The sequence below is a fragment of the Panthera onca genome, chromosome B4 (assembly GCF_046562875.1).
Source record: "Panthera onca isolate mPanOnc1 chromosome B4, mPanOnc1 haplotype 2, whole genome shotgun sequence".
Lineage (NCBI taxonomy): Eukaryota > Metazoa > Chordata > Mammalia > Carnivora > Felidae > Panthera > Panthera onca.
The window spans coordinates 24,246,206-24,363,159 of NC_138345.1; the positions used below are offsets into that span (position 1 = coordinate 24,246,206).

General features: G+C 39.7%; 2 protein-coding genes across 2 annotated transcripts; one reads left to right on the forward strand and one right to left on the reverse strand.

Annotated features, from left to right (window-relative positions):
- Window positions 1-7,236: 7,236 nt before the first annotated feature.
- LOC144617004 (uncharacterized) lies at window positions 7,237-24,093 on the reverse strand. Its single transcript, XM_081796287.1, has 4 exons — window positions 24,001-24,093; window positions 14,219-14,779; window positions 13,551-13,629; window positions 7,237-7,711 (listed from the first exon to the last, which is right to left on the reverse strand). The coding sequence occupies exons 1-3, from the start codon at window positions 24,091-24,093 to the stop codon at window positions 13,594-13,596; spliced, it is 690 nt and encodes a 229-aa protein (XP_081652413.1). The 3' UTR covers window positions 7,237-7,711; window positions 13,551-13,593.
- APBB1IP (amyloid beta precursor protein binding family B member 1 interacting protein) lies at window positions 14,417-116,438 on the forward strand. The gene is made up of 14 exons (XM_060659131.3): window positions 14,417-14,525; window positions 51,883-51,954; window positions 57,201-57,288; window positions 60,889-61,181; window positions 62,523-62,600; window positions 68,766-68,925; window positions 70,100-70,221; window positions 88,614-88,700; window positions 91,004-91,147; window positions 95,124-95,234; window positions 101,360-101,458; window positions 102,047-102,158; window positions 109,781-109,884; window positions 112,385-116,438. Exons 2-14 carry the CDS (start codon window positions 51,883-51,885, stop codon window positions 112,892-112,894), a joined length of 1,980 nt encoding a protein of 659 aa, XP_060515114.3. The 5' UTR covers window positions 14,417-14,525; the 3' UTR covers window positions 112,895-116,438.
- Window positions 116,439-116,954: the final 516 nt, after the last annotated feature.

Here is a 116,954-nt window from a genome sequence, read left to right on the forward strand (position 1 = left end):
AAGTGCCCCAGATCTTATAAAGTCTTAATGATATTGTCAAAGAGTTTAGATTTTATCCTAAGTACAAAGGCAAGTTTAAATTTTATGTAAACAAAGAACGACAGTTCAGGGAGGCAAGACATACAGCGGCAAATAATCCAAGCTCTATCTTATACTGCTTACAAAAAGTAACTTGAAATAGAGTTTTGCTAGATAGTCTGAGAAGTTTGTGTGTTTTGGCTTCTATTACCAGGAGCCAAATGGATCTAGCAAAAAGGAAGATAAAAGAACTTAATTTGGATGAAAAAGACCTGTAGTAAATTTTGTGCTCTAAACTTTAAAAATATGTAACACCAGTGTTTCTTAAGTCATATGCTTTTTTTTCAGTGTTCAGTCCTGGCACAAAACCCTCTTTGCTGTAGAAACACATCTACTATTATTTTATCACCTTCCTGAAGTACATGTAAGGCTCTGCAATATCCAGAAGCTTGTTGTAGCCTATGGTATTTCACAGAGCTTCCAAAACATTTGTAGTATTTGATTTCCAATTTCTTCCCATACAATTTTATGTTCTCTCTCTCTTTTATTTGTATTTTAGATCAAGGCTTCCAACAATAAAATGTTCAGCTTTAAAAAGTCTAAAGCAGTGATCCTTCCTTATCTATCAATATTTGTTATAAATATTAATATTTACAATTTAAATTTTCCCTTATTTTGATGAATAAGATTTTAATTAAAATTTAATATATGTTTTTAATTACATTTTTGCAGTCATGAATTAAAGAATAGTCCAAGGTGCAAAGAATTTTTTTGTAGCTCTACTGAGGTACAATCGACATAAACTGCATATATTTAAAGTATACTATTTGATCAGTTTTGACATATGTACACACTAAATGGAAACCATCATTAAAATCAAGATTATATACATGTTCGTGACTCCTAAAAGTTTCCTGTGTCTCCCCCATCCTTCTTTTTTCCCTCTTCCCTCCCCTTCTCAGTGCTTTCACTCAGGACAGATTAGTGTGAATTTTCAAGAATTTTATCTAGATGAGATCAAACAACATGCATTCTTTATTTAATATGGCTTTTGTCACTCAGCATAATTATTTTGAGATTCATCCACCTTGTTGGGTGTGTCTGTAGTTTCTTCCTTTTTTTTTTTTTTTTTTTTTTTTTGGAGAATAGTATTCCATGGTGTAATTGGTTTCCCCATTCACCTATGATGAACATTTCATTTGTTTTCAATTTTGGGCTATTACAAACAAAGCTGCTATGAACATTCATGTAACAGGTCTTCCAGTGGACAAATGCTTTTTTTAATGTTTATTTATTTATTTTGAAAGAGAGAGAGAGAGAGAGCACAGAAGTGTGAACAGAGAAAGGGGAGGGGCAGAGAGAGAAAGAACCCCAATCAGGCTCCCTGCTGTCAGTGTAGAGCCGGAGGCAGGGCTCTATCCCACAAAAAGTGAGATCCTGACCTGAGCCGAAATCAAGAGTTGGATGCTTACTTGGCCAGCTGAGCCACCCAGAGACCCCTGCTTTTATTTCTCCTGGATAGATACAACACCTAACACAAAAAAAGATATGTATATAATAAGTAAGCATATTAAGAGATGCACAACATCATTTGTCATTAGGGAAATGCAAATCAAAATGACAGTGAGATACCACCACATACCTATTAAAATGGCTAAAATCCAAAACAACTGACAATGCCATTTGCTGGTGAGGATGAAGAACAATAGGAGCTCTCATTTATTGTTGATGGGTATACAAAATGGTACCATCACTTTGGAGGATGGTTTGGCAGTTTCACACAAAGCTAAACACAGCCTTACTATATGAGCCAGAAATCATGCTCCTAGGAATTTAGCCAACTGCTTTGAAAATTTATGTCCATACAAAATTCTGCATGTGAATGTTCAAAGCAGTTTTATTCATAATCGCCAAAAATTGGGACCAATCAAGATGTCCTTGGTGAATGGATAAACAAACTGCAGTCTAACTATCCAATAGAATACCTTTTAGTGACAAAAGGAATGTGCTGTGAAGCCACACAAAGACTTGGATCAATTTAAATGCATACTGCTATGTGAATAAAGCCAATCTGAAGAGGCTATACACTGTATTATTTCATGTATAGAACATTCTGGAAAAGGTAAAACTGTAGAGATGGTAAACAAAAATGCTGTTAAAAGGTAATTATTCAGTCTGTCTTCTGGATAAATGTGGGTTTGGATGTTTCTTATTTTTTACATGACCTCTCCACCCACACATCCCTCCCTGTACAAACACTGACTTTTAGAATCATATTTATTTAAATGTTTGCCACTATTTCAACAAAATCATAACTGCTCTTCCACAAAAATGTTAAGCAAATAATATTTGCTTTAGAGACTACCAAATCTTTACTAATTTGCATTTACATTCAAAGACAAATTACAATTGTTTTGATAGTTGGATATCAGCAAACATATCAGTACCTAGGAGATAATATACCTCATAAAAATTCACTTCCAGAGCCAGAGCTGATCATAAGATACCTAATAAAACATGGCCAATCAGATTCTAGCTCCTAGGAATTTGAAAATGGAACATAATAACTCTCTTCAGTCCCAGTTGGTATTTGAGATGTGACAGAACGTCAATCTGGACTAGGTAGCTGAATGGATGCCCCAGGTTCAATGTCTCCTTTATAGCAGTGGTAGCTGCTGACTGTTTATACTTGAGTCCCTCTCCAGAAACTGTCCTTGACCAAAGGGAGACATTCTAAGGGCACAGCCTCCTCCCCAGAGACAGCCAGCATCCAATGGCTGGTTAATAAGGGGTAAGCAAAGGTCCTGCCTCCCATTCTTAAAGCTCTCTGTAGAATTGGCTAAAGCTTCTATTGCCAATATATCATAGCCAAACTTCTCCGTCTCCATCCTTCTTCCTTCACTCCTTTGCAAGCATTGTTCCTGAGATCATTTGCAACAAATTTTCTGCACAGAAATCTCTATCTCAGAGTCTGGAGTCCATGAGATCTGCTCCAAGGCAGTGGCCATGTTTGACCTATAGCAAAAAAGTTAATTTGCAGCAAAAGAGGAAAAAAAGGAGTTAGGTGGAGAATATTAGACATAAATCATATGAGCACAAAAAGAGAAATGAAATCCTCAACAAAACACTAGCAAACAAAATTCAGCAGCATGTTGAAAGGATTAAACACCATGACCAAGTGCAATTTATTCCTGGAATGCAAGGGTGGTTCAGCATATGAAAATCAATCAATATAATATACCACATAAACAGAATAAAGGGAAAGAAAATCACATGATCATTTCAATGGATAGAGAAAAAGCACTTGACAAAATTCAACATCCTGTCATGATAAAAATTCTTAAGAAATCAGTAATAGAAGGAAACTATCTCAACCTAGTAACAGCCATATCTGAAAACCCATAGCAAATATCACACTCAATGGTGTTAGACTGAAATTGTTTTCCTCTAGGATTAAGAACAAGACAGGGATGTACACTCTCACTACTTTTATTCAACATAATATTAGAACTTCTAGCCAGAACAACTGGGCACAAAAAAGAAATAAAAGGAATCCTAACTGGAAAGGAAAAAGTAAAATTATCTCTGTTTGCAAATGATAAGATCTCCTCTATAGAAAACCCTAAAGATTCCACACCAAAACAAACAAACAAACAAACAAACAAAAACTGTTAGAACAAATGAATTCAGCAAAGTAGCAGGATACAAAGTTAACATGCAAAAATCAGTTGCATTTCTACACACCATCTGAAAAGAAAATTATGGAAACAATTCCATTTACAATAGCATAAAAAAGAATAAAGTATTTAGGAATTAATTTAAGCAAAGAGTTGAAAGACTTATACAATGAAAACCACAAAACATTGCTTAAAGAAATTATAGAAGACATAACTAAATGGAAACACATCCCACGTTCATGGATTGGAAGACTTAATATTGTTAAAATGTCAATATTACCCAAAGCAATCTACAGATCCAGTACAATCTGGATCAAAATCTCAATGGCATTTCTGCAGAAATAGAAAACCCCATCCTAAAATTCATATGTATTCCCAAGGGACCCTGAATAGACAAAACAATCTTAAAAAAGAACAAAGCTGGAGGACCCACACTTTCTGATTTCAAAACTTACTACAAAGCTACAGTAATCAAACAGTGTAGTACTAGCATAAAGACTGACATGTAGAGCAATGAAAGAGAATAGAGAGGCCAGAAATAAAGTCACACATATATGGTGAAATGATTTTGGACAAAGCTGCCAAGACCATACAATGGGTAGACAGTCTCTTCAACAAATGGTGCTGGGAAAGATGGATAACCACATATAAAAAGATAAAATTGGACCTTTACCCAACAACATATACAAACATTAACTCAAGGGGCACCTGGGTGGCTCAGTTGGTTGAGCATCTGACTCTTGACTTCAGCTCAGGTCATGATCAGGTCATGGGACCGAGCCCTGCTTTGGGCTCCATGCTGAGCATGGAACCTGCTTAAGATTCTCTCTCTCACTCTGCCCCCCCTGCCACTTGCATGCTGTCTCTCTCTCTAAAAATAAATTAAATTGTTAAAAAATTAATTCAAAATGTATCAAAGACTTCAATGGAAGACCCAAAACCATGAAACTTTAGAAGAAAGCATAGGGCAGAATCTTCAGGACACTCGATTTAGCAATGATTTCTTAGCCATGACACCAATAAAATGCAACCAAATTAAAAACAGATGTATTGGACTTCACAAAAACTTAACAATTTTGTGTATCTTGGGCGCCTGGGTGGTTCAGTCAGTTAAGTGTCTGACTTTGGCTCAGGTTGTGATCTCGTGGTTCATGGGTTCGAGCCCCATGTTGGGCTCTGTGCTGACAGCTCAAAGCCTGGAGCCTGCTTCAGATTCTATGTCTCCCTCTCTCTCTGCCCCTCCCCTGCTCATGCTCTCTCTCTAAAATAAATAAACATTAAAAAAAAATTTTTTTAATTTGTGTATCAAAAGACAATATCCACAGAGTAAAAAGACAGCTCATAAAATGGGAGAAAATACTTGCAAATCATATATCTAATAAAGAATTAATATCCAGAATATACAAACAAACCAATTAAAAAATGGGCAAAGGACTTAATAGACATTTCTCCAAAGAAGATATACAAATAGCCAATAAGCACATGAAATAATGTTTAACATCAGTAATCATTAGAGAAATGAAAATCAAAACCACGGTAAGATACCCATTAAGATGGCTACTATCAAAAAAGAAAACAAGGGACGCCTGGGTGGCGCAGTCGGTTAAGCGTCCGACTTCAGCCAGGTCACGATCTCGCGGTCCGTGAGTTCGAGCCCCGCGTCAGGCTCTGGGCTGATGGCTCGGAGCCTGGAGCCTGTTTCCGATTCTGTGTCTCCCTCTCTCTCTGCCCCTCCCCCGTTCATGCTCTGTCTCTCTCTGTCCCAAAAATAAATAAAAAACGTTGAAAAAAAAAAAAAAAAAAAAAAGAAAACAAAAACAGAAAATAAGCTTTGGTGAAGATGTGGAAAAATCAAAACCTTATGCACTGGTGATGGGAATGTAAAATTATACAGCCACTGTGGAAAAAGTATGGCAGTTCTTCAAAAAATTAAAAATAAAATTACCATATGACCCAGCAATTCCACTTCGGGTATATACCCAAAAGAACTGAAAGCAAGGACTTGAAGAGATATTTGCATTATTCACAATAGCTAAAACACGGAAGCAACCCAAGGGTCCATCAGTGAAAGAATGAATAAGCAAAAATGTGTGTGTGTGTACGTACACACACACACACACACACACACACACATATATATATATAAAATATGGAATATCATTCAGCTTTAAAAAGCAAGGCAAATGAGACTTCAGCTATAACCTGAACGAAACTTAAGTATATTATGCTGAGTAAAATAAGCCAGTTTTAAAAAGACCAATACTATATGATTCCACTTACATGGAATACTGAAAAACAGGCAGAATGCAGAATGATGGGTTATCCAGGGCTGGGGGAGGGGAGAACAGGGGAGTTAGTGTTCATGGGTGTGGAGTTTCAGTTTTAAAAGATGAAAAGAGCGGGGCCCCTGGGTGGCTCAGTTGGTTGGGCCAATGACTTCGGCTCAGGTCATGATCTTGCAGTTTGTGAGTTCGAGCCCCCATCGTGCTCTGTGCTAACAGCTCGGAGCCTGGAGCCTACTTCGGATTCTATGTCTCCCCCTCTCTCTACCCCTACCCTGCTCACGCTCTGTGTCTCTCTGTCTCTCAATAATAAATAAATGTTAAAAAAAAAAAAAAGATGAAAAGAGCTATGGAGTGGATGGTGGTGGTGGCTGAACAACATTATTCATGTATTTAACATCACTGAACTGTACATTTGAAAATGGTTAAGATGATAAATTTATGTCTTGTTTATTTTATCACAATAAAAAAAATTTTTTTTAAGAAAAAATAAAGTAGAGACTTCCTGGTCTACCTCTACTTCTTAGTATCACCCCTCAAGCAGCCCGGCTATACTTCCTGTCTGAGTTCAATGAGCTACCAGAGCTTCTCTCCAAGAGCTTATTTTGGCTTCAGCCAGTTTGAATAGATTTCGTTCCTTGCAAATCAAACAACCTCCATTTCTTTTATACTTTTACTCAGTGATATTGGGTAGCAAGGATCACTGCTTTACAGACACATACACTGGGAAGATACAGTGTATGCATATATATCTCAGTATTTCAAAGATGTTAATGCTTATTAAGTAACCTACCACTGGGCTCCCATGGGCATAGCCTCTGTGCACTGTCAATGCAAAGAAACCATCAGCCAAGTTTCTTTTTACATCAAGTCCACATGTCTTAAAACTCCTTTCCTCTCTTTCTTCTCACTCTCTACCTCTCTCATACCCAGCAATGTCCCCAAAATATCTTTCTCATTGTTTTGCTCTCAGCTACCCACCAAAAATCCTCTCCCAAGCCTTCTTGGGCTCTCTCTTTTCTTCCCTACCCTTCTGCTGCTATTCTTCCATCCAGCCTTTCTGGTGCTCCTCCCACTATCACCAGGGTGTGGAAGGAAAGGAATATCTGAGAACAGTGGCCAAAGGACAAGTAGAGGGTCAGAGGTCAGGCAGAGGGAACATTTTGTTAACAGGCAAGAGAAAATACATATGCTATATACAAAACATATAATTAATAATAGTATACTGGTTAAAATAGAAACCACAAACAGTTATTGTTTTTATCAGTTTATATTTTAAAAGTCAAAGCACAAAGCTTTACTACGACACAAATAGGAGACACAAAGGTCCCCAAGAAGCCTTGAGCACAAACCAGGACTTAGAGGCTTGATACAGCTATTTATCATGATCTCTCAGGAATCTGTGGGTTGATGCATCTGGGTGGTTCTCCATGCTCTCTGGTGTACCTGCATTTGGATAAGAACTGGGGCTGGGATCTTCTGAAGGTTTGATGGGGCTGGGTGTCCAAGATGGCATCTTCACCTCATGGCTGATGCCTCAGTGCTCCTTCATGTGGTCTCTCTCTCTGATGGAGTAGCCTCCTTCATGAGTGTTCAGGGCTAAAGGAGGCAGGAAGAGATGCTGCCGGCCAATAAGTGCTAAGTCCACCATCACTTCTGCTGTCTTCTGTTGGCCAAAGCAGTCACAGAGTCCACCCACATTCAAGGGGGAGGGAGAGAAAGGGACTCCACTTCCTGATGGGTAAGAGAGATACGGTCATGGCCTTCTTTGGAAAACACAGTCCATTGCAGATGGCATTAAAGTTGTGTATTTAAATCAGAGGCAAATATTCCCTACAATTAAGGGCAATCCAAATAAAATGAACTGGCAAAACTTTATGAAGTGCTAAACCAAAAGAAAAAAAATACCTTCCCACTCCCCACCCCCAAAGTAGCAGAAATCTTAATTCAGCTCAACACAGGTCCCTTGTCAGAAGGTAAATGCTCTTTGGCCAGGAGGAAACATGCCGAAAGAGTAAGGTAGTAAGACACAGTTAAAATCCAACTCAGCTTAAACTTTAACTGTGTTCCTCCACAGTGCCAGAGCCCACGTTGTCTAGCCACTACCCACGGTCCTCAGAGATACTCCAGGAAGACTGCTCCACTGGTCCCTCCACAAAGAAGAAGTCACCAGGGGACTTTCTCCCACACCACCGTCTCATGACATTGTGTTCTTCCCTGCCTGTGATTCACTCAGCCCTTGTCTCTCCCATATCCCAAACTCTCTCACTGCCACTCCTGTATCATGAGGCTATTCCTGGTGCACTCCTCTGTCCTGGAACTTTAACTCTGCCTGGAGGACACCATGTCCATTGCAGCTTTCTCAAGGAAAAATCGTTTATTCTTCACACTCCATGTACCTTAAGCTCAGAAGGTGACTTTGCTGTTGCCCATTGTCCCCATTGCCGTGGGCAGACCTTTAGTGGCTCCTCCTTTTATTCAAAACAAAAGAAAGCAAAAAGCAAACTAACTTCTTTTGAGACGTGTCGTTTGGGGAAACTACTCTGTCCACCTCTTCAGATCTGTCATCTCCACAAATCCCAGTCAGCCCTGCTCTGACACCTGACTCCCAGTCTTCCTTTAAAATGACTTTAAATCATAGCATCATTCTGTTTGTTTGGAAGAGTCATGAATCATACCTGTTTCTTGCTTTCTCACCCAGTTAACATTCTGGTACTCTCAGAAGTGGCTCAGTCTCAGCAGTAAGTTATGGGCCACCCTAATCCTGGATGACTTAAACGGTTACCTGGGAAGATATACATAATCCTTTGGTCTCTCTCTCATTTCATTGGTCACATCAGCCACCCTGGCCCATGGTCACTTTCTGGACATTGTCAGCACCCATAATAATGTCGATATCTCCAGAAGGAAAATTCAATCCGCCTACCTTCTGACCACAATAACCTTTCCTTCCAGCTGGCCTGTTCAGCTAGCTACTCCCATGGCAGCTAAACTTTCTCCAAACCTAGGGAACCTAGCTTTGCAGGAGAGTCACACGACTGACCAGATTGCTTCCACCATCATCGCCGATTTCAAATAGATTCTCGGGCTGCCTGGAAATCTCATTAAATTTTTCTAGTCACATTTTCTGCAATGACCTTGTCACACTTTCTCCAGTTCCCCAAATCTATGATAGTCTATGATAGTCCCTACTATCACACTCCCAGCAGAAGGCTCTACTTTTCTTCTTACCATATAAAAGACAATAGAGGCTTTAAATGAGAACTTCCTTATCTCACAGCTATCAAAAATAAGAAATTCCTTGTCTACTCTAAACCCACCTTTCTTCCTCTGGTAAAATACAGAAAATCTTATTTCTCTTTATTTAAAGACCCAAGAATATACAATGAGGAAAAGGTAGTTTCTTCAGGAAATGGTGGTGGGGAAACTAGATAGCCCCATACCATACACAAAAATAAACTCAAAATAGATTAAAGACATAAACGTGAAGCCTGAAACCATAAAATTCCTAGAAGACACATGGAGTAAACTCTTGGATATTGGCCATAGCAATACTTTTCTGGATCTGTTTCCTCAGGCAAGGGAAACAAAAGCAAAAATAAACTATTGGAACTATACCAAACTAAAAGCTTTTGCACAGTGAAGGAAACCATCAACAAAACCAAAAGGCACGCTACTGAATGGAAGAATATATTTACAAATGATATATATGATAAAGGATTAATATCCAAAATATATAAGAACTCATACAACTCAACACCAACAAAACAAATAATGCAGTTAAAAAATTGGCAGAGGACCTGAATCACAGATGGCCAACAGACACATGAAAAGATGTTCAACATCACTAATCATCAGGAAAATGCAAATCAAAACTACAATAACATATCCCCTCACACCTGTCAGAATGGCTAGCATCAAAAAGAGGAGGTATAACAAGTTTGGTGAGGATGTGGAGAAGAGGTACCCTTGTGAACTGTTGGTGGAAAGGTAAACTGGTGCAACCACTCTGGAAAACAGTATGATGGTTCATCAAAAAATTAAAAAAAGAAATACCATATGATCTAGTAATTCTACTTCTGGGTATTTACCAGCTGAAAAAGTAAACACTAATTTGAAAAGATATATGCACCCCTATGTTTATTGCAGCATGATTTACAATAACCAAGATACGGAAACAACCTAAGTGTCCATCAATAGATAAATGAATAAAGAAGATACAGTGTATATATATAATAGAATGAAGTCTTGCCATTTGTAACAACACAGATGGACATAGATGGTATTATGCTAAGTAAAATAAGTCCAATAAAGACAATTATCATATGGTTTCCCTTATATGTGGAATCTAAAAAACAGAACAAATGAACAAACAAAAAACAGAAACAGACTCACAAATTCAGAGAACAAACTGGTGGTTGCCAGAGATGAGGAGGTTGGGGGGTCAGGCAAAATCAGTGAGGGGAATTAAGAGGTACAAACTTTCAGTTATAAATTAAATAAGTCACAGGGATGAAAAGTACAGCATGGAGAATATAGTCAATAATATAGCAATAATTTCATATGGTAATAAGGGCAACTACACTTACCATGGTGAGCATTCATAATGTATATAATTGTCAAATCACTATGTTGTACACTTGAAACTAATATAATATTATAAACTATATTTCAATTACAAAGAAAAAAAGAACTTGAAAACTTTTCACCATCCATCATTTCTACTCTCTCTTTAATATTTAATCCTTCAATCTCATCTGGTTTCTTCCTACTTGAAAACCATTTAAAAAAATAAAATAAAATCTTCCTCAATTTCACATGCCTGACTCTCTACCTCCCTATCCTTCTCCTCTTTACAGGCAAACTACTCAGAAGGGTTATTTTGCTCACCTATTCACTCCTTAGCCCACCTGGCCTCCAGCCCCAACATGCTATTAAAAATAGGTCTCTGTGGGGTGCCTGGGTGGCTCAATTGGTTGAGCGCCTGACTCCTGATTTCAGCTCAGGTCGTGATCTCACAGTTTGTGCGATCAGGCCCTGCCTGGGGCTCTGCAGTGGCAGTATGGAGCCTGCTTGGGATTCTCTCCCTCTCTCTCTGCCCCTCCCCAGCTCTCTCTCTCTCTCTCAAAATAAATAAACATTTAAAATAATACATCTCTGTGATCGTTAATATAGCTCAAGTTAATGGGCACGTGTTGATCTTCATCTTATATTACTCTTAACAGCCCGAGACATGGCTGCACACTCCCACTGTTGTGAATTCCTCAACACTACCTTCTCCTGGTTTGCCTCCCACCCCATCAGAGCTCTCCCTCTGTCTCCTTTTCAGGCTCAACTTCCTCTACTTTGATGATGACATTCCTTAAAGCTTAGCATAAGGTCTTTTTCTCATCTTACTCCTAAGCCATCTATCTCATCAATGGCCACCTGTGGGTAGATTAGCCAACCTGTGTATCTCTAACTGTAAACCACACTCTGAGCATCAGCCCCTTACACATCTCTCTACATGAGGTCTCCACTCACACGTCTCAAAAGTTTATCATACTCAACTTGTTCAAAATAAAACTCACTATCTTCCCCTCCCCCAGTCTCCCCCTGCACCCAGCAGAGTTCCTCATCTCATTGAACGGCAATGACATCCATCATTATCCAAGTCTGCATCTTAGTGGTCATCCTTGGCTCCTCCCTCTTCCTCACTCTGTTCAAATCCAGTCATCACTGCCTCCTATCAACTACCTTATAAATATCTCTCAGGTCCATCCATTTCTTTCCATTTCCACTGTCACCAATCTAGTCCAAACCACTGTAAATCTCTCAGCCAGCCTCGCTCAGAAATCTTCCTGCACCCATTCTTCTCTTCATCTGGTCAATTCCCCAAACTACAGCCAAAGTGATTTTCCTAAAACATAAATCCTGCCAGCTTAAAGTATTCTTAACACAATCTCATTGCTCTTAAGATGAGAAAACAACCTTCAACATGGTCCACGTGGTCCACATGGTCCTACATGGTCTCTCCCTACTGACCTTTCTTCGTCTAGCCCTGCCTCACACCAGAGCTCTCAGGACTCCAGTCACACTGGCTTACACTCAATTCCTAATGCCTTCTGCCACTCTCCCACTCCCGTGGCAGCCCATCAGCAAACATTGGTGATTCTGCTCTAAAATCATATCTTGAATCCAAACTCTTCCCATCATCCCCATCTTCAGGATACTAACCAAAACCACCATCATCTTTCACCTGGACTACTGCCACAGCCCACTGAATGATCTCTCACTGCCCTTTGTCTTGCTCCATTCGATCCATTTCCAATCACCAACCAGCATGATGACGTACAGCAAAAGTCCAGTCATGTACTTACTTCCTAAAATCTTTCCAATGGCTCCCCACTGCAATCAGAATAAAACTCAAAGTCCTCATGGCTGACCCCAAGCCACTGCCTAATGTGGTCCCTGCTTACCTCTCTGTCCCCATCTGTTACCAATGCCCTGCTTTTTTTGCTGTATGCTAGACACACGGGCCCTCTTTCTAACCTTCTATGTTCCCATCTTAAGACCTTTCCTTGCTCTTTCTTCTCCTGGAATGTTCTTCCAAGCCTCTGACTGGCTGCTCCTTTTCATGACTTTGCAAAGAGGTATTGCCTGCTCTCTTCCTCTCCTGTGAAAGTCACTCCATTGCTTCACCTGACTTTCCAATATAGTACTATGTTCAGAACCTTCCAATGGCTGCTTCCTGTCTCAGAGTAAAGTCCCGACCATAGCCAGAAAGACCACACATTATCTGGCCACAATTTCCTCTTTGATCTCATATACCACCTGCTTCCCTGTCACTGTGCTCCATCCATACTAGCTTCCTTGCTGTTTTCCCAATGTCTCAAGTGCCTTCCTAACCCAGAGCCTTTGAACATTCTCATCCCAAAATCGACATGAATTAATCTCTCGTGTCTTTTAGGTCTGGCTCAACTAACACTTATCAAAAAAGCTCTTCCTTGAGGATCCTAGTTAATATAAGGCTCCATCCCTACTACCATCACTCTCACCTTTTAACTCCCTTCAAAATACTTACGTTACGTAATATGGTAAATATTAACTTGCTTTCTCAGGAAGAATTTTCTTCACAGCTATTTTTATTGTTCTTAGATGAGTTAATAGTTTTCCATTAAATAAATGACTGAACTATCTTAATCTACCTAATTGATTTGTGTGTCTAATATATCTGTATGTCTTTAGGTCTTCTCCACCACCTTCCTTCCCCACACGGCGGCGGGGAGGCCCTTTAAGACACGGCCCTATAGGGAAGACGCGGTAAATTCAATCCCACTTACAAACTCTCTAACTTCTGTATTTTCGGATCTCCCCACTTTCTCCCAGGAGGCTCCACTCCCAAAGAATCTCGGACTACGTCCAGTCAGTCCTTTGCTATTACAAATCATGCGGCCAAGAATGGGCGTGGGTATATGCAATCCTTCTTTTCATCACTGTGATACATTCTTAGAAGTGGGATTTCTGGATCAAAGGGTAACTGCCTACGCAAGTTAAATAGCTGTTGCCAAATTCGCCGCCACCGGGTTCGTACCGTTTTGGAGTTCCACCGGCAACGTGTCAGAGCGCCTGTTTCTTCACAGTTTTGCCTGCGCCAACTCAGTGTCCTTAAGCTTTGGGGGGAGGGGAGGGTTGCCATCCGACAGTTGAGACACGGGCTGCGCTGAGCGCGCCCTTCCACGTCCGACCTCCAACCCCGCAACCCCACCCAGGACTCCCGCGGGGACCTGCGTCCTTGCGGACCCGTACGGGGGAGGGGCGGGCAGGCGCGCACCCGGGGGGCGGGGAGGGGCGGGCAGGCGCTCACGCGGGGGGCGGGGAGGGGCCGGCAGGCGCGCACGCGCGGGGCCCCCCGCGCTCCGCACACACGCGCCGCGTCCCCAGCGGGTGGGCTGCGCGCGGCGGGCAGATCCGGCCTTGCTCAACAGGATCGAAAGAGGAAGCGCAGAAAGGGCTGAAGTAAACACTCAGGAAGACCGTTGCAAAATAGATGAGGTTCTCGGGTTTTTTGGAGCCATCATCTGGCCCCACATCCCTTAGTCACTAATACAGCGAGCGACCGAGAAGGCTCAATTCGCTAGGGAACGCTCCGGAGGGAAGGGGACGCGCGTAGGGGCGGGATGAGGGAGGAAGGCCCAAGTTTTCTCAGAATTAAAAAAAACTACAACTTTCGAGGGTGTGGTGTAGCAGTGAGGCACAGACCTGATTAGTTGGAAAAAGCAGTCCCCGAGTTTCAAGAGTCTGCATCCACCCGTGCTCCTCCCTGTGTGTCTCGAACCGAGCGCCCTCGTGGCACCTCGATGCAAAGCGGCGCGGCGGGCGCCTCACGTCTGCGCGCTGCGTGGGAAGGGCAGGGCTGACACCACTTCCTCCCCGAGGCGGCGGACCTGAGCCCGGGTGGAGCCCAGTGCGCCGCGTCGCCTGCCCCGCCGCTGCCCCGCCGCAGGCCCGCGCCCCGCGCGCGCGGAGTCCCAGCCGAGCTCCGCCGAGTCCCCACGCAGCCGTCGAGGTAAGCGGCGCCGGCCCCGTCCGAGCGCCCTGAGAGCTGCAGCCGTCCGGGACCCTCGGGGCTGCCGCGGGACCCTGTGTGTCCAGCGCGTCTGCTCCCGGGCCCGACCCAGCTCCCCGCCTTGGCCGGGAGAACGCGCTCCCCCCGCTTGGCCCTCCAGGGGAGCGCGTCCCCCGGGTCCCCTCCGCCGACTTCAGTACTTGACCCAGCCACGCTGGGGGTTGGGGCGCGCGGGCTCGTCTTCCCCGCGTTCGCTTTCATCACAATTTGACTGATTTCCTGCCCAGAAAGTTGCTTCAGAGATAGTCGGGGAACCCGTATGAACCCTCACCTGTTCAGCTGTCCAGAGCCCCAACTTGACCCCTCTGGAGGAATTCCTGGGGGCATGTTAGGGCACCTTAGATTAAATGCAAGTCGTGCAAGAATGAGAGTGACGATCGAAGTCTGATGTATTTTAGTGTTATAGTACTTTAAAACTTTTGGACAATTCTTTCGTCATTTTAAAAACATCTTTACCAGTGATTGTCCTTTTCATTTTACAATAAGGTAGAGGAAAGATTTGGACAGCAGGTGTAAGTTCCATAATTTGGTTTGGGGGGAATGCCCAGAGTGACGTTTTATAGCATGAAGGAAACTAACTGGGATGCCCTTACATCCAGGGGACCTTAGCCCAGGAGTCCCCCAGGAGACTTTGTCCCTTGCACCTCTTACTGTCTTTTCGGGAAGGTATTTCTTTTTCATACCATTGTGGAAAGGTAAATGTGTAGTTTCCTAGTGCCACTCAGAGTAAAGCTGTTGAAGAAGAACTTTAAATGTGGACATTAGAAAAAAAAGCAGTATCAGAGGAAAGTAACATAGAGAAAAGGTGAATGACTTGATTACCCCCAAGGATATTATTTCTGGTGGCAAAATGTGGTTTAAATAAAGGCAAGGGTACTTACTACCTACTACTAATTTTAAATTCTGGGCCTCTGAACAGAAATTTCAGAAAGAGAGCTTTTGTCCCTTGGAATGAACCTCCAATGCCAATTTTCCCTCAGGCCTCACTGCAGTAGTCTTACAGTTAAGATTGGCTAGCAAAATTAACAAAAAAACTACTGAGAAATCTTCTATAATGTCTTCCGGGTGGTATTTCCTGTCTGTTCAACGTGTTGTGAAAGGTCTAAGAAATTTAATGTCATCTTCAGGCTGTTAACACATAATCATTTCACACCGATACTAATGCTTGTGGGTTTTTTCTGGGTATTTGGGAGATTTGGATTCAAGCTCCAAATCCGCCTTTAACTAGACAAGGTTGGCCTTGATTAAGTTGCCTTAACCTCCCTGGACCTGAGAGGGAAGCGAATTTGTTTGACTAGAGTATGTCTGTCATTATAATAGCAATTGGGGAACAGCTATAAATTCTTTGAATTTGTCCTGCCTAGAATACTAGCAAAGTTAGAATTGCTGATCACACAGAAAAGAATGGAGAAAATCATACTGATAACATATTTTGTTAAAGTCTGAAATATCAACAGTTTTGAGACCCTTTGTTTCTATAGAAGGTCCTCCAAAAATAGTCCATTTTTGTTCTATATGTAAAATGGCAGGTTTCCATTCTGTTGAAAAAACTGAGGTAGAGAATTGATGTGCTCAAGCTTGGACAGGTCAGTATTAGATTCCAAAATTCTTCAATTATTATTACTCAAGAGATATAACTTTGTGATATGGATTACTTAAAGATTTAGTTACTTTAAATCTTAAACACAGTACTTACAAGGTTATATATATAGTGTCCATTAATTTTTTCTTATTTTTATATCCTAGGAATGTATAACAATCATCCACTTTTTTTACCTTTATTCACTCATAGTAAAAAAGTTTTAGATATTTTCATATTATTATTAGAATGAGCTATTTATAAAATTTATTGCCATAAATGTCTGTTTGATATGCCACTCTGAATTTCTTTAAACCATCCTACTTTCAAAAGCATTATTATTTTCGTTTACTTCTAATCCTCTTCCATCTTATTTTAATTATTTTTATGTCCAAAACCTTTCAGTGAGTCCATAAATCTTCTATAAATTAAGTTGGCATTTCATAGTTTATCACACCAAAATATTTTCAATGCTAAAGACCTCATAGTTTATTTTATAGGCAATAGAATGATCTTAGTAATTCTCACCTGGAAATAGAATAATTCTTATTAACATAATTAATTTTTTAGGATGTAAATGTGTCTAAGTATTTTTTTAAACTTTATTTTATTTTGGGGGGAGAACACAAGTTGGGAAGAAGCAGAGAGAAGGGGACTGAAGCAGGCTGTGTGCTGACAAGCTGACATCAGCGAGTCCCGTATGGAATTCAAACTCCCCAACCATGAGAATATGACCTGAGCTGAAGTCAGACAATCAACCAACTGAGCCACCCAGGCACCCTTAAATATGTCCATATTTTATGTCAGTTCTGTCATCCTCTGTGGCAAGTAGCTTAAAGTTTAAGCAATTATTACAAATTGAAGTACATCATAAATGCCAGGATTCGAGGTGTTAGATTGAGGGTATAGCTCACACTGGTTGTATAGTCATGTTTTTCTGTATTACAGTTATGAGAAACATGATTTGTAGGGGAAACTGCTCTCTGTTTGGAAAAGTTAACAGATTTCTCTTGAGAAGAGAGAACAGCAGCACTAAGGAATGGCATTGAATAAGCCATAATCAATTTAAGGGGCTAAGGTTATACATGCACAGTAACAAGGCAGGGCCTGTGGACAGCTTCTAGGGACTAGAGAATGTGACCTGCCACCACAGCATCCCCATTGTCTAGCCAAATTCCTGGCACCATAGTTAGGACTCAAAAAGCATTTGCTAAATGTGCAGATATAGCAGTTCCACTTGTGGGTTATGCCATCAGAATGTCACAAGCCCCTGACCCAGGGAGCTCTGTTGGTACCAACCCTGAGGCATGAGCAGGCAGAGATACAGCACCATTCCAAGGGACCACACCTTCTCAGCACATGCTCTGAAGCTGGAATTCGTGATGCAGTTTCCAAACATTTTCTAAAGATTGGTTAAGAAGCTTACGCAGAGGATAAGAAGCAGAGCTGACCTTTGAACTGAGCTAGTCTCATACGGCACCCCCTAGGAGCTGTACCAGGGACAGGCCTCAAAAGGTGAAAAAACATGGGCCCTTTGCTCAGTGCTCTTCTAGTCTAGAAAGGGGGGACATGAATGGGTACAGTTCTACACATGACCAGAGTCAGGTGCTGTGGAAGCACATATGAGATCCCTGTACCACAGTGGGTACAGGGAGGATGAAATTAAGATAACCAAGGAACTTGCCTTGCAACAGTGGGAAGACAGGATATTATAATCCGTTGTGAAGTTATTATATTTATATATGTTTTTTGAAAAATTAATTCTGCTTTGGCAGCCATCACGTGTTTTCATTTTTATATTTATGCTCATCCCTCTTGATACCTCACCAGGTTGATTAAATCAATGAAGCAGTGAGTATATATTTTTTAAAGTTTCTACTGGAGATCTTTCTGATTTGGTTTCACATCACAGACTCATTAGTGAGACGGTTGTGGGCAGGGAGAGGGTTTAAATGCTAAGTCACATGGCAATTACGTTTCCACAAACCGGCTAGAAGATTTACGTCCAGGGAGCTATATCCTATCAAACTGGAAGAAAAATAAAGAGCGGTGGTAGAACAAGTAAGCTAGACTAGGTTTATTTTGTCCTTTTTTATTATGAAATGTTTCATGCATACAAAAGATGGTGTATAATGCATATGTTAATTATAACAAATAATAAAGCCAACATCTGGATACCTATCATCCAGTTGAAGAAGTAAAATATTACCAATCCATCTTCTGACGTCCTCTCAATAGCATTCCCCTTTTTTCTCAGTAGAATATTCTGTATATCAGTATTCTGAATGTGCTGATTTTTTTAAAAAAGCATTTAGAAAGCATGTACATGTATTTGCAAAGATGTCAAACTGGGAATTAGAGTACACTGGCCCTTGGGAGACTGGGATTAGAATCTCCGACTGTAAGCACAGTTATAAATAGAGTCTCCTGTTAAGTGAAGACATCTTATTTTAAATAGCGTAATGGGGCACTTGGGTGGCTCAGTGGGTGAAGTGTCTGACTTTTGGTTTTAGCTCAGTTTATGATCTCACGGTTCCTAAGTCTGAGCCCTGCATCGGACTCTTTGCTGACAGTGTGAAGCCTGCTTGGGATTCTCTGTATCCCTCTCTCTCTTCCCCTCTCCTGCTCATGATCTCTGTCTCCCTCAAAATAAATGAACATTAAAAAAAATTAAAAATAAAAAGCAAAGCAGGTTATAAATGATTAAGAGTAAGTACCACAGAAATAGGGGTATCTTAGTTATTACTGAAGTGACCAAGATTCATCAGGGGATAAGTTTTAAGGGTAATAAATATATTAGGAAGTGTTCAGTTTTTCATATTACTTAGATTTCTACTGAAAATACAATTCAGTCATTTAAAAAACATTTGCCAAGCGCTATTCTAGATGTTTGAATGTGTTTCTGAGTAGGTGAGGCAAAGATCTCTCCATTGCGGAGTTTGTATTCTAACGGGGAGATACAGACAATAATCAGTAAATGTAACAAATAAGTAAGTAATATAGATTTAATAAGTGAAAAGTGCCATAAAAAAGTCAAAGTTGAGCAAAGTAAAGTTGTAGTATTTAATAAGGTGGTCAGGCTTGGTCTCACTGTGTAGATACAGCTTGAGCAAAGTTTTGAAGGAGTTAGCTAACAGGCTATCTGAGGGCACTGTGTTCCCAGCAGAGGGAACAGCCAGTGCCAAGGCTGTAAGACAGAGTTCTTCCTGGTATATTCAAGAAACGGGGAATCTCACATGGCTAGAAGGTGGGTGAGCAGGACGAGAATAACAGGAGATGTGGCTGGAGAGGAGCATGAAGAGGTGGCAGATCATGTAAGGTCTTGTCGGCCATTGTAAGAAGTTTGGCTTTTACTGCGAGTGAAATTGAGGGACTGTTGTGGGATTCTGAGGACAGGAGTAGCATGATCTGACTTATATTTAAAAGGCTCACTCTGACTGCTTGAGGATGAAAGCCAGGAGCCCATTAGGAAGCTTTGGGAATCACCATGTTTTTTGAGGGTGAGGTCAGGATTTTTTGACAGCATGGATATGGGGTTAGAGAAAGAAGAGTCAGCAATGATTCCAAAGTCTTGACCTAAACAGGTGGAAGATAGAATTGCCATCAATTGGCATGGGAGGTTGGAGAGGAGATGGTCAGAAGTTCAGTTTTGGATATAAACATAAAGTATCAATTGGTAATAACCATGTGCTTATTACATATAAGGCTGAAGCCATTCAGGCTGAGTAGCTATTTGGGAAGATATTGTTGTTATTCTCAGTATACAGAATTAGAAATGATGGTTTGAGAGTTAAAGAAATGGAACATAGGGGCACCTGGGTGGCTCAGTCGGTTAAGCATCCAACTTTTTATTTCAGTTCAGATCACGATCTCATGGTTTGTGGGTTCAAGCCTGGCATCGGGTTCTTCACTGATGGTGCAGAGCCTTCTTGGGTTTCTGTCTCCCTCTCTCTCTGCCCCTCTCCTGCTTGCTATCTCTCTCTCAAAATAAATAAGTAGACATTAAAAGAATTAAAAAAAAAAAAGAAATGGGACATGAAACCAGATCTTTTAGAAAAAGAAAAAAGTTTTAACCATTCTTTCAAAACTTGCTGAAAGGAGAAAAAGAAAAAAACTTGCTGAAAAGGTTGACTAGTAATCTTTATTATACAGATAAAATAAGAATATAGTCAACTAATCAGTAATATTCCACTTCCATGAAATGCTAGACAATGAAAATTATCTTTAATGACTGTAAAAGCAAAAAATAGATACTAAAGACACATTCATAAAGTCATTACTAGTAACCTGGGCATTAGGCAATACAAGGTTTCTATGATTGTGTTTAGCAGCAAATTCTGAGGGAGGAAGGACAAAGGCCTTTTCCACAAAGGAGACTTTTATCTAAACCAGAGATTAAGATATTTGTATTTTCAAAACCCAAGACCAGATTTGGAAGAGAGGGGAGCTTTCTCTTGGCACAGCTGGATTTCAGATGGATGCAAGTGTTCAACCAGGGCCAAAGGTTCACTAGTAGCTGTTGAAGAATGTTAGATGACATGGTTATAGTATTTTGAAAAGTGAAAGTACTTTCTACCTCATTAGGAAGTAGCTACTGGAATGATGATAACTGACATTTCATTTGTTCTGGTTATAAGAGCCATCAAAGCAGTGTACTTATGGAATGGTAGTATTTAGTGGAACACCAACCAAGTGGTTGATTACCATTTAATACACTATGTTTTTCACCAGGCAAAACTCCAGTCTTCAGTTAAATACATTATTAAGACTTCATCTCAAAAAATAAAAGAATCAGTTAGGGAAGGGGGGAATACCATAAAATCTTTTGCAGGAGATTTACAGTATATTAATGAAATTACTGATTAAGTAAATTTATCTAAGGCTACTCTATAGTACAATATTACAGACTCACTTAGGTCTCCTAATACCATAAAATTCACAACTGACAGGTCAATGAACTAAGTAGATTCAGGATATAGTATGGGTTTGTTTTGTTGTTTTTAAGAGAATAGCTTCCTTCTGGTTAAATTCCATAAGTGATATGGCTTACTTAGCAAACCAAGAATATTTCTTAACATGCTTACTAATTCAGTGACATTACTTTTCCCCTGTTGTAAGGAACAAACAGAAACGAAGTTGCTTGGGCCATGAATGTAGTGCTGTAAACACATGGCTCATAAGACCACTACTGAATAGAGAAGCTGAAACCCCAAGGTAGCTCACTACACTGTCAGAGCAGAGACAGCATCCCTCAAGGCTTACAGGGGCTTATGGCTCTTATGCATGTGTTTGAGTTGCGTGAAACTCTGCTCAGCATGCTATAATTATAACTTTTGTTTTCAGTTTCAACACACATCTGCTGAAGGCCAACAATGTGTCCAGTGTGGAGGGTATAAAATAGAATAAGATGTGGCCCCTAACCTCAAGAAGCTTCCAACTGAGTGGGAGAGACAGACCTGTAAATAAACACATCCCAGTGTGTGATATACAATGATAGGTACAGAAATAATACGATGAAGAGTGATTATAGGGAAGACATCATGTGGAGGTGACTGTGGGGCCCTTGGAAGGATAAAGGTATTTCCAGGCAGCCCAGGGAAAGAAGGCTACCCCAGGTACCACACATATGAAATAGTTGGGCAGTGCTGCAGCATGAAGTGCAGTGGGAAAGGAAATGGAGCAATTCTGATTTAACACTTGGTGAGTAATATTCAAATTAGGTTCATATGGTACAGTCACCATAATCTATCATCTCTGAGTCAAATGCTTAGGCACTTGTAATAACAGAACTGTAGCACTCCAGACCAACCCTGTCCAACAGAAATATAATACCAACCATGTATATAACTTTAAATTTTCAAGAAACCACATTAGAAACAGTAAAAAGAAACAAGTAACACTAATTTTAGGGATATATTTTATTTCGTATGTATCCTGAATGATCACTTAATTAATTAATATTAATTATGCTAAATTGCATTAAATTTAATTAATGTTAAAATTATTGGTGAAGTCTTCTTTCATTTTTCCATACTAGGTCAGATCAACCATGTTTCACCCTTATACCACATCTCCATTTGGACTAGCCACAATTCATGTGCTCAGTAACCACATGAACTCGTGGTGACCAAATTGGACAGTACAACTCTAGATAATGGCACAAATATTGTATCTTAACTATGTGTTGACTTCTCAGCTGCATAGAGCATCTTAGATGAATTACGAAGTAAGCTAAAGGGAAAAAGAAGGGAACAGTGTTTTCTATTAGTATGGAGTCTGTCCCTGGAACCTGATTTTAATTCACATTTAAACCTGTACTCAAATACTTTGTTAGTTCTCTAGCAACAAAAACAAACCCAAATTATCATTTCTTACCTTCCTTTTTATTCTTTCTCTTCCCCTCCCACCTTGTTTTTGGATTCTTCCTAATAGTAACAAGGACTGAGAAAGAATGGAAATAAATAAGCAGAGAGGTATGCCGTAAACCCACATCCAGCAAAATGTGAGCTGTTGCCATAGTCAACAGTGGTTGCCATCTCTCTCTCTCTCAGTCTCTCTCTCTCTCTCTCTCTCTCTCTGTCTCATTGCTTCCACCTACTATTTCATAAGCATCAACAACAACTCTCTTTGCAGTGGTTCCAAACTCTAGAAATATACCTTCTTTTGGTTGGCGGGGAGGGATAGGTAATGATAAGACTTGGAAGATAGAGTCGGTTTGATTCATGGGTATGGTTTAACAAGGCTCAGGGATATTTTTATGCCCTCTCCTATCTTCTTCAGAATGGTTAAGAATTTCTGTCATAGAAACAATATTTACAGATGTCCTTTCCAGTGGCTTGGTCTTTGGAAACTGCCTGGTCCACAAAAAAACGGTAGTCCAGCCAGTTTCTAGGTACACAGAAATGTAACAAACAAAAGTACCCATCCAGTTGCGAACATGGGATTGTGTTTGTGAATATGTGACTGACATTTGTCTCCACTGCTTGTTTTAAATGGAGAGTAAAGTAATAAAAGTAATGATGATGATGATGATGATGATAATAGCTGATATTAGTATCACTAATATCACTGTGCCTGGAACTATATACTAAGCACTTTACAGACACCATCTCATCCCCATGAAACATGGACTGTTCTTATTCATTTTACAGCTGGGGAAACTAAGCCAACAGAGAGGTTAAATAACTTGCCCAAGATTACTCAGCAGCTGAGTATATTTACTGAGTAAATGGTGTGTGTCAACACTTGATGAAAATACAGGGTTCCACATCTGAACTCATAATGTGGTGTGAAAGACAGACACACAATTATATTAGAGCTGGACATACACACAACGTAACAGAGGAATGAGCAAAGCAGCTGCCAGTTTCCACCTCTTAATAATCACAGCCCTTGTTTTCAGCAGGCAATGTGGCATGCTGATTGTTAACATGAACTTTTGAGTTAGACCCAGGCACAGTCCGGTTCACCCGTCACTAGCTGCATGAGCACACACAAATTATTTAATTCCTCTAGGCTTAAGCTTTATAACCTATAAAATTAGAATTTTGAATTAAATTTAGAAATGTGAATTAGCATGTCACCACATCAGGGGATTATTTGGGGAATTCAGTGAGACACTCTAGATGTCTGACCTGTAATGATTGTCCCATATTTATAACTCCTACTATTCTTATTTTAAAATAGGTGCTAATACATATTAATGTGAGCTAGCATATATTGAGTTCTAAGTGCCAGTCATGGTACTAAGAGAGCTGAGGCATAAATTTTGCCTCTGCAACATAGTTGAGAAGATAACAATACCTATAGAGATAAACTGTAAGGAAGCTGATAAACTTTCGAATAACGGATCCTAACACTGCTGCTACAGGCTTTGAGATGAGGGTAGATCACCAGGATCCAGCAGTGAGCCTTGAACTGGCCTTGCATAACGAATAAGACTAACAGAAGTGGGGAAAAATAGGAGAAACAGCACAGAGGCAACATAAAGGGTGTGTATAGAGGAAGAGAAACAAACTACTTTCACTGTAAGCAAAGGTTTAATGAGAGAAAGATGTCGATGACTTTGGAGTGGTGCGTGGGGTGGATTGTGGATGAGCTCACCCTAGAAGATGTTTTCTCTGAACAGGCTTTTCTGGCCAGCTGGGAAGATGCCAGGCTGGCCTGCACACACAGAACAGTAAAGCCGTGGATCAGTCACCTAGCCTCTGCTTCCCGACTAGAAGCACTGGCCTCCCTGCCACCTACTCCTTCACCTTCTGCTTGTCTTTCTCTGATTGACATGGACTTTCCTGGTTTGGTATTTGTACCCCTTGGAACAAGGGTGCTTGTTGATATGGGGAACTGCTAATGTTCCTCAGGCTATAGTACAAACCCCGATCACTCCTGGAAAAGGTGTTTAAGGGGGCAGTTGCCCCTGGTGCATATTGACAAAGGAGGGCCTTGAATGGCCCTCCACAATTTGGTACAAAAAGACAAGAGAATAATTTCATTTTTGACAGGCTGTCTCTGCTGCAGACAGATCCATATTCAAAATTTGTGTTACTCAGGAACCTGCTGAACCAAATGGTGTAGGGAGTTGAGACTCTTACCAAGAGGCAAAGAAATGATAGAAATGCCAAGAAAAACAATATATTGCTTAGCTGATTGAAATATAAAGGAGCCATGAATTAAGAACTGTGAATGTATCATCATAAAAAAAAAGCATTTGAGGATTTTCAGTTTAACTTAGTAAAGTTACATGGTAACTGTTATGTGAAACACATATAAAACACATCCACTTATAGAAGTTGAATTTCACTCCATATCTGCTGATTCCATTGTTTGGGGTTCTTGGGGTTTGGGGGTTTTTTGTTTTGTTTTGCTGCTCGGTGTATTTTAAATTGAGGATTAATTTCTTTGCCAGATTAATCATCAATCTTTCTATGGGTGGATTCAATCTAAGGCAGTGTTGCTAGAGTCTGGTTCTTTGTGGGAGCAAACATGAGTTTACCCTAAATCCATTTGGATTGGTCCTAGATTATAGCAGTATGGTGCTTGCTGTTACAGTTTCTTTTTATTTTTATTATATTGGCTGGTTCACTGTTATGTACATTTGCACAAATGACTCAATGATTATGTTTGGATTGGATATGCAGAGAACTAGAAGTTATTACATTACAGATAGAGGAAAAGAGCTTTCGGGGGGGGCGGGGGGACCTTAAGGTGTAAAAAACACTCTGCTCTCAATAGCATTCATTTAAAAATAATGGCTCACACAATATACAAAATTTAACGCAAAATAGATCATAGACGTAAATGAAGAGCTAAAATTATAAGACCCTTGAGAAAAACATAGGGGTAGATCTTTATAACCTTGAGTGAAGTAATAATTTGTTAGATATAACAGTGAAAACACACACACACACACACACACACACACACACACACACACACAAATTGAATAACTTGGACTACTTCCAAATGTGAAACTTTTCTGCTGCAAACAGTGCCATCAAGAAAGTACAGAGACAATGCACAAAATAGAACAAAATATTTTATTTTCAAATTATGTACAGAGAGTCCCAACTTATGATGGTTCAACTTACAATTTTTTAACTTTACCATGGTGTGAAAGTAATGCTCATCCAGTAGAAACTGTACTTTATATTTTGAATATGGATCTGTTACCCAGCTAGTGGTATGTGGTACAAGACTCTCATGATACTGGGCAGGGGCAGTGAGCCTCAGTTCCAAATCAGCCGCATGGTCGCAGGCTAAACAACTGATACACTCATAGCCATTCTGCACTCATGCAACCATTCTGTTTTTCACTTTCAGTGCCATGTTCAATAAATTACATGAGATAGTCAACATTTTATTATAAAATAGGCTTTGTGTTAGAAGATTTTGCCCAGCTGTAGACTAATGTAAGTATTGTGAACACACTTAAGGTAGGCTAGGCTAAGCTATGATTTTTGGTAGGGTAGGTGTATTAAATACATTTTTTACTTAGGATCTTTTCACCTTACAATGAGTTTATTGAAACATAACTCATCTGTATCTGTTAAGGGACTTATATCCAGAATATTCAAAGAAGTCTTACAACAACAACAGCATATATATGTATGTGTGTATATATATATATATATATATATACACATACATATATATATATGAATGACATATAATCCACTTTAATACTAGGGAGAGGATCTGAGTAGACTTTTCTCCAAAGAAGATATAGAAATGACGAATTAGCACATGAAAATTTCTCAGTATCATTGGACATAAGGGAAATGCAAATCAAAAGCACAATGAAAACTTTATACTTGCTAGGAGGGCTACAATTAAAATGACAGACATACATATTGATGGAGAAATTTGAACCTTTATACGCTGCTGGTGGGATGTAAAATCATGCCACAGATTTGGAAAAACAGTCTAGCAGTTCCTCAAAAAGTTAAAAGTTATCGTGGAACCCACAAGTTCCATTCCTGGGAATCCCCCTAAAAATGAAAACATATTCCATGCAAAGCCTTGTATACAAATGTTCATAGCAGCATAATTCATAATAGCTGAAAAATGGAAACAACCCAAATGTCTACCAGCTAATGAATGGATAATCAAAATATGGTGTTTCAGTACAATGAAATATTCAGCAATAAAAAGAAACAAAGTGCTGATGCATATTACAATGTAGATGAACTTTGAAAACATTATCATAAGTGAAAGAAACCAGACACAGAAGACCACATATTGTACGGTTTCATTTGTATGGAATTCCACAGTAGGCAAATTTATCTTGAGAGAAAGTAGACTGGGGGTTGCTTAGGGCAGGGGAGGGTGAGGGAAATGACAAGGACTGCTATTGGGTATGGAGTTTGAGAAGAAAATGTTCTAAAATCAGATTTTAATGATAGTTGCACAACTCTGTGAATATACTAGAAACCATTGAATTATACACTTTAAATGAGTGAGTTATATGTTATGTGAGTTACGTCTTTTTTTTAAGGTTATTTATTTTGAGAGAGACAGAGCATGAGCGGGGGAGGAGCAGAGTGAGAGAGGGACACAGAATCCGAAGCAGGCCCCAGGCTCTGAGCTGTCAGCACAGAGCCCGATGACGTGGGGCTCGAACTCAGAAGCTGTGAGGTCATGACCTGAGCCTAAGACAGATGCTTAACTAACTGAGCCACTCACGTGCCCCAGAGAACTGGGCTTTAATAAGAAAACTCTGGTAGCATTTTAGACACTGGATTTAAGGAAAGACTAGAGGTAAAGAGATAAATAATAAGCAGATGGCAGAGACCTGGTAAGACCTATGGTGGAGCTGAACGGGGGTGGTAGTGTGGAAAGAATAGGACAAGTTCAAGGGCATTAGGAAGGCTGCATTGACAAGACACCCTGGCTGACCCAGGTGAGGACCTCAGGAACAGGAGGCTAACAAGATGCCCCTGAAGTTCCTGAGAATGTGGCTGAGGGGAGATAATTGTACTATAGGCTAAGACAAATGTAGGCTGGTTTGGTGGGGGGGAGTTGGGGTGTCATGTGGGCAGAGGGAGAGTCATGTCTAGTTGGCTCCTATTAGCAGGAAGGCTGAGTGTGATCTTCGCAGACGACCACTGCTATTAGATTAGCCACCCTGTATGTCTTCACTGAGCTTGCTCTTGCCTGTGTCTCATCTGCTTCTCCACTTCTTAATGTGGGACTTCTGTTTCAGTTCCACAGTTCTGGTGACTTGCTCACCAAACTTGAGTGTCTTCTGCCCAAATACCCAGTCTCAGCCTCACTTCACTACTCTGATCTTCCCTGGGATCTGATTCTCACCCAGAGCTGTACCGACTTTCTCCTTAGTTCCCCAAATAAGCTCTAATTTGCATCTTGCTGAGCCACAACTTATATCGGCAAACCAAGGGGGGTGAGGGGCAGGGTGGAGAAGAGGAAGCTGGAAGGGGGCCATGTTGTGGTTGAACCACCACCCTTTGTGGGAATGTCCTGCAGACAGCGGAAGTTAAGTGTCGGGCTCAGTGTGAGGAGAGAGATGGAGACATGGATAAGTGAGATGTTTCTGCTTCACTCTGCCACGGTATCTACAGAGATTAGATAATAGGAATAAAAAGATATTAGATATTTCTATTAGATAATAGAAAACAAAGATCAGGGAGGATCTACCCCAAAGTTAATCCAGGATCACAGAAAATATCTAAATCACTTTTCTAAATAATTTACTTCAAAAAGTAGTTAAAGCTGCATCTTTGTTCATATTGATGACATCTGGATATTTTTACTGTCATGCCTTTGCCAAGGCAGCCGCCTAGACAACAGGAAGATGCATGGGATGGACAGTGTGAGGACTTAACGGGTGGTTTCTTAGAAGTTTTACAGAGACCTTTGTCTGGAAAGGTCCATGAACACCTTACCAAAGAAATTAATCAAGCACGGTACCACATTTTTCTCTCAGTGTCCTTAACAAAATGAATCCAAGTCGTCTCTCAGTATATTATGTCTTTTATATCAGGGCATCACGGGACAGTCGCAGTGTTCTAAAATAAGTTATTGGTGGTAAAGTTGGTGCAAAACAAAGACTATAATATGCTAGCCAAAAACATTAAGACTTTATTTCATTTTATGTTTCCATTCTGGTAAGATTATAAAGCAGCAAATTCTTTAATATTCTTGAATATATTTCTGCTTTCCGTATGTTCCATCATTGTCTATTTTATTCTTACACTGTTGTTGTTCTGCTTTAATTATTGTCATTGTGGAAGGCTTTTATTCTTTTTATTTCCCCTTCCAAATTTCGTCTGAACTTGGCTCTCATATGTGTGTGTGTACCTTTTACTATGGTAATTTTTCTAGATAGTTTGAAATTGTCTTCTGAAATTTTCTCCTCTGATCCTTAAGTTGTTAGTAAAGTGCTTTTCTCTTAAGGATTTATTTTATTTATTTAATATTTTATTAGCAATTTCTATTTTTGTTATATTTAATCAGAAAATACAGCCTGTACAATTTCTTCTTTGGAGAATTTATTGAGATTTTCTGATATATGATGAGTTTTTAATAAATATTATGAGTTAAGCCTATTTTTTTAAGGCAAAGCCTGATTTTTTACTCAGATCCTCTATATATATAATTTTCCCATTAATCAGCCAAATATAGAGAGGAAATACGTTAACCATTGCTGAGGTCATAATTTTGTAAGCCAAATCTTAAGTATTATTTTCCATAGAACATTGATTTAGTCTTCAAAACAATTTGTATACATAAAAGAATATATTTTTGGCTGGAAAGTTTGTTTAATAATGAGTCAGTGCTGAACCTATACAAATAAAGCTAAATTCTTAATTGCAGTTGTTGTTCTGGAGAACTAACAAAAATAATTAGCTTCTGACAAGAAAAATACTCCCTGGAAAGTTACTAAGCATAGTAACAAAAAACAAATAAAATACCTTTTATTAAAATAATCATAAGATTTGGGGTGCCTGGGTGGCTGTCGGTTGAGTGTCTGACTCTGGCTGAGGTCATGATCTCACGGTTCATGGGTTCGAGCCCCTAATCAGTCTCTGTGCTGACACCTCAGAGCCTGGAGCCTGCTTCAGATTCTGTGTCTCCCTCTCTCTGCCCCTCTCCTGCTTGTTCTCTCTCTCTTACTCTCTCTCTCTCTCTCTATCTCTCAAAAATTAATGAACATTAAAAAAAATTAAATTAATAAGAGTCATAAGATTCAACCATCAGAAACAACACATGAAAGGTATATTTTCATTTGAATTTTCTTTTCACTAAGAATGTTTAGAGTCTAGGCAAGAAAAACAAGGAGCTATTGCAATACACCTTCCACCTCAAATTGTCCACCTCAGATTGATCCTGGCAATGTTTTGGAGAGTAAAGTCACAATCAGATGGGGTGGAGAAGAGTCCCTTTTCCATTTTTTTTGTAAGCAGCCCTCACAGTGGAATTTAATGAAAAGACAACCTATGAAATGGGAGAAAATATTTATTTGGAAACCATATAGCAGGTAAGTTTTACCACACAAAGGAAATGATATATCCAGAATATATCAAGAACTCATACAACTTAACAACAACAACAACAAAACAAACAACCCCATTTAACAGTGAGCAGAGGACCTAAATAGACATTTTTCTAAAAAAGGCATACAGATGTCCAACAGGTACATGAAAAAGTGCTTAACATCACTAGTCATCAGGGATGCAAGTCAAAACCACAACAAGATATCACCACACATCTGTAAGAATGGCTGTCGTCAAGAAGACAAGAGATAACAAGTGTTGGTGAGGATGCGGAGGAAGGGGAATCCTTATACACTGTTGGGAATGTAAATTGGTTCAGCCACTATGGAAAAAAGTATGGAGATTCCTCAAAATATTAAAAATAGAACTACCTATGGGTGCCTGAGTGGCTCAGTTGGTTAAGCATCCGGCTCTTGATTTCAGCTCAGGCTATGATCTCACGGGTTTGTGAGTTCAAGTCCCACATCTGGCTCCTCATGCTGACAGTGTGGAGCCTGCGTGGAATTCTCTCTCTCTCTCTCCCTCTCTCCTGCCTCTCTTGCACATGCCCTCTCTCCCAAAATAAATAAACGTAAGCATTTTTTTTAAATTGAACTATCTTTTGGTCTAGCAATCTCTCTTCTGAACGTATATCCAAAGGAAACAAAAACAGGGTCTCGAAGAGATACCTGCACTCTCATGCTTACTGCAGCATTATTCACAACAGCTAAGATACAGAAACAACCTAAGTGTCCATCAATGGATGAATGGATAAAGAAGATGTGGAGTATATATACACAATGGAATATTATTCAGTCATCAGAAGGAAGGAAATCCTGCCATTTGTAACAACATGGATACACCTTGAGAGTGCTGTGCTAAGTGAGAGAAGTCAGACAGAAAAACAAATACTATATGATCTCTCATATGTAGAATCTAAAAAGTCAAGCCCATAAAAACAGAGAGTAGAATGGTGTTTACCTGGAGCTAGAGATGTTGAAGGGTAAAATTTGGAACCAGTAGAAAAAACAAGTCCTGGAGATCTAATCTACAGCATATCGATTACAGTCCACAATACTGTAATATAAACTTAAAAGTTGCTAAAGGACTAGATCTTAATTGTTTTACCACACAAAAGCAATGATAATTATGTGACATGATAGAAATGTTACCTAACGGTGGTGGTGATCATACTGCAGTATATAAATCAATACATTGTATACCTTAAAGATACACAATGTTATATGTCCAATTGTATCTCAATTTTAAATGTATATGTCTTAACCTCTGGTCTTGCCAGCATGCCCTTTAGGTCACTTCTGTGGACCTGAACCCAAATGTGACTCTTAATTCTATTTTAAATTATGAAATTGGTACATGTTGGAAAATTTGGAAAATAGGGAAAAAGAGACCAGCACCCTAATACATGCACTATTTCACGTATTGATTTATTCTAGTTTTTTTTCACGGCCCCTGTTTTTTTACATTACTGTAATATTAGAATATAAATTATTTTGTATCCTGCTTATTTTACTTAAATATACGGTTATAGTCTCCATAGCCATTATTTTTAATAGTAACAAAAAACCCATTGTGCATTGCAATAATTAATTCTTCCCATTTTGTTGGATATTTAAATTGCTTTTAATTTCCAATAATGCTGCAGTTTCACCTTCAGGCATAAAGAGTTCTTTCATAGTATGTAAAATTTCCTTGAATTAAATTCCTAAAGGTTGAATAAGTGAAACAAAAAGAATGAATATTTCTATGATATTAGATATTTAATATTGATGAATGAATAAATATAAAGAAGTAGCTTCTTTAAAGCACCTAGATTTTAGGTCATGCTTGGAAAATACCTCACTATTTGTAATGATCACAAAACAGAATCCCTTTTAGATTAAACAGAAAGGAGTTTATTACAAGGCATATGACTGCATACAAAACTGGGAGGGCCAGGGAGTTAGGTGTGATGTTAACCGTCAGGAATAACAGGCAGGGGAAATGCCCAACTGTACCTTCAGAACTGTTCTGGTGAATCCTCACAGCCACCAATATCTACGACTCAGTCTCATGATAAGGACACTAAATTTTATACTTGAAACCAATATTACACTGAGTGTTAATGAACTGAAATTTAAATGAAAACTCAAAATATAAAGTAAAATGAAGGGACACGATAACTGCCCCTGGAAGATTCTGTTTGTCCGCATGTGGCTTTCACTTATGTTGCTCATTTCCACCCAGCAGATCTCATGTCAGCATGTCTCCTTGACTTGATCACAAGTAGAACCCTAACTGCAAAGGAGTCTGAGAAATAGCATGTCTAGATTTCCAGCTTCAGTGTTATGGGAACACAGCATACAAAGCACTAGGAGAGAGCATTTCAGAAAGCCAGTTAGTAGTATCTGCCACAGAATTATAAAGAAGGAAAGGGAGAGAGTTAGGAAGGGGAGAAAGAAAAACCTTTTTTCTATGACTCTTAGTTTTACTGTTACACTGAGATTCTTAACTCCATTCAAATTTGTTATGTGTATGGTGATGAAGTAGGGATCTGATGTTATTTTTTTCCAAATGGATAGTGATTTATTAAGTAATTTCTTACTTTCTGCTGATTATTAATTGCCAACTTTTTCGTATATTTAAATTCTGTGATCTCTGCTTTTTTCTGTTGGTTTATTTGTGTATATCTTAAAGTACCACATTTTTCTTTAAAATGTATTTTTTGTTATTAAGAATAATATTTTATTTCTCAGTTGAAGTTAATAGTTTGTCAGCTTTTTAAATTTGTTTTAATCCATCTGAAAGTTTAATTGAAATCGCAAAAATTTTATATTCATTTAGGAAGAATGAATATAGAATTCACCACATTGAATGTTCCTTTCTAGTAACATGTTATCTCCATTGTTCAAGTTTTCTTTTATGCTATATAGTTTTCTCTATATGAAATTGGCAAATTTTTATTATTTATTTCTGTATTTTTCATAGTTTTGGTTGCTGTTATAAATTTGATTTTTTTGCCATATCATTTTCTAACATATGTTGCTGAATATATTGGAATGTTATTGTTTTGTATATATTTACGTCACATCTTCTAATTAATTTTACTTTTTGCTTATATTCCTATGTATACAATCATGTCACCTACAATTATGCTAATTACATCTTTTCCCTATTGCCTATTCGACAAATCTATGGTACTTTTGTAAATGAAGTTTGAGATCAAAGATGGCAATGGAGTAGACTCCTCTTGTCCCACAAACACAACTAGGTAACTATCAAATCATCCTAAATACTCCACAGATAGGCCTGAGGACTGACAGAACAAGCTACATAACTAAAGGGAGACAAGAGGCCTTATTGAAGAACAAGTCAGAGACTCAGACAAAATGTGAAGACAGAGGAATTTATCCCAAATGAAAGAATGGAACAAGGCCACAGAGATCTTGATGAAACAGATATAAGTAACATGCCTGCTGGAGAATTTAAAGCAACAATCATGGGGCACCTGGATGGCTCAGTCGATTAAGCATCTGAGTTTGGCTTAGGTCATGATCTAATGGTTCATGAGTTCAAGCCTCACGTTGGTCTCTGTGCTGACAGCTGAGAGCCTGGAGCCTGCTTCGGATTCTGTGTGTGTCTCTCTCTCTGCCCTTCCCCTGCTTGCACTCTTTCTCAAAAATAAATAAACATTAAAAAACATGTAAAGCAACAATCATGAGGGTATTCACTGGGCTTGAGAAAAGAATAGAAGACATTAATGAGACCCTTACAACAGAGATAAGAGTTAAGAAAGAATAGGAGATGAAGAACACAATAAATGAGATTGGCAACAGCCTTGATGCAATGAACAGCAAACTGGAAGAAGCAGGGGAAAAAAATAGTGACCTAGAAGATAAAATAATGGGTGATAATGAAGCTAACCAAAAAGAAAGAAGAATATGCAACATGAGAATAGACTTAGGGAACTCAGTGACTCCATCAAACGTAATAACATTCATATTATAGAAGTTCCAGAAGAGGATAAGAGGGAAAAAGGGGCAGAAAATTTATCTCATGCAATAATGCCAGAAAATTTGCCTAATGTGGAGAAGGAAACAGACATCGAGATCAAGGAGGCATAGAGAACACCCATCAAAATCAACAAAAGCAGGTCCACACCAAAACTTTTTGTAATTAAATTTGCAAAATATAGTGATAACGGGAAAATCTTAAAAGCAGCAAGACAAAAGAAGTCCTTAACTTACAAAGGAAAGCCTATAAGACTAGCTTCAGATTTCTGAACAGAAACTTGGCAAGCCAGAATGGAGTGGTATGATATATTCAAAGTACTGAATAGGAGAAATCTGCAGCCAACAGTAAGTACTCTATTCAGCAAGGCTATCATTCAGAATAGAAAGAGAGATAGAGTTTCCCAGACAAACAAAAACTAAAAGAGTTTGTAACCACTAACTGAGACCTTCAAGAAATATTAAAGGGGACTCTTGTAGTGCAAAGGAGAGACCAATAGTGACAAAGACAAGAAAAGATCAAGAGAAAATCTCCAGAAATAATGACAAAGCAAGTAATAAGATAAACACATCTGTCAATAATTATTTTGAATGCAAATGGACTATAAATGCTCCAATCAAAAGACATAGGGTGTCAGAATGGATTAAAAAATAAGATCCATCTGTATGCTGCCTACAAGAGACTCATTTTAGACCTAAAGGCACCTGCAGATTGAAAGTGAAGGGGTGGAGAAACATCAAACAAATGGATGTTAAAAGAGTAGCACTACTTATATCAGACAAACGAGTTTTTTGTTCTTGTATTGTTTTTATCCTGCTTTGATATCAGGGTAGTACTGGCTTCATGGAATGATTTTGAACGTGTTCCCTCTATTCCATTATTTGTAAGATTTTGATAAATACTATTTTTTTAATGTTTGGTAGAATTCATCAATGAAACCATGTGGTCTTGGGCTTTTTTGTGCTGGGAAATTTTTGATTCCTAATTCAACTTTCATTCTTGTTATTGGTCTAAGAAGACTTCCTGTTTCTTGTATTCAAGATTCATGATTCAGTTGTGATAACTTGTGTATTTTTAGAACTTATTGGGTCTTTTTTTTCTAAGTTATCTGATTTGTTAGTATATAATTGTTTATAGTAATCTGTTATCACACTCTGTTTCTGTGGTTATCTATTACATTATTTTCTCGTCCATTTCTCATTTTGGTTTTTGAGTCTTCTCTCTTTTATTTTCTTAAAGTAGTTAATGCAGTTTTGTGGGGTTTTTTTAAAAACCAGGTCATTACTTTCAATGGTATGCTGTTTATTCTGGTCTCTATTTTATTTATTTATGATTTTTCTTTGTTATTTTCTTCCTCTACTAAATTTCAGATAAGTTTTTCTTTTTCCACTTCCTTGCAGCATAATGTTAGGTTGTTTATTTGAATTGTTTTTCTTAATACAAGCATTTATAGCATAAATTTCACTGTAACGTCTACTTTTGCTGCATCCCATAGGTTTTAGAATATTGTGTTTTCTTTTTTTGAGAGAGAGAGAGCGCATGCACACATGCTAGTGCAGGAGGGGCTGAGAGAGAGAGAGAGAGAGAGAGAATTTCAAGCAGGCACTACATTCTCAGCACAGAGTCAGATGTGGGGCTCAGTCCCATGAATTGTGAGATCATGACGTGAGTTGAAATCAAGAGCCAGGTGCTTAACTGACTGAGCCACCCAGGCACCCCTCTTTTCCTTGTTTTGAGACCTACTTTGATTTGCTGTTTGATTTCTTATTTGGCCCATTGTTTGTGCAATGGTGTGTTAATATTTACGTATTAAACATTCAACATTTCTAGTGAGTGAATGAAGAAAGAAAAAAGAAAGAGAAAGTTAGTTTTACTGCCACTAGCCATCACTGGTTGTCTACAGCACCTTTTCCGTTAAAATATTTACTATCTGTCCATCTATAGAAATAGTTTGTCAGATTCTGCCACAAAATATCTATAAATTTGAAATCTTTATTCTGGCTCTGTATTGTCTGAGACCACCAGAATAAACTTAAATAGTACCAGTAATGATGAGAGTCTTTAACTTGTATCTGACTTTAATAGGAACAGTTTTTGTGTTTTACATTTAGAATAATAGTTGCCATTGGTTTCTGGTAGATGCCCTTATCAAGTTAAGGAGAGTACCAACTATTTCAGTCTTGCTAAGGGGTTTTTACCAAAAATGTATATCAGATTTTTACTAACTACCTTTTCACCATATAGTCTACAATTTAACATTTAATTTAGTGAATTAATATATTTCCTGCTGGTAAACTGTTCTTGCATTCCTGGTTGTTATGTATTATTCTTTTAATATATTTCTGGAATCAATTTTCTAAAATTTTATTTGGGATTTTTGCATTTATGTTTGTAAGTAATATTGATTTGTTTTCTTATTTTTTGATTGCTTTTTTAATAGCAACCTCTACTTGTTGCTGTGTCATCTTAAAACTCTGAAGGCATCAGTTGGGATTTGTTTTTAATTCCTTTTCCATTTCTCTCATCAACTCTGTCTCCCCAGGGTCAGTATTCTGGTTTTAGTCTTGAGGCGCCCATGCTCTTGCTTTTCCTCAAATATTTCATCACCCTTGGTTGTTGACTCATAATTTTAATGAAAGGGCTGGAATAATATAGGAAAATGATGTGGATTTACTTGGCAGCTGTAACAACCCTCTTTCTTGACTAGGAAGCTGACTGTGAGGTTCTATAAATGAATGTGGGGAATAATAGGCAGCTATCTTTTTGGTTTGGATGACAGTGAGACATTGTCAGCCCTCCTTGAGGGCTGTTTACTGAGGCTAGCAAGGCTTTGTGCTGGAGGTGGAGCACATAAGAGTTCTTAGCACATTTCAATGAATGTGGACATTTCTCTTCCCACTCTTTCTGACTGACTGATTGATTGATTGATTGAATAGTTGGCTGGTGGGATTGGAATCTGCTGTCTGTTATGCAACCCCAACGTTCAAAGCACTGCTCTACTTGTTTTTGGAGGCTCAATGCTCAGCTTAGGAACTAGTGAAACAGTTCTCCCATGTTATTTAAGGCAAGGATTCTTACTGATTTTAGACTGGGGTGATTGTGGCAGCTCATTTTTCCTTGTGACATAGAAATAAAATGGTCCATAGCACTCAGTCCTTTGAATAATTACTCCTCCAATTGGGGGGGGGGGGTCTCTGGGTTCTCTCCTTGATGATCCTGAGCTTGGTGTTTTCCTCAGCTCTATCTTAACCACACCCCCTCTAGACTCATATTGGACTGCTGTTTCCTTAGCACTCATTTTTCAGTCTGTGTAGTTCCTTCTCCTTAACATCTTCCAGAAATTCCTCAAAATAGCCTGGTGATGCCATTCTTCCTTGGTTTCCAGACTGTTAGTCAGTGGACAAAGAACTCTAGACCATTCTGTGTTTTCAGGTTCATTATTTTCATTCCATAGTTGTGCTTTCTGACACTGTAAGAGAGAAATTTTAAATGCTGTACCTGTAGACTAGGTGTGATAAGTAATAATGCAGGAGCCCACATGTGGTAAGTGACCAGTTGATGTCAAAATTCAATGCACAGAAATGTGTGGCCTTAGCTGTTACCCTAGGCTGTCCCAGCATACTCCACAAAGCAGAGGCTGGTGTTCTTGGTTTCCATTAGGGTCTCAGAAGATGCAGTCTTTGTGTTTTTTTTAACTCTGTTCCTTTTTCAACTCATGGCCTCCACACCCCAACCAGCTGCAACCAAGAACATCCCTGGGCCAAGTGGTTTCTCTGGTGGGAAGAGATGGGGCAAGAGGGAGGAGCCTGGTTTGAAGACCATTGATTCTAACAATATGCCATGCTGTCATCGCCCTCCTTCTCTTCATAACCATGATCGGTGTCCGACCTCAGCCTGCATCTTTGCACATCAGCCTTCTGGGTGGCTAAAAGATGGCTGTAGTTCTGACTGCTTAATAGTATGAGGATCTCCACTTCCTGAGATCTTGCATCTAAGCCAGGCCCATTCTAATTGCACTTTACATGTGTTAATTTATAGAATTCTCACTTTGACCCCATGAGGTAGCTTTTTTTCATACCTTTTCAAAGATAAAACTAACACACTGAGAAGTGAAGTAACTTGCCCAATGTTGCACAGCAGTAAGTGGCAGTGCTGGGTCTTGAACCCAGGCATTCCAGTTCTAGTCTCTGTTTTCGTCCCTGGGGGAGGATCTTGTCTGCCCCTTGCAGTTCAGTGGCTGTTTGAGGCCCACCTAGATGGGCCCACATGTCATGGAGGGGAGGTAGCTGCACACAAAATCGAAGCCCACACACGCCGCATGCTGGAAACATATGGAAAATGGTTTAGGAGGAAACTATTAGATATTTTCTTGTTTTAGTTAAGGGATGAATCATCTTAAATGTGGGGGAGTACAAATTCAATTCCTTTCTTTAAAATAGTGAAAAGTGTTGTCAGTAGCATTTTTGAAGAAGACAGAAATTTTAATGAGAAACTCAGGAAAATAATTAAAACTGGGTTGTCACTGAAAAATCTTAAATATACCTCAGATTTTTCTGATGTAAATTTTTTCCATGGCATGTATCACCCTAGTAGGTTTTGCACACGCCAGCAGTCACAGAAATGACTGCAAATAGTTCTAAACAGAGAGAAATAAATGACACAGTGGGGCACACACTGCTTGAGCTTATTAATGCAGAGTTTACCACACTTGACCCTTATCATTACCAAGAGCCCCAATCTTTGGGGATTTCTTAGTGACAGGTGCAGAATATTGACCACGACACAGAAATGGAAAATTCCTCACCCCACAGAAAGTCAAGAATTGGTTGATATCTCCAGTTTTATTGTTCAGCCATGCTGCATATAATTTTTCTGCAAATGCAAACATCTGGCTCATAGCATCGTATCTTTGAAAAGAAGAGCAAACTGTAAATTTCCAACAATAGGGAACTGATTAAATGATGGTGCAGCACATCCACATGGAAGATACTTGGAGCCATGAAAGTGACTTCAGAAGAATTCTCAATGATAGAGAAGGCAGCATGTGTAAGTGCTGTTGTCTGTGTTGCTATCTCTATTTCCCAGTCACCTCTGGAAGCCCTCAACGCTCCAGAGATAACCAGTGACTTTTACATATTAAAGCCAAAGGTCATTTTTCAGTTCTCATCTTGAGAACATTCAACGTTACTGTCATATTTCATTGATTAACTCATTAATATTTTCTTTTTGGAGGTGGGAAGATGCTGCATTAAATGTTCAGGAAAATTTTAAGACCTAAGAGCACAAAGTGATTCATAGAGTTACATATCATTTCTTGTTAGTATTACAAATAAAACTTCTTAAAATGGAGAATCTAAAGATGTTAAGATGTGCAGAGCATGCCAGGACACCCAGCTGTTCATTACCCAAGGCCATACAATGTTCCTTAAAACCTTTAGAGTTCACAGTATAACTTTTAGGCTTATCAAAGAAGGTTGTGAATTTTTCTATATTTCTTATTTGGTTAAATACAAAGATTCATTTTTCTTTATTATCTTAAGTACTGTTGGAAGTTAAACAACTTCTCTTGAATTCTAATAGAAGCTTTTAATAGGTAGGCATCTGGTACCTAAAAGGCAATCCTTCGTAACGCATTATCTGCCATTTCAGTGTCTTTTCACTTTGAAAATTGTAATCTGAGAACCTTGGCAATGAATTGTAGAAATAGCTCATCCCAATAATAATATGAAAATATCTAGAACTTTTATTTGTAAATGAAGAAAGGTGGGGTGCCTGGGTGGCTCAGTGGAGCGTTCGATTCTTGATCCTGGGCCTTGATCTCAGGGTTGTGAGTTCAAGTCCTGCATTGGGCATGAAGCCTACTTAAAAAAAAAAAAAGTAGGTGATTGATATACATGCTTAGGATATAAAAATACAAAACTTTAACAGACAGTACATAAGTAAGTATTGTGTTTAAGATTTAAGGTAACTAAATCATGAAGTAATCCACACTACAGAGTTAATTTCTCTGTGTGTGTTTGAATGTGTGTCATCTCTTGGAGGATGCATTGTGAGAGTCTAAGTGTATTTTCCACCTATGCTTCTGTGTGATCTCAAACTCCTGACCACATGCTCTTCATCTGTGAAAATGGGAGAAATATTTACCACCACATGGGTTTTGTGAGAATTAGATGATGGTATCAGTTCACAGGATAGATTTTTTTTTCTTTTATGTTGTCTTTGCCTGCCTCTACTTTTTATTCTCCCTTGTTCCTCTTTCTATTTTTGTTTTGTTTTGTTTTGTTTTGTTTTGTTTTGCCTTGTGTTTTTAAACTCAGGTCTGTCTAGCTTAAAAGACTGGTTCTTTTTTTTCCCCCCAGCTTTTCATTTTGAAAACCTTCAAAACTTCAACAGCAAAAAGCAAGGATAGTGCAATGGACATCCATATTCCCTTCATTCAGATTCGCTATTTACATTTTATTGTATTTGCTCTATTTTTTTTCACTTTATCTCTTAAGAACAAAGACCTTGTCTTACGCAATCATGGTATAATTATCACGTGGGAAATTTCATTGATTTAATACATTTGCTGATACATAGTCCATATTCAAGTTTTCTTTATTATCCCTGTAATATCTGTTTTCTTTGAAGAGTCCAAACCAGTCGTTTGTTGTTTTGCAGAATGTCCTTAATTTGGATTTGTCTGATTGATTCCTCTTGACTAGACTCAGCCTGTTAGCAGCAGCATTATAATGGTGATACCATGTCCTCAGTGCACCACATCAGGAGCAGTGGTGTCAGGTTGTCCAATCAATGATGATCCTAAGTTTGATCATTTGGTTAAAGTTGGGTCCATCCAATTTCTACATTTAAAATTACAGCCTTTGAAAGGGTTAAGTAACATCTTTGTTACTTACTGTCTTGCATTTTGGAGTCTTACTCAGCCATCTCACCTACCCTGGAACTTGACTTAGCAGAATAGGGAGCTACTCTGAGTCAGTATCATTCCCCAGCCATCTTTCATCCATTGATGTCAACATCCACTATTTATTCTTGCCATCCAGTAGGGCAATGGTCGTAGAATCATTTTCCTTTTTTAAATCTGTCTTTCCCCCTAGCTTCTTTTCTCCTCTGCTGCTCTCTCTTAAATCATTAATATATTTAGTAAATGCTTTTGAAGGTCTTCCATGACCAAGGCAGGCACTATGCTTAGTGCTAGAAGTATAAAGGTAAAACCTGACCTCATGAAGCCTAAATGAATATATGAATGTATTACATTTTAATTTAAAAAATTGTATTCATCCATTCACTGAACAAATATTCACTATCATGTATCTACATTGGCCTACTTGCTGGAATCCAGTGGTAAGCAAAATCAGTCAAATCCCTGACCTCATATAGCTTATGTTCTCTCTGCTTACCAGAGAGACTATATAAGCAGGGAAAACAGGAGTTGTGCAAGAGAGTTGATTTTGAAACAGGTCGGGGAAGGCCTCAGTAAGGAGGGAACATTTAAGCAAAGACCTAACAGCAGTGGACAGCAAGCCACTTAAGTAAGTGAGGAACAGGTGTTCCAGACAGAGAAGCGCATGCGCAAATGCGTGCCTACAGTGTTCAAGGAACAGCTGTAGGCTGGTGTGAGTGGAGAGTTAAAGGAGATAAAATCAGAGGGGCAGGGGGCGGGGCGGTGCTAAGTACTAGTTGAATGTGTGAAGTAAGAGAGAAGTTTGGGTTGGAGATACACTTGGGGAGTTAGCAGCATGTATATGATATTTAAAGCCTAAGGCAGCATGATGTCACCTAGGGAATAGTTGTAGATGGAGGCCAAGAGGAAAACTAGATCAGGGAGAGGAGAAGAAACTAATGTAGGAGGCTCAAATAAGAAGCCAGTGATGTGGGCAAGGACAGTTCCAGGATCTCTGGGGCCTAAATATTATACAATTTGGGGGAGACTCTCTTTAGAAAACAGACTACAAAATTATGAATAAAAAATTAACAAGAAAATATTTATTTAGAGACAGGAAATCTCAACAAATTACCAATTTTTTAAAAACACATACCACAAACATAACAAAATCCAAAAAGCAACACTTATTTTTATTATTACTAATTATCTGCCTGATACATTTTTACCTGCATGTTTTTTGATCACCTGTCTGTATGAGGATGAATCTTAAATACAATTTTCTATAGAGGTAATAGACAATTTAGTCTTTCCTCCAGCATGGTTGCACAAAATTAATTTTATTTTTGATAGTTTAGAAAAAGTATATCTTGGTCTCAAAGCTCTCTGTGGTAAGGCCTCATCTGTAACTTCCTCTGTGGTTTCTTACTGTGACACTGTGTCTTACCCAGGAGAAAGACCTCAGAGAATTGAGGTATTTGCTGTCACTAGATATGGCATGGCACCCCATGGCTCCCAGTGGCCTAGGAAGCAGCTGGTCCAGCTCAGCCAGGACCATACAGCCATCAGTTCTTGCTACCTCCCAACTGCTAGGCTGGTCCTGGAGATAATATAAGGTGGCCAGGAAGCCTCAGTCAAGGTGACCCCATGCAAGGAGCAGAGCAGAACAATGTCTCCATCACATCTTCTCCTCGGAACCGATGGGGTCCATAGTCCATGAGATCTACTAAGGATCCAGCTTTTGCTGGAGTCCAAGTGAACTGGAGGTAGTGCTGGCACCCATTGGCCCCATTCTAAGCCCTGGAACCATGACAAGGATGATCTCCCACCATAACTGTGTTCCATGCTGCTGGGGTGCTGGAAGAGAAATACAGTCTTACAAGGGACTTACAAATGAGGAGCCCTGAAGCTTAAGCTTTATTAGCTTCAAGTCAGTCGTCCTCTGTTTGTAGGCAAAGCAGGAAGGAAAGCTTTTATGAAAGCCAGATGAAAAGAATATTTCTAAGAGAGAGTGATCAATGAATGATGATAAATGCTGTTTAAGATGCTAAGAGTTAACCATTGGATTTAGCAACATGAAAGTCCTTGTTGGGATATGTCTTGGTCAGTTTGGGCTGCTGTAACAAAAATACCAGCAACTAGGTGGGTTAAACAACAAACATTTATTTCTCATAATTCTGGACCCAGGTAGTCCAAGATCAAGGCAACAGCAGACCTGGTGTCTGAGGAGAGCCCTCTTCCTGGTTTGCAGATGGCCATCTTCTGGTATCCTCACATGGCAAAAAGCAGAGAGAGGAAACAAGCTTTCTTGTGTCTTTTCTTACAAGAGTGCTAATCCCAACATGAGGGCTCCACCCTCATGACCTAATTACCTCCCAAAGTCCCCACCTCCAAACACCATCACATTGGGGATTAGGTTTCAACATATAAATTTTGGAGGGACACAAACATTCAGCCATGGTGGGATAGATTTAGGAGAAAATCCAGATGAGTAGGAGATGGTGAGTATAGAGAAATATTCACAGGAGTTTTCTGTATGAAAATTAATATCCATTGTTTTTATCTACAAATTAGTGAATATTTTCTATTTTTGTCTCTTATAAAAACCTAAATTATGTTGTTACTTTAGTTTGATGTCACAGTGGATCCCAAATACAAAAGCAGATCCCCATTCCTTATATGGATACTCAAAATAGGATTAAAAGGCAACTTGAGAAAAATCTCGAGATTTTAAAATTCCCTTTTCAGCCTATGTATATCCAAGTAAAAAATAGTCTACAATTTGTCTCCCCAAGATACAGAAAAGCCATCTGGACAGATGGAAGTGAAAATATTGAGTTCATACGAGTTTGTTTCCCTTGTCACATGCTGTTTACTTCTTATCCTATTGAATATTTTTGGGTTTTTACAGCCATCTCACTTTTCACCTACCCTGGAACTTAACTTAGCATAATGCAGCACCCTGCCCTTCTCCACCCTGCATTCACTCAAAAGCAAAGCAATTTGGAAATAAATACATTTAAAAATCATACTTTAAAAAAATATGGTAGTCCATCTCATGTTCTGTGTATGTGTGTGTGTGTATACTGTGACAAATTCTAAGGTTTTTCCAAGCACCTCCATAGTGGTTTTTAAATTATTGAAATAAAGCACATCATTTCATGTTTCCTTTTTCATTTACAGATGTTTTTTCCACTGAACTCTTGCCATCACAGTATTGCTTACCGAAGAATCCTATTGTCTTGACTGTTCCTTTTGCATTACCATATATATGCATATCCCCAACATGCACAAGAATTTCCTTTGTGAATGATTGTTGTGTTTGGTTTGTATTGTTCATGTGATCATAGTGATTATCCTATTAACTTAGTAACTGTTAGCTTATTGCTTAAAATTTTCACTTATTCAGGTGTACTGTATAAAGCCTATTAAGTTGACTGAGAGATTTCTTCATCTTAGATGTTTGTTGAGTGTTATTTGATATTATGTGTAATTTAGAGATGCTTCTATTTCCTGTTTTATGTTACACAGAAGCTTCAGCTTCCCCCCTCCCCCAAACATTGCAAGAACCTTTAACCATGTGCTGTGTTGTTCCGTGAACCACTTCCTCTTGATAAGTGCTTTCATTGCATTTTGCAAAAAAACTACACTGAAGGAATCAGGTAAAATTCAATATTGTCAATTAGTTTCCAATCATACTGTACACTAGTCACGTCATAGTTCCCACCAGCATTTGGGATCTTCTGGATTCTACACTCCTTATTCGATACTAAGTGTGATCCCTGTAATTAACAGAATTTTTTTTTTAATTTTCTCTTTTTTGATATCTGTAATTGTGTAGGCTGATTTTTTCACTTGGAAAAAAAAGGAACATGGCCTGCTATTTTTTTTTTAATTTAAAAGTAATAAAAATACCAGGGACGCCTGGGTGGGTCAGTTGGTTGGGTGTCCAGCTTCACCTCAGGTCGTTGATCTCATGGTTTGTGAGTTCGAGCCCCGTGTTGGGCTCTGTGCTGACAGCTCAGAGCCTGGAGCCTGCTTAGGATTCTGTGTCTGCCTCTCTCTCTCTCTGCCCCTCCCCTGCTCACATTCTGTCCCTCTGTCTGAAATAAATAAATAAACATTAAAAATTTTTTTAAAAAATAATAAAAAAAAATACCAAAGCCAATTCATATGGACAGAGAGCCTCTAATTTTTCAACTCTTTTTTCTTATTAATTCTAGTTATATTTAGGCTCTGGTAATCTAGCTGTAGACTCAAAGCATTGCTTACCTGCACAAAGAAACCCAAGATAACATGTAAAGTTAAAAAATTACAACCTCAATGCAAAGATGCAAACATTTTTAACTGTCTCCAAAATAAGAAGACATACAGTAAGTAGATAAAGTCTGGATATTTAATCCTTGACACATAGACGAAGAGAAATACTGTTGTGGAAAACTCTTCCAGATGTTTGTTAACAGTGTCTGGGGTCAATAAATGCTTCTTGACTGACTTGAATGGTGTAGCCTCGGGCAAGTTACTTAACCTCTAGGAGCCTTAGTTTCCTCATCTATAAAATAGGGAAAATAAAAGTGTCCTATCAGGGTGGTTGTGAGGATGGATCTAATCAGTCAGTACATGTAAAGCACAAGAACAATTTGTGGCACAGAGGGAGAACACGTAATTGTGTGTGAATAGTTATGATCATCATGCAGGTGAAGGAACAGGGAGATTCGTCTCTCTCTCAACCCACAGCCATGCACAGAACAGAGAGAGAAAGCATCTGTTCTGGTGGAATTTTGGAGACCAATTCTAACTTGTCTGAACTTAATCGATTCATTTTAATGATTGGAAAGTAATATTTTATTCATCCCTAGTTATTTTATTATTTTAATTTTACTAAAAGATATTCTTTCATTCTGTTTTTGGTACCAGTATCTAAATTCATGTAAAGATTAGACGTAGCTAAGAGCATAGCTGAAAAGGTGAGCTTTGAAGCATTCAAATTAGACCCATCTACAAATTTATACCTTGATCTGGTGCTTACAAGAAAGCAGGCATTTGACAAAAGCACCTTATAAAAAATGTGTATAACACAAGGTTCTTCACTGATGCTGACTGCCACCGTGTACATCGTTTCTGTAAAGCCAAGAACTGATAATCACAAGGAAAAAAATCTTAACCTTTTGATTTTATACAGAAGTTGTTAGGAGCACTTTTTTAAAGACCTTTTTAAGGCTTTTTTTTAAAACTACTTTTTGTGAAAGGTACAATTTTATGAAAAATGCTTGTAAATGTATTATTATCAATTTTGTTTAATATTCAAAATTGTATATATAATGAGTAAATCTTTTAGTTTTAAATATATCAAATAACTCCTTTAATACTATTATGCTCAAAACTCATTTCACAGCAAGAGAGTATAACATATATGAGGGGAGTACTTGAACATGTTCATATGTGTGTTCATTTTTATTTTACAGATTAGCAAATTCACATTTAAATACATGAAAAATAAAAAATATAGCATCATCAAATACACACATACACATTATTTATTCTCTATTTTGAAACCCTGTGCAATCCAGAAGCAGATAATTATATGTAAATAGCAAAACACATATATATTAATTATATGTTAAAGTGCTAAGAGATAACCTGATATATTACTATATAATTAAGCTGTTACATTTTCATTCAGAATTATGGTATAAATCTATGTTTATATGGTTAAAATTAGTTAGATATATAATGTGAATAAATAAATAAGATAGAAGACATAACTTGTTTTTTCTTATTAAATACTGGTTAATTAATCTACTGCTTGAAACATTAACTGACTTCAAATTTAATTAGATAAGAAAGAATGCCATTGATAATGTCACCCAAATTGCCTGATAGCTATTAGATTTTTCTCAAAGCAGCAAAAATTGTGAGCATGAAAACTGATTGAGGCCTAAGTATATATAAGCCCCAATGAAACCTTTGTGTTTACCAATAGAGTTTTATTGGTATAAATTTCAGTTTTCATTCATTTAGCACTAAAAAAAGTGAACTGTTGCTCTAGTGAGTGAGGTTCCACAATCCTACAGCTGTGACAGCAGCTTTAGAAGCAGACTTTCTGTTTAAATGTCTTGATAGTTAAAGGAATCCTGGGACTTAGTGACCTCCCAAGGACTGTCCAGCCCTGGAATGTCGCATGTCTGAGTGCAATGCAGCAGGATCCACGTCTGGGCATAGAAGCTGGATTAATAGAGTTTTCTGTGTGGTCTGAGACCTCAGCCTTAGCTCACTTCTTCCCACTAGGCTGGGAGGTTATTTATTCTCTCTAGGCTTTCAACAAAGCATTTAAGTTTATTTGTTCATTTTGAGAGACAGAGTGAGAACGTGTGTGCGCACACACACACACACACACACACACACACACACACGAGTGGGGGAGGGGCAGAGAGCGAGGGAGAGAGAGAATCCCAAGCAGGCTCCACACTGTTAGCGTGTGGAGCCCGACTCAGGGCTCGATCTCATGAACTATGAAGAATCATGACCTGATCGGAAATTGAGTTGGAGATTTAACCAACTGGCCCATCCAGGTGCCCCCAAAGCATTTTTAAACACAAAGATGAATGAGATCTGATCCTTACTTAATAACAGCTCCCAGTCTGGAAACATGTTCAAAAAAAGTAACAAAAAAGCATGATTTGGGAAGCCTGGGTGGCTCAGTCGGTTAAACATCTAGCTCTTGATATCAGTTCAGGTTGTGATCTCACGTGGGACTGAATCTCTTTTCTGGCTCCATACTGGGTATGGGGCCTGCTTGGGATTCTGTCTCTCCCTCCCTTTCTGCACTTCCCCTACTCACTCGGTCTCTCTCTCAAAATAAATAAATAAAACATTTTTTTTTTAAAAAGAGCATAATTCACTATGGTAAATGCTATTACTGAGTGCTTATGCCAAGAACCATATAGTATCTTGCAAAATGTCAACAATCCTATGAATCACATGTTATTCCTTTTATTTTACAGACAAGGAAACAAACCTAAGAAGGTGAAATACCTTATCAAGGTTGTTGTTGGGGCCAGGATTTACAGATATGGTTACCAGCTGGCTATGAAGATACCACTGAAGTGTTGACATGAGAGCTGGATTTTGAATAACTAGGATTTTATGAAGGATACAGGGATAGGAAAGCATATACAAAGGCAAAGAGAATTTTTTAAAGCCTCTTCAGACAATGTCAAGGGCTGCTATGAAAGACTTTGAAAGATAGGCTGAGACCTGAACTCTTTGCACTTACTTCATCATGATCACCATGGCATGGTTTTAAGCAAAAGAGTGACACACTCAAATCTGCATTTCAGATTCATCCAATTTGCAGTGATAGTAGTGAGGCTTGAGCAGGGGATCTAGGAAGCTGGAGGTGGGATGAGCTGATGAGGGGCTGAACCATGGCTTGATAGTGAGGATGAAGGAAAGGAGAGGGCTCTACAGGAGAAAACCAACAGGATTTTTTTTTCTTTTTTTTTCTTTTTTTTTTTTTACTATTAGATGGAAGAATGGGAGGAGTCAAGGACTAGGCCAAGGTTTCTAAATCGGACTAATAAGTGAATAATGACTATTAGCCAAGTTAGGGCATGTGGGATGAGAATGCGCCAGAAGGGCAATAATGATAGAAGTTGCCCATAAGATACTGGATGGGCTATTTTGAGGCAAACTACTCTGACAGATAAAGTAAGATCTGTCCTGATCTAGGCCCAAAATTATGGCTGGAATTGTTAATCCATTGTGTGGATAGATTTTTCAAATATGTATATTTGAATGTTATCTATGAGATTTATATACATGGAGAACAGGGACACCTGGGTAGCTCAGTCGGTTGAGTGTCCAACTTTGGCTCAGGTCATGATCTCACAGTTCATGGGTTCAAGCCCACTGACAGTGCAAAACCTGCTTCAGATTCTCTGTCTCCCTCTCTCTGTGCCTCTCTCTGTGCCTCTCTCTCTCTCTGTCTCACAAAAATAAATATTAAAAAAAAATTTATATACATGGAGAAGAGAAACTACTTGAGGATAAAAACTGAAGCTTAGAAATTTGAGCCTTAAGGAAATACTGAGCATTATGGGAAATTCTGTTGTCATTCAGGGATTCTCTAACGTAGAATTTCAGTCTGAGTGTGCAACCTCAATGACCCACCCCTCTTCTAGCTACTCCCTTCCTTCCATGAAAAAAAAAAAAATCAAAACAAATCTATTTGGTAAAGTATTATTCCAGTTTTTCTTAACAGTTTGTCATTCTTCCCCAGACCCAAAAGGAACTCAAAAATTACATACTCACAAAAAGATGTTAATTCCACCCAATCATGATGTGCACATTGCTTGTTTTGCAATCCATTGCCTCAGTAAGGCTGCTCCACCCCTGCTCGTTTGGACTGCTGACCCAAATAACATTCTGAGCTATCAGGGCTGGGTGTTCTCTTTCTCTCTTTGGCTCTCTGTCTTTTTAATCTTGATTTTGACCTTTGGAGGATACCACAGATCCAGATAGATGCAGCCCTATTTTTTCATGTGCTTAGATGTGTGCGTATGTGTATACACTATATACATACATATATATCCCTGTAACTCTTATTCTGTCTATGCCAAAAATAAGGTTTTCTTGTAGGGAGGGTAAATATGTAAGATGGTTGAACTTGCAGATTAATCCAAACTTATGTTTTCTTTATGTTTTTAAGTTCATTTATTTTGAGAGAGGCCAACAGAGAGTAGGAAGAGAGAGAATCCCAGGCAGGCACCATACCTGTCAGTGCAGAGCCCATTGCAGGGTGCAAACTCACAAATTGTGAGATCATAACCTGAGCTGAAACCAAGAGTCCAGTGCTTAACTGACTGAGCCACCCAGCCTCTCCAGTCCAAACTTATGTTAAAAAGGCCCTTAACTCAAATGTCTCATTATTTTCACCAAGGTTACAAACTCTTTTAAACTGTGATTCATTCAATAGCAGATTTACAGCCTGATTTTGAGGTTGACTCCTTTTAATAATCCAATACCAACAGACTCTAGGAAAAAGGAATGAAAGGGCAGGGGGAAAGATTTTTACCAGATGAACACAGGAAGAGTTTCAGCAGAGGTCATGAGAATGCTGTTGTTTTGAGTTATTTCCGTCTTAGGTGTGTGATTCACTCTGGCATGTCCTTAGCCCGCTATGTATGGGTGGTGTCTACAGGCTGAGAAACTAAGGTCTTTGGGCTCAATAGGTTTTTCTGATTCATCATTGTCACATTTGTTTCCAAAACTTTATCTTCATCATTTTAGTGTTTTTCCAAATTTAATGATTTAAGAGAAATCATTAATAGCAGTGTTCTTTTTATTAATATCATCTTTGTTTTCTATGAGTTTTTTTTGTAACACTGGAAGGCACTTTTCAGATCAGCAAATAAATTTATTTTTTCTACTCTGAGTGGATTACTTTTCTCTTATGAAAGATTTAAAATGTATTAATGCTAACACTCTTTTTAAAATAAAAATATAGTTTGCATATCATATTGGTGTCAGGTGTACAAGATAGTGATTTGACAATTATATATGTTATGAAATGTTCACCACGATACTCTTAACACTCCTAACTTTCCCTGTTAATAATAATTCATCTGAAGGATTTTTTTATTTTGTCACATTGTACTGCATAACATCCTGATGAAAATAAATTCACATGGGTATTTCTGGAATTTTGTTGTTTATCCTGCTAATTTCCTCTTATTAAAGTAATACATGGGGGTGCCTCAGTGGCTCACTCAGTTAAACGTCCAACTTTGGCTTAGATCATGGTCTTCTGGTTTGTGGGTTTGAGCCCTGCATCGGGCTCTGTGCTGACAGCTCAGAGCCTGAAGCCTGCTTTGGACTCTGTCTCTCTCTCTCTCTCTCTCTCTCTCTCTCTCTCTCTCTCTCTCTCTGAAAAATAAATAAACATTTAAAAATTAAAGTAATAAATGAATCATCCATCACAAGATTTTGAATACCAGATGAATTGTTTGAGAGGACAGTGTGTGAGTACTTTGTTGACATACTTTCTTTTCTCCATGTTATAGGTAATTTAAAGAAGGGAGGGTGTGGTTCAAATGTTTTGGAAGCAACTGGGAGGGATTGAAACCACCTGTGAGTGGATCCTGGTATTGCTCCCCTCCCCAACCAGAGGCAGGACCTGCCTGCAGCAGTCTTTCCCTCTCAGACTGTGATAAATACAGCCCAACAACCTACCTAAAATGAGATCTTCCCTTTTTGTTATCCCATCTCTGTTCACTGATGCTGTGTTTGCATCCTCCCTGACTCAGACTTTTACACACAGCCCCACACCTCCTTACCTTGCGTGGTCTGACCCCAAGCATTTACTGAATGGCTTCCTTGGATTCAAATATATGCCTCCCTGCCTACATGCATGTACACTTGATTCTTTCAGGTGTGTCTGCTACTTAGGAATGTGCTAGTTCCATGGTCTCGTGGCCATCTCTTGTTGAAGTCCCCTTCCTTGCCCTTCCTGGCCATCCCGATTTTTTAGCTACCCACTTTGTCCACTTGGACCCATGGAGACTAGTTTGGTCTGAGAAAATAGAGTAATAGAGTCTAATTGTCGCTCTGACAAAGTGCCTAGGGCTTGGTTGAGTCTTGGACCAAGCAGATTGGAGAGAGGTCAGGGATGGAATTTCGGGCTGCAAGGAACCTTTCTCTCCATAGCCTTCTCTTTTCGACTTACTTGTCCATGGATACAGCTTTTGGGGAAATAAAGAGATGAGACAATTATCCAGGGACCAGGCTTTTATTAGATTGCTTATATCTGCGTTTTTTTTTTCTGTTTTTCAGATGGGTGAGTCAAATGAAGATATAGACCAAATGTTCAGCAATTTGCTGGGAGAGATGGATCTCCTGACCCAGGTAAGATCCTCTTTTTAATTTGAAATTAGTAAAAGATGGGTTTACAGTATTTGATTTTAATATGATGAGAGAGCTATCTTTAAAAAAAGAACAACTGGGGGCGCCTGGGTGGCTCAGTCGGTTGAGCGGCTGACTTCGGCTCGGGTCATGATCTCGCGGTCTGTGGGTTCAAGTCCCGCGTTGGGCTCTGTGCTGAAGGCTCGGAGCCTGGAGCCTGTTTCGGATTCTGTGTCTCCCTCTCTCTGACCCTCCCCCATTCATGCTCTGTCTCTCTCTGTCTCAAAAATAAATAAACGTTAAAAAAAATTTTTTTTAAAAAGAACAACTGGAAATTGACAGTATTGTATGTAATTTATGTAACTATAATAGTGGTGGGGAATAAAACAAAGCTGTTTTCCTGATTATATCCTCGGAGTTCAGTTAATTGAATACATTGGTCACATATATGTTCTGTTATGGCAGTTCCCATGCTCATCATGTTGAAATATTTAGCCAACAGAGGAATTTTTCCCAAGTAAACCTTCAAAACCATCATCACTGAACTATTTCCCCTGCAGTTACTAGCCAAGACCAGCCAAGCTTGGGGTACCTGAGTGGCTCAGTCAGTTAAGCATCTGACTCTTGATTTCAGCTTAGGTCATGATCTCACGGCACGTGAGATCAAGCCCCGCATCATGCTCTGTGCTGACAGCACAGAGCCTACTTGAGATTCTCTCTCTCCAGCTCTCTCTGCCCCTCCTTGACTCATGCGCACACTCTCTCAAAATAAATAAATACGCATTAAAAAAAAAAAGACTAGCCAAGAAAATCACCTGAATCTTTAAAGAATTTTTAGTAAAGATTCTTTACCGATCTTTGAAGGAATGCTACATTTTAAAGGGTGAGTGGAAGTTATCATGGCTTCTGATTAGACTAGAAGAACTTAGTCCTCTCAGAGTAGCATAAAGACCACCGAGGCAGCTTCACATCTAGAAAAAACTACTGGAACCAGGACTAGATTAACTCAGATAACCCCTATTTTGGGCTAATTGGAGCCCAGGGGGCTGCTGACCTGAGGGCCAGTGACCCAGGTTACAAAGTCAGGTAAGCATTAGCATGTCTTATAGTGTTCTAATAAATGCTTCTTTGATTCAGAGCATAGTCAGCTCATCACTTTTCACATAAAATATTATAATAAGAATAATCCAGTATTCCTAAATAAGAGATCTGAAAGTTTTCCAAAAATAAATTAAGAATAGTCTGTGTTTTAAAAAACATTTATTTCAGGAAAAACAAATCAATTTTAGTTAGCACCTACTTAAAGTTTGTGTAAAATTCAAGAAAGCTTAGACACTATGAAGGAAGAAACAAAATATGAGACACTAAGCTAAGATGAAAGGGGTGCTGATTAACAGTGAGTGTTAGGATGGTAACCACACTCCTGTCAAGGAGGGGACTAAACATGGGCCCCGAAAGGGAAGGGTTGAGTGACCATCTGTGGTCTCCCTTCATTCATTCACTCACTTCTGCTCCAGTTGGAGGAGTGATTGTTCTGATTGGTTGCAGTCTGGGGTTTTCACAGGACCACAGCTGAGTGTTGTTACTCTAACTGAGGAATGGGGACAGGACCCCTTGTAGTGTCTTGAACCTGCCTCCACTCCAGGCCTTTCTGGTGTTTTCCCTTTCTTTATTGTGCTCATGTGGATGTAGTCACAGGGCTTGCTTGGCTAATACACTTCTCCCAACAGGTAGGCCTCAAGATTTCACAGTAAACAAAAAGCCTCACTTTGTCCTTGAGTTTAAAATCTAGGCTTCATTTCAGCCATTATCAAGTGCACTTTGACCTTACTGGGTATTTTTTGGGCCATTAGAAAAGCTGTATTTTAATCCTCATTTGTGAATTTTGTACATACTCTATTATTTGAAACTGCAGTGTGGTTGAGATGGTTGGATTAACCATATGCTTCCTAATTTCCCAAAAGAGCAAAATTAAAGGAAACTAAAATGTATTAAGGTGATTTTAACTTTTTTATTTTGAAATAATTTTAAGCTTAGAGAAAAGTTGAAAGAATAATACAAAGAACTCCCATTTGGGGCACCTGGGTGTCTCAGTTAAGCATCCAACTCTTGATTTTGGCTCAGGTCATGATCTCATGGTCATGGGATTGAGCCCCATGTCAGGCTCTGTGCTGAGCATGGATCCTGTTTGGGATTCCCTCTCACCCTCTGCCCCCCCGCCACACACAAACACACAAGTGTGCACATGCACACGGTCTCTCTCTCTCCCAAATAAACATTAAAAAAACAAGCAAAAGCCAAAGAATTCCCATTTACTTTTCTTTCAAATAGCTCATTAACATGTTACTCCATTTGCATTATCATTTCCCTCTGTCTCTCTCTATATATACACTTATGTGTGTTATATGCATGTGTATGTATATATATATATGTTTACATATGTATGTATATTTATGTATATAGAAATTATGTTTATGTATGTATATCTATGCATAGAGAGACATAAAAGCTAGAAACCAGTATATATACTGACTGGATTTTTTATGCAGAAGGGGAGCCAAGCCATTTCCACTATTTGTATGACAAAAATTTAAATATACAAATATCCAGGAAAATATGAAAAAGAAGAGGTAATGATACATGAAGACGGATTCATGAAACAGATTTAGATCCAAATATATACAAGAATTTAAAATATGATAAAAGTGGCATTTTAAATAAGTAGCAAAAGGAAATATTTAATAAATTGTGTTGGAATAGTGTCTGGAAAATGAAAAGCTGAATTTCTTCTTCATACCTTACCCCAAAATGAGCTCCATGCATCAGAGATCTAAATATATGAAATATATCCATAGAAGAAAACATGAGAAAAATGTTTATCTAATCTTAAGATGTAGGTAGCTTTTCTAAGCAAGATATGACACCCCCAAGCCATGAAAGAAAGAAGGAAATACATATATAAAAAGTTTAAATACCTACATGGAAAAAAACAAATAAATAAATTCTGAATTCATATTGATACCAAAAATAAATAAAAACAACAAAAACAAAACTGTTGGTCACCATTGGAAATTGACAGAGCATTAACTTACCACTCTGAAAATTGATAAATAAAGAGAAAGAACCAGGCATTTGCTTTAGTCTTTCTATAGTCTTAGTTACACTATACTTCAGACTAAACAAATAATTGGTGAGAGAAAGTTCTTCTTTATAGTAAAGTTCCAGGGACGCTTGGGTGGCTCAGTTGGTTAAGCGTCCGACATCACCTCAGGTCATGATCTCACGGTTCGTGGGTTCGAGCCCCACATCGGGCTCTGTGCTGACAGCTCAGAGCCTGGAGCCTGTTTCAGGTTCTGTGTCTCCCTCTCTCTGTGCCCCTCCCCCACTCACGCTCTGTCTCCCTCTGTCTCAAAAATAAATAAACATTAAAAAAAATAAAAAATATAGTAAAGTTCCAATTAAACATTGAAAAGGAATGAAGAATTAGAAAGTCACCATTATACAACATCTGATGAAATACACACTGAAGCATATGATTTTTAAGGTTAGTGAGTACAGAGCAATGTTCTCAATCTTTACTCATTCACATATCACTTTCATGATTTTTGTCATGTTGCAACCCACTGTCCTATTATTCTCTTAATGTTTGTCATTAATTGGTTTTTAAAATTAAACTCTGTCTCAAGTAGATGTTCTAATTTGATTTTTTCTCAGACATCCAAAGGAGATACCCAATAATTTAAATTTTCATTGCGTTTTTGTATACCACCTAAAATCATTCACAGGCCACACCAGACACGTAGAGAACATGCTACATTCTTTATTTCATTTTGGGCTTTGAGTGACTTTCCTAGGATAAAGGGAACTCCTTCTGGAAATCAATTACCTTTCTTTTTTTCCTTCTCTCTAACTGGAAGCCTGTTTTATCACACATGTATGTATTAATATTTTGTTAGAGAACTACTTCTGATTTCTTTGAATAGCATGGTGATTATGTCCTGAGCAAAGATTAATCAGCTACCCTAATTGTGATGTTAGACTTCTTAGTCACGGTGAAGGAGCTCATTGATGAAATTCTTTGTACTTTTCTTTGTTCTGGTATTTGCCCCAATGTTTAATCAATCAACTTCCTCTCTTCTCCACAGTTTTGCTTATTCTGTTTTTCAGAATGAATTCTGGGTCTGCAGTCACTTTTCCTTATACTTTATCCTTAATACTAACTTGCTTGGGTTAATTTTTTTAACTTCTTAATTAATGGTCTTTTTTTGTTTCTACTTATAATTGAGGATATTCCATTGTTTTATTCTCAAACGTATAATGATTCGTTTCCTTCGGACATCTAAGACATGAACAAGGATATTATTTACCAAATCCAATTAACATCAAAGGATGCACTTACTATCATGAACATGTTCATGTTGCAGGATGGGGGAAATCACCTCTCAAACTATAGACATAAAAACATTTTTGGAAATTTAGATTGTATGTGTAATATAGCTTTCAAATCATGGAGGAAGTCACCTTTTCAATCCAAAGCTTTTATTTACAAAATTGATAACTTATTCTGTCTTAATTTATTTTTAATAAGAGTTTTATTAGATAAGAAAAAGCATAGGGGCGCCTGGATGGCTCAGTGGATTGTGTGCAACTTCAGCCCAGGTCATGATCCAGAGGTTCACGAGTTCAAACCCTGCATCAGGCTCTGTGCTGACAGCTCAGAGCCTGGAGCCTACTTCAGGGTTCTGTGTCTCCCTCTCTCTGCCCCTCCCCAGCTCTTGCTCTCTCTCTCTCTCAAAAATAAATAAAAACAGTTTAAAAAAAGAAAAAGCATAATATTTTATTATGTACTGGCAGATTCATCCTGAAACAACTTTGATCTTCCAAGTGACTAGACATTCCTTTTCTTTGATGTCGTTACTTAAGTCCTTACAAGAATTACACACGATATGTGTCACAAATGCACCATTACAGGAGATTTATCTGTTATTCCTGAAAATTAACTATCTCATGCTCATCATTCTATGTTGACCTGCTGTTTCAAGGTATACCTTGTAGAACCATTTTGATGTAGTCATTTTCTGTAGGGGTAAAAAATCACATAAAGCATTTTTCATGTAAGAATACAGTTTTCAAAGAACATATTTAGAAAAAATGTGTAAACAATAAATGGTTTTGTCTTAATGATTAAAATATACTGCAGACATGTTAATGTGGTAAATAACTTTGAGGACGGGGATCTATTTTCACAGAGTTTAGGAGTTGACACTCTTCCTCCTCCTGACCCCAAACCACCCAGAGCTGAATTCAACTACAGTGTGGGTTTTAAGGATTTAAATGGTAAGCAAAATAATTTCTTAAGTAATTTGAAATCATAACAATGACTAACATCTGTACAGAACTATGATTTGAAAACAAAAATGTAAGGAACCTGGACATTTTAAACTCCTGGATTTTGGCTTGTGTTTTATGGTGTTTGGATTAAATTGGGGGGCCAAAAAGATATTTTTGCCTACAATGAAAGGGAATACTATCCTGCATTTATGTAGAGTATCAAAGCAATTTTTTTTAAGTAAAGGGAGTTTCTTCCTAGTACTAAGAACCAAGAGTAAGAAGCTACAATAGAATAAAAAAATATTAATAAGGAAATGTCCCTTCAAAGATAATAATGAACTATCCATTTCAGAATGTTTGATAATATATGTATGGGTGCTTCAAAATATATTTTAATTGATATATAATTAATATGTATTTGCTCTATTTTTTATCTTCCCTGAAATCATCACATTATTTTATTAACAAAAATCTGTCTTCTTATTTAGTACGAAGACAATCTTTAGCCCATGTGCTTTGTAAAACTACAATGAATCTTGTAGTAATTGCTTCCAGTGAGAATGCACTGCAACTCTTGAAAAAGCTTTTCCAAAGACGTGCAGTACCCACCAAAAAAATGAAAAACAAAGTAATAGAGAAGCCCAGTTACAGAAATCCAGAATTCCAAGTTTTTTTCTGCCACTGGGTTTCTTTGTTTCTGTTATTTTTAGTAATTTTTTTATAAACCTTTAGGTGCCAATGCCTATACCCGGACAAATTATAATACATTTCTTCTGACTTCTTTTCCCCCCTTCTTTTCTGTTTGCCATATAAACTTAACTATTCCTGGCAGTTATTTCCATCATGAGATTGAGTGATGGTAACATTCATGACATTTCAAAAGAAGCAATACACCTTGGTAAACTGTCTGGCATTAATAAATAACATATACTTGCACATATGAACAGTGCGGGTTTTTGCCTAATCACACTCACCATGGCTGAGTGCTTTAATGAGTTCAATTAAAAGAATTAATCAATACTGCAGTTATAGACGACTCAACTACTGCCTTCTAAGCACTCAGTACCTAGTATCCAAAAATTACTGAAAATGACAGAAACAAAGAATCCCCGCAATAATATAGTATTGTTTAAGTATAGTCACGAGAAACTCATGTCATTAAGACTAGAAGATTAGACATATCCATGAGGCACAATTTGGGTAGAGGACAAAACCATTAAAAACTACTTATGTGTACTGAAAATTAAATGTGTTGGTAATTAGAAAAGAAATAGGCTTTTTACTGTCTTCACTTAAAATGTTGCTAAAATAAGTTAAAAATATTTTGCCCAAAGTCATTCAGAGAGTTAAAGACTTCTGAACAGAACCCATTCAATTCTGTATTGCTCACTTCTGTATTGATATAGTTAAGGTTATGATTTTCTTTAGAAATTGTTAATATGAGAACTGTTATGGGAACTCTGTCCCTAAAATTTTTATAAAGGATTAAAATAATTTGCTCATATGGCAACAGTCACAACATAATTGCTGACATTAAGAAATTATGAATATACTTCATTTGTTCTACATATATTCTTTGAAAATTTTTAAATTAATTCAATTTTATGAAGAAGTTATATGCAAAAATGGCTTAGAAGAAAATAAATCCTTTTTACACATTTACTTGAGTCCAAGTGCTATACACTAGAACTATCAGCATGAGTATAATATGCTACTTGGTATTTACTATGATGGTGTTTGGCAATAAATTATTTCACAGAGCTTCATGGTCGTTGCTGAGTAAGCTGCATTTCCTCATTCCACTTCATCCTGCATGTAGCAGGTGACTCTTCTTCCTCATGAATCCCTTCCATACTGCCCATCCTGTGTTCATTACATTTGCCATCCAGTGAATGCCTGCTTACCAAAGCACTCCTCTAACAATGCTCACTGACACCACTCCCCCATAGGCCCCACAGTCTGTCAGCTTTCAGGATCACATGTCCAATCACCGATCACACATGGAAGAAATTCCAGTGAGAACTGTCCTTCCTCACCCTCACTCTGAAAATCCGTGTCCGTGCTTTTTTAAAAGTTAACTCTCAGCTCACCGGCTTATGAAGTATTTACCACTTAACCTAGTTCTTTAAAATTATTTTTTACCTCTCAACCTCCTTAGTGCTTTATTTCCTGCTGATAATCATTAATCACTCTTTCTTTGAATGTGAGAGTTTCCGTAGTTGGATGGTGTGCCTACAGAAGTTCTATCCTTACCACAAGTCTCAAAGCATACTAAACCCCAGTTGATTGGGACCTACTTTCTTCCAAATAGATTTATCATCGGTACTCTGTCTGCTCTCCTAAGGCCTGGGGAAAACTCCCCTTCCATCTGTTTCCAACATCTCCCCTCCCCTACTTTTCTAAAACTCTCAGCTCTTGCACCAGAATATACAAGAATTCCTATTTAGGCAACTAATCATGTGCTTGGATCTGACTTTGTAGCTAATCTGTGAGGGTAGAAAATAAGTTTTTCTCCTTTTATGGGGGGTGGGGGGTGGAGGAGAACTTCAGCTTTGTTGAGGTATAATTGACAAAATTGTAATACATTTAAAGTGTACAGCTGTAACTGACTCGATATATGTGTGCGTATAGAAGAATTTCCTCCATAGAGTTAATTGACACATCAACAGGGGTGCCTAGATGGCTCAGTCCATTAAGCGTCTGACTTTGGCTCAGGTCATGATCTTGCAGTTTGTGAGTTTGAGCCCCACGTTGGGCTCTGTGCTGCCAGCTCAGAGCCTTGAGCCTGCTTCTTTGCCCCTCCCCCCCATACTCTGCCTCTCTCAAAAATGAATAAACATTAAAAAAAAATGAACACATCCATCACCTCACATGTTGTTGTTGAGAATATTTAAATTCTACTCTCTCAGCAAATTTCAGTTAAATAACAGTATTATCAACTATGGTCACCATGTTATACATTGGTTCCTGAGACCTTATTCATCTTTATAACTAAAAGTTTGTACTCTTTCGCCAGCCTCTCCCTGTTTCCCACACCCCCCTGCCCCTGACAACCTGTACCCAAATACCACTCTTAAAAATGACCTTCTTAAAAATCACACACACACACACACACACACACACACACACACACAATGAAGTATTACTCAGCAATCAAAAAGAATGAAATCTTGCCATTTGTAACTGCATGAATGGAACTAGAGTGCATTATGCTGAGTGCAATTAGTCAGTTGGAGAAAGACAAATATCATATGACTTCACTCATATGAGGACTTTAAGATACAAAACAGGTGAACATAAGGGAAGGGAAGCAAAAATAATATAAAACAGGGAGGGGGACAAAACCTAAGAGACTCTTAAATACAGAGAACAAACAGAGGGCTGCTGGAGGGATTGTGGGATGGGGGGATGGGCTAAATGGGTAAGGGGCATTAAGGAATCTACTCCTGAAATCATTGTTGCACTATATGCTAACTAACTTGGATGTAAATTAAAACATAAATATTTAATTTAAAAAATGAAAATTCTTTAAAAAATGGTCTTCTTTCTGTTTTCCCAGGTAGAAATTGTTACTTTGATCATTAACGTGGTGATTTTTCCTATCAGAGTCCTTAAATGCGCTGGAAGACCAAGATTTAGATGCTCTCATGGCAGATCTGGTAGCAGACATAAGTGAGGCTGAGCAGAGGACAATCCAGGCACAGAAAGAGCCCTCTCAGAATCAGAATCATCCAGCACCCCTGAACATACCAGATTTCAGCGGTGCAGCCGCTCTTGGTTACGGAGCAAATGTTGCTGTAACTAGTGTTAGCCAGTATGCGGATGATTTACCACCTCCGCCGGCTGATCCCATGTTAGACCTTCCACTGCCGCCACCACCTCCTGAACCTCTCTCTCAGGTAAGTGTGTGGGGCAGGGATGGCAGGACTCTTGACCTCTGCTACCCATGGTCTTTGACTTTCTTCAAAATGACAGTTACATTCATAATTACCTAATTTCTGAGATACTTAAACAAGGATACTGAGTACGTTTGTTGCAAAGCCAGAGTCCTCCATAAGAAGACACATTGGTGTGTATAAAGAACATATTGGGGACATACTCAGGAATTATTATAGCTCGGCTTAAGTTTATATTTGTATGCGACACTCCCTGATAGTACTCAACCTTTTAGGGTAATGTTTTATTAACTTGGCATGAGCAGTGCAACCAATTTTATATCATGTCTCTGTCTCTGGTGCTTGCCCAGTATGTAAAGAATTGAAAGCATTCCTCACATACTTCTGAATTGAACTAAATGGAATTTTGTTGAATTTGGCTACCCTGTTCAGTAGAGCAAATATATCTATGAACTATTGGTAATCTCGTAGTTGGGTGGAGTGAGGGTGGAACATTTACTTACAAAAATCAAAGGGCTTTAGGAGCACCTTGGTGGCTTAGTCAGTTGAGCATCCAACTCTTAATTTCAGCTCAGGTCTCATTATCCCAGGGTTATAGAATTAAGACCCGCATTGAGCCCACACATTGGGCTCTGCACTGAGTGTGGAGTCTGCTTGAGATTCTCTATTTCCTCTCTCTCTCTCTCTTTCTCCCTCTCCCTCCCTTCCCCTCCCTCTCTCTTCCCTCTCTCTCTCTTTCTGCCCCTCTTCCCCACTCATGTGCTCTATCTCTCTCTCTAAAATAAAAAAAATAAAAACAAAGGGCTTCAGGCTCATAAAATATTTTACTCTCTTTTCTGCCTGCTCACATGTGTTTGTCAGTGTTTTCTTGGTGAATTATAAGTTTAGGTTTGAGTTTGAGTCTTAACTTTTAGAAAACTAAGGACCCCTTTAGGAATCAAATAAAAACTAAGACTCGCAGAAAATGTATGCTGATCCAGAAAAATGTATATAATCTCAGAGAGTACTCAAATCCCTTGAGATCCACCTGTAGATTCCTCAGGTTAGACTCCAGCTTTGAGCCACTCAGAGATTTCTGTGGACTAAATATGTGAAGCTCTTTTAGAGTCCTCATTTTATCTTTGAAGTTACTATTTCTAAGATACAAAGAGTGACTGCATTCTACATCTTTGGGTTGAACATTTTTGTTATGGTTATTTAAATTCTGAAAATCAAATGTGAAATTCGGTGCCTCCTAACACAGCCTTTTGTCAACATAAAGTAACTAACACATTAGCCATGGCCCAGGTACTTTCTCACTGCTGTTCTCTAGTGGATGGTGTTGAATGTCTTGCTGTTTTACAGGAAGAAGAAGCAGCCCTAGCCAAGGCTGATAAAATTAAGCTAGCATTGGAAAAACTGAAGGAAGCCAAGGTCAAGAAGGTAAACTATGAATCACTTTTGCATGGGGCAGTTAAGTTAATGACATTTACGCTTAATGGAAAAAAAAAAAAAAAAACTAAAATTTCTAGTGGTGTTTTCCAAATAGGTATAAATTTTTTTTTTAATTTTAGGACAGATAATTACATAGTTATTCTTTCTGTGACATCAGTTGGCTCATTTGTGATTGATAAAGAGGGATCTATTTAATACAAATGTGGAAGTTTCCAAGTTTCCACCCCCAGGGCTCCCTCCCCTGGAGGCACCCTCTTGTTCTGCTCAGCTGTCATGTAATAGCAAGTGGTGCCACCTTCTGGGCCCACTTAACTGGGTCAGAGCTTCGCTTCCATTGGCTTTCCCTTAGTCAGCATTTCCCCAGTTGCTTTTGTACATTTTTCATCACCCCTGAGGCAACCTCCAGCCCCACTGCCCGCCCTAGATGACCTGGTTATTTCCTGAGATCTCAAATGTTTTGACTAGTGCTCTGGGTTCAAAGTTGCATATATTTTGAGTGATCTGTCTAATCCTATTCTCCCAATAAGCCTGCAGTTTCTTTGTGTGTTTTCTGCAGACTGTAGGCTTTCCAGGAACACATATATTACATTATCATAGAAACACATGTATTTAACCTCAGTAGAATTGCATACCTAATAACAGCTAAGTGTTAATGATAGTTGATTTGGTAACTTAGAAGAAAGATGAAACAATCTTATTTCACTTCCTGAAGCATATGCCATGTCTGAGACCACTTAAGAACTTCTTACTTCTAGCTGGGTAAATTGTTCTTTTCACAGAGCATAAGACCTTATATTCCTGCAGTACCTATCAGGGTTCCTTGGATGAAAGTGTTCAATACATGCTGAATAATATTCAGTAAATAGTCCTTGACTATCCCTGGGTTCAGACATTCAAGGTTCATGTGTGAAAGTCTTCCCAGATCAGTCTGGCTCCATTCATTCTAAACATGCATGAAATTATTTACCATTATTCTTCCCAGTTCTCTACATGTGATTAAATTCTATGTCAGTTATTGGAATCATACATCCTCAGCTGCCTTGCCCTTCTGTCCCCTTGTACTCATCTCATTAAGCCCTGGCTAACTCCAGCTCTCCTCCTACTCAGTCTGCCCCTCACCAGTGCTTAGGCTTCCCAACAGTGCAGGCACTCTCCCACTAACCTAGGAAACGATTTCTACCTGTTCTCTCCTTTAAAACTTCCAATACCTTCCACATCCACATTCTCTCAGCTAATGATGTTGCTCCCTGTTGCAGTGAGAAAATAGCAGGATTTAGAAGGAAGGTTCCATAAGCTCTTGACACATTTATCTTCCTGCCTGCCTGCACCTGTGACATAGAGTCCATAGTCTTTCCTGTAACTGTTGATGAGCTGTCATGTTTCGGAGACCAACTTCTCATGGGCTCCAGTTCCCATCCTGTCTTCTTGCCCCTCCCATGCTAAAGCCTCCCATGGTGCCCCATCTCACACAAAAAAAGCCCAATCCTCACAGCAGTTTGAAAGCCCCTAGATGGTCTGGCTGCCCGCTGTCCCCCACCACTTACCCCATTCTTGCTACCTGGTCTCACCATTGGTCTTCAGACACTCCAGGAATGCTCTGGCCTCAGGACCTTTGCACTTTACAGTGTCCTACCTCAAAAGCTCTTCCCCAGATACTGGTGGGTTTTCTCTGTTCCTCTCCTAGGTCTGGTCACCTTCTCAGGGAAGCCTTCTGATCTGACATTGCACTCACACGTCACCATTACCCCCACCCCTTCCCACTTTCTTTTTCTCTTCTGTGCTCGTCACCATCCAGCATACTATCTACTTCTATTTATTGCCTACATCTCCTCCTCACTCCCACAGAAGTTCCTCCAGGGATTTTTGTGTTTTCTTCACTGACACATCTGCATCCCATAGAACAGTGCTGGGTTTACAGATATACTCCAGTTCAGGCCATGTCTCTTCCTGTGTAGAGTTAAATTCTAGAGAGGGAGTAAGTGTTAGGAGGAAAGTAAAGCAGAAAGAAGTGATGGAGAGTACCTGAGCCACTCCTAGGTGGACCTAGTGATGGGGGAGGCCTCTGTGAGGAGACACCACTTAAGCAAAGACCTGGGCAGCAAGAAGAGGCCAGCTCCCCCTGCACACAGTTGGGGAGTGTCCTGGGCAAGCTGGGTGGCCATTGTTCAGAGAGCCATTGAGTAGGAGGGAAAGTTGAGGAGGAGTTGAGGTCAGAGAGGCAGGCCAGGCCACACAGCCTCACAGACCCAAGGAAGAGTCTGGAATGTATAAGTGCATTGGGAAGCCATTTGAGGGTTTTTAACCAGGGATAATATCTGGTTTTCAGAGATCATCCTGGATACTTCATGGAAACTGGAAAGGATGACAAGCAGGGTGGCCTGTTCTACAGCCCACATTAGCACAGTGGCTCCCTGGACATAAACGTGGGCCACAGTGGGTCACTAACTTTATCTGTAGGGTAAAAACACAGAAGGAAATGAGTACAAAGAAAATTCACAATTACTTAAACTATTTTAAAACACCAGACTGTTTGTGAAAGGGGGGCCACATTGGCTATATTTTCAGAAGGGAAGTGAAAAGAGAAGTCGATTGTTAGATAAAAAGGTAGGACAGCTAGCTTGCTCAGTCGATTTGCTTCAACTAGAGGTTAAGAGACTGGGAGGAGATAGCAGCTGTTTCCTGCAGCGTATCAGAAAGCCAGAGAACTTCAACCATAATTTAGGTGAGGTAAATTGTAACGGTAAACACAGTGCACAACCTGTCTTGATTCAACGAAGATGTCAAACAAAGCCACTCTGTACGTTTGAGTTGTACGTTTGGTCTGATTTCAGACACTCCAGATACGTTCCTTAAAACAGAAACCTGTGAGCACAGAACATTAAGAAAATAACAGAGACAAAAATAAAAAATAAAAAAAAAGAAAATAACAGAGACACACTTGTACATTACTAACATGACTAAGATGTACTCATACATAGTCTGCAACATAGAAATGGAGTCTGAAGTACTCTGTAGTACTCAAGTACTCAAGTACTCTGTAGAGTGTTGACATCATTTTGGATTGCAAATGATGTACATACAGCTTATGTTACAAAGCTTTTGGAACTGGAAATGGGATCAGACTCACTCACTAACTTCATGTGTTTGTTCATTTGCTTTAAAGCTCGGTGACACAGGAGAGCAATTCCATGTGTCAATTTTATCATGGAATCAAAGAAAATGTATATCATTTTCTTTGTATATGATGTATAGGATCATGTATATGATTCTAGGATATTCTTTTATTTAACAACTTGCAAAAGAAAAAGAAGAAATGATAGAAATCATGAAGTTCTTACTGTAACAGATTAGAAAGGGGAGGTTTTTTTCATTCTTGAATCATTCTATCCTGTATCAAACAGTATAGATATGAAAAGCGCTCTGCTTGCTCAATCACATAACTGGGATGTAGCAATATTACGTGTTAGTGTAGCTACTCTTCAGCTTGTAAATGTGACAGAAGCTGTGAAGAATAGTAAATACAATTTCTTCCTGCTAAAAGTTGCCAGCCTTCTCTTGTTTTTTTCTTTATTTTCCAAGTTCTGTAATTGTAGACATTCATAACTACATGTGGATTAAATTTAGTTTGCAACTTCTGCCAAAAAAAATTAAAAAAAAGTTTCATCACTGTGAAATTATGTGATTCAGTTTTTGTCCCTCTATCTAAAAACAAAACAAAACACAAACATATGTTTTCTTTTCTCAAGAATACCTAAGCAAAAATGAAATGTGGTCAAACATCATTATTTTTTCCATCATGGAGATTAAGTCTTCTAAATTCTAACGTTGGCCGTGTTTTCTTAGGACATGTAGCTACTCCACATCAGTAATTCTCAGCAGAGGGGTTCCTGGGTGGCTCCATCAGTTAGGCATCTGACTCTTGATTTTGGCTCAGATCATGATCTCAAGATTCGTGAGTTCAAGCCCCACGCTGGGCTCTGCACTGACAGATTTCTCTCTCTCCCTTTCTTTCTGCCCCTCCCTCGCTTGTATGCACTCTCTCTCACTCTCTCTCTCTCAAAAATAAAGAAATAACCTTAAAAAATATTTACAAAAAAATACTAATAATTTTCAGTAGAGAGCAGTGGGTAGGCCTTCCACAGAAAATAAATCGTAATAAAGCCCGCTATTTGAGGATTTTGTGTTTCTGTACAACCCTCCATGCTTCATGCCTCAGGTCAGATGAATGTTTCTTTGACTTTGTGGCACTTGGACCTATCGTTTTAAATACATCAAAAGACAAACATACAGGAAAAAAGCAACCTTCCAACAAGACGTTTCTGGGCTACAGGTTTTATAGGTTTTCAAGGGAGAAAAAGTATTCTGCAGACAAACCTGGACTAAAGGTCTAATTTGAATGATCCTGTGGAGAGGATACGCACTTTTGCTGCCCTGATGTCTTATGTTTTCACTCTCAGTGTGCAACTGTTGAGAAGAAGGCATATGCTAACTTGTGGTTCCTTCGGGCCCCTCACCCAGATTTCTATCTCCACCCATACCCTGGGTTTCTGTCAGTAACTCTGCATAACAATCCACAAGATTGCGCTCTTCATCCTGTTCCCTATAGAACGTTTTGGAGATCAAATTAGGTGGAAGTAGGACAGGAGAGGCAGTTTCTCAGGGGCTCAGAACCTAACCCAAACTTTTGGGGAGGGAGGAATGTTACCAAATGTAACATTTCTCCAGACCTTCACTTTTTTAATAGTGGTAAGTCTCATCTGTGAATAACCAGTACAGACCCTAGACAAACAGAATAGGCAGAACTTGTCTTTATCTGTTTCACACTTCTCTTTTCAAGTTAGAATAGAAATGTAAGTAAGCAAGAGTGGTACCAGGCAGTTCTGGTTAGGGATGTTTCCAGGAATTCTCTGTATAATGTGTATAGTTGGAGACACCTCAGGCTGATGGTCAGTCAGGGCAGTGTTGTCTGGAAAGGAAAAGGTAACAACATCTGCTTCCGGCATGGCAATCAGAGATAGACTCCAACTTGATTGACTCTCACTAATGCTAATTCCCATGTAATTAGGTAGGATCAGTGATCTTGGTAAAGACTAAAATAAGAACACAGGGCTTTCTAGGAGTTGTAGGAAATCTTCCCCAAACATATGTGTGTAGTAAATTGGGGCTCAGTGGGCACATTTCCGCTGTTCCTTTTGAAGACTGGCTATATAGCACCATCATAATTACTTCATGAATGAATTATCTTATATTAAATCAGAATCATGGTCTCTCTGGAGTGGGGGGGGGGGGGGTCGGAATATTTTATAACTTTGACAAGTTGCCTGGGAAAAATCAGTGAAATCCTACGTCCTTATTGAAGATGAGTAAATTCTGCTCCCACCAAACCCTCCAGATTTGGAATGGGATAACTATCAATTTCACTGTGAACTCAGTGCAGTAGAATTTTTTTAAAAAATGGAATGAAAAGTAAATTTGATCATTAATTTGCCTTCATGCCTCCATAATTCATTTTGCTTAATCCACCTCTAATCTCAAAGATACTCAGCTATGACACAGTCTGTAACCCTCCCGTAAGGCCCCTCAGTTGTATTGTGTCGCTATGTACTCTTGACCTTCAAAAGAATTGTAGTTTAACCAACTTGATCTTTTCTGTATCTTAGAACTCTTGGGTTGCATGAAATAGGACTCAACTCCAGCTAAGCAAAAGAAGAATTTATTATAGACATGCTTTCAAACAAGAAATGCTTCTGGGCTCCTGGATGAACCTCAACAAGTATAGAAAGATATCAGGAGAGCAGGAAGTCAGCACTTCTTTGATCCTGTTTGTTTTCTGTCTGCTTCACCAGAATGCAGGGTCTCTGAAGGCTGGGCAAGGACTTTGTTTATTATGCGTTTTTTTCAGTTTGGGTTTTTTTGTTTGTTTTGTTGTGTTGGCTTGTGGGTTTTTATTTTTGGTTTGTGAATAGGTTTTTCCATCTCCATATTTTTTGCACCTTAAGCAGTACTAAGCATATGAGTGAGTTCATATTGAGTGACTTTGCAGGAGACCTTCTTACTTAAATTCACAGAAATAATAACAACTTTGAAACCTTAATCTTCATGGCCTTCTCCAGTTGCTGAAATTTACTAGCTGCCCTGTGGCTTTATCCTCAGCTTGTTGTCAAGGTGCACATGAATGATAACAGCACTAAATCGTTGATGGTGGATGAGCGGCAATCAGCCCGGGATGTTCTAGACAACCTTTTTGACAAAACCCACTGTGACTGCAGTGTAGACTGGTGTCTTTATGAAATATACCCAGAACTTCAAATTGGTAAGTCCCATCGTCAGTGTTAGACTGTGCTCCAAAAACCTGTGGGTTTGCTTTTTTATGGGTTTTGGTCTCTTATTAAGAAGAATTTGGTTCAAGACTATCAGGATTTCCCATAAATCACTCCCCTTATGGCAGATTCAGTGCTTGACTCTTCATTCCTTTGTGGTGAAGAGCCTCAGATTGTAACAAGTAGCCAGACCTTGGGGGATGTAAACACTATTATTGCCACCGCTGTAGTGGTTCCATAAGAAAGAGAAAGTGATAGGATGATACGTCTTACTGCATGCTTAGTAAGTTGAACATATTGTGGGAGGGCCTGGGTATCTGTCAGCTAATGTCTCTTTAGAGTTTGCGTCTTTACACTATAGTGTAACTCTGCCATACATCAATGTTCATTTCCCCTTCCACCGTCCCCACTCACACTTTGTTTAGTTGAAGAGGCTCAGCTCCAAAGAGCAAAGGACAGTTGGTAGAATTGGAGTAAAAAAAAAAAAAAAAAAGTGAAAAAGCAATTAAAGAAATACTCTTGTTACTTCTCTTTGTTAAAATCACTCAGAACAGTTGTCTCTCTCAGGAGAGCTTGGTGGAATACAGAATTACCTGCCTTCAAAGCTTTCAGTGAATTTTTTTTTTTTAATGAATGAAATGGTGTACACTGAAAGAATCTCTTGAGGTATTTTGCAACTCTCTGAGTCAAATAGAGAAATGAAAGCCTTCCTGTATGTTTAGGTTTTGTTCAGATATGCGTATGTAGTTTTTAGTGTCTTTGGGGGGTGATGTTTCAGAGAACATATCACATGTCTCATAGCCTCCTTCAGAGTTGTTAAGCCAATTATTGCTTCATGGTCCTCCTTATGGATAAGATGTTTACCTCCATCTGAGACTGTTTAAAGTGAAAAGTAAAAATGCAGATAAGAAACAAGTGCAGTGGCTGGCCATTATCACGATATTGTATGGTCGTCTGCCATGTTTTTTTGTGGAAAATAAGTTGAAGACCTGACACTGAAGAAGAAACATAATAGGGGTGTTACAATGTGACATCATGGAAGAATTAGGAATTTCTAAAAACCGATGAGAAGAATGAAGCATTGTATTTAACTCAATACTAGCTTAATTCTCTGTTGGAAACCCTAATGTCTTGGGTTGGAAAGAATGCTTTTTCTTGTTTCATCAGAAAGGGTTTTTGAAGACCATGAAAATGTTGTTGAAGTCTTATCAGACTGGACAAGAGACACAGAAAATAAAGTGCTATTTTTGGAGAAAGAGGAAAAATACGCTGTATTTAAAAACCCCCAGGTAAGATAACTTGTATATAGTTAAACCATATAAAATATGGAGGATTTTTTTTAATGTCACCTGTGTACTAACAAACATCATTCATTGTCTCACAAAATATTGCAAATATATTCCTTTAAAAAACACACACACACACACAATCCAGGGACACCTGGGTGACTCAGTCACCCAGTGTTAACTCAGTCAGTTAAGTGCCAGACGTCGGCTCAGGTTATGATCTCACAGTTTGTGGGTTCGAGCCCTGCATCAGGCTCTGTGCTGACAGCTCAGAGCCTGGAGACTGCTTTGGATTCTGTGTCTCCCTCCCTCTGTCCCCTTCTCTCTCTCTCTCTCTCTCTCTCTCTCTCTCTCTCTCTCTCTCTCTATCTCTATCTCTATCTCAAAAATAAATAACATTAAAAAAAAAAATAAAGGAATGCCTGCGTGGCTCAGTCAGTTGAGCATCTGACTTCCACTCAGGTCATGATCTCATGGTTCATGAATTCGAACCCCACATTAGACTCTCTGCTGTCAGCACAGAGGCCTCTTACATCCTGTCTCCCTCTCTCTCTTCCCCTCACCTCCCTTTCTTAAAAATAAATAAACATTAAAAAACTTAAAAAAAAATTTTTTTTGTTACGTTTCTTTATTTTTGAGAGGCAGAGAGACAGAGCATGAGTGGGGGAGGGGCAGAGAGAGAGGGAGACAGAATCAAAGGCAGACTCCAGGCTCCAAGCTGTCAGCACAAAGCCCGATGTGGAGCTCGAACTCATGAACCGTGAGATCATGACCTGAGCTGAAGTCGGATGCCTAACCGACTGAGCCACCCAGGTGCCCCCAAAAATTTTTTCACTTAATAAAAATACACAAACTCAACTCTTAGGTCATATGTAAACTATAATAGGCCCTTAAAGGATTCAGAAAGAATAGAAACCATTTTGTTTGTTTTAGATCCAGCATCCAAAGCATATCTGTCTGTTTATTAATCCTCTTCTTCTGTCCTTACTTCTATTTGGCTACATTAATTCAATATACCTTGATGCACTAAGGGTCATGAATGCTTCATGTTTTAAACACTCTTTTTTGTTGTTGCTAATACTTGGTGCTTATTGATGCTGGGATTACTAAAGAGGGCACCTGGAAAATGTACCATTTATTGTGATTTAATTCTATAAACAGTCTACGTAATGAAAAGCATTATTCTCCGGGGAGCCTGGGTTGCTCAGTCAGTTAAGCGTCCGACTCTTGATTTCGGCTCAGGTCATGATATCGAGCCCTGCCCTGGGCTCCGTGCTCGGTGTGGATCCTGCTTAAGAGTCTCTCATACTCCCATGTGCTCATGGTCTCTCTCTCTTTCTCTCTCTCTCTCTCTCTCTCTCTCTCTCTCTCAAAAAAAATTTTTTTTAAAAAGCATTGTTCTCCATATTTGAAAAAGCTTCCTTCAAGTCATGTGTACAAGGATGTCACAGAAATACAGGCCTTTTCCCACTGTGGCCTCCAGCCGACTGTAATTGCATGAGGGTCATTAAGTCTTTTTTGGAAAGTCAAAGAACATTAAACACAGACAAGATCATTGGGGACATCCAGACACCTTTATATTTTACAGGTTAAAAAAACTAAGTCCCATATCACTAGAGGCAGAAATAGCAGGATACTAGAGCAGCTTTCTTGTGAGAAAATGCTCTTTCCCCTGTACTGTGCTTTTTTCTAGAGTCTTCTCTAGGTTTTGTGGTGGTGCACTGACAAGAAAGCAATTAAATACTATTGTCTTTGACAAATATTGAACAATAAAAGTATGGTTGATGCTTGAACAACACAGTGTGGGAGGGACGTTAGGGGCACCGACCCCCTATGCAGTTGAAAATCTGTGTATAACTTTTCACTCCCCAAAAACTTAATTACTGATAGCCTGCTGTTGACTGGGAAGCCTTACCAATAACATGAACAGTCAATTAACACATATTTTGCATATTAGATGTACTATTCAGTGTGTTCTGACAATAAGCTATGGAAAAAATATTAAGGAAAAAATCATAAGGGAAAGAAAATACAGTACTGTACTATATCCCCCCCACCCCGCCAAAAAAAATCCGTATATAAATGAATCCATGCAGTTCAAACCTGAGTTGTTCAGGGATCAACTACAAAGTTTTCCAGTTGTAACTACCTTCAATGGAATGGTTTAATGCCTGTATTAGTTAGGGTACCATCTTAGCTTCTGTGACAAAGAGACTCCCTAGATCAGTGGTTGAAACCAGCTAGAAGCTTTATTCTTTCTCAAGTACCAGTGCAGACATAGGTGGGTAGATTTAGTAGGAGGCTGTGCCATTCTCAACAATGGCTTCTGTCTCTGGGCCCAAGGCAGCTTTTCCACCTGGCCATTTCCCAGTTCTTAGGGAGGGAATAAAGAGCCAGGGAACTGCACAACCACACGTTTACTGGAAGGACCTGGAAATGGCACTTTTACTTCTGCTTCCATCGCATTGGCCAGAACTTAGTTACAGGGGATTTTGAGCTACACAAGAAACTGACAAGTACAGTCAATTTGAACAACGATACACATAACTAAAATCGGGAGTTGTATTCAGAGTCACCACTTTGCACAGTTCCTCCACAAAGAAGTTTTCACATTGAGTCTGTAAAAATGGTGCCCAGCGCTGTGTAACATGGCTATAATATTGTATAACCAAGAGGAGAAAGAAGAGAATAAGTATAGGCGGATATCTGCAGCTTGCCATGGCATCTAATGAATCAGTGCACAAAACATAACTACATGCTGTGAATTTTTACAAAGTGCACATCCCATTGAACTACCACCCACATCAAAATATAGAGCATGAGTGATACACCAGCAGACTCGCTTATGTCCCTTTCCAGCCATTGACCCCCATTACAAGAATAATCATGATTCTGACCTCTCTGGCCTCGGTTTTTCATGCTTTTTAACTTTGTATAAAATGGAATCATATCATAGTACTCTTTGGTGTTTACCTTCATTCCTTTTGTTGCATATGGCAGAACATGGTTTGTTCTTTTTCTTTGCCCTTTGGTATTCCACTGTGCATTTGTACCAAAATAAGTTTATCTGTTGTATTACTGATGGACATTTGATTTGTTCCTAGTTTGGGGCTTTAACAAGTAATGCTGTTGACAACACTTTTGTACCTGTATTTTGTTGAACATATGGAGACTTTTTTCTTGTGTAATACATACAAGTACAATTGCTAGCTCATAGTTTCTGCACATATTTAGTTTTAGGAGATACTGCCAAGCAGTTTTTCAAAGAGATTGCATGATTTGCCTCCATTAGTATTGTATGAGAATTACCGTTATTCCAGATCCTTGCCAGCCCTTGGTGTTGCCATTTAAAAAAAATTTTTTTAGCTGTTCTATGTGGGTGTGTCGTGGTATCTCCTATGGTTTTAAGTCAAATTTTCTGTTGCCAAAGGCTTGAGTACCTTTTCAAATGTTTATTATCGATTTTTGTGAAGTGCCTGTTCAGGTCCTCTGCCATGATTCTCAGCCTCTTACCAGAGGGGAAATGTGGCTCTCAAAATATCTCAGCATCAATTTGTGGTTCCTTTATCTCTTGGATCTTGGCCCCTTACATCCTGGTTGCCCCCATAGCTCTCCAAAACCTTCACACAGTTGTTGTTTTTTTAATCCATATTTTCAAGCTGTTCTTTTGAAGCTTTGGTCTAGCTACAAGCTACTGTATCATAGGAGGAGGCAGAAATCCTCCTGCTGAATTCTTCTGGATAATAATCTGTTCTTTAAAACCAAGTAAATAGATTCTTCTAATTTGCAATCACATTTAAAGACCATAATGGAAGTGGAAACATTTTTTAAGTTGCTGATATTAAGTATTTCCATTTTCTCAGTGTTTGGTTGGATAATGTATCTTCTGTTCAGTACTCCATGTGAATAGCTACTTCAGCGTGCTGACCTTAGGGCTCTTGCCTTGTTCCTGAAGTAGACTGTGACCATTCCCACATCGATGTCATGGCTCCTAAAAGGGAAGCTTTGTAATTTTGAAATACCCACAGTCCCTTTGTAAAAGCTGTATGCTGAGACCCTTTGATAGTTTTTAACAGAAACATTTTTTTTAAGTTTACACAAAAAGAATAACAAATCCTCGAGAAAAGTATTTCCAGAGTAAGTTTCTTAAAGAAATACAACCTGGAAATTCTTTTGTTTAATTGCCTTACATTTTTTCCCAAAGCAATGTCTCAAATCAGTTAATTCAAAAATCCAAATACATCCTGTATTCCATTTGGGTTGTTAATTCTTTTTCAAATGTAATTGTCAACATTTATATGTAGTAGTGAATCCCAGAACAGAGTAGTGAGAAACTGATACCTGCTTCCATTCCCTAGTCAGGACTATCTATACCTGTGGGCCTGCAGGTTTGATCATCCTGCCCAGCCGGCTTATGGTGCTGTTTCGGAACTATTTCAAGAGTTAGACACTGTGCGTGAAGAACTAGATTTAACCAGAAATTATAAAAGGAAAAGGCTGAGATTCTGAACAACTTATTTGTTCTTCTCAAAAGGTTTCAAAACATTGAATGTCTTTCCACTGTTGACTTATATGGTGAACCTTTACTAGAATGCACTCCGTTTACTTGGCTTTAGCAAATGTTGTGGAGTATCTGTTTACATGTTTAATCTGTGCTATCTGTGGAAGACACAAAAGCAAAGATACTCTTTGCCTCAGACAATTTACAGTGTAGCTGAAGAAAAAGACATGTACAAAAATAAGGACAGCATAGCTTCCAGCTTTAACATGAGAGTGGTGGAGGACAGAGACTATGGCCTGGTACAGTCTTAAGATTAAGTCCCAGCATGCAAAATGCTATTGACAGCACAAGAGAGCTTTAGTAAAGGTGTATGCTGAGAATTTTGGTTTTGTAATTACTGTATTACTTCATAATACACAAGGTTAGGAAAATGTCAGCTCAGTAGAGCAGTGAAACTAGGAACTTAGCAGTCAGGTAACCCATTCATCCTGTCCCTGAGGAAAAAATATACTCTGCACAGATGTACAGATGCAGAGGGAGTGCGTGCAGCTCAAGGCAAACCACAGATCTTGCCTGTTGACAGATACTGACTACAGAACAATCTCACCCTGATTTAGGACATGAGGGAAGAGGAAAAACCAACATTGTGTTTATGAGAAAATACTGCAGGACCCTGACGGGAAATAGCATCTCAAAGACATTATGGACAGTATATCAATACAATTAATGAACTGCGGGATTCAGAAGAAAATTGTAGAAACTTGTTACCTTCAGTAGAAGGCAGTGAGATATGGACCAAACAAACCAGTAGAAGAGGCAACAAAGTAAGAGTAAAAGAAAAGAGAATGGGAGGGAAAAGAAGGGAAGTGGGAAATCAGAGTCGGGTCTGAAAAGCCTGGGGGTGAGGTGAAATACTAGCTTCTGTGGAGCAGATGGCGGGCAGGGAAATTTACTCAGAGAAACTTCTGTCCAAGCATTCACCTGGAGAACTTGGGGGAGTTAGCCAGGGGAACAGTAGAGGGGAAGCGAGCATTCTAGGCAGTGGGCCAGTGCAAAGTCCAAGAAGAAAGAGGGACCTGCATTTAGGTCATGGGAAAGGTTGCATGGCTGGACCGTGGAGAGGTGAGCGAGGGACAGGGAGGGACAGTGCATTCAGGTACGTTGGTGGGAAAGAAAATGGTCAAAATAGCATATTGGTAAAACAAGTCAGAAATGAATGTTTCCAGTCACCAGTTCATGCAGATTTAATTGTATGGGATTCATTTAAAATGGATTTTTAGACTGTTTGGTCAGTTTCCAGCATTCAGTTATTTTTAAAAATCCAGTTGCAACCACCAATGCCTACTTTGCCTATATAGCTGTGTTCTTTTTTTTTTTTTTTTTTTTTTTTTTTAGTTTATTTATTTACTTGGGGCGGGGGGGAGCAGCAGAGGGGCAAAGAGAGAAGGAGAAAGAGAGAATCCTAAGCAGGCTCTGCCCTGTCAGTGCAGAGCCTGACACAGGGCTCGAACTCATGAACTGTGAGATCATGACCTGAGCTGAAACCAAGAGTTGGGCGCTTAACTGACTAAGCCACCCAGGCGCCCCTATTTAGCTGTATTGTGTTTTTCTTTTATATTAAACTGCACTTCCTTGACACTGTGTGATCCAACTTGGCTATCATGATTGAAGCTATTGCATGGAGTGTGCCCTATTCTTTGCAGGTACATAACCTGACATTGAGGCTTCATTCTTGCACAAAAATGATTCATGGAATTAGAGATGATGAGTAAAATGCCTTCTGCAGAAGGTTATGATATGACAGAAGGTTCTGCAACCACTGATAATAATCAGGGGTGCTGTTCATTGCATTAAGATGCTGGGGTATTGTGCTTGTTCCTGCCATCTCAGTACCTGTCAGAGCTCATAGAGGCCTGGCCCCTGGGGGACCTCATCATTCCTGGAGTAGGTCCTTGTCCTCCTGGCTGGGAGCAGTACAATGGCCAGTGGCATCAGGCTGTTGGTTTACACTCACTTCACTCATCAATACTTCCTCCAAACCCAAAACTTTAGGAGTAGATGTCAAACAAGCAAACTCAGCTAACAATGAAATAGAGATAAAAAGAAGGAACTTTAAAAAGTCTGACAAATGGCCCAAAAGTCTTAAAGATGGATAAAAACTTGAGAGCTACTAAATACTGAGTGCATTGGAATGAGTAAGACCTGAGAAATAAATGGGGGCAGGGCATGGATTTTGAACCAGCTTATTGTTTCTGCTATGATTTTATTCCTGATCCAGTTGTTAAATCAAATCATAGGGGTGTAGCAAGACTTCATTTAGACTGGAGAGGAGTGGGCACAAGATGATCAAGGGACTTGTAAACAATGTTAAAGACATTGGCCTTGATCCTGAGGCTTCCAGGGAGCTGTTGAAGGGTTTTGAAGGGGGGCAGTACCATCATGGCTGCATGATGGAGGATGGATACAAAAGAAAGCAGCGTGAAAGCCACCATGTGATGGAGAGGTGGTTACAGAGCCCAGAAAAAGGAGGTGATGATGGACCCAAGGGAGTTGGAAGATATGTAGGAGGCAGAATTTTGCAGAATGTGGTGATCATGAATGCTGGTATAATGAGGAGGCATAGAAGCAGACAAGGGTGACATTCTGGTTTCAGGCTAGGGAATGGGATGGATCCTGATGTCATTCACTGTGGCAGGAAGCACAAGAAGGGAAATAAGTGGGGAGAGGGACATAATGAGCTAAATTTTAAACATGCTGAGTTTCCCTCTTTCCTTCAAAAAAAAATCACATTTCACCCTCCATAAATTTAGCATGAAATTTACACATTTCTCTTGAGTATTTTCTGTCAGATGGGCAATCATAAGAGATGTGCTCCTCAGTTTTTCCTTGGGTTATTTTCCTTTTCTCATGAGATAACAGAAACCTTTTCATTACTGAGATTCCCATCTGACCTGTTCTCAGAGTGCAGAGCATTTACAGAGGGATAGAAGATTTTTGGAGAGAAACCAGGTTCTGCAAATTTATGAACCCAAAGATGCTTATTTAAAAGCAATCCCACTAGGGGTGCCTGGGTGGCTTAGTCAGTTAAGCGTCTGACTCTTGGTTTAGGTTCGGTCATGATCTCCTGGTTCGTGAATTCAGCATCGAGCCTCCCATCAAGCTGCAGGTCTCCTGGCTGACAGTGCAGAGCCTGCTTGGGATTCTCTGTCCCCCTCTCTCTCTGCCCCTCCCCTGCTTGCTTTCTCTTTCTCCCTTAAACATTATTTAAAATGTTTTAAATAAACATTTAAGAAATAAATTTTAAAAATAAAAGGAATTCCACCAGGATGACTGGTCTGTATTTCCGGAGGTAATAACAGATCACCCCATTTATAAATGAGGAAAAGCAGAGTAGCGAATTCCCCTGGTTGCTGTTATGCCCTATTCCATTTAAAAACTACTTATTATTCTGGAGTGCCTGGGTGGCTCAGTCGGTTGAGTGTCCGACTTCGGCTCAGGTCATGATCTCGTGGCTCGAGAGTTCGAGCCCCGCGTCGGGCTCTGTGCTGGAAGCTCAGACCCTGGAGCCTGCTTCTGTCTCTGTGTCTCCCTCTCTCTCTGCCCCTAACCCACTTGCATTCTGTCTCTGTCTCTCTCAAAAATAAATAAACATTAAAAAATTTAAAAACTACTTATTCTTTTGGACAGTCATTGCTTTGTTTGGCTTCACTCCCAAGAGGCAGGAACCACATATGAGCCTAACTATTGAACCTTGGTGAGGATGCAAGACTATCAGTGGTTCTTCAGAGAGCCACTGCTAAAGCCTGAGACCACTTAATCGTGAGAACAGAAAGTGCACTAACTAGATTTTTTTTCAGCGTGATTATTGAAAGGACTCGGAGGCATCTCATGGGGTAAAAGATAGGAAGCATGACCAGGCCTCCTAGGGGCTGGCACTGGGAGTAGAAAGCTGTGGGGACCATAGCCAGGGGCATCTTGGGCCCAGCCTTCCCATGGGCCTCTATTACTCTGTCCCTCAACGAGCGGTGTCCTTCGTCTCCCTCTCAGTAGGCCCCCTTACTTTGCCTACTCATCTCCCCCACACAGCCCCTTATGGCCAACCCCAGATGGTGGCTGCCTCTATGAACGGATGTGAAACTTTTGTGGTTGCATACCCCCTGGAAGAAATTTTATAAGCTGTATACCACCTCACATATTTGTATGTTGACATCCAGGATTTTTCAACAAATTTTTCTAGTTTAAATAGATGCAAATAATGCAATGACTAGCATATTATGAATTTTGACATTTTTAAAAGTTATCCAGTGGAGTCTAAATAATTTTGTGGCAGTTTGATTTCTTTACCATGTAAGAAGCACATGACCAGCTTTTTGTTAATAGACTTTATTTCTTGGAGCAGTTTTCAATTCATGATAAAATTGAGGAAGTTCCCATATACTTTCTACACATACATAGTCTCCCCCACTATCAGTATCCCCCACCACACTAGTATATTTGTTACAATCAGCGAACCTACATTGATTGACAGGCCATTATCACCCAAGTCCATAGTTTACATGAGGGTTCACTCTTGGTGTTGTGCAATAAACCTTTTTAACATTTGGGAAATTTTACATTGTTCCTTGTTTTTCCCCTTGAACTATTCCCATTCCATTTTCTCCCCAAAGATTTCTCCTATTGTAATAAATTTTTATGCCTGAAAGTCTCTGATTAAGCTCTCTCTCATATTTCTCTTCAACAAATTATATTTATAAATTGGTAAGTAATTTTTTAATTTCCTGTCATCATAAGGCACTTATGTGTTAAAAAATTACACAATTGGTTGAACAATTTAAAAACATTGAAATTAAATTGCTTGACAATTTAAAAACATTAATATTATAACAATTGTTATTAATCTTAAAAAGTAAAACTCCAGGGGGAAACATCCTTAATGAGATAAATAGATGAAACCTTCTCCCCTCTGATTAGTTCCAGGATAAAAGGATGAATGTTCAGTATCAATTATATTCCTATTTTTCATTCTTATAGAAGTTAAGTACTTTTTATAGATGCAAGCAGTGAGAAACCTTGTTCACATAAATAAGTGGACAAGAATAGAAGAGCTTTGTGAGAGCAATGCGATTAAATTCTTTGAACTCCTTCCAAGTTACCTGCCACTGAGAGATCAATGATGATTCTTTTAATGCACCACCTGACATGATTAGGTGCCTTCCATTGTGTAAAAGCAAAGAGTTAGAAACCACTTGACTTCCCAAAAGATTTGTTTTCAGTTGTGAGTCTTTCTTTCCCTCTCACCACCCATGTTTCAAGTTGTCCCTTTGTTTTGAGCCTTTGAGCTCCCCACCCAGGGCAGTAAGATCCTCTGTAGTTGTGAGGTGTGCCTTTCTCTTGGGAAGTGAGAAAAGGGCCTTCCACTCTCAGGCAGATCCATTTTAGAAAAGAGTATGTATGGAAGTTGAGGGTGTAGAAGTCGATGCCCATCTACCCTTGGAGGGGCTTCAGTATACACTCCAAGGAGGACACAGTTGAACACAGCCTGGCCTTGAATGGTGACTCAGTCTCCCCCACAGTTAAATTAACTGTCTTCTGCTTCTGAATCTGTCACAACTGTTATAAAATAATGATTTGTGTCATTTTCATCTTCAGCTTGTTAGGAGGCTCAAGGAAGGTAGGTATTACTGAACTTGTCAGACAGTAAGGACACTTAGCTGATAATAGCCAGTGAAGTGTGTATCAGATATATATATATATATATATATATATATATATATATATATATACACACACACATATACATATATAATATTTATATAAATATATATTTATAATATAAATATAAATTATATTTATATAAATATAATATTTGTGTATAAATATATATATACACATATATAATTTATTGTCAAATTGGTTTCCATACAACAACACCCAGTGTTCATCCCAACAGGTGCCCTCCTCAATGCCCATCACCCACTTTCCTCTCTCCCCCACCCCCCATCAACCTTCAGTTTGTTCTCAGTATTTATGAGTCTCTTATGGTTGGCCTCCTTCCCTCTCTGTAACTTTTTTCCCCCTTCCCCTCCCCCATGGTCTTCTGTTAAGTTTCTCAGGATCCACATATGAGTGAAAATATATGATATCTGTCTTTTTCTGCCTGACTTATTTCACTTAGCATAATACCCTCCAGTTCCATCCACGTTGTTGCAAATAGTCAGATTTCATTCTTTCTCATTGCCAAATAGTATTGTATTGTATATATAAACCACATCTTCTTTATCCATTCATCAGTTGATGGACATTTCGGCTCTTTCCATAATTCGGCTGTTGTTGAGAGTGCTGCTATAAACATTGGGGTACAAGTGCCCCTATGCATCAGCACTCCTGTATCCCTTGGGTAAATTCCTACCAGTACTATTGTTGGGTCATAGGGTAGATCTATTTTTAATTTTTTGAGGAACCTCCACACTTTTTTCCAGAGTGGCTGCACCAGTTTGCATTCTCACCAATAGTGCAAGAGGGTTCCTGTTTCTCCACATCCTCTCCAGCATCTATAGTCTCCTGATTTATTCATTTTAGCCACTCTGACCGGCATGAGGTGGTATCTCAGTGTGGTTTTGATTTGTATTTCCCTGATGAGGAGTGACGTTGAGCATCTTTTCATGTGCCTGTTGGCCATCTGGATGTCTTCATTAGAAAAGTGTCTATTCATGTCTTCTGCCCATTTCTTCACTGGATTCTCTGTTTTTCGGGTATGGAATATGGTGAGTTCTTTATAGATTTTGGATACTAGCCCTTTATGTGATATGTCTTAATAGGAACAGACCAGGAGACTCCAGCAGGAGGGTCTTTCAGTCCTTGGGATCAGAGACAACCTCCCTGAGGAACATGTTTCTCATGTTCACCAAGGGAACAGAGATGAAGGAGGGAGGCAGGAGGGGAGATTCCAAGCCATAGAGAAGAATTATAAAGGCCCATAATCAGACTGTATGTCATGCTCAAGGAATAGAAAGGCACAGTGAGGCTGCCGTGGAGAGTGCTATGGGGATAGCATGCACAGGGCCAAATCCGTGGACCTGACATGCTGTGCTGAGGGTTTTCAATGACAGCTTCATAAAACGTGTTTTCTGTTCAGATTTGTTTCTACCAAACTGCCTCTCACTAGAAAGCAGTACCCTGAAGTGGCCAAGAGTGTGGCTCCTAAAGTCACACTGGTGGGATTTGAATCCTGACTCCATTGCTTGTTAGCTGTGGGTCCTTGAACAAATTAAGGTTCACCAAGTCTCTATTTTCTTGTCTGCAAATGAGGATAATTTGTTTTTAGAAATATGTTGTGAGAAGTAAAGGCCATCATCCACACAAAGTGTAATACATACCATGATTTTAGTTGGCTTCGTTGTAGACAGTAGTCTGAATGAGAGAAGCGATGGAGGCACGTGGGAGGACATGTCTCCAGAAGGTGTCAGTGGTGCTCTTGGATTAGGGTGATCACAGTGGGGCCAGGACAGACTTCCATCTGAGACAGTGGTACTGTATAATCTCACAAGTTTTGGGCAGGTAATCAAAGAAGTGTGCATAGGAATCTAACCTCAGGCTACCTGAAGTTGTTCAGGACAAATTAAGGAAGTAATGATTTAATCCCTAGGTTCCCCATGATGCCAGGCACTTGCTCAAGAACTACATGAGCATCCACATTGTATTTAATGCTTCTTGTATTGTATCCACATTGTATTGATGCTTCTTGAGCATCCACATTGTATTGAAAAACAGCCAGGGAAGGAGACTGTAGGTGAGATGCAAGGCCAGGGGTGTCTTCCGGATGTAATGGGCAGAAGAAGAAGAAGCATTTACAAGCTAGTGTGAAAATAAAAGCAGTAACCAGCATTGTTTAGGAAGTGAGGTACATGCAGAGGACAGATGCATAACATGGGGACATTATGTTTGGCTGTGTGTCTGGAGGCATGGGGTCAGCAGCCAGTGAAGTACGGCTAGGATACTATGAGCTGACGAGTGGTGTTTAGCACCATATTCTAAGCACCAAGACAGAGTTGTCAGAGATGGGGGCCTGTTATAGCCTGGGGCCCAGGATGTAGAATTTAAAGGATGTAGGTTGGTGGGCAGAAAAACCCAGGTTGAGGAAGGAGAGGTGTCAGTTCTACTCATTAACAATTGTGGCCGTTCTATAGTTGAGAAAGTTTCCCAAAGCTTCAAATATCCCAGAAAATTAAGCACCTCCTCAAAGAGAAAGAGCCTAAAGAAATTGTTTTATATTTCTATTTTGTATTTCAGGTAGGCCTAATGACTAGAAGAAAAGAACAAAAAGATGAGGTGGGAGGCACTATGGAATCCCACAGGGAATGGAAGATAGGCCTCTGGGAAAGCCCACCCCCAATATTTATGGGGCCTAGGGCAAGAGTAGATTGAAGGCCTATAGGCAATATATCGATATATATTTAAAGTTCTAAATCAAGTTAATAAACAGTTAAATGTGTTCTATCTTCCTACCTGGGTACCTTCATAATGACCTAAAAGTTTGGCCTTAGCATTCTTAGATTTCTTTTGAGTACTGTGCAAAAAGGTGGTGTCATGGAGGTGCTCATGACCTTCCCCTAGACTTACCCTTCCACCCACCCATCTATCCTGTCCCACCTGGGCCTTGCATGCATGATGTGGACACTCCAGCCCAGAGAGTAGGCTTCATACAACCCATCACTCTCCTGCAGGAGCTTCCCCTTGGCCACCTTCTGGCCTAGATGCACATACTAGCAGTGCCATCTACCCTCAGGAGGATGGGTGTAGGGCAGAGCCTCACGGCCATTTGGGCAGGGAATTCCAAGGTTCTGAGTTTGTGGAGTATGGACTAAAATGTGGAGGTCATTGGCTCCAGGTGGCCATATCCCTTTGGCCCCATAAACTTACTGCCCTGTGAGTGGGGGAGTGGCTGAATGAGGGTCAAGGCAGGGACCCTTTAAAGTGTGGAGTCAGGGGGCACCTGGATGGATCAGTCAGTTAAGTGTCCAACTCTTGATTTAGGCTCAGGTCATGATCTCACAGTTTGTGAGTTCAAGCCCCACATCAGGCTCTGTGCTGACTGCATGGAGCCTACTTGGGATTCTCTCTCTCTTCCTCTCTCTCTGTTCTCCCCCACTTGTGCTGTGTCTCTCAAAATAAATAAGTAAACCTAAAAAAAAATAAAGTGTGGAGTCAGGGCAGGGGCCCCTCTTGCCCAGGTGGTACTGCTTCTTTTGGGTAAAGTGGGTTGGGACAGTAGAACCTTACTATCTAAAAGCAACTTTATTTACCTTAGTTTCTCTGGTTGTCATTAGAAAGCCTCCTCTTCCCACTTGATTGGAATCACAGGTGGTCTGCTATTCCTAAATAAGTGCCAGATGTGCAAATGGAGGTCAGCTGTTGCCCGAAACCAAAATAGAGGTTTAGGGGTGCCGGTGTGGTTCAGTTGGTTAAGCATCCAAATCTTGATATCAGCTCAGGTTGTGATCTCACGGTAATGAGATCAAGCCCCATGTTGGGCTCCACGTCTGAACATGGAGCCTGCTTGGGATTTTCTCCCCCACTCTGTCTCTGCCCCTCCTCTGCTCCCACTCTCTCTCTCAAATAAATAAACATTTAAAAAATTTAAAAAAATAAAGACCGAAGAGAGTCTCTGGAAACAGAAAAAGATTCTTAGGAACAAGGATATTTTACATGTAGAGAATACTCACGAATATTCATTCATGGACTGAGAACTGATTGGTTTACTCTTTGTTCCAAGAAGGTGATATTACGAAGTAATGTATTTTCTCTGTTTCTTTCCTCTCCAGCTGCCCCCAAGTCTTGCATTCTCAGTTGTGAGAAAAGGGATCAAGCTGTAACTGAAAGTCTCATTTCCCATTTTAAAGTTCTTTTATTGTTCACCTCAGCTTGTCCACAGTTTCCATGAGGAACAGATAAGGAGTTAACTCTTGAGTTCCACTGCTTGCTACAGAGCAGCTCAAGTTGAGTTAGCTGACCTCACAACTGATGAAAAGTTCCGACCCAAGGACAGTGGCTCCATTCTAAGGACTACGGTCTCTCAACTCCAGCTCAGATTTACTTCGTGGGTTTTTTCCATTTTCTTTAAAACAAAAACAGTGTAAGGGTGCCTGGGTAGCTCAGTCGGTTAAGCGTCTGACTCTTGATCTCAGCTCAGGTCATGATCTCATGGTTCATGAGATTGAGCCCCATGTTGGGCTCTGCACTGACAGCATGGAGCCTGCTTGGGATTCTCTCCCCTCTCCTCTGCGCCCCCCCACACTCTGTCTCTCTCAAAATAAATGAACTTTTTTTTAATAAATACAATTTTTTAAAAAATAAGTTAAAAAATAAATAAAAACAGTATAGCACCATCACTTGCAAGGAAAAAAAAAGTTACTCTGAATCTGAAAAAATGAAAGGGATCTCAGAGAAAAGTCTTAGAGAAAGACAAAGCTATTGATCCTGGCCCTTTGGGATATCCTTATAAAATGAGGCCCTTCACGGTTTAGAAAGGCTCTTCTCTTACCTGTCCCTGAGGTGTTCTCCTTTTGCCACATGATGGTGAATAGCTCAGGCCGCAGTGTTTCCTCTGTTCCTTCTTCCCACTCTTACATGGTTCACCTGCCCAGGACTCTAAAGCAAGGTGTGCTTGTAGGCATCACTCTCTGCCTTTACTCTTCACTGCTCAGTTTTTTTTTTTATTATGGCAAAATATTCATAACATGGAATTCACCATTTTAATCATTTTTAAGGGTATAGTTCAGTGGCATTAAGTGCATCCACACTGTTGTGCCGGGTTCTCTCCTATGGTATTTAGAGCATTTTAATACTGAAAAAAAAAATGAGGAAGAACTCTAAGTTCTGGCACTGACTGGCCTTTGGCCAATCACTTAATCCTCCTGCTTCCTTACCTGTAAAGTAGTAATAGTACCTATGTTGTGGGGTTCTTGTAAGTGAGCTCTTGGTGTCGACTTCTGGCAGGTAGTATATGTTACATATTAATGGTTAGTCATGATCTTCAAGCCAAACATGTAAAATTAAAATAGTTTCTGAATCCTAGATGATAATCACACTAATTCATGATATGCTGTCCTTTTCAAATAAGTAAAAGTATTGACAAACATATTAAAAGATAATTCGGTAAGAATTATCAAAGCAATTGTACTGGACTGATTTCCCCTATTGAAGTTGGCGAATTGCCATTTTTATGCATTCTGTTCCCAGGAAATATCCTAATTCTGCATATTTTATTTGCCTGCACTTTGCTTCCTTCCCTTCTGTCCAGTACACTCTGTTCTTTTTTTTTTTAATATTTAGTAAGTTTTCATTAAAAATTGTTTTAATGTTTATTTATTTTTGAAGGAGAGAGAGACAGAGTGTGAGTGGCGGGGGGATGGGGGGATGGAGCAGAGACAGAGGGAGACAGAATCTGAAGCAGGCTCCAGGCTCTGAACTGTCAGCACAGAGCCCGACATGGGGCTCGAACCCACAAACAGTGAGATCATGACCTGAGCCGAAGTCGGACACTCAACCGACTAAGCCACCCAGGTGCCCCAAGTTAGTTTTCATTTTAATTTCAGTATAGTTAACATACAGCATTATTTTGGGGAGCCTAGGTGGCTCAGTTGGCTAAGCATCCAGCTCTTGGTTTCGGCTCGGGTCATGATCTCACGGTTCGTGACTTCAAGCCCTGCATAGGGCTCTGTGCTAAAAGTGTGGAGCCTGCTTCAGATTCTTTGTCTCTCTCTCTCTCTTCCCATTCCCTCATCTCTCTCTAAATAAATAAATAAAATTTTAAAAAATGTTCTATTAGTCTCGGGTGGACAATATAGTGAGTAATTGAACAATTCCATATCTTGCCCAGTGCTTCTTATGAAAAGTGCATTCCTTAATCCTCATCACCTATTTCCCTCATTCCCCGCCCCCCCACCCACATCCCCTCTGGTAACCATCAGTTTGTTCTCTGTAGTTAAGAGTCTTTTGGTTTGTATCTCTCTTTTTTTCCTTTGCTTGTTTGTTTTGTTTCTTAAATTCCACACATGAGTGAAATCATACGGTATTTGTTTTTCTCTGACTGACTTATTTCACTTAGCATTGTGGTCTCTAGCTCCACCTCTTTTTTTTGTCAGTCTTTTATATATATGTATATATATATATGTAGAATATATATATACATATATATATAATTTATTGTCAAATTGGTTTCCATCTAGCTCCATCTCTGTTGCAAACATCAAGATTTTATTCTTTTTTTTTTTAATTTTTTTTTCAACGTTTTTTATTTATTTTTGGGACAGAGAGAGACAGAGCATGAACGGGGGAGGGGCAGAGAGAGAGGGAGACACAGAATCAGAAACAGGCTCCAGGCTCCGAGCCATCAGCCCAGAGCCTGACGCGGGGCTCAAACTCACGGACCGCGAGATCGTGACCTGGCTGAAGTCGGACGCTTAACCGACTGCGCCACCCAGGCGCCCCAAGATTTTATTCTTTTTTATGGCTAAGTAATATTCCTGTGTGTGTGTGTGTGTGTGTGTGTGTGTTTGTGTTCTTTATCCATTTATCTATTGATGGACACCTGGGCTGCTTCCCTAGTTTGGCTATTGTAAATAATGCTGCAATAACCATAGGGGTGCATGTATCCTTTTGAATTAGTGTTTTTGTACTTTTGGGGTAAATACCCAGTAATGCGATTCCTGGATCATAGGGTAGTTCTATTTTTAACTTTTTGAGGAACCTCATCCTGTTTTCCAGAATAGCTGCACCAGTTTGCATTCCCACCAACAGTGCATGAGTGTTCCTTTTTCTCTACATCCTCACTAACACTTGTTGTTTCTTGTTTTGTTAATTTTGGCCATTCTGACAGATGGGAAGTTATATCTCATTGTAGTTTTAATTTGTATTTTTACAGATATTGAGCATCTTTTCCTGTGTCTGTTAGACACATTTGTGTCTAAATTCAGTCACTGTCCTCCAGAGGTATATGTTCCAGTTTTAATACATTTTTTTCATGCGTTATTTTACAAAACTCTACATTTTCACATAAAAGTCCTCAGTGTTTTAATTATGACACTGGTCACTCATAATAATCACTTTGTATATTGATACCTCAGCTGTACTGGTTATGTGAAGATTAATAACCCTTGGATACTCATGATTTTTTGGAAACATTCGTTTATCATTTTGTCTCAGCCCTCTCATTGATACTCAGTATTAACAAGGTATGATACATGGGTTAATACAAACCCCACTTAGAGACTATGCACCCATTCATGAATGCTTTAAAACCATGGTCTTCCCTGTCCGTTGTGAGGCTAGTTCCCTTTCCAGAAATTCCCTTTCTGCTTCTGTCTGTCCTTAGAAGTTGCCAAGCAGCAAACCCTGTGCTGTGGTTTTTAAAACTTAAAGTAGTCACTAAATTTATAAAAATCCAGATTTCAAGTTTCTCTTCATCAGCCAGAATCTCTAGTCCACAGGACCTTGGGAGGCTACATGACCTCCACAAGCACATGGGGCACGGGTTCCACCAGCAATCCAGACCCAGTCTCTTCCAGTACATTAGGGTCTCCCCGCTTCCAGCATTTGACAAGTTTTCTAGACAATGGAATTTAACAATTAAATGTTGTCATAACCTTTGCTAGTGTTTTCTATCTTATGTTTGTTTCCTCGTTGATTGTGCACAATGGGAGGAAAAGAAGGTTTTACATCCGCCTCAGTAATCAGCACTTGGTAAAGCCTCGGTAAGGCACTTGGTTGACAGATACCATATGCTGTGGTCCCCACTCTTTTTCCTATAGGTGCGTCTTCTCTCTACAGCAAGACAGTGAGTCCCTAGCATGGCGATGAACACTCACTGATTCTGATCTCTTAATATTTTCTTTAGAATTTTTACTTGGATAACAAAGGAAAAAAAGAAGGGAAGGAAACAAGTGAGAAAATGAATGCTAAGAACAAGGAATCCTTACTTGAGGTAAGTGTAATTTTACAGAGTAGAAGAAAAGAGAAGGATGTTAACTGTACCTATTTTTAAATTATTTGCTTCTTAGAACAATGGGATATTCTGAGACACACTGAAATTTCAACTTGGGGTTTTAAAATCAAATTATTACTAAATTATAGCTATTTAGATAATTAAACTGGTTCTTTGAGTCAGTTGTTTAAAAGTATGGCTTTAGACTATATTTTACTTTCATGAAGTTGGATTAGTGATTCTCGCCTAAAACACTTAAGAATCCACGTAAAACTCGTCTCTTAACATTCCATGTTTTTCATTACTGAAGTGCTCCCCAGAAGTCAGATGTAAGGATTTCCAAACCTTGTTTACAGTGAATTCTAAGGTGTTCTTTCAGTAGCCAGGTGTGGTAGAAAGTGTGGGCTTTGCACTTAGGAGACATGACACAAGGTCTGGGTCTGCCATTGAGGTTCGGATGTTATGCAGCAAGTCCAAGAACCTCAATGTCCTGGATCATACTGAATTATTACAGCAATCCAGGGCGGTAATGGAAGCACTGGGTCGATTACTGTGCAGATGTTCGTGATTATCACTATACAGGCGTGTTCCAGAAGTTTATTTGATGGTTGGTTTTTTTTGAAACTCCTAGTGAGTTTTCACATAATAACTGTGCTAAAAATCAGGGCTCTGCTCCCAGCACATAATGCAGATGAGTGCAGAGATCTAAAGTCAACACACTTGTGAGGGTGAAGAAAACCTGTGTAGGGTTCCAGCCCAGGTTTTCTCCACCTTCAAAAATGTGTTGACCTTTTCTTTTCTTGTGAGGCTTCTTCTGAAGATTCAGATGACCTGGTGAGCTCTGGACGCATGTTCACACCTGGAGCCAGTTCGCTGACATTGATTAGCACCCTTTCTCTTATTCACCAAGGCCTGGCCAGGCTCCCGCACAGGTTTCTCTCCCCATCACATTCTCACAGGCCCGTAACCAGATGGAGCAGACATCAGAACCTTCTGCCACTCACAAGGTCTTGAAAACGTGTTATAAATTCCGGCTTCTGGAGCCAAGAGCACAGTGGGTATTTCACACGAAGGCGTAGCAGTGGGAATAGGGACATTCTCTGCATTTAGCAGACTCCAGGTTGTGTCGAGGAAGAAAAAGCACCGGGTACCCAGCAACAAGGAGATTCAGGTTCTGAGTGTACCTAGCAGTGATGGAAACTGACAGACAGGGAAGGGGAGAGTGAAGTTCCCTGACACAGCCATTTGTTTTTAATTATCAGCTGTCTGTAACTCAGGGACAGCTTGTGCCTTGGTTTATACAGTTGCCTGAATAGTTCTTGTTCTAGGACTTCAGCGGTGCATTAAAGGCTGGATGTGAAAGAAAATACAAAGGATGTTACACTATGAAAAATCAGCACTATTCTGCTTTCTAATTTGGGCCAAATATCTGATTGAAGAGATTATTGACAAGGCAACTAATACTAGCTAAATTGGAGGAGAATATGAACAAAAATGTGTCCCAGCTCCACTATATATACATTTCCTGGCAGGGTACAAAACTAGAAGTTATTCTCCATTTATGAGATGGAGTAGAAGGGGGTTGAGAGTTACAAAAAAGAAAGCCAAAAGTAAGTTTGAGTATTTGAACTGGAATAGAATGCTTTACTTTTACTGAATTGCTTTTTAAAAGAAATTTACTAAGAATTATTTCATTATATGTAAGTTTTCACATTCGAAAATCTACGCCTAGAGAATTTGCTTTGTCCTTGTCCTTTTCTGATAACCATAGTGTTAATAACTGCCTTCTTCATTCTTCAATAAGAAAACTATCCCAAGAATAAATTAACATACACACGTTTATGTGAAGGATTATATATTCTAACTTTTCTGTTTAGTGGCAGTAAAATAGTAATTATTTTTACTTATAGGAAAAGGAATAATTTTTCTATTTACCAACTTATAATAACAGAAATAGCCTTTATTTAATGCTTACTTTCACAGTATACCAAGATTGTACTCATAACCTTTCTTATGAAGTTGGAGCTATTATTACTCCATTTTTGCAAGCAAAGGAACTGAGATTTAATGACTTGCCCACGGTCACAAAAGTAAGTGGTTGAGAAGCCTTGAAGTCTACACCATGGTATCCTTCCTTTCTTTTGGCAAACAGCATGCAGTATAATTGTATGCATTCAGAGTTACAGACAAGTGACTTTTAGCTGGTTTGGCTAAAAGGCTAGTTTGCCATAGTTTGTTTAAATGTGAACAAAAATTTGTGGTTTTTTTTCACATGTTCTCCATAATTGGAATCTCAATTTCAGGAAAGTTTCTGTGGAACATCTGTCATTGTGCCAGAACTTGAAGGAGCTCTTTATCTGAAAGAAGACGGAAAGAAATCCTGGAAAAGGCGCTATTTTCTTTTACGGGCTTCTGGAATTTATTATGTACCCAAAGGAAAGACTAAGGTCAGGAAAATAAAGTAATACGCTTTATCAAAAAATCATTTCATGAAAATGAAACTGAAGAAATTCTCAGACAGTAATTTAAATACACTCCTTTGTTCTGAGATTTGTGTTCCTACAGTGTTTATATAAATGCATATCCTATTCTGACAGAATTACAGAAGTTCTTTTGAATTTTTCCATAGCTTTCTCCTGAAGGCAAAGAATTTTATCTGTTTTAAAGTCAGGTTTCAAAAATTATAGCAGAAGCACTTTTCTAGAGAGTAATTTGCTACTTTACATACCTATTTCTGAGGACGTTTTCCTCCTGTATTTACTCTCTTGTTCTATAGTCTATATATAAACTTCTATCTGGAATCATAGAGGTATAAGCATTGACAGATCTACATCAAGATTGTAGCCCTTATTCCCCGAGCATTTAAATTGTTCTCTGAGGTGTGCTATATGCTTTTCCCTGCCTGTTTTAAGAGAGGATCTTAGCTATCGTTTAACTTCTACTTGGTGATTCAGGATTATTGCCTCAGAAGTACAAGCATATCATAAATTCCTCATCTTTGAAATGAATTTAGACTCTCATTATGACCATTAGCTTTTCCTGAGACCTTTTTTTTAGAGGCTTGGGGCATTTCCATCTTTTGTTCACCATTAAAAAGCTTTAGGATACTTCTCAGCTCTCTATAGCTGGGGTATGCTGAAGCATTTTGCCTTCACTGCCAAATCCAGGGCACCACCCAATGGCATATGTACAAACTGCAGGTTTCTAATAAGGCTTGACCCACATTCCCAAGCAGGTGAAGTCATGGGAAATATCCAGATCTGCTCCTCTAGTTAGAAGACTCTCTTATCTCTGTGGGAATGCAGGAGAGGCATTATGGGTAATGCCTGGTGGAGGGCAGCTACTGGGCCTACTTAGTGTCAGTCTTAGAGAACTGATACCTTCCCATTTATGCCACCTTCATTCTGGCCCCACACTGGGATGTAATAGCTGACACAGAAATTATTTTGGAAGTGCTATACATGTAAATTAGATGTATAAATAAACCTATCACAACACATTGGCTTTGGGCAAGAGTACTTTCTCTCACTGCTACCATTAACCTCGGAATGGAGGAAGGAGCTAAGGAATGAAGAGAAAGAATAAGAAGTAGAATTTTTGGAAATGAAGAGGCAAAACTGTATTCATTCTTTTTTTTTTAATTTTTTTTAAATTTTTTTATTTTAAAGAGAGAGAGCACAATTTGGGGAGAGGGACAGAGGGAGAGAGAGAGAATCTTAAGCAGGCTCCATGCTCAGCACGGAGTCTGATACAGGGCTCTATCTCACGACCCTGGGATCATGACCTGAGTCAAAATCAAGAGTCAGCAACCAACCTGAGCAACCAACCACCCAGGTGACCCAAACTGTCTTTATTCACTCTTGACATGATTGTCTACCAGACAATATAAGACACTCAACTGAAAAACTATTAAGACCAAGTAAATTTACCAAACAAGAAATTATTTTCTTTTGTACAGATAATATGCTAATTAAAATATAATGAATTATTTAATGCATAGTAGAAACAAAAAATACAAAATACCTAACAATAAACTCAACAGGAAATGTTCAAGACCTATATGGCATAAAATACAAAATTTAATAAAGGAACTGAAATAGAACTAAATACATAGAAATGTACCATGTTGCTAGATGAAAAGATATGAATCTCCCCCAAAAACTTTCTATATATTAAATCCCAAGAAAAATTTCAATAGGATTTTTTTACTTGAAGTTCACAGACTGATTCTAAAATTCATCAGAAAGAGATACTGTTCCAAAAAAAAAAAAAATGTGAAGAACATTGAGGTAGAACCCCTCCTCCCAGATGTCAAAACATTAGATGAAAACTATAGCACAAGTAGAGAAAACAGATCAACACTGAGATCTGATAATATAAGGGAAATTGAAGTGAGAATTTTATAGCAATGGGGAAAGAATGTGGTATTTAATAAATAGCAGTGAAATAATTGTATCACCATTGGGAGAAAGTAGTTTCCTACCTCATACCATGTTCCAAATTAAATCCTAGGTTAATTAAATCTATTTAGAAAAAATTTTTAAATCTTCTTTTATCTATATTTTCTTTTAAATTTTCTTCTAAAAAACATGGGTTAATATTTTCATAATTCAGGGTTGGGGAAACCTTCAGCAAGACTAGAAGCTCAAAATTATAAAGGAGAAAATTTGACAGTGTAAGATTTTTTTTTAAATTCTTTATAGCCAAAGATACCAAAGAAGAAGTTAAAGACTAGTTCTGGAGTCAAAGAGTACACTTCAGCATGTATAACCAAATATGATTATCCACAAAATATAAAGACCTCAACAAATCAATAAGAAAAAGACAAATGTACTCACAGAAAGATGGCAATGGCTATTAAGTGAGAATTTACAGAAAAAGAAATGTCAGTAGCCAGTGAATAATTAAAAAGTTGCTCTGTCTTACTAATCAGGGAAATGTAAATTAAAAAGTGAAATATTTCTTCCTGTGGGATTGATAAAATTAACAATATTGATAATATCCAAATTTTAGCAGGAGTAAGAAAAGTGGGCACAGTCGTGCTCTGGAGGTGAAAATATAAATGAGTGCAGCCATATTGGGGAACAATTTAACATCTATTCAAATATAAAGGGGAATACCCCTTGAAATGGCAGCTGCACATTTAGCAATCTGTCCCATGGAAATATTTGCTCAGATGCACAGTATTTTTTGAAAGAGCAAAATATTGCAATAACCTCTAGTCATTTTTGGTAGAATGGCTAAGTAAATCATTGCACCTATTCAGTGAGATGCTGTGCAGCCATTACATGACTGTGATGTATCTATCCATTCATATATGTCTTGACATATAGAAAGACCTCATGTTAAGAAAACAAATTCATGGAACAGTATTTATAGTAAAATTTCATTCATATTTTTCAATTTGTGGATGTGTATGTATGTAAGTGGGTGTGTCTGCACATACATATGTATATAAATGTTCACCCAGAAGAATTTGGAAGAATACTTCCAAACTATTAACAATGGTACTTCCAGAGAAAAGAGTGTGGAGGAAGATTTTCATTTTATTATATATACGTCTAATACATTATTTTTAAAAATTATGATGAATATATTTTATATTTTTAATAAAAAAACAAGACTTTGAAAAGGCAGAAGAAAATACCTTGCAAGAAAAAAAACCGTGCAACCATATATAAAGGACTAATTGTGCACTGAGGTGTAGCAATTCTGCCCTCTATTCTTTATTCACTAACCTGGTAAAGAACTATGGAATGTGAAGGTAAAAAGACAATAATAGAGCGAATTTGTAATGGAAGTATAACCAAATATGTAGATTAGAGGTTGCAGTCCTCACAACACATATTATACATGGAGGAGAGGTTTCTGTTTCCATAGCAACACCGCCAGCACTAACGAGAAAGCGTGAAAGGAATCCTTTTTCTCAGGGAGAAGTGCATGAAGTATGTGCTAATTTACTGAGCATCAAATTTACCTCTTATTGTTTATCCTGAAGAGGGCTTTTTCTTTTTTAATGCTCAATCATGAAATCCATCACTGACTTAGAATGGCAAAAGCCAAAATGAAATTTCCGACTAGACGGTCAGTCTCCTTGTCTTGACTGCATCAATAACAATGACTCAAGGTCAGTCCGTCAGATCTGCTGCTGAGAGTCCACACGCAGGTGCTAGAACAGCAGTATAATCTTTCGCTCCATTTCTGGGTTTGTGGAACACTGTTTCGTCTTGGGTGTGCTCATGTACCTCTTAAAACGCAGTCTTGACTTTTAGAAGACTTATACGTGATGGATGCTTAAACAAGTTGCCGAAATTCAATATTTTTCTGCTAAAATGTAATCCTTAGTTGTGCCATCAAGGACGACCTTGAAAATTTATTAGCTGTCAACTCAGTTAAGGTGATTTTTTTTCTCTTCTCTTTCAGACATCTCGAGATCTGGCATGCTTTATACAGTTTGAAAATGTCAACATTTACTATGGGATTCAGTGTAAAATGAAATACAAAGCACCGACTGACCACTGCTTTGTTTTAAAGGTGTGTTGTACGAAGTCCTTGATTTAGATTTGTGAACAAGTTGAGTTAATATTTCCTTTTAAGGAAAAAAGCGTTAAGTGTCCCATAATTAACCACAAGTGTATCATAATAATTGTTTTGAAATAGGAAAAGTGGAAGCATTTCTACCCTGAATTCCTGTTTCTGATTCTAAAACTTTAAAATGAATCTGTCCAGGCTTCTTCGTCACTTCTTAGAGCTAGGATTTAGGGTCAACATTCTTTTAGTTCTGCACCTTCCTTTCCTTAGTCTACTCAAGAGCCGTGTCACATTTGGGGCTCATACAACTGGGCTAAATCACTCACTTCTGGTTCTTGAGTCTGCTTTTTGCTAACTGTGTCAGCTCCTGCAGTCACAGGAGATTTTAGTAGCTTTTCCCTGCTTTCCACTCAACTTCGTCTTCTACCTTGTCCCCAGACATTGTCTACACTCTTCTCAAAGGGTCTCTCATCTACGAACTTCTCAGCATACCTTGCCTTCTACTTGCAGAAGACAGAAAAGAGAAGGATTGAGTTGCCCTGGTTTACTTCATATTTACTTCTGAACTTATCTAATGGAGTAATCATCCTCACAACTCTGCGCCTCAGAGGAAAAGGCTCCCTCCTCCAAGGCCAGTCCCTCTCCAGCATTAGCCCTTCCCTGGGACCGTACCATCGGTGACTCCGTTTTGCTTCAGCATCTTCAGCCTCTCTCCAGAGAATTCTTCTCTTGGGCTACAACGCGTTCAAATATTCCTTGGTTTGGGAGGTTCCAAGTTACTTCCCTCAGTTTGATCCACCCCATTCCTTTAAGCAACGCCTGCTTCTGTCTTCCCTTTAACTCAGACTTCTTGGGAAAGCAATATGTCCTCCATGTCCTCAACTTTCATTCTGTCAGTAAAACTCATTCATTCCAAAATATTTCTCTCCAGCCAACTGCTTTCTGAGAGGTTGGGATATAATGAACAAAACAAAGAACTTCTCTGTGGAGCTTGCACTCTGCAGGCTTCTCCTCCCTCCTGTGCTGTAACTGTTACTAAAGTGTCCAGTGAGGTGTGCATCAGTTAAGTCTGCACTCTTGATTTCATCTCAGGTCACGATCTCATGGTTATGAGATCAAGCCCCAAATTGGGCTCAGCACTGACATCTTGGGATTCTCTCTCTCCCCCTCTCTCCCTGCCCCTCCTCCCCTTAAAATAAATAAAAAAAAACTTTTTAAAAAGTTTCCAATGAACAGTCAGCAGTTTCAGTCCTCAGGCTTCTGGTCCTCCTGGCATCTTTGCATTGGTGATAACTGCCTCATTTTCTAGCCCTCTGCCTAGTCCCCTCTGTTCATCTGCTCCTCCATTTCTGTGGGTTCCTCCTCTTTCCACACATTCTGGGATGTGCTCCTGGGTTCTGTATTCTGTTCTCACCAGACTCGTGCTCTCTCTGAGAAGTCATAGTCACAGCCACAGCTCCAGCTGTCATCTGTATGCTAATAATTCCCAGTCTATAGCTGACAGTCTCACCTTCTCTCCCAGCCCCACCCTTGAGGTAACTGCACTGAGGGCACTTCAACCATAACCTGTCAGATGGTGATTCAACCCTCCCTCCACCCTCATAAACTCCTTCCTGCAGTCCCTATCAAGATGAATGATACCATCACCCGCTGTATTAGTTTTGGGGCGCGGGGGGGGGGAGGGGGTGGGGAGGATGGGCTGCCATGACAAAGTGCCACAAACTGGTTGACTTAAAATAATGGAAACTTAAGCTCTCACGGTTCAGGAATCCAGAAGTTTAAAATCAAGCTGTCAGGAGGGTCGGTTCCTTTTGGAGGGCTCTGAGGGGAAATGTGTTCCATGCCTCTCTCCTAGCTTCTGACAATTTCCAGCAGTCTTTGGCACTCCTTCCTGGGCTTGTAGCTGCATAATGCCAATCTCTGCCTCTATATCACATGGCCCTCCTCTCTGTATGTGTTTGTGTTTCTTCTCTTCCTACAGGGACACCAGTCATATTGGATTAGGGCCCACCCTAACCAAGCATGACCCCATCCTAACTTGATTACATCTACAAAGAACCTATTTACAAATAAGGTCATAATCACAGGTATCAGCAGTTAGGACTGCAGCATATCTTTGCAGGGGACACAATTAAACCCATAATACCCATCTGCTTTTCCAAGCTAGAAATAGAGAAATCTTCCTAAAAGTCCCTCCTGTTCCCTTTCTTGTCCAATCCATCATCACACTCTGATTTTCCATCTGAGATGTCTCTCATCTAGCCCTCTCTGTCTGTCCTTCCTTGTCACTCCAGGCCCGTCTTCCACACGGCTGCCAGTTGCTGCCTGTATCACTCTGCTCTTTTAAAATGTCTGATACCTAGAGGACAATGTCCAGATCCAAGTTTGACACGAGCCCTTGACTCTGGCTCTCTCGAGCTGATTTTCTGTCTCTTCTTTCCATGGATCCCAGACGTTAGCCACACAGAATTTCTAGATGTTCCTCAGATGTGTTACAGTACTCTATAGCTTCTTCCAATGAGCCTTTCTCATTTTCTGTTTTCAAACTTTTACTATGAAACTCACCATGTCATAGGGTAATCATAGATTTCTTTACATATGTCTCCCCCACAACACCCCCAGCCACCACTTCCTAATTATGGTGTGAGCCTCTTATCTATATTAATGAGGGACATATTCCTTAGCACCCAGAGGTATTTGGTGAATGTGTAGGTGCTTTGCTCTTAGTTCACCCACTCCCTTTGGTCTTGGACAAATGACTTACCCTCTCTGGCATAGTTTTCTTGTTTATAACACATAGTTACTTCACTTTAGAGGATCTGTAAGATCCCTCTTAACAGTAATGTTCTGCAATTGCCCTGACCTTTGTGTGCCTTTCAGCATGTCCTACAAGAGCTTCTCTCTGTTTATGGTCAGGAATAATCAAACCAGTTGCACAAGAATCTGGCCAGGGGTACTGAACCAGCATTTTTTCCTTAAACCCCTTTATAAATAATTTTTCAGCAAAAGGCTCAGTTAAGGAGTAAACCCTTTGGCAGGGTCCTAAGCCATGACTGGAAAACAAGCACAGTTACTTGCTATAGGATGTCCTGAGAGCCAGAAAGGAGCCTCGTGCCCACTAGATTAGCTCATCTTAGAATCATAAAATTTAAGGATTTCAAGAGGCCTTTGAGGTCATCGGATGCTGTCTCCTGTATACATTTGTAGTACGTGTAGTATAAGGAGGTCAATGAGAATGTTGGAGAGAATGAACCAAGTTCTGTACACCTGTCTCATCACCATAGGAGGAGCCATTGTTGGAACTCAAGTTCAAGAGTTCTTGCCTCTTTCTTATGCTCAAAAGCCGTTATGTTGAATGGCTTTTACTCTATTTGGATTTTACTCTGTTTGGATAAATAACATACTTAAGAATTATTTATTGTGCTGTTTAAGTGGATACCTCTACCCAGACAGCTGATTTGTGCATTTGACTGCAAGCATACATGATGTAAAGTCTGCTCTTGGGAACCTGGCTCTCACATGCCAGGAACCAAAAAATAAATGAAAAATATTTTAATACACCAAAAGCCAAGGTAACACTGTCAACTTTTTAAATGTGTCAGAAATAAAATAACAGCTGCTTTCTAAGAAAAATTATAAACAGCGAACTGCCGAAGAGACCCATGTTTGCCCCTCTTAAATGACCGTCAATAAGAATACTGTTATGGGGTGCCTGGGTGGCTCAGTCGGTTAAGCGTCCGACTTTGGCTCAGGTCATGATCTTGAGTTCGTGAGTTCAAGCCCCATGTTGGACTCTGTGCTGACAGCTCAGAGCCTGGAGCCTGCTTCACATTCTGTATCTCCCTCTCTCTGCCCTTCCCCCGCTCACACTTTGTCTCTCTCTCAAAAATAAACATTTAAAAACAATTTTTTTAAAAAGAACACTGTTATAAGTTAAGGGGCTTTGTTTCTGGTGCTGGAAGACAAGGACTGTGGTTTGGTTTTGTGAATTTTATGGCTGGAGAGAGTGCTGCAGGCATTTGTGGAATGTCACATTCCATATAGGGACTAAGTCCTCAGCTTAGTGTACTTATCATCAGTGTGACCTTCCAGTTAATTAATGTAACAAATCCGTTTTTGCTGTTGGGCCACATTATCCGCGTTGATACTTTCAATTTTAAGGGCCTCCAACGGGAACGATCATTGGGGTAACATTTGTAAAGCTAAAATCTAACAGTTATATTAATGAGGAAGCACTGAACCCCAATAACGAAGAAATGCGCAGCAGCCATACAAAGTGCATGCTGCCATCTGCTGCCAGAATGGAGAACTACAGGCATCGTTGGGCAGCCTAGTGTCTGTCACCCCCGGAAAACCTAGGATGATTTTTCGTGATACAGATGCAAATTCTGAGGGCTGAAAGACCTAAACCAAGGGAATGGTCCATTTAAAGATAAAAGTATAAAGGTGGACATTCCTCAACTGGGTCAAAGGGCCAAAAGAAGGAATTCTTTACAATTTCTGATTTTTTTGTGTGTGTGGTATCTTTAAAGTTTGGAATTTTGACCTAATAGCTTAATATAAATACAGAAATTCTAGGCAGTAGGACAAGAGACCCACAAGGTTCTAGTGTACCATGGGGTAAAATATATAGTAACTTCTCTGGGCCTCAGTTTTCCCATTTGTAAAACCAAAACTTACTAAGCTCTCATCAAGCTCCTAAGAGTCTGTATGGGTCTTGTTATCCCTTCTGGGCAATAACAGCAATGAGTTGTTAGATCAGCAGGGTGACTGGTCCAGATGTTGCTTCTCAGATTCATACTGAAGTTAAAGGCACGGTGTCGCTGGCTTACATCAGCTTTAAAAACAGCCATTTCCTTGAAGGTCAGTGATGAAGCTGGAAGCAAAAGTGAAAGGGAGTAGTCTGTGCAATACCCTTAGAGAGGAACTGGTCAGCTCCACTCCTTTCCCGCACTGAGGATGGCTTCCCACTCTGTCAGCACTCCATTTCATGTGCACCACCACTACCTGTCCTAGCAGGATTAACAAGCTCCTCTGAGAGATGGAGGCAGAAGAGTTGGTCTCTCTCTCTCTCTCTCACACACACACACACACACACACACACACGCATGCACACATGACGGCTATGTTTGTAATTATTTTTCTCTATAATAAAACTTATTAAAAATGATAAAGGCCCATGAAAATTCACATGGCACAAATCTTAAAATCTAGATTTGGTTGCCTGCCCCTCACCTTGTACCCATGACACTTCTGGCTGAACAGGAAATCTTGCTTTTGTTCATTATTTCCTTCAACAGTTATTTCCACCTCTAAACCAGAATACTGACCACATGCCAGGCCATTGCTAAGCACTGGGGGTCTTCAGCAGTGAACGGCAGACATGGTCCCCACCCTCACGGAGCACACAGTCTATCAGAGACAGACACACACAACAGAAATTACAGAGGCAACAAGGATTAAGGAAGAGGGGCCCAGGTGATCTGGTGACCAGAGACCAGTGTCTCTCTCCCCTCTTCATGCCTGCCAGTGTCACTGCTGTCTCTGACAATGAGCTCCTGGAGGGCTTGGACCCTAGTGCAACACCCCAAGCCATTGCCACTTGAGAATAGATAGAATATTCCTTCCCTGGGACACCCATCCAGAGGCCAAGATGGCCAGTATGAGTAGGAGATGACAGTTAAGAAAAGGTGAAACCCTGAATTCTGATAGGGGAGATATCCCTAAATATACCTAGGACTGGTTGGGAGTCACAAAGCATTAATTCTGGAACTTAAGAATTGCATCAGGGAAGTTCCTTTATTTGATAAATGGAGAAACGATTCGGATTTCTTGTGGGAAAGGAGACGTGGTATATGCAAAGGCTTTTAAAAGCTAAAAAAAAAAAAAGGAGAAATTAAAATTATTATGGATAATACAGTAAGAGGTGCTTATGATAAATCATGTCACAAATCTCTTAAATCCTTTCAAAATTTAGCCCATTCTAAAAATACCCCTATTTCTAATCCTGAAATTGCTGCCAGTAGCAATTTGCCACCACATCAGGAAATTAACATTGTTACAGTCTTAAATTTTTTTTGAAAAGTGCTAATAGTTTATAAATGGTCTTTGAAATTACTTTTTTCTAGCATCCCCAAATTCAGAAGGAGTCCCAGTATATCAAATATCTCTGCTGTGACGATGCAAGAACCCTAAACCAGTGGGTCATGGGAATAAGGATTGCCAAGGTGAGAGAGCATTTGGGCTCACCCTATCTTGAATTGCATACCAGCATCCTGACCTGGGTGGGTCCAGTCTCCGTGCTGCTGAGAAACAGCTGACCCATTCTCCATGAATCAGAGCTGAAGATACTATCTCATTTATTTGCCCATTGGGGGTTTTTTTAATAGCGGGGAGTGATAGAAACACGGACCTCTCCAATGACCTGAGAATCAGGGTTTACTCTCCCTTGAGACTTCTCAGACCTTCATTTACTCTTGGAGAGCTTTGCATGTGTCGTGTGTAATTAAGAAACACGATGTGGAAACTGGTAGATTTATATGAAGACTCATGTACTCAAAATCGGGTGGCGAAAGCTCTCCTCTAATGTCTGGATATGAAAGTATTAACTGACTCTGCCAATCTGGAAAATTACTTAACATGTGAAAAATAAACGATTTGTGGATGTTTTGTTGGAATCCTTACACTAAAAAAACAACTCCAGAAAAGAGTAGCTACAAAGTACTTTTTTTTTGTCTCAGTACGTATATTGCAATCAAGTGCAGAATCTGGGATAAATGGATTCCTCTCTTGCTTCTTTTGTGTTCTCTCCCCAGTACGGGAAGACTCTCTATGATAACTATCAGCGGGCTCTGGAGAGGGCCGGGCTCGCCTCTCGGACGAACCTGAGTACTGTCGGTGCAGTTCCACCACCCCCGCCTGCTACAGGTACCGTGCAGGGAAGAAATTCTCACACCTGTTCAGAGCTCAGAGCTCATGTTCAAACTTACACAACACATTTTGTAAAAACAGAACTTTGTTGGCACTGTGTACGTTTCCCTTCTGATGGTCAGGCTCAAGATCTCCACACACCTGGATCTATTTCTTCAGAAGTGATTCTTAAGCAAAGCTTCTATCACTTTTCTCGTGATATGCTCATGGATAGGATGGCGATCACCAGTGTAGGGTGAGCTGGTCGAGTACTGTGTCTCATCAGAGTATAAAGGTTATATTTGTCCAAAGCTCCACTAGCACCCAGCAGACAGCCCACCCAAAGGACGAGATCATTCCCGGGTGTTTTGGCTCAGTGATATCATGGCCAGAGCCTTGTACCCAATCCTGGATATCACATTCTATAATAACATAACAGCTTCTTGCGTATATTTTTAAGGAGGACAGAACACTGAGAGATGAAGAGGGTACAATGCATTGCTTTACATATAATCGCTCTGATTCTTACAACAGCCCTGCAAAGTATAGATTATCATCTGCGCTCCTCAGCTGAGGAAACTGAAGCTGGGAGAAGCATGTCCCCAGCATCTTGTCAGTGGCTGAGCTACAATTCACACACATTGTCTTTATGATAACTAATGGTTGAAAGAACTGGCACTATTTACAGCAGAAAAGTTCTGGTCATTGTTTTTCAGTGTTAAAGAACAGTCCTAACATAAGGCTAGTATGTGTATTCTTTGCTGCTCAAAGGGTAAAAGCAGCTAAAAAGTGTGGAAGGTGCAATAAGGTAGATTTAACCCAACATTTAAAAATATTTCCATTAGATGTGTCCAGCCTGGCTGCTCTGTGAACAATGAGTTTCCGGAAGTGTCTATGCTGAATAAAACTGTTTTCTGCAGAGCACTTACCACAATGTGTAATCATTTTATATATCCATTAACTCATTTGGTGCCTGTTTTCTCTACCAGACTCTTAAGTCTTGAAAGGACAAAGGACCATTTCACCATGTTGCACACATTGTGTTCCCAGAGCTTAAAAGCCTGGCACATAGTAAATGTTTATTGAGTTACTAAACAAAGGGTTGCTGAGGTTGGTTGAGAGTTGGGTTTCCTAATTCTGTTAGTCTTCAGCTTGGGAGTGAAACACCACTTAAAAGTTCTTGGCTGTCAAGCTTCCCCTTTCACTCTTTGGGGTGAGGCATCCTGAAACCATCTAGGGCATCTCTCCCAGGGTCATTGGTTTCCTTTCCAGTAAAGACTCCTGGGCTCTGTGGGAGGCATATCTGGCTCACTCCCATGGGTGGAGGCCCGTAGGTACCTTTAGGATGGGGGCTGGTCACCAAAAAGAGGAAGCAAGTGATTCCACCACAGAGCTTTGGATATCACCCACAACTGGACACTTAATACTGCCTATTGATCTCACTGTGTTTCTGTAGACTGGCAGTCTTCAGCCAGGGATGACTTTGACCTCTGGGGAACATTTGACAATGTCTAGAAACATTTTTGGTTGTCACACCTTGGGGGAAATGCCAGTGACATCTAATGGGTAGAGGCTAGGAATGCTGCCTCCTACAATGCATAGGATAGGCCCCCACACAACAAAAAATTTTCCAGTCCCAAATGTCAATAATGTTGAGCAAACCTGTTCCAGTCAATGTAATCTCCTAGTTTCTCATTGTTTTGGATGTTCTTCACTCTCCTCAGATTTCCAACCCCAAAATCTTTCACTCTCAGCAAAGGAACCATCAAATGGGAACTCCTTTGGGGCGCCTGGGTGGCGCAGTCGGTTAGGCGTCCGACTTCAGCCAGGTCACGATCTCGCGGTCCGTGAGTTCGAGCCCGTGTCAGGCTCTGGGCTGATGGCTCGGAGCCTGGAGGCTGTTTCCGATTCTGTGTCTCCCTCTCTCTCTCTGCCCCTCCCCCGTTCATGCTCTGTCTCTCTCTGTCCCAAAAATAAATAAAAAACGTTGAAAAAAAAAATTAAAAAAAAAAAAAAAAAAACAAATGGGAACTCCTTTGACTCCCCGCCACTAAAACCAACAACTTACCTGCGTCTGCACCCATCCTAGTCGCATCCATTCTGTTACATCCTAACAAGGGCCATTCCTTCCATGCATGCCCTGGCCCCTATTCCAACACCAGCTGATGTTTTGCAGTACTCTGACACCCACCAATGGAGTTAGCTCAGACCAAGGGCACTGTCCCCAACAAAGCTGCCTTTCTTCCTATGTCATCCACACATCTGACCTCCTGGCTACAATTTCAGGGGTTCCCACTAGTTCTGGTTGATTAGAATGACTCACAGAACTCAGAAAAGTGCTATCCTTATTATTACAATTTTATCATAAGGGACACATATCAGGACCAGCCAAATGAAGAGACACATGCATAGTGCAAGGTCTAGGAGGGTCCTGGCTGCAGAACTTCTTTGTCCTCTTATTGACCACATGATTGATTTCAGTCCCCTCCCCAGAGGTTCGATTAGCCCAAAGCCCCAACCCTCTAATCACTTGGTTCATCTTTCTGATAACCAGCCCACATCCCAACCCATCTTGTTAGCATAAACTCAGATGTGATCCTAGGGGTTCACTGAATAGCAAAGATATCCCAGTCACTTTGGAAATACCAAAAGTTTTAGAAGTTCTGTGCCGGGAATTCAGGACAAAGCCTCGACAGATACTTTATTATACCATCCTCTTCTGCATTCTCTTCTGCTCTACTGAGTCCTTATCATTGTTCCCTTCTCCAAACAAACAAGTAAGTTTTAAAACCCTCCTATGACTCCACACCTCCCTCCAGCTATTGCCCCACCCGACAACCAAACTGTTTTAAAGGGTAGACTACATTTGCTGCCTCCACTTCTCTACCCTTACTGACTCTGCCACCAATTTCAGTCAAGCTTCTGCCTCTAATGCCTTACGGAGAATGCTCTTGCTAATCCCACCAGTGGCCTCTAGGCTGCTAAATGCAACTATTATAAACCCCTGTTCTTCTCTGACCTTTCAGCAGCATCAACACAATCCTCCTTGAAACAGTCTCCTCTATTGGCTTTCAAGATAGTACACATTTGGGGCACCTGGGTGGCTCAGTCGGTTATTGTCCGACCTCAGCTCAGGTCATGATCTCAGAGTTGGTGAGTTCGAGCCCCACATCAGGCTCTCTGCTGTCAGCTCAGAACCCACTTCGGATCCTCTGTCTTCCTCTCTCCCTCTCTCTCTCTCTGTCTCTGTCTCTCTCTCTCTCTCTCTCTCTGCCCCTCCCCAACTCATGCACACGTGCATTCTCTCTCAAAATAAGTAAACTTAAAAAAAAAAAAGATAGCACATGCTCCAGACCTCTCATCATACCCCCAACTGCTATGGTCACTCTTTTCTAACCTCCTCTACTAACTCTTCTACCCCACCTTAAATTGCCCACAGCCTCGTCAATCAATCCTAACCCTTTTCTCATTGACAGTCCCTCTAAGTGGTCTAAATCCACTCCCGGCACCATCTATGTGCTGATCACCCACAAATATATAAATCGAACCCAGACTTCTCTGCTGACCTGCAAAACCATGTATCCAGCTGTCTGCTCAGTGGCTTCACTTGGATACATCAGACTCGATGTCTGTAAAACTGACTCCTCATCTTACCCTCCAGACTTGCTCCCCCACTGTTGTTCTCAGTTTTTGTAAATAATACCATCGTCTGCCCAATTGCTCATGCAGGACACATGGAAGAAAAGCTCACTCATGCCCAAATCCAATCACCTCCAATTCCTATTGATTCTACCCTCTAAATATTGGTCAAATCTGTCCAGATCTGTTCATCTCCATTGTCATCAAATCCCAACTTCCATGATCTTTCACTTAGCCTCCTCTGGCGGTGCTCCACCTCAACTCCCTGCATTTGCAGACTTTTCTCTCTCCTTAACTCACCTTTTTAAATGTAAATATGATTTCTCCCCTGTGGGTAGCCTTTCAGAAGCTTCCCACTGCTCTTAGATAAAGTCCCAAATCCTTAGCAAGGCCAACTAAGCCTGTATAATATGAGCCTTGCCCAGCTCTCCTGCCTCCTTCTCCACCCGTGTCTTCCTGTTCCTGTCACATGGGCCAGTTGTTCTTCCTAGTTCTTCAAAGGCTCAAGCACCATCTTTTCTTAGGGAATTCACAGATGTTATTACCTCTGTTTGTGATCGTTTTTTCTTTCATGTAGCTAATTCCTTCCTATCCTTGGGTCTACAGTGAATTGTCCTTTATAAGCCAGTCATAATTAATAATCTTTGTGATTATTAGTTTAGTATCTGTTCTCCTAGATACTGAAAGAAATCATGAAGTGTTTCTGCTATGATTTTCCCAACTGAAAAACATGGAGACGTTCTGTATCCAAAGTGCTTAACAAGTAATTCGTTCTTGATGAATGGCAGCTTTTATTTTTCTATTAGAGAAGAGCCATAGAGGGTTTTTTTAGTACTTATTAAATCACTTTATGACTTTAGCAACTATTTTTAGTCCAGACCCTTCACATGGCAATTGACACATGGCAGTCTAACTCTGTCTGGTTTAAGCAACAAAGAGTGATGGGGAGAGATTTATTAATGCACAAAACTAGGAGGTCTGTGGGTAGGCTGCTTTCAGGTATAGAAGGATCCAGGGATGTAAGCGATGTCGTCAAGATACTGTTTATTTAGGCACTGTCCCCCTGAGATGTCAAGGACTGTCACTGACTCTCCAGGCTTACATTTCTCACACAGCCAGAAATCGTAGTACAAAGAGGATGCCCCCATCTCTGAAAAAATTCTGGGAGGGCTCTGTTTCGTGCCTGTCCCTAACAGTCTCACTGTACCCAGGAGCATGCTGTCTTCTGATTTGCCAGATCAAGTGGTAGGGTCAGCCTTTCACAAACCACATGGGTTAAGAACGAGGGAGGTGGGGGGCGCCTGGATGGCTGAGTCAGTTGGGTGTCTGACTTCGGCTCAGGTCATGATCTCATGGTTCGTGGGCTCATATTTGTTTAATAAACTTCCCACCCATAATTCCTCCAGGGACTCCTAGAGAGACAGTGGGAGAGGCTGTATTGCCACTTGACAGCTGGGACTGTTAACACAGTGACAGAACAACCTAGATCCCAGTCAGTGGCACCTGCAGAATATATGGGGTATGTGGGCACACATCAGTTGTCCCAGGATGGGGCAGGGAGCCCATGGGAAAGACTGGATTTCCTGGTAAATAGGAAGACAGCAGCTTGGAACATTTAGGATTATTATTATTATCTGTTTGTTCTCACAGACAAAGACCAGGTCATCCTACTTACATAAAAATACACACTATGTTGCTGGGAAATCAGCCTGTGTATGTGTTTGGACAAAAGAAGCAAAAAGAAAATATAATTTTTGCCCTTCAAAAGAATTTCCCCCAATGGTCTTCAGTATTCAGATTTAGTCTCTGCTTGCACAAATTTGTGCTTTGCACAAATGCAAAGGTGTTTATAGATAAATAAAGGATTTGAATATGTATAAGATGAAGGAGGAGAAAGAGAATAAATAGCCCAAAGGAAATGAGAAGATAGAGCACTTTGGAATCTCAGATGTTTAAATCTCCTAGGCACGATGGTACGGTGCACAAAGTCTTACAAAAAGTCTTAAATAGAAACATTCTAAAGCTTAAAGATGTTTGGGCCTGTTGCTTCCCGACCTCCAGAACAAAGCTGTGGCTAATCAGAGACGTTTAATAAGCCTTAGAGTGAGAGAAATGCACATTTACATGGCACATCATGTACGTTCCAACAGCTCCACTCAGAACAACGAGGTGGCTGTCCTTGCTGAACAAGGGACATGGATTTTATCATTAAAACACTGACAGGAGAGAAAGCAATTCTAGCCTGTTCTAATATTTCAATTGCATAAACGGACACGAATACCTTTTTTCATTCTGAAATCATCTCAAACACAGAAAAGTTGCAAGAATAGTACATAAAGCCTTCATGTACCCTTTACCCAGATCTCCAGTATTGAGTGTTTGCCATATTTGCTTTATCATTTCTCTCTCCCCACTCCCGCTTCTCCCTATGTTATCCAAAGACATTTTTTTTTCTGAACCACTTGAGAGTAGATTGAATCTATCATACACCTTTGCCCCTAAGTCTTCCCTTTGTGACTCCTAAAAATCAAGGCTGTTCTCTTACGAACCATAGTACAGTTAGCAAATCCAGGAAATTTAGTATTCAATATTGATAGGATATTTTTATCTAAATCACATCCATATTCCCTCGATTTGGATGTGTCTGATGTTTCCTTATGATTCATTTCAGACAGTGCATTTTTGGTGGGAATACTGCATGAGGGCCGCATGTCCTCAGGTTATCACAATCAGACACATATGACATCTGTTTGCCCCTCGTTGGAAACATTCATTTTGACCACTTGGTTAATGTGTTGTCCGATATCTCTCCTGTGCAGATTTTTCATTTGGCACTTAATAATTTGCAGAGAGATACTTTAGGCCCTGTTAATATCCTCTTCCTCATCAAACATTCCTCTCTTCCCAATGTCATGTCCTTAATAGCCTTCTCTGAGTTGTTACGTAGATGAATGGGTTTCTCAAACTACTGGAAAAATATTTAAAGAAGCAAGCAAACGGCCATCTCATAAATATTTGACAGAATAGCAGGCAATGGACATAGCTAAAGGAACCTCTGAGTTCACTCAGTGGCAAGACCTCATGTTGTGGGCTGGGTGGCAGTTTGGTCATTGGAGAAATGTCTTTTGTGTGGGGGGGCATGGCCGTCCTCTCCAGGATGTTCTCTAAGGACCCAGAGAGATCCACATACATCCAATGAAATCTATCAGATTCCCTCAAAACTGCAAAACCTCAGTTAGCCTCACTTTTGTGCCAAAGGGTAAATTAAAAGGGAAGAAAATAAAATAAGTGCTTATCATGACTTGCTGGGAAAAAAAAACCTATTCCAGGGTATCTCAGGGGTCTGCACATTTTACTCAATCCCCTGTGTCTTCTATTTTTGTGCCCATCCTACTTTTTTGTTGAGAATAATGTTTAAAAGTCGTTCCTATACACAGCATGGTATGAAACTAGAAACATACGTTTCAAGTGTTTATTATTTTTGAGAGAGAGAGAAAGTGCATGCATAAGGGTGGGGGGCAGAAAGAGAGGGAGAGAGAGAATCCCAAGCAGGATCCATGCTGGCAGCGCAGAGCCTGACGTGGGGCTCAATCCCATGAAACATGAGATCATGACCTGAGCTGAAACCAAGAAGGATGCTTAACTGACTGAGCCACCCAGGCACCCTGAAACATAGGGTTCAGAAAAATCTTCAGCAACTGGAATTTTTAAAAAGTTTTTCAAAGTTATTCTCCAGTTGTCAAAAGGCTTTTGAAAACAGAACATACCATTCTCTAGGCCCCTAGTTAATCGAGATGTCATAGCCTACATAAAGCATTCACCTTCCTGAACCTTTGCTGAATCTCATGAAGTGTTGCCATAGAACCTCAGACTTTCTGTAAGGCCTGTATACCTAGAATTCCTTGTCTTTTGCTTTGGAAATATAAACTATATTTTTAGATGAACTCACAAGAATGCTGAATATGCCTGCCCACTCTTCTTGTCTTTATTCTCCCCTTCAGGACCTAAAGCAGGCACCACCCAGGCCAACGGGCAGATTCCCCAGGCTGCACATTCTGTAAATGCGGTTCTTGAAGAAGCCCAGAGGCAGGCAGAAACTACTAAGGTAAGACCAGAGAGTGACTGGACGTCATTCTCAGACTGTCTCCAGTAAGCCCGTATTCTAAACCATTAGCAGTGTCCAATAACTGCTCCTCTGAAAAGAGAAAATCTAGTTCCAACTACTAAGAAGTCACTATAATTTCATTTAGGTAATTGTGTGGGTTTTTTAATCTTAAAGTTATTCAGGCTAGAATGGAAAGTTAAAGCCAACTGTTACCACATTGCTTCAGAAAAATGTAAGAATTTTTTTTTTAATGCTAAGGCTTGGCAAATGTTTTTAATTTAGCTCCATTGATTTTGACTGAAGGGCTTTTTTTGATTTAGACAAGTGGTTTTAGCATTCTGAAAGTGGCACCTGAGTTTTAAACCCTTGGGATTTTTTTTTCCTGAATAAATTAGAGCAACCAGTTAGTCAGAAGCCCTATATTAAATGTGAAAATCCCCGAAACCAGATTAGAAGACTACTAAAAGGGTTCTGTTATAAAATGTGCATTTTATATTTTTCTGTTAATGTTCTGCATACATCCTCAGGGTGATGGAGAAGAAAACACATTTTAAAATACTAGCCAAATTGACATAGCATTCTCCATAATTTTTTTTTCAGTAAAGGAGATTAATGAAGATTCATTTAAATTTATCTAAAAATTATAGCTGAAAGTTGTAATCTAGTTACTACTAGCCTAATTGGTAACATCTCAACTTACTATTCTGTTGAATATTTTCCATATGTGATTCAAAACAACCTTAAATAATTGTGCCTTCTGTAATTTTTCACTTCATTCTCCCCTTTGATTTTGTCCATCAGTCAGTGGTGGGAGCAATTAAATCCTGTATTTATTGAATTTCTTACAATTTTTGAAAACCGTTGTAGACCATTAAAAGTTGTATTACTCTAGTATTATTAGCTTCTCAAGTCTGACATCATACACTGTACTTTCAGTGATTATTATTTCCGTGGCTCCTGTAATGCCTACCAAAGAGAAACACTCTAAAATGCTGAAAGCAACAAAAGGACCCCAAAAAAGAAATCACTTCACCTTGTGTGAACATCAGTTCCCAAACTGCCTGTTCAGAAATTTTTTTTAATTACATCACCAGTCAATTAGTTTATCGTGCTAAGCAAATAAACCAAATAAAATAGAAAACTCAATCATAAGGCACTTTGGTAGGAAAAAAAAAAAAACTTCTAAATTTAATCGTCAGTGGTAAGAGGTTGTTAAAGAAAAAAAAAAGAAAGTGAAAGCCTGATAAATTGTAAATTGCAATGATAATTATCACTGACACAGAGGGATTCAGCTAAGCTGCCTGGAATCCCTGGGGAAGTTGCATTATATAAATGTAATTTACTATCATCGATTTCCACTGTTGGCAGAAGGACTGCGCCTCTATTAGCCTTTGGCCAAGTTCGGTGTTGTGGTTTCTGCCCGGCAGCATGTGCAGTGTAATCTTACTCTGAAGAACCCAGCCACACCTTTAGCTCATTTAATATGAACATAACCTTGAGACAGAAATAGTAAAGCTTATGATGCTTGATTTATACCTGATCAGCCAGCCAACTTTCACACAGTTCAGAAAAGGTAAATCTAAGACTATGGACCAGATGTGTGGATTCTTGGTCCACCCACCACCTCCCTTGAAGCTGTTAGGTCAGAGGGAGTGAAGCATATAATTGGTTTCTCCCTGGTAGCCCACAGTCATGGGCAAAGGTTTCTTTGTTCTCAGCATGCCAGCAACCACTGATGCAAGAAAAGGCAGGCAGTTCTTTCATAGGAGAGTCTTCTTTGTGCTCAGATTTGTACAAAGGTTACCTGTAGCCTAAAGTACATCATCCTTGTGCTGTAAGAGGAGGACATCTAAGCCAGGAGATTTGGGGACAGTTTCGGGAAGCTTCCTAATCAGCTCTCTGCCACTGGAGGTATGGTACAAAAGGAAAATAACTTCACAGACACCTGCTTCTGACAATTGAGCTTCACAACCTGCTCAACTCAGACCAAGAAAAATGGTATGGCTGCATATGTCTAGGGCCCTAGTGGCTTGTCTTGGGAACCAGGGCATGAGTGGGAATTCCAGGAGAGCCATTTTGCTTCCATTTTGAGTTTCCTTAGGCTGAGCTTAGGGTAGGTAAAGACTGAAGTAACCACACAAGGAGCTAAACTCCTTATCACTAAAGCTCTTTTAAAGACACGGATTAGTCCCCTATAAGGTGGTTGGTTGGGAGGAGATACATCTCTAATCTAATAAACACCTCATTGAATAGGACTAAGTCTTCGATTTACCAAAGAAGACATGGTAGGTTAGCATTAAATGACGTTATTATTGGTAATAATGTTAGAGGCCATTTGGAGTCATTCTCCTTACTCACAGCAAACATGAGCTAGCTCATGAACAACTTGTAGAATTGGCCTGAGGAGTGGAGGCCCCCCTGCCCCTCAGGAAGCAGACACTGCCCAAATCAGCAAGACCTCACCTTTCAATGGAAATATGCTGTGGTTGCTCTGTTGAAGGACAAGAAGCCAGCTCTTGGTAACCACGACCCAGGAACACCCAGGGCCCATCACCTTCCAAAGTCCAGCCTGCCACCGCCCCCTCCCGTGCGAAGGTCTTCAGACGTCTGTGGCAGCCCAGCGACAGCCCCCAGGGCCAAGGGCATGAGCAGCGGCTTCCCTGCGCCGCCGTCCGACGACTCTCTGCCACCACCCCCGCCGCCACCGCCCCTGGAGGACGACGAGGAGCTCCCTCCGCCGCCCCCCGATTTTAACGAAGGGCCCCCGGACTTCGTGCCTCCCCCACCGCCGTCGTTTGCAGGGGATGCTGGGTTATCATTACCGCCCCCGCCCCCGCCCCCTCCTGCACTCAACTCTCCCAAGCCGCCCCCCGTTGCCAGCAAAAGACCTCCGGCTCCCCCGAAGAGGAAAGAGAATCCAGGACCATCTGGTGGAGTAGGGAGCGGAGAGCAAGATTTCATGTCCGATCTCATGAAAGCTTTGCAAAAGAAAAGAGGCAACATGTCCTAAGGGAAACAGATAAATATGTTTGTGTGATGGGTATAATCATTTCTAACCTCAAGTACATTTTTGCTACTTTATCTTCATGACACCTTATTCATTTTAGATAAAATATTGACGCATTCAGACTAGAAATGGTGTAAAACGTCTCACTGCAGCGCAAATACGTTCATAATCATTAACCTATAACGGAAGCAAGAGTATCTGCCTAAATGTACATACCTTTCCTATGTGTTTGCACCTCCCTGAATTCATCTTCCCTTACAAATTAACTGGAATGTTTTATGTTTATTTTATTGTGTTCAGAAGCATCAAATTAATAAAAGTTTGAAAGTCTTCCTTGAGGATGGTATTTCTAGAAATATCAGTGTATAAATCTAGTGTGCTATCAATACCACATTATATATACTTGACCTTTATAGCTTTGAATTCTAACATCTTGTTAATTTTTGGTATGTTTTCCATCTCCACCTCCATGACCTTCAGAATTTTCTGAAAAATCGAATGAGGAAAAAAACAGGAGGCAGAATGAATTCGGTTTCTTTGAGACTCATGTCCTGATTGCCGGGAGTCCTGGACATACACTGTTTGGGTTAGGGTTTTCCAATGGTCAAATAACATAGTAATGAAAAAAATACATATTTAGAGTTTGGAGATTGTCTGTTATTACACTGCTATGAGTATCCTATAGATTAAGATTTAGGGACAGGAAAAGGCAATCATTTATATTCTTTAACCTGGAATGTTTTCTCCCCAGTAAATCTGATGCTCAATTTTTTTTAAGTTTTTTTTAATGTTTATTTACTTTTGAAAGAAAGACAGAGCATGAGCAGGAGAGGGACAGAGAGAGAGGGAGACAGAATCTGAAGCAGGTTCCAGGCTCTGAGCTGTCAGCACAGAGCCCGACACGGGGCTCGAACTCACAAGCTGCGAGATCATGACCTGAGTCAAAGTCGGATGCTCAACCTCCTGAGCCACCCAGGTGTCCTAATGCTCAATTTTAATAGCCAATTTATCTTGAGTTCCTGTTACCCTATATCTCTTCTCTTTCAAATCATTTTATGGGAGTTCTTTTAGATTTTCTTCATTTTATTTCCATATTCTGTTTTATTTTTCTTTTTAACTGTGGAACACCTCAAAATCTTTTTTTTTAACTGAAGTATAATTAACACACAACGTTACATTAGTTTCAGGTGTACAACACTGTGATTCAACAACTATGTTATGCTATGCTCACCATAAGCTATTACAGTATCGTTGATTATATTCCTTATATTGTGCCTTTTATTCCTGTGACTTATTCATTCCATAGCTGGAAGCCTGTATCTCCCATTCATTCCCCTTCACCCATTTTGCCCAGTCCCACATCCTCTTCTCTGACAACCATCCGTTTTTCCTCCATATTTAAGGGTCTGTCTCTGCTTTTTATTTGTTTATTCATCTTTTTTAGATTTCACATGAGTGAAATGACATGGTATTTGTCTTTCTCTGACTTATTCACTTAGCATAATATCTTCTAGATCTATCCATGTTGCTGCAAATGGCAAGATTTCATTCTTTTTTTTTAATACTTACTGATTTGGGGGAGCATGCAAGCAGGTGTAGGCAGAGAGAGGGGGTTGGAGGATCTGAAGCGGGCTCTGCACTGACAAGCTGACAGCAGAGAGCCCGACAGAGGGCTCAAATAAACCATGAGATCATGACCTGAGCTGAAGTTGGATGCTCAACTGACTGAGCCACCCAGGTGCCCCCTCATTCTTTTTTTATAGTTGAGTCATATTCCATTTTGTGTATATAGCACATCTTTATCCATTCATCTATCAGTGGCCACTTAAGTTACTTCCATATCTTAGCTATTGTAAATAATACTGCAATAAATATATCTTTTAGAAATAGTGTTTTCTTTTCTTTTCTTTTATAAATAGCCATTAAAGGAATTGCTGGATCATATGGTGTTTCTGTTTTTGTTTGAGGAAACTCCATACTGTTTTCCACAGTGGCTGCACCAGTTTACCTTCTCACCAACAGTGCACAAGGATTCCTTTTTCCCCACATCTCAAAATCTTTTTTTTTAATTTTTTTTTTACATTTATATATTTTTGAGAAACAGAGTAAGACAAAGCTTGAGCTGGGGAAGGGCAGAGAGAGAAGGAGACACAGAATCTGAAGCAGGCTCCAGGCTCTGAGCAAGCGGTCAGCACAGAGCCTGATTCGGGGCTTGAACCCACGAACTGTGAGATCATTACCTGAGCCAAAGTCGGATGCTCAACCGACTGAGCCACCCAGGCGCCCCTCAAAATCTTCTTAAAGTGGGTATAAAATAAATAATAATGTTACTTTCTACTTAAGGAAGATGATTAATCTTTTTTTAAGTTTTATTTTTATTTATTTTGAGAGAGAGTGTGGAGGAGAGGCAGAGAAGGAGCGAGAGAATCCCAAGCAGGCTCTGTACTCTCAGTGTGGAACCTAACTTGTGAGATCAAGAGACCTGAGCCAAAAATCAAGAGTTGGACACTTAACCAACTGAGCCACCCAGGTGCCCTGGAAGATGATTAATCTTGTGTTTTAGCATTTGGGTAGAAAAGTAAGCTCTAAACTGACATTTAAAACAAAAATGCAAATTCAGATTTTAAAACAAAAATATTTAATAATTAAAACTGATAAAGTGCTCTACATTTTTCCTAAGCATGTCCGTAAAATTGAAGATAAATGATTTACATTAAATCTCTCCTCGGGGTGCCTGGGTGGCTCAGTCAGTTAAGCATCCAACTTTGGCTCAGGTCATGATCTCATGGTTCCTGAGTTCGAGCCCCGCGTGGGGCTCTGTGCTGTCAGCTCAGAGCCTGGGGCCTGCTTCAGCTTCTGTGGTTCCCTCTGTCTCTGCTCCTCCCCTACTCATGTTCTGTCTCTCAAAAATAAATAAACTTAAAAAAAAATTTTAATAAAAATAAAAAAAAAAAACCCTCATGCACTGTACTCTTTTCAGTTTGTTTTTGTTTTATGATGATCTTTTGATATCAGATGCTGCAAAAACATCTGGGGAAATGACCTGGGGAAAGCCTGGTCATTATGCAGATCTCTGGGACAATACAAGAAAGGTGTTAATGGCATAATTTTCTTAGAAAATGATTCTGAGCTCACAGGTAAAACAATGTCTGTGGCTACACAGAATTGTCCAGTTGCTTCAACCTGACATAGATTAATGAACAAATCCTGTGATGTCCAGGACAAAAGATCCTTCATTAGAATTATCTGGATCTGGGGCACCTGGATGGCTCAGTCAGTTAGGCATCTGACTTCAGCTCAGGTCATGATCTTGTGGTTCATGAGTTTGAGCCCCACGTCGGGCTCTGTGCTGACAGCTCAGAGCCTGGAGCCTGCTTCGGATTCTGTGTCTTTGTCTCTCACTGTCCATCCCCTGGTTGCACTCTGTTTCTCAAAAATAAACATCAAAAAAAAAAAAAATGATCTGGATCTTACTTACCTTGATCAAAATTACTGCCTAGTTTGCAGAGGAAGAAATTCATTAGGATTTGAGGAGGATAATTTAGAATTCAGTGCCTCTCCAATCAAAAAAATAATAACCCCTTGCTGATTTTATTTCAGAGTATAAAAACCTTGATAGCATCCCTCCCCCACCATGTCTAGAGCAGGAAACAAGGACTCTCCATCTCACAGCCACAGAATCACCAAGATGAAGGGACCCTGGAAATGACCCACTACACTAACCAGGATTCTGACTGTATATAACAAAACCACTGGAGCAATCTTAAGCAGAAAGTAGGACTTGATTACAGAACTCAGAGCAGAATGCCAGTACCCAAGGCTCCCTGTGTACATAGACTGTAAGGCAGGGCCTGGGACTGGTCCCTGGAAGCTCATAGTTCACCCTTCTGCTCATTTCTGCCCCTGTCCACACGCTTGCCTTATTGTCACTCTCTTTACAAACACCATCATTCTCTTTGTGTTGTCACTCCACTTTTCAGTTCTGAAGGCAGAAGACAGTCGGGCCTGACAATATGCTTAACCTAGAGCCCAGGGCTGAGTCATAGCCTGGGTCTCCTAACTT

Coding starts and splice junctions, on each gene's coding strand:
- APBB1IP (XM_060659131.3), top strand. CDS start 51,883: ATGGGTGAGTCAAATGAAGATATAGACCAAATGTTCAGCAATTTGCTG. Junction 68,926..70,099: donor ATACCCAGAACTTCAAATTG/GTAAGTCCCATC, acceptor TTGTTTCATCAG/AAAGGGTTTTTGAAGACCAT. Junction 102,159..109,780: donor ACCACCCCCGCCTGCTACAG/GTACCGTGCAGG, acceptor TCTCCCCTTCAG/GACCTAAAGCAGGCACCACC.
- LOC144617004 (XM_081796287.1), bottom strand. CDS start 24,093: ATGCAAGGCCAGTTCAAGGCTCACTGCTGGATCCTGGTGATCTACCCT. Junction 14,780..24,000: donor TTAGGATCCGTTATTCGAAA/GTTTATCAGCTT, acceptor TTGTGATGAAAG/CGAACGCGGGGAAGACGAGC. Junction 13,630..14,218: donor TGCTTTTTCCAACTAATCAG/GTCTGTGCCTCA, acceptor CTCCCCCCAAAG/CTTAAGGACACTGAGTTGGC.